The sequence below is a fragment of the Balearica regulorum genome, chromosome 1 (assembly GCF_011004875.1).
Source record: "Balearica regulorum gibbericeps isolate bBalReg1 chromosome 1, bBalReg1.pri, whole genome shotgun sequence".
In the NCBI taxonomy this organism is placed as follows: Eukaryota; Metazoa; Chordata; class Aves; order Gruiformes; family Gruidae; genus Balearica; species Balearica regulorum.
The window spans coordinates 55554221-55676758 of NC_046184.1; the positions used below are offsets into that span (position 1 = coordinate 55554221).

Consider the following 122538-nt stretch of genomic DNA (forward strand, 5'->3'; position numbering starts at 1 on the left):
CTTTCCTTCTTGTCCCGACCTCTCTCCGCACCCTCCGCTGCCTGCCTGCTCACTCGCCAACTCTTGAATCGCTGCTGCCCCCCAGCCCCTGGCCCCTCTGTCCCTGCCGACCACCTGGCCCAGCCCAGGGCTGCGCTGCGGGTTCCAGCCCTGAGGGCTGTCTGGTGCTGCCACCTTAAGGCTCTCTGAATTCATACTCCAACAAAACCCACGCACAAATTAAGGTGGGGGACAGAGGGTGAGGAACTGGGGCCAGACCAAAGGCCGTTTGTAGCAGTTTGAAGATGGCAGAAAGTGGTTACCCTGTTCTTGCTGAGCCCTGCAGCCACTCTGCTGGCTCTCATGGAAAAATACAGAGAGGTTTCAGCCAAGGTCCTTGCACGCACACCTTGATTTTGCAGGCTGATGTGAAACCACCCTTTGTAATCTGCAGGGCAGAGTTGGAGCAGGTGAGCCAGATAAAAGTTTCTCTCTGAGGAGATTTTTACAGCACCGGTTTCTGGCATGGTGGGCACAGAGGTGGGTGGCAGCACTGCTGCCTGTCTGCTGCCCCCAGCCTGGCCTGTGCCCTGAAGCGCAGGGCTTGACGCTTGTTTTCATCCGCTCTCAGCAACAAATAAGAGGTGCAAATGGGTTCGTGCATTGTATTTGCACTCCGAACGCGTTTTGGTGGCAAATTTTGCTGTTTGTTGGCTTCTTGTGTGACCTGCAGCCTTTCCATCCCCGGATGAAAACTCCTGCGCTGTGTGACTCTGCGATTGGGCACTGCTGGCCCGAGGGTCTGAAACCGCTTCCCTGGAGCAACCAGCCGGGAGAAGGCAGCATGGTCCACAGTAGCTCTCGCACCCAGAGACTGCAGAAGACAGCTTGGCCAGAGTTGGCAGGTTTTTCCCCTACCGCTGTTCCCTCTGGGCACCACGAGCAGCAAGGTGTGCTTGTACGGACCCACGCGGACTCTGGTTTCCACGGGTGCACTTGGGTGGTGGGATCCTCCTGCCACAAAGCTGTTGTCATGGGAGGTGCCCTTCACTATCAAATTTGTAGGACTTGCACAGGAAAACAGGTAACATTAGAAAGAGTTTTTGAATTTTTAATCCTGAGTACAAAGGCTATCCCAGATATTAGGCTTCAGTTCAAACACAGTCGAGACAAATCAAAAAAGCTTTGGACTTTGGAATAGGCAATAAAGAGCATAAAGTAATTAACGATTTGTCTTAGGCCTTTCCCTCTTTCTGGAGATGAATCGATGTGTCTTATCTCAAAGAAACACAAATCAGAAGGGTGCTGCAGAAAGGCATTAATTCACGTACATAGTGCCTGTATTCAGCACAGAGGATGACTAAGGTTTGTCATCTCCATAAGCAGCATAGCTTTCAAAATTTCCAAGTTTTCATTTTTTTAAGCATCCCACCATTTTTTAAAGTGTCATTACCACAAAACCATTATTTTTTCCTGGCTAGTTCTGCACATTGCTGGTGCTCAGCGACGCCTCGCTCCGAGCTGCGAGCACGCGGCCACGCAGCCGTCCCCGTGGGACCTGGGAAGCAGCAGGTTTGGGAAGCTGCCGCTTCTCTGCAGGTGGGGAGGTGTCGGTTGTGTCGAAGAGCTCTGTGTTTTGCTGTCAGGAGGGGGGGAGCAGGGTCAGTACACTGGAGGCCTCAAAGTCTTTAGGCATCTATGCCGTCTTCTGGCCAGCTTAAAAAACCACAGAGAAAGTACTTCCTCTCAAATTTTCCTTGCAGCCACCACTCTGGTCCTTCCTCCTTCCCGTGGAAAGATCACCACTTATGGATACCTCCTGGGTAAAAGAGCGTGGGTATTTTTGTTGATGCAATTTTTGTTAACACAAAACCACAATTACACAGCTGTGGAAAATACAAAAGCGAACACAGGAAAATAAGCTTGTTATGTACAGTTGCTATGAGACTGTAGCAACCGCTATTGGCAAAAGTAACCTACAGATCATTTGGGGTGGAGTACCAAAGGTAACCAACTAGCTAAACACTCTGTAGTAAGATCTTGCCTGCATTTTCATAATTTCTATTTCACTCCATATGCTCTCACTGTTATTAATCAAGCTGTGAGCATGGCTGAGCCAATGTTTCAAACCAAAACAGTTATTTGTAGTTTTCCTATTCATAAAAAAATAAAATATACATTCCGATTTCCAATGCACATTTGGATTTGTGAAGCATAAACTCTCATTAGGAGCATCACACAGAAATCAAACATAAATGACCTGTTTCACTGTCATAGTAATGCACAACAATCTGCTGTTTCCAACACACCGATAAAAACTTACAAACACTGTGACTTGTATTCAAGCCATTGTTTATACTGACAGAAAAAGTGCAGATAAAACCATGAAAAAATTGCTAACGAGAGCTTGACACTGCGTTATTCATGAAAATAGCAAAATAATAAACTCTGTACTCTAGCAATAAGCACACTATGCTCTTGGAAATAATTAACAGAGGTTTTAGATCATTGAAATTGTATGTTTGAGTATTTTCATTTTAAGTGGATTAATAATCATTTGGGCAAAAAGTGCTGGGACAAATGCACATTTTATTTTTGCCATTAAAGTTATTTATAGTTTCCTAATAGAATCGCTGTAAGTTCTTTAGCTCATCATCTGCTGCTGCCTTAATGGACTGCTGAACAAAGGGCAGAATTCAGGAGATGGTGAATTGCTTGACGGAACAATCATCAATTTATACCAGTCACATTTTCTTCTGCAGTTAAGCCTGGCCTGCCAGTACATGTGCCTTTGCCAGCGACAGTCTGCTCTCCAGAGCCTGCTGTCTTTTCTGTTACTTGCCTTCTCTCCTTGGATTTCTCTATCAGTCACTATTGTTTTTCTTATCGTTAATTCCTGCCCCTTGAGGCTCCTCGGGTGCCCGGGAGTAAGACAGGAGTGTTGAGATTGTTAGTGAGCAAAGCCAGAGGTGTCTTTTGGGTTTTGCAGATTTCCAGGAGAGGCCACGTGTTTCTAATCGGTCCGAGGAGGATCCTGCTGCAGGCTGCTGCCAGCCCACTGCAGCGATGGAAAGGTCTCCGGTCAGGACCCCCTGTGGGTGCCAGCTGGGCTCACGTTGCTTTTACTGTGGCAGCAGGAACCACGTCCCCAATGCTGTCACTGCCGTGTGACTCGTGTGGGCCCATGACGTGCCAAACCCACAGGTACGTCCTGCCGCCTGCGAGACGCTTGCCCAGCGCAACAGCAGCGAATGCCTGTACTTGGTGCTATGTAAGGTTAATAAATAGCTATAGCAAACATCCGAGTTCTTGCAGATGCACCAAGCCTGCGTTCGCTGTCCTTTAAACCTGGGAAAAATTCCAGCATCAGTTCTGCCTGCAGCACTTCTGTTAGTGCCGTACAGGGCGGTCTGCGCCCCTCACATTGGCAGGCTGAGCCCGGACTGGCAAAAGTGACCGGGCTCGGTTTGCTTTGAACACAAGGAAATGCCTATGTCCTGTGTTTTAGTTCCCCTGCAGTTTAGTCTTAGTTTAAGTCCTGGGGAGCAGATACCTGCTATCATCCCTCTGTAGAGACCAGCATAGCAGGGCCCCAAACTAGGTACGGCTTTACTGTTTCTGTAGGCTCCGCTGTACCTGCAAGACCTAGCCTAAGGCAAGCACACAAAAAGACCGTGTCTGAGAATCTAACATCTGCACGCCTTATCACACAGTGACAGATCAGCTAACACGAGCTTCTCTATACAAAACAGCTGTGCAAATGTGGTGGCATGAGCTGAGCAACAGCACGTGCTCACAATGTGAGGCAGGGGCTAACAGCATGCATGGAAATAACCGCTGTGGCATCGCTCTGCACACACACGTAAATAGGCAAAAAGTAGATAAATGCGCTGCTTTACCAGAACACGAATATTTTTACTCTCACCGTTGGAGCAATTGCAGCCACCAAGCCAGGAGGAAGGTGATGTCAACAGAGAGACATCTACCTTCATTGAATCTAAGGAAATTGTAACAGCAAGCACGTTTCAGAAGTAATGCCTCTCTTCGTCTCTTCTTTCTGAGATGTGCTGAGCACATGCAGCTCTGAATGCTTTCCTGGGAAGCCAGGGATGTTCAGGAGCCATCAGACACAGCCTGATGAGCTTGGAGTAAAAAGAGAGAGAGAATTATCGCTGAAATCTGAATTACCTACTAGGAGACAGCATCACCCAAGGTTATTCTATCTGCCCTGGAGTGCCATAAGCACAGGAGAAAAATGCAATTCTCTTCTTAGCTAGATTAACTTCCTCTTTTTTTAATTCATAAATAACTGAATTGAGGACCTAACTGTGAAAAATCAGCATCCCCAGCTATCCTTCCAATACATGGAAACAGTAGCAAAATGCTCCCTGTGAAATACTCCCTCTGCCAGAAGAAAAAGATCAGCATTAGATGTTTCCTGGAACAAGAGCGAGTCTTCAAATTAACTTTTTCTCTTTTTTAAGCTCTATTCTGAAATCTTTGGCAACCCACCTCTTTGCTATGTCATAATTACAGTATCAGTCCTCGTTAATGTATTTTGCACCTAGATTTGTAGATGCTTTATCACAACTGGGTAAACAGCCCAATTAAACACACTTTACAAACAAAGAAACTGAGCTAGCAGCCAGCTGAGTATTTGCCTCTAACTCACAGGGCAAATCAATGGCAGAAACTAAACCAAGATGCTTTTGTCTCTTTGGCTTCCAAACCTGGATTTAATCACCTCATTATTTTCGAAGGTGTATTGCTGATTGCACACTTCAGGAAAGCAGGAGGAGTTTCCCCATATGGATTTAAATGCATCACTTATAGAAATAAAAAGGAAAAAAAAAAAAAACCAACAAACAGGATTTTAGCCAATACCTCTGTTCAAATTTCCCCTGGATGCTCCCATTACAGCAAAGAAAACCTGATGGTATCAGTACTGAACCAAAAAGGAAAAGAAAAGCAATGTATTCACAGCTCTCAAGAAACTTAAAGAACAAGAAACCAAAACCAGCAGCTGAGACAAATCAACAGCCTATGGTGTCGGGGGCGTAAGCCGTATTTTTCTGACAGTTTCACAGGAGAGTGTGAGTCAAGGCAACTGCTGCCAGTCATTTTCCGAGCGAACAGGCGTCTTCCCAGAGCTCGGGAACATCACAGAGGTTTAACAGTATCTTCAGGAGGCATTTTAGACCAGTGCTGGTACCACGACCTGTGCAAAGCAGCACTTTGATTCATTATCTCTCTGTCCTAGGGTTAAAATTGTACGTGCTGAGCTCCGTTTGGCTAATTCAGGTTGAAGTAACAGTGGGAACATCTTAGCCTGAGGAACTAAGGCCTGTAGGAGAATCTGAACTTGAATTCAGCGATTAGCCTAGTTAAAACCGAGCCAGCTTGTTTTGATTTTTGCTTTAACCCCAATTAACATCATGAGGATACCAGGGCTAGGGCCCATAACTACCACGGTCTAGTCATTTGCTGAACTGGTGAAACCCTGACTGGGCAGCGTATGCGTGAGATGAGTTCAATATCATCCCAAGCTACATGAAGTATCAAGTTGAGATAAAGCCATTCTGCTCTTATTTCAGTTTGCCTTTAGCATCTGAGGCTTGTCTGGGGGTAACTTGGTTCAGAAAACAAACTTATCTCAGCAGCTGCTATATTGATCCGGATGCTGACGCCTGCAGCGACTACACAGCTCACACTGCCAAGCTGTTTGCAGCAGTCAACAGAGCCCGACTCCTCGACATCCTACGGCACCAGCGGAAAGGTGTCTCTCTGGGGTGAAAAATGCGGCCCAAGACCCGACTCGCTTTCGGTATCAAGTTCAGAGTCGTGGCTCTTTAAGAGCAAGGGAAATGTATGGGGATGGGATGGGATGGGATGGGATGGGATGGGATGGGATGGGATGGGATGGGGTGAAAGAAGCAAAGTCTGACTAAGACTCCCTTCTGGGATAGGTGAGCTGCTGTGATTGATTATAGCAAAAAAGAGTAGGAAGCCACAGGAAATTTAAAGAAGAAAAGCCTGAAGAACAGATTTCTTTGCAATGTGGGAAGGCTGGCAGTAAGTCATAGTAACAGTAACTATGAAAGACTTGGCTATTTCAGTTCTGCTGACTGCTTTATTATGAACAAGCTGTTAGCACAGTCCATCTTAAGGCTATAGAAGTACTTCCAATGTATAAAACCCCATCTGAAGGCCAAGAAAGTCACAATGAACTGGCTGAGATTAAAATTTCCCAAGTTGGGGTTGTGCCTCAGGCTGAATTTGTTTGGGAATGCTCAGCCAAAAATTTTTTAATCCCTTTCTAATGGCTGACATCATTCTTAGAAATCCATTGTTTATCTGACCTTCTCCTAACCCGTTAGAAAAATTTCTGGCGATATTTTCCTTTCTCAGTTTAATGCTTTGAAGCATTACATGCAAAATTTGGCAGGAGGCAGCTTTCTGTTAGGAAGACACATTGCACCAGCTCTCTAAAACTGTGCTCAAACTTGGCCACATTACAAACACTTGAAAACGCGCTTTGCGTGCGCTTGAAAGAGTTCTCAGTTTTTCAGCTAAAATTCCCCAGAGATGCCTGAACGGAGCAGGTGGTGGTTATTGCCGGCTGCCGGAGGCTGGCAGGGGTGAATGACAAGTGGGAAGCCGGTCTCCTCCACGCTCCCCTTGCCCCCTGCCAGTCGGGAGGAGAGGCTGCCTGAGTGAAGGCAGAACAGGCAAAAGGGGGGTGGGGTGGGGGGGTGGAGGGGTGTGTGTGTGTGTGTGTGTGAAAAAAAGGAGGTGGAGGAAGGACCAAAAAAGTCTGGGAGTGGGTGGGAGACTGGGTTTTGTGGGCTCGGAAGAGGAAAGGTTTCTGGGGTCCCCACCAGACCCAGCTCTGCTGTAGCCTGGGAGATGGACAGCCAGGGAATGAGAGCAGGAGGCTTCAATCTGACTGTTTGTGCTGTTGCAAGAGGCATTGCTCCTCCAGAATGAAACGTTGCTGAGGTTTGGATCCATCTAATGGTGTGAGGGAAAAAGCAGCCAGCCTGCTGGGATTTGGATGAAAAATTTCTGAAAGCTCAAGGAAATAGCCGTATGATATGACCAGCGCTTCCTGGCTGGCTGCAGTATTGAAGCAAAAAGGGAGAGAAGGAAGAGTGTTTCTTGGCCATTGAAAAATTGTCACTGCAACTCTGCAAAGGAATGGTAAATAAATAATGCTGGGTAATTACTGAAACAGCAGTTTTCATAAACAGGCACTAATCTGTGACCTTCCTGTCCAGGGTGCCAAGCTTGTGATCCTGCAGGAAGATCTGCAGAAGCCACTAGCAACAGGCATGGGTCCTGGACAGCTGTGTGTGGCAGCTTTTAGGCTTTTCCTATTAGGTGCCAACACTTAGAAGGTCATTTGGACTTCTCTTTCCATCTTCTCCATTGGTGGCACCTCAGAGGGACGCTGTGACTATGGAAGACTGCCTGCTCCGAACCCACGCAGTCACTGGTGACCAGTGTGGAAAAACCCAACTAAAACCCTCCTACGGACAGGGTGTGAACAGCAGGTGGCAAAATAGGCTTTGAAGCCAAATAGTATAATTAAAACAGGATTAGTAAATGATCATCATCTATCCTGTGCACTGAATAAAGAGAGGGTCCTTCAGAAAGGAAAACTAGCATGAGATCATAATTAAAGATGATCTTACGGAATACACGGACAAAAATGCTCAATTAAAATTGTGCAGGCAACTCTTGCATTACCTTACTTCTGGATGCTTCATTCTGCAATATTAATAAGCTTTTTCTTAAAGCTGCCCTTCTGTTGGTATTGCAGGTTCTCCAGTCAAAGAATGGTGATGTCTGCATGCAACTTCTCCTAGCTTGTCTCTTAATTGACTGTGCACAGTCAGTCAAAGACACGCACCCAGCACAGCAGGGCTGCAGCTAGCTAAAATTAATATGTATGGATTTGGAGGGTGGGTTTTTTTCCTGACTTGAAAATCGCTCAAAATATTACTTTATTGAAAAGAAATGCAAATGAAAGTCTTTCATTCTTCAGAAGGATAATTACCCTTTTCTCATTCTCTCTCCCAGAAAGAGATTTGTTGTCTATCGTTTCTTTGTTTGCTTTGAAAACTGTTCTTTTGAAATTACCTAAGCTGTAACACTTGTTCCGGTCCTTTGCAGCAATGGCAGTCCATGCTACCAGCCAAAAGTGGAGGAGCTGTCTAGTTTGCAGCCTGAAGGGGGAAGAGGAAAAGACCATTCACCCAGAAACCTTTTGGAAAAGTGTAGATGGGAGCGGGGCAGTATTTTTTTCTTAAGCTGCATTTCTCAGGTTATGTCAAGACTGAGCCCCAGGAAGAGGAGCAGCTGGAGAGTTACTCTTCTGATGGCCTTGTGATGTTCATTAAAAGTAAATCCACTTCCTAAATTCCAGTCAACCATCCTTCTGAGAGCCCAAAGGTGAGTGATGGGAGTCTGACAGCCTTTGGCTCTAGCCAAGATAGGAAAGAACCCAGGTGGATATTTTTCAGCTGAAGTTTGTAAAGTTGGAGCTCAAAACAACTTGAAACCAGCAGGGTAACATCCTTTTACCAGGGGGTGATCAGGAAATGTGTGCTGTTGTTCTTGGGACCACATTTCCCATCTTTTCACTTGTCATCTGAGTGCACAGGTTATGAAAATCAGCGTGAGAGGAACCCCTTGATCACCTTTAGCACCCAGCCATCTCCTGCTCAAGCCAGTCCACTGAGTACAGGACTGTCACAGCTCTGTCTCCTAAGACGTCGCGGTAGAGCTGTTCGAAATGTGGTGGGTACTTACAAGCCAACAAACTCCCAAACTACTCTGCAAACATACTTCAGCTCTCATTGGCTCTCCCTGGCTGTACTTACTAAGAGTGCTCTCTCTCCTATCAACCAGGTTGTTAATAAATATGCTAAACTTTATTAGATTGTATTGGGTCTGGCTGAGATGGAGTTAATTCTCCCCACAGCAGCCCTCATGGTGCTGTGCTGTGTAGTGGTAGCCAGCAAACTGTTGATAACACACCAGGGTTTTGGCTGCTACTGAGCAGTGCCAGCACACATCAAGGCTGTCTCTACAACATTTCTTTTTCCCCAGCAGCAGGCTGGGGGTGGGCAAGATCTTGGGAGGGGACACAGCCAGGACAGCTGACCCAAACTGACCAAAGGGATATTCCATACCATATGACGCCTGCTCAGCAATAAGAAACTGAGAATAGGGGGAGGAACAGGGCGGGGGGCATGCGTTGGTTTTTTTTACAATGTTTGTCTTCCGGAGTAAGGGGCACGGATACTGAAGCCCTACTTCCCAGGAAGTGGCCGGACATCGCCTGCTGATGGGAAGTAGAGAATAATCTTTGCTTTTTGCTTTAGCTACATTAAACTGCCTTTACCTCGACCCACGAGTTTGGGGTTGTTTTTTCCATCTTCCTTTCTCCCCTCCCTGCCTTACTGAAGAGGGGAGCGATGGAGTGGCTCTGGTGGGCACCTGGCCCCCAGCCAGGGTCAACCCACCACATAGCCCCATACGGATACCTAAGGACGTCACAAGTGACCAGCCACCGGCTGGACTCTGTACTGCTGACCCAAGTCTTTGAGCCCCACGGTCTGAACAATCTTCCACCCGCTTTATCATCTACCTTGCCAGTCTGTATCTCATCGATTTAGCCACAAGGATACTGTAGGAGATTGTGCAAAGGCTTTGCAAAAGTCAAGGTAATAAATGATGCACTGCTCTCATGCTTTGAGGAGGCTGCCCTTAAAGTACAACCAGGTCTCCTGGGCCCCTTTGCTCTCCAGGGCGGCCTTCAGGTGCCTTTTTGGGCACGGGGCATTTCGAGGCCCTGGCTGCATACCGGAGCTGACTGCACAGTCTTTGCAGGTGCACCGCTTTGCAGTCTGAGCTCTCCATCACTGTTGCAGCAATTGCTCCATTAGGAGCTTTTCTGTGATCACGCCGAGATCACAGATCAAACTGTGATGGGTTTACTGCTTCTTTTTAGCTAGAACTAACTGTCATAAGAGAGAGCTTTATTGGTCTCCAATGGCAGTGATGCCAGGAGCACATAGCTGTGCTGTTTTAGGAAATACTTTGACTATCTCCATAATCGTCTTTGCATTACCACTGCCCCAAAGGCTGGAAATTCGAGGCTCCTTGCAATACATGTGCTTTCTCCCTTGTAGCTGAGCTGAATTCTACAAAAATCAAGGTCATTGTGCTGACTGGCATTTGGAATTGGATAAAGATTGTTATTCCCAAAAACATAAATGATTTTTAAAGTCTCAGATCACCATTTTAGGCTAATTTCTGTGACAAGTGCCTTCTGTAAGGGAAAGCTTGGCCTACCCTGAGCTTTCTCAAGGGCCAATGGAGCAATTCCTCAGCCCTGCAAACAGAAACCTGGATGATCTGTGTTTAGGAGCTGTTTCTCCCTTGACTTGTCTGTACAAAGAAGGTGGTGACACAGATTTAAACTCTTTCAAAATCGCTCCACGAGAATGCAGCAAGACTGGACTGCTTGTTGTGAACTGCGATCCCACCTCGGCTGTGGGAGAGGGCGCCCAAACACCTGGGCCTCACCCAGCTCTGCCCCACGGAGGGCACTGTTGCAGGAGCTGCTGCTGCCGGGAGAAAGAGACCTCTGAGCTCTGGCTTTGGACGAGGAGGAGGAGGAGGAAGAGGAGGGATGACCCTCATCACCACTCCCCCAAGGCTGAGTAGAGGAGGAGCTTCGGGTTTCAGCCAAGTCCTACATTAAGAGGCCAGCAGCTGCAGGGAGAGGAGCAGGGAGACAGAGTGTGGGGAAGAGGAGAAAGCAAAGAGAAGAGGGCAGCTGGGAAGGGAAGAGAAGAGGCAAAAGCAGGCAGAAACAGTCTTGGGTCAAAAGAGGAAGACCAAGGAGTAGACAGGCTACAAAATGTCATTGCTCATGTGGCTGGGGTCCCAGCTGTCATCCTGCTGGAGCAACGTCTCTGTACTGATAGTTTTTCTTACAGTCTTTACTTTATTTCTTGATTTCATGAAGCGCAGGAAGAAGTGGAGCCGTTACCCTCCGGGCCCAGTGTCGCTGCCATTCATTGGGACCATGCTATACATCAACTTCCACAACCCCCACTTCTCCTTCAACCAGGTGAGTGCCAGCCCTCGTGACGAAGCGCCCCTCACACGACCGTGGGCCCAGGGAGGGGGGGGGGGATGCCCTGGCATGATTTACCTTTGCACAAAGCCAAAGAGAAATGCCCTCTCCAAAGTCCAGGATGAAGCAAGTCGCTGCCTAAGGACACTGACCTGGCCCATACAGATAATGGATAATCACTCACCAGCCTCCATCTCCTGATCTGTGCATGAGCTCAGTGGGACATGCTGTCATGCCCCCACTTAACATGTGGGCAGGTGTGGGGACAAGGGACCTGGGACATGTACAAACAAGGGAGGAAAAGCAAGTATCTGTAGGCTGTGGATGTGGCTGCAGGAATGGCAGACTTCCCTACGAGTTACTTAAGCACGCCTACGGGCATGTGACAGTTTTGGTTAAAGAGATCAGCTTGCGGGATTTGCCCCAGCAGCAGTGCCCAAAATCTCGGTAGTGTTCCTATTCAAAGTCAGGGCTTAGCTTTTCTCAAAGGAAAAGCACAGCACAGCTTGCAGCAGAAAAACCATGGGAGTTTTGTGCTTCAGTTTGCGAACTCTAAAGGCCTTTTCTCTAGGACAGCACTGTTCAGCTATCTGTCCAAAATCTGCCAAATGGAGAAACTAAATATAGCATTTGTATTATTTGTTTGCATATAGTCCAAAAGATTACCATTTTGAAATCATATCACATCAGGGTCATGGTAACCACAATCTTGACCAGTAATCACTTTTAATGCTGTATTTCTAGTGCCAGTTAAGTGCTAATTCCCTTTCCAACCCCACTGCAAATACAGTCATAAGTACTTCAATTCCTTGCATTGCTACAGTGAAGAAATCAAGACACTTAGCTTTTTAAAAAAAAAAAAAAAAAAAAAAAAAGAAAAGAAAAGAACCCACAAACCAGAGCACAGTCTGGGCCATTGCTACTATTGCACTGCCTTCCAACAACACGCCCCCCCGAGCGCTTTGTTCAGTGTTACTGACTAGCAGGGGAGCTTTGACCTGCCTTCCTGGGAGTCGATGTCCAGTCAAAGGGCTTATCTACCCAGAGGAGAGTTAGCTCCATGGCAAGCTCCCAAGCTCCCACGGAGAGTGTACAGCTGACAGGCTTACCTCGGCAGCCACCCCGCTGTCAGCATTATGTCTCTTGTAGGTCACAGTAGATGCAGGGTGTGTGCCAGTTACCAGTCTTACTAGATGTGTACGCACCTTTTAGGGAGAAAGTTGACCTGAAACTCCAACGTGGACTTGCCTCTTCCAAACATGTTTCTGGGAACCGGGCTCTGGGTAGATGTTTAGGAACAAATGCATATTAAAAAAAAATAAATTACATAACACCTTATGATTAATATTTCCTTCTAGCAGAAGTAGACTAACTCAAAACATGCCTAGTCTTTCAGACCAAAATAAATACAAGTATTAGGAAATAATTCATTGTTGAGTATGTAGCCCTTGAAAATTGCCAGAAAGGTCCCTGACCTTGTGTTCTCAGACAAAAATCTAAAATACTTGCACAAGGGTCATGGCAACAGTTTGGCCAGGATAGGTGTACTCTAAATTTTTCTACTCACAGAGCATTGTTTGGCACTGCTCTGAGCTGTTGCACTGCAAAGACAAAGGTCAAAGATCAGCTGAAGGTCTCCTAATGAAAGCACCTCAAAAATCACTAAATAGTAAAGGCCCTAAGGAAGGATACAGTGATATTTTGGACATTACATTCAGCTCATTTTCAGAGAGGTACTTTTTTATCTTGGCAGCTTCACAAGAAGTTTGGAAACATCTTCAGTCTACAGAACTGCTGGACCAACCTGGTAGTACTGAATGGGTATAAAACAGTGAAGGAAGCTCTGGTCCACAAATCGGAGGACTTTGCTGACCGGCCGTACTTTCCAGTATATGAACATCTGGGCTACGGAAATAAATGTGAAGGCAAGTCCCTTGGAAATGGACATTTCCCCACTGGCACTAGCACAAGGAGGACTGGGTAGATGGTGGGTAGATGGAAGATTTTCTCAGTACGGTGCCAGCTTCTCATGTCCCTCTTGTCAGTCTCCTTGCATGTCTGCCACCCTTCGGTGGTGATAAAATCAGATTTGATGAAAAGGGGTGCCCCTTAGTGGTTGTAGTACAGCTCCAGGTGCTAGCACACACCTCTTCAGCAGTGTTAGTACACTATTAGCAGTACAACTTTCCTGCCAGCGTTGGAGCTGGTAGCTCCCAACACCCGGTGATTAGTGCTTATGCTCACACACTATGTGCATGTCATTTTCATTACAAAAAAAAATGGTAACTTTCTTCCAAGACAGAGTAGTATCCAGCATCCAGCCCACACCTCTCATCCCCAGCTCCTGTGCGGAGGCACAAGCTACGGGTGCAATGCAGAATGGTTTGGGGGAGTGATTCCTTTATCCTTCGCAGCACTTGTTCCTCTCATTGAATCCTTCCCCTGCCTTTGCTAGCTATGCACATGCACGAGAAGGTGCAGTAATTCATTTTTAGAATTGCTGTATGAACAAGCTGTACAAGACCAGACTCTTTCATCTATCCGCACAGACCTGTACCTCCAAACTCACATTTGCTATCCTCTGGTGAACTTTGCTTGATGTACGGATCAGGGCTCCTGACATTTCTTGCTCATCCGTAATTCCAGGGATTGTTGTAGCAAGATATGGGCACATCTGGAAGGAGCTAAGGAGATTCACGCTCTCTACCTTGAGGAACTTTGGGATGGGAAAGAAATCCTTGGAGGAGCGAGTGACAGAGGAAGCTGGATTTCTGTGCTCTGCAGTCAATTCTGAAGAAGGTTTGTCACATCCAGAAGGATGGAGAAGTCATAGAAGGCGGCAATACAGTGATGGAGGGAGAGAAGTAATACTACAGCCACTCTTGTTTGCATGTGGTGCTGTCTTCCTAAGCAAATGCAGTGTTTATAGGCATTAGTGACCCTGTTCTACCTTGAAGCGACTTCTACTTTACACAGTGGGGCTACTGTAACACTAGTCCATCTGAAACAGGAAACAAATAGGAAATAAATAGAAATAAAGAGGTAAAATGTAATTATTTCCAGAGCTGGATAACTATTACCTTTATGAAGTTTAGTGGAACATATTATCACATGCAATAAAAGTGCAGCTTAGAGTTTTCACAGCACATCACCTGTCATCTAGACACAAAGCGGTGTTATCTGTCAAGTCACAGAACAGCCCCGCAACTCAGCTTTTCTTGGGAGTTTTCTGCTTTAAACAAGGATCAACCAAATAATAGTAGGAGATGAGAAGATCTTCACTTCCTAGTATGAAGTGGCTTTGAGTGGCTTGGGAGCTTTTTCTCTTGAAGGCATCAAGGAGGCATTTGTGTATTCTCATTGCTGACGGCTGAGGTCCAACAGCTTGGTGTTGCTTAGCTTCATTGCTTGGTCTCTATTTCCATTTTTAGGTCGTCCTTTCGATTTACGTTTTCTTGTAAATAACGCAGTCTGCAACGTGATCTGCACCACCATCTATGGAGAGCGTTTCAACTATGGTGATGAGACATTCAAGAAGCTGTTACATTTGTTTGAAAACTCCATGAATGAAGAAGCTGGATTCCTGCCTCAGGTAAACCAAGAGCATAATATGTTCTGTAAGAAGCTGCTCGCTGTTGCTTGAGAGCATTGTGTTTTCATTATTTTTTCTTTTTGCATCACATAGTATCTCCTCTCTCTCTCTCTGGTTCTGACATCCCAGCTTCTTAACGTGGTGCCTATTTTGTTGCACATCCCTGGAGTGCCACAGAAAGCCTTTCGAGGGCAAAAGGCATTAATGGACTTCATAGACGTGCTCATAGATAAGCACATGGAGACCTGGAACCCTGCTTACATCCGAGACTTCACTGATGCGTTTTTAAAGGAAATGGAGAAGGTAGGGTGACACCAGCAGAACCTCAGGGTCCACGGGCAATTTCTCTGCCTGTTTAAGCTTGTTGATAGAAGCTGACTTTCCTCATAAAGCTGTTTAATACTTCTTCCTAATTAATTTCCTACTTTTCATTCCATGTTGTATCTTGAGAAGAAAGGTGTTAACTTATTCACACTGTAACCTCCTTTATTGTTTTCAGAGACCATACTATCTGCTGATGTTCTTGTTCCCATTTTCTACCTTCACGTTCCCCTCAGAGTCTAGCAACTCCCTTGTTTCCAGTCTACATCATTTTGAAGGCATTTAAAAGGCAATGATTGAGAATTCACTAATATTTCTAAGTTTGGGCTATGGGACAAGTCAGCATGCAAGATTCTGTGTATGTCAGTGTCTTAATGACTGATGTCTCAAAACCAGTTACAAAACTGCAGCAACAGACTGGCTTTTTGGTATCATTACCAGTCCATAGCCTGTCTTTAAACCAAGTTATGACTTGCAAAGACGGCATCTCCTTTGGGATGTATGTCTTTGAATTGCTTGCTAAGAACTAGTTCCCTACAGATCAGATGAAGGCCTAAATCTGAACCTCACTGAAATTAAAAGGAGTGTTTCCTTTGATTCAGTCAGGCATGAAGTTAGTATAAAATCAAAGGTACTTGTGTCAGCCCATCCATCCACCATATGTTTCTGCACACGGATTCACTAAATTTCAAGTGCCGGATGAGCAATAGTAGCAAATTCTGCCTGTGAATTGCTCCCACCATCCAAGTCCTCAGGGTGGATTGCTGTTCTGCGTAATGAACTCTGCCATGCTGTGGGCGCCAGGCACCTCCAGTCCATGTGTTACCCCCCGCAACTCGCACGGGCAGAGCAATGTGACCTATGTTACTCTGCACTGAGCAGTACTATTTGGGGGCAGATGTGAGCCTGACCGTGTTGCCTCTTGTCACATCTCTCTTCTGTTCGCTAAAGTCCCCCAGTAAGGCAGTCTGATAAATCCCTCTGCTGGGTTAACTTTGGTCAGTCAGCCCCATAGCTCCCTTGCCAGAGATCTTTTATTGGAATAACAGTTGAGTCTTGAATGCCTTATTAATTGCTATCCATATTACAACAGCATCAAAATACACAGAATAACTTAACAGAAGCTACTCCCTGGGAAAGGAAAGTATAAAGAGGATTAGAAAAGACAAGCAGATGAACTCATGCAGAGAGCTTGTCATATCTCATATGCTAACAAATTTGAGCTCAATTAGCATTTGGATGAGAGACCAGTTTTGCTGAAATTGGTGTTGCAGACTTAATAGGCAGCAATGATACCCTGATCTTTTTTTTTTTTTTTTTGATTGTAAGAAAATAGCAGGGCAGAAGCGGTGAGAATCTGTAATGCATAGCTATAGATAACCCCCTCAAAATACTGTTAATTTTGCATTTGTCACATCGATGCAGCCCTCTCTCTACTGTGTGGGTGTTTTCTCATCTGATCAAACCTGAGTGTGTTCCACCTCCTCTGGAGGAGGATGTTACGGCAAGTAACAGACAGGGGCCTGCTGTCTGAGTTGAGAGCACAAGGCATTCACTTCTGTCCTCAAGGCAGGTGTAGCGTTCATCTCTCAGGATACAGGAGGTGACTTGATGACCTCCAAACACAGGGGATAACAGGGTTACTGAAGTACATCAGTCATACACGGACCATTGCCTGTGTTGTGCTGTACTCTCCCAATGAACTTCTTGGTCATCAAAAATGGATCTAGTGCTACTCAGCACTTCTCTGGAACAACGGTTTTCTCGCCCAGCAAGTACCCCAGCTCCAGTCACCCACTTGTTTGCTCTCCACAGGGTAAGGAGGCTGAAGAGAACGGTTTCAGCTATAACAACCTTCGTCTGGTGACCACAGACTTGTTTGCAGCTGGTTCTGAGACCACCTCCACCACTCTCCGGTGGGCATTGCTGTATATGCTTCTCCACCCAGAAATACAGAGTAAGTCAGAAGATGGGCAGAGGTGTAGTGTCTTCCCTTCAACCCTCATTTTTCTGCGAGGAGACTGAACATCTTCTCTTCATGGTTTGGGGATTTTGCAATGAGGCACAGCTTTGGTGATTGCTGGTCTAGCAGAAACCAGGAGAAACACTTCCCAAACATAGCTGTCCTGGCAGGGACCGGTGGCGGGGGGGGGAAGGCCTGATAACAAGACTGGAGATGGAAGGGCAAGTTCACTCTTGCCTTCATTTTGAAGGCTACTTCGGGACTTCCGGTGGCCAGAGTACCCTCTTTCCAGTATTTGGAATAGATGCTAATCTGTTTTAATTCTCTAATGCTGCGTGCCCAGGTACTCTTCCAGCTGCATAGAGGAGGGGTAAGGTGGCATGTCGAATGACAAAAACCTTTATTATAGACACTATGCACACCGAATAGTTATACAGATGGCTCTGAACAACTGAAAACAAATACATTCCTCTCTAGTTTCTGTTCCTTTCTCTAATTGCTTGTCCTGCTCTCTACAATGTCATGTTGCTAGCCTTCCTACAGCTTGTACCAACCCCTTCTGTTTATCTAAGAGTGCTCTAATTCCTTAGCTGTGCTGCTTTCAGGTAAGGTCCAAGCAGAGATCGATAAGGTGATTGGCAGAGAGAGATCACCCACCATGAAGGACCAAGTGAGCATGCCCTACACCAATGCTGTGATCCATGAAGTGCAACGCTACGGGGATATCGTTCCTATTGGATTACCTCACATGACATACCGGGATACTGAGTTGCAAGGTTTCTTCATTCCCAAGGTGACCGTGACCAGATAGGCAATAATCCTCTCCCCGTGGAGACATGAGGCATGGGGTGTGGGTGACCCCACGTAGCTCTGCAGCACTGCACTTCTAGCCTCAAATTCCAGTCACTGGCGAGCACTGAAGTAGGACATTTTGAAATGTTAAATCTGGGTAGATGGTCACATTTATGCTTTAGGTTTGCGCTGGTTATGTGGGAACCCAACTGCAGTGGCAGCTCAGTGCGAAGGTTTGCTTTCCTCTCAATGAGCTGTGACATTCGCTGCCTGGGTTGGAAGGAGAAAGTAATGGAGCCTAACAGGCTCTCTGGAGGCACACGACACCAGCTTACTGGCTTTCCTAAGATGGTCATAGTTAAAACTCTAATCTCTGAAGGTATTCAAATGCCACTGGCATTCAGTCCACTGCCATTGTGACAGGCAGCTGCCCTGGCAGCACTGGTAGCAATGCAAGCGGGGGATTTTTTTTTTTTTTTTTTTTTTAAGCCTTGTGATACATCTTCTAGCTTAGAATGTTACCATGTCAAACAGGAAAGCTTTGCAATTTCCCGTGGCCCCTGCAAAAGTTGGGCTTTGAAGTCAGTCACCTTTTTCTCTCTAGCTATAAAACGAGTCCAGGAGGATAGGAGGAGCAGAGGCTCTTTCCACTGTGTAACCACGAAATTGGTATTTGCATGCAATGACCTTTGTAAGGATACAAATTCTTCAGTGCATAAGGATACAGGAGAAGAATCCTTTGTAGGGATACAGATGCTTCAGAGCATAGGGCAGGCACCAAATGTCTTTGGAAAAGTGCCCTGCTTTACCTCTGTTTTAAATAAGATGATACAGAAGAGGAGATCGGTGCCTTATTCTGAAACACTGAACGATGGTTGCTATTAGATGGGAGACACAGAGTAAAGAGGGACCAGCACTGATCCATTGTGCCAAGATAATGCTGCTGTTCTGACCTAAGTTGTTTCCTCTTGTGGAGGAGCGCAGGGGACGACGATCATCACCAACTTGTCTTCCGTGCTGAAGGATGAGACAGTCTGGGAGAAGCCAAACGAGTTTTACCCCGAACACTTCCTGGATGCGAATGGACAGTTTGTGAAACCAGAGGCCTTCCTGCCTTTCTCAGCAGGTAAATCGGAGGGGAGGATCCAGCTGCAAGTCAGAGGCACAGCAGGAGGGGTGATCTGCTCCTCCCACGGCAATTCCAGCGTGGTTTAATGTCCTCTTTCACGGACACTGTCTACTCCTTCTCTTGTAGGCCGCCGTGCCTGCCTGGGGGAACAGCTGGCCAGGATGGAGCTCTTCATTTTCTTTACCACTCTCCTGCAGAAATTCACCTTTGTGCTCCCTGAGGACCAGCCCAGGCCACGGGAGGATGGTCACTTTGCCCTCACGAGCTCCCCACACCCATACCAAGTGCGAGCTGTCCCAAGATAAGTACACACCACTCTCCTTGCACTCGGAGACCACCGCCAATGCAAACTCTGACAGAAATGCTGCAGCTCTAGGCAGGATCATGCTGAGTTCCACTCAAGACCTCTCAAGTTTGTGCAGATGTTCCCAGCTGTGTAAAGTAAGGATCTGGCCCAATATACAGTTTAGCTTAATTCCAGTCCTGGATCTTGAATCAGACAGCCATAGCAAGTCATGAGTGATGATCAAGTTTGCAAGTACATATATGCCTAATCAGCCACCTCTGCTGTACTTCAGGCTCTCATTGGTTGCAGAAACAGTTCACTGAGCACGCAGCTACTGCAAGAATTATTAGTCCTGAATTAGTTTACTGAAACACAAGGGCATCCTGGGTAAAAGACAACCCTGGAGTCTTGCCAATTCTAGAAGCAAAAAAACTTGGAAAAATCTGTAAGGTACTCCTGGCCCGCTGCCTTCCTTAGCCCCACTGCATACCCAGCCACGCTCTGCCTCCTGGGCGGTGCGGTCCCACAGCAGCGTGTGCCTCTGCCTGCTGCTCAGGGGAGCTCAGCTCTGGCTCCGTTAGCCGCAAAAACAATCTGCGGCCCATCAGCTGATTTGGCACAGGCTGCTGGGGGGCAGGGAGGGAGCTTCAGCTCCGACAACAAGGTGACATTTAAATACAGTTTCAGAGCAGCGCTCCTGAAAAATCTTACATATCCCCACCATTCCTTCCTGCTGATTGCATGCTCCTGTCTATTGCACACACATGGCATTGCCTTCATTTATAGCCCAAAAGAAAGTAAGTTTTAATCCAGAGAAATGCCTGATGACCCTTATGTCAGACTATACCTCCTGTAAATACCAAGAAAGGAGTACATAAATAATCCATACGGTGTTTCAGCCAGGTCATTTGTGAAATACAGTAATTCCTATAAATATATTTTAATAGGAATCCCAGTGTCTAGATTTACCACTTCCTATCTAAATTTTTCCTGAAAACTACTTTTTTTCAGCATTACATAAAGTCAGCTCTCAGGAACTCGCAAAGGAATGGAGTGACGCTGTTTGAAACAGTACAGTTGTAGGTCTCAGAGCTACTTTTCTCTTTCTTCCTGCAATATTCCTGACAAACTGTTTTGCAAGGTGTTAAGATATGTTGATGTTTAGATCAGTAGTAACTACCTTTTAACCACATGGCTGAAAAGACCACAGCATAAAGGAGCTTCTACGCATAATCACAACTAAAAAAAAAAATTCTCTGAAACTGAGTGCACACATTCATATCTAATAGTAATTTTGGAAGCTATGCAAGCTCTTGAATTATGCAAATACTTATTAATACCATTGTTAAGATTTTTACTTCGTCAGGAAGTGCACATTTATGCTGTTCATCTACAAAATAATCTGAAAGAATAAAAGTGATACGAAAAGTCTTCTTTCTCGCCCCTCCTCTTCGTGCTTGTCTCACAGACCTGCCTCAGATACTCGCTTGACAATTCTCTTCTCAGCCAGCACCCCACCTGTTTCTTTCAAGATCTTTTCAGTGTTACTTTTCTGGTTGGTTTGATGACATTGAACTGAACATGCTTGCGTTTATAGTTACCAGCACTCACATAAGTGGTTTTAAGAAGAAGAAGTCAGTGAACTAAACTTTAAACAGAAATGATTCCTGCAATCACGTATTTGGATACAAAGCGTGGGTATACCTGGAGCAGGGACAGTCTTTCTAGCATGCAAGAACGCACTGAAGGAAAGTCAATCTGCACGTGCAAACGTCAGCTGGCGTAGCACTTCGGAGGTAAAAGGGAACCAATAGATCACTGCAAAATACACATCTAGCACTGACAATGGGGAAGGGGAAAGCATCTCCAAGCCAAAACTGGCCGTAAAAGCCAACCAGCAGGTGTTGGGAGCTGGGGTCAGGCGCTGTCACAGCACGGGTAGGAGGAGGGGGCCCTTGCTGAGAACCGCCCTGCTGCCTCCTATCACCCACCGCCTCGGGGCCCGCGCCTGAAGGTGACTCCCCGGCCGCGGGGGGGGGGGGCTCACCAGGGCCCTGCGGCAGCCCGGGCGCCCGGGCGCCTGCCCCGCTGGCGGTCCCCTCCTCCAGAGAAGCCGTCATCAGGCCGCGGCACCTTGAAGGCCACGCCTCGGTGAGCCTTGCGAGACTAAACCCGCCCCTCCTCGTACCGACCCCATACCCCCATCCCCTCGGCCTGCTTTCCCTTCGCCTCCCGCCCTCCACCGGGCCGCCCGGCTCCCCCCGTCGTGCCCGGGCCCTCCTGCCCGCGCAGGCCGTGAGGGGCGGTGCAGGCCTAACCGCCCCGGGAGGCGGGTCACATCACGGCCCCGCCCACCCGCTCTGCTCCTCCTCCCCGCAGCCAGCGGTGATTGGCGTTTCCCTCGACCAGTCAGGTGGGAGGCCGCCGGCCGCCGTTATTTGCCAAGCCCAAAAGGCTGGAGTGACAACGCAGCCACCCAATAGAGAGTCGCCGTGCCGGTCGGCGTTCCTACCGGCGTCGGGGAAGGGGCGGGACGCAGCGCGCAGAGGAGTCGCCGCGACGGCGGCTGTAACAAGATGGCGGTGGCGGGCAAAGGAGCGGTGTCTGCGGCGGTGAAGCCGATCTTCAGCCGTGACCTGGGCGAGGCGAAGCGGCGCGTGAGGGAGCTGTACCGGGCCTGGTACCGCGAGGTGCCCAACACCGGTGAGGGGTGCGGAGCCGGCCACGCGTGCGCGGGCGGGAGCGCGAGCTCAAGGTCGTAACGGCCACCCCGCAGCCGTTGGGTTCTTAAAGAGCCCGTCGGGGGTTCCCGGTGAGCCCCGGGTGTGAGGGGTGCTGCCTCAGCCCCTCGCTGCCCTTTCCCCACCCTGGCCCGCTGCGTGTCGGGCAGGTGAACGCGGTCCTTCGGGGCCTTACAGCGGCTGTGGGGTTGTGGGCTCTCGGCCGTTCCCCGGTGCAGCACAGGCCGCCGGGTTTGCCTTGTCCTCCCTGCCCCGGCTGCCTCCCCGAGAGGGGGAACCCCGGTCTCCTCCTTACTTGCCACTTGGTGTTCCTGACTAAGCAGAAGAGAAATCTAGCTTTAACTTTCCAGAATAGGGATCCGTGGCGTGATTACCTGCTTCCTTAAAATTGCACTGGGACCTGTACCACGGCTGCGTTGTTTGCACAGATTCACAGACTGGCAGGGGTTGGAAGGGACCTCTGGAGATCATCTAGTCCAGCCCCCCTGCTACAGCAGTATCTCCCAAAGCAGGTTGTACAGTATTGTGTCCTGGTGGGTTTTGAATATTTCCAGAGAAGGAGACTCCACAACCTCTCTGGGCAGCCTGTGCCAGTGCTCAGTCACCCTCAGAGTAAAGAAGTTTTTTCTCGTGTTAGATGGAGCTTCCTGTTTTCCAGTTTGTGCCCCTTGTCCTGTCAGTGGGCACCATTGAGAACAGTCTAGCCCCTTCCTCTAAACATCCACCCTTTAGATATTTATAAGATCCCCTGTCAGTCTTCTCTTCTCCAGACTAAACAGACCCAGCCTTCTCAGCCTTTCATCATATGAGAGATGCTCCAGTCCCCTAATCATCTTTGTCACCCTTTATTTGCTTTAAATTAATTAAATTATTGGTGAAGCTGGCAGAGATTACAAGAACAAATGACTGTGTAGTGTTTTGTAGGGTTGAGTTGCACGTTGTCAGTGGAAAAAACAAAAAGCAATATAGATGACCTCTCTGGGTATTGTGTTTTTCCTAGTACACCTGTACCAGCTGGACATCACAGTGAAACAGGGACGTAACAAGGTACGGGAGATGTTCCTGAAGAATGCCCACGTTACAGACCCACGGGTGATAGACATGCTGGTTATTAAGGTACAAACAAATTATTCCCGTTTTGTTGAAGCTGCAGAGAATGTGGGAGTGGATAATTGGTGGTGAGTGTGATGGAGGAGAGGGACAGTTTTATTTTGGCTTGCGCTATGCAGGAGTTGTCTCTTGCAGTCCAGATTGGTTTATCTCTGTCAATAAACCTGTTGATAAGGGATCAAGCTGCTTTAGCGTGCAGAGAAATAGGGTCTTAATTCACCTAAATCAAGAATTACTACACTATGGATTTCTGTCACTCAGTGTACTGGCTTTTCCAGTTTGCAGGTGTTTAAAAGAGGAAATGTACGATAAGCAAAATGGTAGTTTAAATACTATGTTTGTTGGTTTGTGGTTTGTTTTGGTTTTGTGGTGGTTTTTTTAAAGAAAACCATGGTAATCAAAGAAAGGGGGAAAAAGATGCTGCTAGCTAGTTTACCATTAAAAATGACCTTTCTACACCCTACGGTACTTCCTTAGATTGGGATGTGGTTTTCTTCATGGATTCTGAAACATAGATTAGAGTGGCAGTACTTGGTGGGAGGCTGGCTCTAGGTGACAAAACACCTTGAGTCTGTAACACATTTGGTTATGCCTGGTTCAAAGCAATAACCAACATACCAAGAGTAGGGCAAGGCTTCAGAATGGGTCAGAGCAACAGTAACTGACCTCTGCAGTTCTAATGCATTAGAAAGCTTCCGACCAAGGAGTGCCATGTTTGCCTGTTGTATTTCTTGCATTTGAAGACAGTTAGTCTGTCTTTACGTGATGAAGAAAATCTGGGAACAGAATTCTAGATAATATGGTAGGTGACAGTTCCAGGCAGTCTTGTTCTGCCCCGTGCTGCCATCCTCTGAAACCAGTACAATAATTCATAGACTGGAGTCATGAAGAAGTTATGTTTAATATCTCTGTGGTAGTGATTCTGGTGCAAAGCACTTAGCAGCAATTTTACTTACTTTTACAGCTAACTTGCCACTATTCAAAAATAGAGGTGCATGAAAGCTAGGAATGTTACGTAGACTTTTATGGGGGTGCTGGTCATGAGAGAAACAAGCCAGTTCTAAGAAGAGGGCGGGGTCCCTTGCCTATTCCACTGGGCTGGAAAGCTGTGCTGTAGAGACAAGTGACTTGTTAACGTAGGACATGAAGCATTAAAGTCATAAGGCAGGAACAGTTTATATATTTGTGTCACAGTATTGGTGATGCAAGCAGTCTTTAGGAGTACAGAATTGTTGACGCAGCTGTCTTAAGGGTGTTTCTAAGCGCATTCAAATAACTTTCATCGTGCTGTATAGTTAGAATTGGGCTCTGAGAACTTGTCTAAAATTCTTTTGTCTGTGCACAGGGAAAAATGGATCTTCAAGAAACCATTCAGGTATGGAAGCAGAGGACTCACATCATGAGGTATTTCCATGAGACGGAAACCCCACGACCTAAAGACTTTCTGTCCAAATTCTATGCGGGCCACGATCCCTGAGAGATTGACTCTGTGTCTTCCTGCCTTGTATTACAAATAAAGTCCTATATAATAGAAAAAAAAAAAAAATCCATACAGAGAGATTGTGTAGCGTATTAGGAGCCTAATGACTAAATCTGAACCCAGAGTATGTGTGCAAATCATTATGATCTGTATGAAGACCTGTGTTTCCTGCCTTTTGCCAATGCGTATTTTCAGTGGATGGAGTTTGTCCCATCACTTGCCCTGGAGTGTCTGCTGAAAAACCACAACACAACCTGGCTGTGCAGCTTTCTGCTTAGCCTGCAGCCCTGTGTGTAGGTGTCTGCTCTGTGGAAGAAAGAGTAGAAGAGTAGGCTTTCAGAGAAACCAGTGCAGTTGCAGAAATATTCTTGTGCTTGAGGCCTGCAGTGTTTTTCAATTTCATGCTGTGATTTTGTTGATTTTTTTTTTATTTGGACTAGTCTCTGTTTACTTCCTTGCAGAGAATGACGTAAAAGCCAATAGGCTGATAAAGCCCTTTGTGCAATAAAAAGATCAGCAGAGTCCATCTCCCTGCTGCAAAATGAAATTACCTGGAAAAACGGGGGTTTGTATTTCCATCTAGAATAGGGAGGCTTTGTAAGAGCTGCTGATGCCTAGCCTAGAAGATGGTGTCCTACCATCACCTCTTTAACTGAATTCAATTACTAGCTCCATTTCAAGAAGGATTAGGAGAATTTGTTCTTTCACCAGTCAGAACGGGTTTTCAGCGGGTAACTTGGTGCTGGAGCTCCCCCATGTGTGATCAGCATTGAATCTTTGTAGTATGCCAAAACTTCTTTTTATCCTTGCCTAAATACTGGGGCTTTCTCTCCTGTGTGAGGACTGTAAAGCAGCACTCCTCAGGGACAGATGGGGTGTCTGTGCGTGTGTCGTGTTTGGCTCCCAAGAGCACATGAACTGCAACAACTGCTGCTCAGGTGGCCTTGGGGAAGGAGGGGCCAATTTGGATACAGAGTGACTCAGGAACCTACCAGCTGCCTTCAGCTACAGCTGTTGAGGTTACTTGGATTGCAGGTTCCCTTTTCTCACAGTAGCCATGCTGGAGAGTTACAGAGCAAACACTAAAAGCAGTGACAAATAGTAAGGGAGCAAACGTGGCTGTCTGAACTATGCAGCATAATAATGTGTGTAACATTAAAAGAAACATTTTAACAGCTATGTAAATACTGAAAGGAAAAGTGGGCAGTCAAGAGAACAGGCCAGCTCTAGCGACCAGAAACCACGAGAAGAGACAATGCTGGCTTAAAAAAAAAAAAAAAAATCATTCTACTTTAATCCTTCAAGGTATTTGAGAAAACAGCTCATCTGATGTGACTGAAGATACTCTATGCATGCCCTAGCAGTACATAAGACCTTTTAAGTCTATTATGCAAGGATTTAATTGCAATAGCAAACACTTCTATGAAAAGAAGAGTTGAAGTTTATACACAGTTAAGAAAATAAATATATTAGGGCTCATACAGAAGGAAGTACTGAACTATCTAGGAATTACTAGGTACTTGGAGCCAGCATCTTCACTGTTCATAGGTTAAATGCTGTAAATACATCAGCTGAGTTAGTTTGCCACTTGTGATCTTAACCTACTCAAAACTTTAACTCTGCAATGAAAATACTGTATTTAATCCTCAGTGAGGTGAAATCAATGATACAGTCTCCATCAGACACACATGCATAGTGCTGGGTTGTAAATCAAACTTATTTGAAGTGCAGTGCCAGTGTCAATATAGAATCACAGAATCATGGAATGGTTTGGGTTGGAAGGGACCTTAAAGATCATCTAGTTCCAACCCCCCTGCCATATGCAGGGACACCCTCCACTAGACCACGTTGCCCAAAGCCCCATCCAACCTGGCCTTGAACACTTCCAGGGATGGGGCATCCACAGCCTCTCTGGGCAACCTGTTCCAGTGCCTCACCACTCTAAAGAATTTCTAACATCTAATCTAAATCGACCCTCCTTCAGCTTAAACCCATTTCCCCTTGTCCTGTCACTACACTCCCCAATAAACAGTCCCTCACCATCTTTCCTGTAGGCCCCTTCAGGTACTGGTAAGCCACAGTTAGATCTCCCCAGAGCCTTCTTTTCTCCAGGCTGAACAACCCTAACTCTCTCAGCCTGTCCTCCTAGGAGAGGTGCTCCAGCCCTCTGATCAGCTTCGTGGCCCTCCTCTGGACTCTCTCCAACAGCTCCATGTCTCTCCTGTACTGGGGCCCCCAGAGCTGGACTCAGTACTCCAGGTGGGGTCTCACAAGAGCAGAGTAGAGGGGCAAGATCACCTCCCTCAACCTGCTGGTCACACCTCTTTTGATGCAGCCCAGGACACAGTTGGCTTTCTGGGCTGCAAGCGCACACTGCTGGCTCATGTTGAGCTTCTCATCAATCAATACCCCCAAGTCCTATGTCATGAGGCTGCTGCTTCCTCTAGGATTCCTGTCATGTACTGCAGATTAGTACTGAATTACAGAAAGGAGTCATAAGAGGAAACATGAAGGGAGCCTCCTTACTGGCACAGACATACAGAGGTAGAAAAGTTAATACAGAAATGCTAGGTGATAGGCACATAACCTATAAAAACACAAAACCAGAGTTACACATCTCAATCTCTTGATCTTTAATTAAGTGTTTCCCATATTGCTAATAAAAGGAATCCCAAGCAGTCTTTGATGAGGTGAGCATGTGTGTGCAAGGATGCAGAGCCTATCAAGCACCTCCTTCAACCACAACCTATGGATTTCTGGCACACACGCAGGACACTCACTGGCAAAGGGGACACACGGCCCCCTGTCCCATTCAGAAAGGACAAAACACAGGTGACACATGTTGCAACCATTGCTTTGTCAATGGTTTTCTCCCTTCTGTTCTTCCATTACAGATCTGCAAATAAATAGAAAAAAAGCCATTACTCTTCAGATAGATATACTGTACTAAGCTCCAGTCTGTATCCTCCCCCCACCCCCCAAATACACAAGGTGGGAGTTAACATAAAGGAGTTTCTAACAGGCCACTGCAGTATTTACAACCTTTTAATTCTCTGGGTTTAGCTGCACAGCACAGACTGGAAAATCCCTTTATCAAATGGAATACATCCACCAAACTCATTATAAAACAAGGCTACTTACGACAACTTCCTTGTTCTATAAAGAAATACACCCATAACATAAAATGGAGGGCAGCATAGTGTACTGTAGATAAAGGAAGAGCAGACTCATTCTGTAAGTTAGCAGAAGACTTTTAAACAGGTAAATGTGTAATAATGCTGAAGTCCGTCTTTTCTGTCTGCAGTACAGACCCTCACTGACTACAGTTTATTTTTATTTCTGATTCAAATTACAAGATCTAAACCACCATCAGTTTATTACAATCTCTAACAAATGTATATTTTGGAGATTTCACATTCAGATGCCAGGCTGGCCTGCTCCAGTATAAAGGAACTGAAAAGTTCATCGCCAGAGGCAATACAGCTGCAGGTGTCCGTGTGTTTTACTGCAAATGCATCTCAAAGCCATGGTTGTCTTTATTTTATTTCTGAGATTCTCCTCCCTGCCCCAAGCCAAACAGGAAGCGCAAATAATTAGATTGCTGGTTGTGTTAATGACGTACCCTTTAATCATCATCGTCATCATCCTCCGGGACAAAGATATCATGTTCTTCAAGTAGGGCTGCGAAGTTCTTACTGATCTGAGTCCCGACATACAGGAAAGGGATCACAATGCTGAATACTCTGAGGAGGCCGAAGGGCGTCTGCAAGGAGCCGGTTGGGAAAGACTGACCTTTACCCGCAAGTCGCGCTGTGCCTGAGCCTACCGACTCGCGGCTCCACAGGCGCGCAGAGGACCCGGGGAGCAGCGGGAAGAACGGCCGGCCGTCCCTCCGGCCGGACCCGCGGGCACCGCATCGCACTTTCGCATAAAAACGGCAGCACCGGGAGAGCAGGAGCCCGCGGGGAGCTCCGGGCAGGGAACGCTAGTGGCTTAGGCAGGGAGAGCGGTCGCCGGTGAGAAATGGCTGTGTACAAGGCGGGTGTTTATCTCCTCCTTACGGTGCGGGGACCACCGCCGGGTCGGGTCAGCGCCGCGCCGCCCCCCCGCCCTCGGGGGGAAACGAGCCGCCGCCGCCGCCCGGCCCGACCCCTCAGGGCCGCTCCCGTCACCCTCCCGCTGGCGAGCGCTTCCGCATGCCCGCCCCGCCCACAGCGAACTGCTCATTAGCCCAGCGCCTGTCACTCAATCTCGTCGCCCCGCCCGCAGCACATGCGCCCGCAGTGATTGGCCACTGCTGCCATCCGTTACGCCGCGATTGGTTGCCACCCCCACACGCTCGCCCCTCACTCACCTTAACCGGCTTGGGCAGAATGGCGCCGCTCCGGGTGACAGTGGCGCTCCGGGAGGGCACCAGCGGCACGGCCGGGGTGCGGCGCGGCCCGCTCCAGCCCACCCGCCCCGAGTAAGCCGCGGCCGCCGCCAGGAGCCGCCCGCCTGCCGCTGCCATCCTCCCTCCCTCCCTCCTGCCCCTCTCCGGGCTCCCGTAACGGCTGAGCCGAGGCGTCACCCGGGGCGGCGGAGCCTCCGGCTCTCGCGAGGCGTGAGGGGGAGGCGCGAGATGGCCAGTGCGCATGCCCAGGGCGGGGCTGACAGCTCCCCCCCCCCCCCCACCCCGCCCTCGCCACGGAGCGGCCCGCGGGGACGGGGCTGAGCCCCCCCCCCCCCCCCCACACACACACACTGTGCGGCCTGGCTCGCTGCAACCGCGGGGAGAAGGGAACCGGGCAGCCTTCTACCGCGTCCCGCCGTCCCGTAAGGCTCGGCAGAGGAAAACCGGGCCGGGTGACCCTAAAACCGGGCAGGGCGGGGATCGCCAGGCCCTGCGGACGCTCCCACGGGTGTCAGGAGGGTTCGCGGCTCCATTGGCAGCGCACGGGCTACAAATCACCACGGTTTATTCGGCTTCACGGCATAAAATACAAACGTTAACACAATGTCTTGAAATGCGTAATACAAGTTCTGCATGTAAAACAACGGCGCATGCAAAACCGCCTCAAAAAAAAAAATAAAAAAAGTTGTCTAAAGTTGTCTAAAAAAATGTTGTCTACAGAAAATAGAAGCGTTTTGAAAGGCAGGAGTGTTTCTGCGGGTCGTTTGGAGTGTTGCCTGGTGATTGTGCAGATTAGAAAGCACGCTCGGTGCCGGTGAAAGATGCCACCGACACAGGGACTCCACGTGTTCCCCGTGCATTTCGGTGGGGGTTATTTAAGTTTCTCTGCAAAGGCAGTTGAGAGGGGTAAGACTGGGGGGTCACCCACCCCCACACAGTTAATGCGGTAGCTCTTGTAATGGAAAATGTTCAATCTTGGTCGTGAATGTCCACTAAATGGCTAGTGGCGGCCACGGGTAAAATCTTTAGCTTACTCTTATCGCTAGGACCTGGATTCAGGGGAAAACATCACCACGCATGCTTTATAAAAAGATAAATGTGCAGAAATAATACAATACGGTATGGGCCTGAATCTGAAATCCCAGCCTCAGAAAAACAGAAAGATTTTGTCAACTATTTCAACAGGATTGGGAGCCCTTCTTGGCACAGCTTACAAAGGTCATGTCAGAATCTCCCTCCCTCTTTCAGTCTTAGTTTCTTTTAACAGAAGCATTCAGATTCAAGCATTTTTCTCTCATCGCTTTTGCATTATTAGGCTAAAGAAAACTCTTAGAAAAGGCTTGACTTCAGTGCTTTAAGAAAAGTAGCCATTCAGCTTTAGAGTTCAGTCTCCCCTTTGCTAGGGAACCTGTTTTGTGCTGCCCAGACATTTTCTATTTTTAAAAAATAACAAGGGAAAGCGAAGGCAGAAGGTGAAACAGTCTAAACCTGAATGACTAGAGAAGAAACAGCGTGTGGCAATCAGTCTCATTTTGCTGTTGGGGACAATGAAAACTCTCTGCTGTTGCCGTAATGATCTCCGCCTGCAGAGAGAGAGGACGCTCCATTAGCCAGACACACATGCAATCTCAGGAAGCTGAAATCCTGACCTTCTGCCTGGGGGCTGCTTCAAAGGTGCTGCCAGCACAACTGATCCTCAGCCAAGCTGGTTTGATAGCCTCCATCTCAGAGGAGCTGGTGGATCAACCAGGTGCTTCCTGCCTAATGAAGCGAGTGGCCGTGGTCATTAAAAAAAACAACGTGTATGTCTGTACAAATTTAGGCATGGCTCCAATGATGGCTCTTTTTTACTCGCTAAAGGGCCATCCCTGTTACGTGAGCGGGATGGTGAGGAAGCCCTGACCAAGCGCATCCAAAGTCACGCAGCGCTTTGGAGACCTAGCTAAGGCCCAAGCATGGACAGCTGTGCCGAGTACAAATACAAAATGTTGAGGATTCAGCCATTTTCCTCTCAGCACTGCAGAATAAAATACAAAATTACTTCAAACGTGATCAGAGAGAAAGCAGAGCGCAGCTCCTCATTTGCAGGATTTAGGATTTAGCTGGGATACATACTAATGCAAAGGCAGGTAGCGTGGAAATCATGCCATTTGAATGGGACAGATTAAAGCATTAAATATAAGCTATTTAATAGTGTTACTAGCACAATCCTGGCTTATTAAAACAAACTAAGCTTCTTAAAAGTAAAAGTGCCCTTAAATGAATAATACTGTTTCAGTTCCAGTTCTGACAGAACTGGCTTTGTTAATTTATTTTCCCTTTCAAGTCACTCACGATTCTTGGGGTCTCATGTAAGAACTGCCATTGCGTCTTGATTTATTTTGGAAGTTAAATCTTTACCGTCATACTGCCTTATGTAAGTCTGAGGCATCAGGAATATTCTTCTCTCTGTATTACACTGAAAAAAAAACCCCAAACACCAGAGAAAAATGGTTGCCAAATCTGACCCTGACCCCAAAATACCCACTCAGAGCGAGGAGGCACCAGGTAGTGGCATCCCCTGATGCCGCTGTCCTGCCATGCAGAAGGGGACAGGTTCCCAGCTGGGAATGCTGCAGCACTAAACAATTTAAGCAGCAGGTAGGGAGGCAGCACTGGCCCCTAAGTCCTGCCAGCTGGGCTGCTGACGGAGCCTGGGCACTGGTTTGTGGCCACCTGCTCCTGGTTCTTCTGAACTGTTGTCACTTACAAAAGCAGAACAAAAAATAATCCTCCCAAACCTGCAGAATCCTCTCTACTGTGAAGAAATACAGACATAAACTGGAGAGGACTGGATTGCATCATTCATATGTAAAGGTTATACTCCCAAAGTCCTATTTGTAAGATCTGATTTAAGATCTGATTTCCTCTAATATGCCATTGAGCCATAATTAGGCAGGAGGCTGGAAGCTCGTCATCCCAAACTACCAGAGATTGATTTTCAAAGGCACCAAAAGTTAATGGAAGTCATTTGATTTCTGCATTGGCAATCTCTACTGGCTATTGCAAAGTATTAAGCAGAGTGCATTTAACTCCAGAAAGGCAAATAGGTTCCTACCAGTCATGACTTGGAACAGCCTCTTGCTTTCCTCCTTAATAAAACAGGGCAATAAAACCAGGTTTAATTCTGTTAGATACGGAACACAAGACTGCTTCACTTATTTTTTCTGCTTTGAAAAACAGCCCTTGCCAAGAAGATAAGGGAATAAGAAGATAAGCACCATCTCCAGGGTGCTCCAGCCCCTGGAATCAGCACCCACCAACTTGTACCGTCTGCCTTGCGGCCAAGGTTTCTGACCTACCGGTGAAGGACAAGTCTGTTTCTGCAGCGAAGTAACAGGCATGCCTCCCTGCAGCCCTCCTCACCCGCCGGGAGGATGGGATGTGCTACAGAGACCAGCCGACAGGAAATTCCAGGGAAGCGCCGGCAGGTCAGGCGCTGGCTTTGGTGGAAGGCAGCGATACAGCTTTGATGCTAGAGGGGCAAGCCCAGACACTGCTGACACACAGTCAGTGCTACCTGTAACTCACTCCCACACCTTCGCTTCTCCTCCTGGGACCAGCCCTCTCCTCCTCCCTGCTCTTCCACAGCCTCTCCTCTGACTGTGCAGCTCTGCCAGGAGGTGGGCAGAGCCATGGCAGAGAGAGAGGCTCTGCAAGAGCGCAGCTCTGGATGCCATCTTGGGCAAGCTGCCCAACGAGCCAGTGGAGCCTTGTACGGCACTTTGCAGGAGCTACAGTCTGCGCAGAGGCTGATAAATTCACCCCTGGCAAGGCAAAGAGGCTTTAGCGTCCCTGTTTGGGAACAGGGAAGGTTTGAGCTGGAGATATTAACAGTATTAACAGCCTTGGCTACTGCTCGGCAGAGTCCAGATCAGCCCTGGGGAGCTCCTGATCCTGGCTGTTGCTTCAGACCAGGCTCGGTGTCTCCATTTCAACCTCGCTGCTGAGCTTGGGCACCCAGAGATGGATGCAAGCCTGTGAAATCCACATTCTGTGGGATTTAGCAGGGAGGAAGGTTAGTGCAGATGAAAGTAAAAAAAAAAAAAAAAAGACACAAGAGCCTGGTCCTCGTTGCCCTGGCTGTTGGGCCAGCCACAGCCATAGTGGCTCACGTGTCCTGTGGTGAGAGGCACCGGGCCGGAGGGACCCCCCAGGGCCAGTGGCCTGTCAGAGGCATTTCTTAAAAGCCCAGCCTTATCTGCAGCGAAAGAGCAAAGGCAGAAGGACTTTGGCGCAATACCACAGACACTAATAAATGCTGACTTGTGCAAACTTCCACACTGAGAAACAAAACCAAAAAAAAGTAGTGAAGGAGAAGCGGGCAATGAAGCACCTAGGACATCCAGCACGCCAGGACGGCAAGGGGCCAAGCCCGCTGGGTGAGGTTCGTTGCATACATGCCCATTTGGGCCCCCTCCACACCTCGTATCACCAGCAGAGAAGAGTTCAAAGGTGGCTCCCCTGGTGCTACGCACTCTCCAGCGGTATAAAGCCTCATGGAAATAAAACGTGAGGTTTGGGGAAGATTCGGGTCCCTCCCGCGTGCCCCGTGAAGCGCGCACACACACACACTGCACACTCAGCCACCGACCAGGGCAGGGGTGGAAGCAGCATCCCTCGCTTCACTCTTCCAGTGTAGGAGACATGCTGCTGAGCACCGGCCGGCCAGTGGCTCACGCCCCTGGTCACAGGTGCCCCATCTTCTGCCTCTCCTGCCACTCCCGTCTCAGCGCCACGATCTCCTGCCCGTACCAGCTGTGCAGCTTGGAGAAGCAGGCCGTCTCCGGTGACACTGGGCTCTCTGGCATGGCCGGTGAGATGCCGGGCACTGGGGACCCCACGGTGCTGCTGGCGGCCGAGCGCCGACGCGGAGGCAGGGGTGGGGGCTTTGCGTGCCCCCCGTCACGGTCAGGGCAGGCAGCTCCCCCGGGGACGCCACTGCCGCTGCCCCATGTGGAGTAACCATTCTCCAGGACGGCAGGCTTCTCCTGGAGGGGCAGCAAGGCAGGGTTGGAGAGGTGCCTCTTCCTGCCGGAGGAGGACCTCCGTGGAGACTTGCAGCAAGCAGCCAAGCTCTTGCAGGCTTCCTCCAGCTGCTTCTCCAGCTCCCTCACCACCAGCCGCATGTAGTCAAAGCTGGCCCGTGAAAGGGCCTTCACCCAGGCCTCCATGGCTGCCTGCCCGTCGGCCACCAGCACGTAAGCCCGGGCGCCAGCGTCGTCGAAGCGGATGGCGAAGGCAAACTCCTCGGCAGCCTCGCACAGCTCCACGGTGCAGCCCTCCAGCACCACCAGCCCCACAGGCTCTCGACTCTCCCGCTCCTCAAAGTAGAAGAGGAGGTTGCCCTTGAGGACAAACCAGCGTCGCTGGTAGGAGGTGGCGTGGTGGTGGTGGGCATGGTGGTGGTGCCTCTCCACACGCTTGCGGAGGAAGCCGGCATGGTCGGCAGGCGAGTCGCAGGTGGCGTAGTGGGCCACACTCCGCTCGTTCAGCTTCATCGCCCCACCTAGGAGCAGAGGAAGAGAGGGGGAAGAAGTTGGTTGGGGCAAGGAACATCTCACCCACCCTGCCAGGAGAGGCCTGATCCTGCCCTGAGCCCATCATGGGGAAAAGCAGCCCGACTGCAGCAGCCAGCACTGCCGGACAGTGCCTAACCCAGCAAGTACCCCTGAAAATGGCGGGCTGGCTCCTTGCTGCTGCAGAGAGGTGGTCATCACCAGAGCCCCAGCACCGAGACACCTGCCTTCTCCAGGGACAACACAACCTCTGTTTCATTTCTTACTCCATGAGTGACCTACTTTGCTAGTTTTTTGTGGGGCATATCAAAGAAATTTGCCTCTGTGCCTTGCAAGGCATTCATTTTGCTCTCCCCTCCATTACAGGGCATGATAAGGAGGGGATTTTCAGACCCAAGGGCCCTGGGACCTCCGTTTGAACACGCTCTCCCCACTCCCTGTCTCCATGCAGGACCACCCATCCCCACCAGCTGTCCCAGCAGCAGCACCTCTAGCCTGGCAGGTTTACTGGCAACAGGGTGCAACGTACCGGCCGTGTGGGTCAGACCGCGACCCCTTGTCGTCTTCCTTGGGCAGGCTGCTCCCCTGCTGAGGGTCTCTGAAGGTTGACTGTGCTCAGCCCCATCCCTGATCAGAAGAAAGGCGGCAGAGAGGGAGTCACAAACAAGGACACTTTGGGACTGAAAGAGCAAAGAGGTTCATTGCTCCCATCCCAGAAAGCCTGGGCTCTTGCGCACAGGAGTGGCCAGGTACCGCAGGCTCTGGAAACCAGGGTAGTGAAACTGGGGGCACTTGCATTGGCTTCAAAGCCCAAAACCATCTCAGCTGAGGACAGCACCCTTGTGGTTTGGGTTTTTTTTGGCTTCTGTGGGTTTGTTTTGGTTTTAATTAAAAAAAAAAAAGAGCTTTTGTAGAAGTCTGTCGCTGCAACATCTGCGGAGGCCCCGCAGAAGGCGATTCGACAAGCCAGCAGGTCCCGCTGATGGACACAGCGAGCGCAGCCTTGGAGCTTCTACAACTGCAAACAGCCACTAAAACTCTGCGTACAGAAATATGCAGAAAACAAACCACAGCTGCCACTCCCCAGCCAGATCCGGGCTAGGGAAGCTTCCCACTGCTGAGCAACCTCCAGTATCCCTCCCGGAGCCCTTCTCCCCCATTGGGGCTTGTGGGGCTGGGCCGAGGACAAGGGGGCACGGACCCCAGTTGGAAAATGGACAAAAATCCCATCAGGTGTAAGGAAACGCTGTTCCCTGGCGGGTGCTTTGCCCTCAGCGCGGCACCCTGAGGAATCTCCAGCCTTGCGTGAGGACAGCCGGCGTGGCCCACGCCAGCCCTGACGTGAGGGGGCTGTGGGGGTCCCGTGGTCTGAGGGGTGGCACACGCGCGTGTGTGTGTGTGTGCGCAATGCTGGGCTCTGGGTCTTTGTGTGCGTCTGCAGGCGTGTGCAATTGGGCTGTGTGTCTTTGTGTGCGGGTGTGTGTTTGCCGTGTGCCTGCGGGCCCGGCCCGGCCCCGCCGCCCACTCCCGCCCCGCCGCCGCCGCCGCCGCCGCCCCGCCGTTCCCCGGCCCTTGCCCAGCGCCTCGCCCCGGCGGCGGGCCCGCGGGACCCGTCCCGTCCCGGCTCACCTCGGGCCCTTCCTGCTCGGCGGCGCTCCCGGCACGGCCGGGCGGTGCGGGGCAGGCGGGAGCCGGCCGCGGCCGGGCGGGGGAGGGCTCCTGCGGTCGCCGGGGCCGTCCCGCCGCGCCGGCAGCACCGCCCCGCCGGCGGCAGCGGCAGCGGGGGGCGGGAGGCGGCCGGCGGGGCACTGCTGCCTCCCTGGAGCGGCTTTATCCCGCACCTCTTCGCTCCGCCCGACGCCCCTTCGAGTACCCTTGGGGTCCCACCTCGAGGGGACCTAAAGCCCCCCCCTTCTCCCTGTGTAACTATTGGGGTGCAGCAGACATGGGTTGCGGCGGTCATAGGGTGCCAGTAATGGGGTGCAGCCGCAGTGGAGTGCAATGGGGTACAACAGCTGTGGGGTGCATTACCGACTGGGTGCAATGCTGATAGTGTGCAACAGCTATGGGGTGCAGCAGCAGAGGGGTGCAATACCGGCACGGTGCAATGCTGATAGGATGCAACAGTTATGGGGTGCAGCAGCAGTGGGGTGCAATACCCCCACGGTGCAATGCTGACATGGTGCAATACTGATGGGGTGGGACAGCTGTGGGGTGCAGCAGCAATGGGTGTAATTGCTGTGGAGTTCAATGGGTCTGTTACTGACGGGGTGCAGCAGCGCAGGGGGCCGATACCAATGGGGTGGAACGGCCGTGGGGTGCAGCAGCAAGGGGGTGCGATACCGGCGGGGGTCGCTGTCTGTGGGGCGCAGCGGGGCTGGGTGCAATGCCGTGCCGTGCCGTGCCGTGCCGTGCAGGAGGGAGGGAGGCGGGGGCGGGCGGTCAGGTGATGCGGGCGGCATCATGTGAGCGGGGCCGGGCCGGGCCGGGCCGAGCTGTTCCGTGTCCCGGCGGCGGCGGTGGCGGTGGGAACCATGGGGGCGGCGGTGCTGAGCGGGTTGGTCCTGGCCTTGACCCTGGCGCTGCCCGCCTTGGCCCTGGACAACGGGCTGGCGCTCACCCCCCCCATGGGCTGGCTGGCGTGGGAGAGGTTCCGCTGCAACGTGGACTGCCAGGCGGACCCCCGCAACTGCATCAGGTCAGCGGGACGGGGAGCGGCGGGGGGGGAGCTCCCAGCCCCGGGGCTCCCTGCCAAGGAGGGACTCAGCGCGGCATCTCCCCCCGCCTCGGGGCTCAGCACCCCCCCTCCCTGCAAGGAGGGCTTGTTCTGTGTGTCCTCTGCCCGAGGGAACCTGCTCCGAAACGCCGGGCTGCTGTCCTGGGTTTGCCCCGCTTGGGTGGATGGGGGATGCCAGGGCAGGAGAGGGGGGATGGTCGGGTCGGGCATCAGGCCCGGGACGGCCCCGGCACCGTCTGTGACCCTGGGATGAGCCGTGCAGCAGTGGGATCTCGGGGAGGATCTCAGAGGGGGGGATCTCAGAGGGATCTTATGGGTGTATGGGAGCTGGGGGGGGGGGGGGGGGGGGGGGCGGCTCAGGCACCCTGGTGCTGGGGCTGGAGAGCCCCCAGCGCTGAAGGATGTGGCTGGGGTTTGCGGGGTGTTGGGGAAATGCTGCCCCTTGCTGAGATCAATGAATGGGACATGGATGGGGTTTAATCAGAGCCTGGGGACCCTCCCATATGGCCCAGGCCAGCCCGGCGGTGATGGACCCTCCAGAGCCCTTGTTAGCCCTGAAGTGCTGCTGGTGGGGCACAGAGGTCCCTGGGGCTCAGCCTGCCGCACCCTTGCCCCCCGACCTGCAGTGAGACACTCTTCTTCGAGATGGCAGACCGCCTGGCGGAGGATGGCTGGAGGGAGCTGGGCTACAAGTACATCAACATTGATGACTGCTGGGCAGCCAAGCAGCGGGACGCGGTGGGACGGCTGGTTCCTGACCCTCAGAGGTTTCCCAGGGGGATTAAGGCTCTGGCTGACTATGTGAGTGCCTGCTGGGAATGGTGTGGAGGGGTCTCTGTGTCCCCACACCACCATGGCGGGAGGGCTGGAAGGGGATGGAGGAGCCTGGTCCCTGGGAGGCACCTTGAACCCCCCTTTTCCCCTCCTTGCAGCTCTTTTCTCTTTGCAGGTCCACGCCCGGGGCCTGAAGCTGGGCATTTATGGAGATCTCGGCACCTTCACCTGTGGGGGCTACCCTGGGACCACACTGGACCTTGTGGAGCAGGACGCTCAAACCTTTGCAGAGTGGGGTGTGGACATGCTGAAGCTGGATGGGTGCTACTCTTCAGGAGAGGAGCAGGCAGAGGGTAAAGGTTCCCTGGCTGGCTGGTATTTCTCCCCACACTGCTTTGGTCAGGGTGGCTGGCCATCCACAGAAACTCTTGGCCAGCTTTGATGCTTCCCTCACATCTTCTGTTGCAGCTCTTGGGCAAAGAGGAGGGCGTTTGGGTGCCTAGAGCTTATGTAAGACAGGAGGCCAGGCTGGCCTGGGGTTCCCCTGACCAGGCGGGCTGGAACACAGGCTGCTGCCAGCCATCTCCTTCACCATTTGTTCTCTTCTCTCCCTAAGGCTACCCAGAAATGGCAAGGGCCTTGAATGCCACAGGCCGCCCCATCATGTACTCCTGCAGCTGGCCAGCATATCAGGGCGGTCTCCCGCCCAAGGTGAGGGTTGTCCTGTCCAGTGGCTATTTTCCATGTTCCCTGTGCCCTGGGGGAGCTCTCGTGGTGAGCTGCGGGAGCCAGGTACTACATCCCACTTACTGTTCCACCCCTGGTAGGACGTGGCTGCAGATCCCAGGAGAGAACATTGCCTCCTTGCCAGGTGTCTGGGGATGCTTGGGGTTCCCCGCATGGCTTGGTGATGGGAGTTTGGGGAAGGAAGGCCCTAGAGTATGCCCTCTCCACCCCACTCAGCTGGTGTGGGGTTGATCCCAAAAGTCTGTTCTTCTGAGGCAGGTCCTGTCTTGTTTAAATGCTTGAAATGGGATGTTCCTCCTAGTAATGTTTCTTGAAAATTGAGTACATTTATTTATTTCTTCTTACACCTTCTGAGGCAATCCTGAGCTGCCTGCATTTCTGCAGCTGATCTTAGTTCCCCATGACCTCTGTGGTTGTTTTGCCAGACATCCTATCATACTGGGATGTGCCCAGTCATATTGGGATATGACTCTGTCCTCCTTCGTTATGTAATGTTGCCCTTCTCCAGATCCCTCTGCCTTGTAAATGCCTTCTGGAGGCTGCAGCTCTCAACAAGTCTGCCTGCCCCTTCTCCCCCAGCTTGCAGACCCCATCCTTTCTCCTTCCTGCCTGACCCTGTGCTCCTCTCCAGGTGAACTACACCGTCCTGGCAGAGGTCTGCAACCTGTGGCGTAACTACGACGACATCCAAGACTCCTGGGACAGTGTGCTTTCCATCCTGGACTGGTTCTCTGAAAACCAGGACGTCCTGCAGCCAGCGGCTGGCCCTGGCCACTGGAATGACCCAGACATGGTGCGGCTGGGTGGTGGGTGCACTGACCCTGGCCAGGGATGGGGGGGTCTCCAGGGATCCCCCTCTAGGTACAGGGTGAAAGAAGAGCGGCAGGAGCCCCATTGCTCCAAAGAGGCAAAGCTCGTGTTGCCGTTGGCTAAGCTGAGGGAAAAGCCCGTGGTTGCAGTGAACCCTTCACTGCTTGAGTATACCTGTCCTGTTGTCCAGGTGTCCTTGTCCTCCCCTGGATGGCCTGAGACGGAAAAGTGTTGAACCGAAGGGTATTAGTGAGTGCGTTTGCATGTGTGGTGATGGCTTAGCACCTAGCCGGGGTGGGATGATGTCCCAGCTGCTCGAGGAGAAGCAGAAGTGCATGTGGGTTTTCCCATGTGTGCTCCACCCAGCAGGCTGCAGCATCACCGAGTGTGGCAAGCAGACCAGTTTTTAACCCTCTTCTGCCTCTCCCATGTCTTCCCCCTCTCCCCTCCAGCTCATCATTGGAAACTTTGGCCTTAGCTATGAACAGTCACGCTCCCAAATGGCCTTGTGGACAGTGATGGCAGCTCCGCTCCTCATGTCTGTGGACCTCCGCACCATCTCCCCGAGCGCCAAGGAGATCCTGCAGAACCGCCTGATGATCAAGATCAACCAGGACCCCCTGGGGATCCAGGGGCGCAGGATTGTCAAGGTTAGGGGGAAGGTGGATGTGTTTGGGAGAGCAGACAGGAGCAGCATGGGGCATCACAATAAGGAAGGAGAGGGAAGTGATGCAGAGAAACGTGAGTGGGAGAGCTGTGGGAGCTGGGGATCTGCTGGTGTCCCACCAGGGTGGTCCCTGGTGACAGGGCAAGGTCAGAAGTTACTGGCCAGCACTGGTCCTGGCAGCTCTACCTCACCCACCCATCCCCACCCCTAGGAGAAATCCCTCATTGAGGTGTTCCTGCGCCCACTGTCCCAGGCCGCCAGTGCCCTTGTCTTCTTCAGCCGGAGGACAGATATGCCCTTCCACTACACCACCAGCCTGGCCAAGCTCCACTTCCCCAAGGACGCCGTGTACGAGGTGAGCCGCACTGGGACGCTGCATGGCAGGGCAGCCGCGTGGCACCTGGCCCCTTTTTCCAGCTCCCCACTTCGACAGCCTATGCATTTGGGGGAGGGGGAAGGACTCCCACTCCCTGCCTCCAGGATGAAGGGGCAGCCACCTGTTGGGTCACTCTCCTGTTGCCTGCTGCTGCACCCTGTCCCGCCACGCCAGTGACTGTGGCTGGACCTCAAGATGAAAGGTCTGTAGAAATCCTGGTAGCCACCGTCTCTCTCTTCCAGGTACAAGATGTGTACAGTGGGAAGATCATCAGTATCTTAAAGACAGAAGACAGTTTCTCAGTCATTATTAACCCCTCGGGGGTGGTGATGTGGTATGTCTCTCCCATGGTGCTCCCGGCGCAGCCCTGGCACGTTGTCAGACAACAAGCCCCTGGTGAGGGTTTCCACCCGGTCCTCCTGTGACAGTGCTTGGCAGATGGGGGTGTGGGTCAGTGCTGGGGCGAGCTGCGAGACCCTGGGGCACGTGGCTCTTTGCTGCACAAGTGCCTTTCACTGGCATACCCAGCAGCGCTGGGAGTGACTGTTCACCTGGTACAGCTTGATGATGTCTACTCGGTCTGCGTAAAGCAGAAATTCTTGTTACCCACTTCCTAAGGGTGTGCAGAGCGTAATTCCTCGGTGATTACGAAGCCCTTTGAGATCCTGTGGAAGATGCCATACAAGCAGAGTCCAGCCACTGTTGGAATTCTTCATCTCTGACGCTTGAGCACTTCACTGCTTCGAGCTGTGTACCAGTTACCACTGCGGGGGCTCTTTGACCTATACCTGTAGAAAGGCTTCGGATGCTTTAGTATCTTTTAGGATAGCGACCCTCACCATGTGTGATGGCATTAGCCTCAAGGATCAGACCTGATCACCTTCTTTCCTTTGCTATAATCAGCTTGGCTTAGAATAAGGGGCTGTCAGTAGGGCTGCACTCTTCCCAGGTACCTTCCCCGGGACCCAGAGCTGCTGGAGGCATGGTGGTCCTGTGGAGAGAGGCTTGGCTTGCATGCCTGATCCTGCTGCCAGGATCCTGGAGGCCAACACTACTCCAGCCTTGCACGCACGCTAGCATTGTGTCAAAGCCCCTCTGGTATCAGTTTACAGCAAGAGCAGAGCAAAAACCTCCTTTGGCTATGCACAACCCCAGCAGCCTTGCTGTGGTACGGCACCAAAAAACTGCAGAGCTGTATCTTGATTTGCATGAGTCATGTTGGGCAGATGCTGACGACCTCAGTTGAGGTTGTCTTTTGAGTTGGGAGATGGTCACAGGTGCCTCCAAGCTGCAAGTTACATCCTGTTCTTGCTCTAGCAGGAAATTCTTGCTATAAAGGAGCTCAGGCCCTCCTCCAGCAGGCTGAATGCTCAGGGTTTCTCAGGGAAAGACTCCTCCTTCTCCCAAGGGCAGCTACATCCACAGCTCCATCCTGAGGAGGAGCCTGCACTAATAAACTAGGAAGTGAGTGGCAAAACACTCACACTAAAGCCCTCAAGTGCTTCACCTCCATGCAGCGCACATCCTACGGAGGAGTTTTGGGTGAGATGTGGCCTACCCTGACTGCCCCAGAGAGAGGTGCAGCGTTCATGAAGAGTAATGCTTAAGATTGCAGCCCAGGGAGACTGACACAAGATTAAGCCTCAGACTGTGGAAATATCACATTTTAGATTAGGCAAAAAAAAAGTTTCCCCTTTTCTAGTCAGATGCTGGAGGGTTCCTGCTCATCCGCCCACTCTGGTTCCTGCAGGACCAAATGGCTGATTCTGGCTGCTCCCAGAAACTTTCTCTGAGTGCAGCAGGAAGATACTGAACATGATGCAGTGCTTGCAGTGCTAACAAGAAAGGATGAGTGCACTTCAGGTCTGTACAGGCGCTGGCTTTGTTCTTAGGGAGTGATTGAGACAAATTAATTGAAATAAAGGGGAAGCAGGTCACAGGCTCTCAGTTTCATGTTTATTCAGTGTTGCTAGCTATAGCTACTTGGTTAATGTAGGATTACAGGGTCATTACCTCAAAACAGAAACAACTCTACTAAAAAATAAAACTGGTTTCCTGTCAGAGACTGGACTGATGCAGACTAGGAAATGGCTTTCTAGTAGTTCATCGTGTTCAGCAGGGCAAGGGCTTTCCTTGGCACAAGGGGAAACAGATGTTACAGTCCGCAGTTCCATTTTCCTTTACCATCTATTTATTTTTCCCTCACTGGAAAAAAACTGGCTAGCAAGGAGCTCCTCTTAGAGGGGGGCCTTCCCTCTGGCAATAAACGTACATAGGAGAGGTGCTACGAATACATTGTGAGTAGCAGGGTGGTGACGCAGCCCCTGCTAAATGCAGTGGTGTGCCTGCCCTGAGGACACAAACACGTGCCAGTTCTGGCTATATGGGCAAGAGCAAAGGCACAAACCAGCCTTCACCCTCCCCAGGCAGCAAGAGGATGAGCCCCACCTTCTTCTCTCCCCCCAATTACTTGATTCCAGACCCAGCTTAGCCATGCACCAGCGAGAGAGGACTGGCCCACAGGCGACCCAAGAGAACACCACCAGTGGTTATCGTTTGTTCCAGCCTTCTGTGCGGTAGGCAAGAATGAAGGTCAGCACAACACACACCAGTGAACAGGCAGCTAAAGGTATCAACACTCCTGTATTAAAGTGCAATTCAAAAAGTTACAAACATTCATGGTTGATTTTTTTTTTTAATACAGAGTTATTAGAATATCTCTAACTCAGACTTAAAAGGTGTTTATAGATGAGGAAATTTACTTCCCTCCCATGCAGGGCCGCTTTAGGAATTCACACTTGCAAGTTGTGCAAGCCTGACTTGCAGGAGAGCCCTGGCACACAAGGAAGTAAGAGGGAAAACACTCCTTCCCCTTCACTGTGAAGGCAGGAAGGCTGTAGGAAGAACTATAATCACCCCACACGCAAAGGATCACAAGGGCTTCCACCAGACTAGAGAGACTGTCTTCAGAGCAGGTTTAAGGGCACTATGTCCTAAGGAAGAGGGAAAGGCAGTGGCTGAGCAGCCAGTCTCTGCAAGAGAGCTGAGCGTTAGTAACATCCATGCCAGACTGTGGTTCCCAGCTGGGAGAGGGCACTGCACCCCAACCCAACTCCAGTATCACAGCACCTGCCCTCCCACGCTGCTCAGATGCCCTGGCTGCAGCGGTCCAAGGAAGAGATGAAGGCTGGTCTTCCCCTGTGGAGCTAGCATGCAGCACAAGCTTGCTCGGCAGAAGGAGCCAGGGCTGCGGGACCTGTCTGCTGACAAGGCTACTGCCAGGTCCACTTCCTAATGGAACACATTTTGCTCCAAGGCAAGCAGCCTCCTGTGCAGTACTTGACTCCATTATGTTTGAAAAATGGCTGCTTGACACAGGATCATTGCACAGCTATGAGACCTGCTTCTAGGAGAGCGAAAGAAGACCGATCTGCACGCCTGCCAGTATCAGCTCACTGCCCTGCAGCACACCTTTGTTTGCTTTTCTATTTCATGTCTACAAAGGCAGGCTGATGGGGGCCCACCCCTTCCCTCTTGCAATGCTTCAATGTCTCTTAGGATGCACTTCCCCAAGTTCGTCACACCATGACTGTTAGTCCAGGACATGAAACGCATACTTCCAGCACGATACAGGATTTCCAGAGTCCCATCTCACGCTGAGCTGTGCCAGAATTTAAGGAAATTTAACACCTTTCTGGGGCACTCAAGTGTCTATAAAAGGAACCTTATGGGTCTCTAAACCTTTCCCATTGGATGGTGCTTCAGAAGTCAAAAGTTTGGTATTCCAAGTAGTTTTACTCCAAGATCCTGGAGCCTTCATATTTCAGTCCTAGATTAATGACGTGGTCTACTGGTGGTTTAAGAAGAAGTCCATCTCTCTCCTCAAGCCAACGGCAGAGCAAAAGTTGAGTGCTTCGACCCCAGGAGATAAAGCAAATAAGCAGGAAAGTGCTGTTGTTCCACCTTGTATTGCCACTGACTTAATGTTTAAGGAGGGCAGGTGCTCAGCTGCCCAGCACTACATATATTGTATATATAGAAAGAGACTAGAGATATGCTAACCCGAGGGGTAGTAACAGCCAAGTTGCCTTCAGGGAGAGAGAGTGTGGGAGGCTGGTTGCAACTTCCTTCTGTTAGTTGTTCTTCTTATCCTCAGGAGGTGCATAAGGAGGTGGCTGATCCTGGAAGGAGATACAACAGAGTCAACAAACCTGCTTGTTTTATCATGAGCTTTTCCCAGACGTTCCCATGCTTCGCTTACAAGAAATGACTGCTCTTCAGTGAGCTACAGACAGAACCAGGTGCTGTGTTTTAAGCTGCCATTTCATCACACCATCCTCTCTAGTATCAGTTATACTCCAGGATATATGCTGCCTCCCGTAATGTTTCTAGTGAAGGTCCCCTCAAAACCAGGTAAATCTATTGCAAATAGACCATTTAATCTATTTTAATCTCCACCCTCCCTTCACTTCCAGGGCATTGTCTCTGTTGATGTACATAGCTGTGACCCAGCAGACAGCGAGCCCCTGGGCTGAGGGCCAGCTTTGCCGCTCCATCGGTCTCCAGCCCACCACAGAGCCATGCGAGGCAGTGAAGGGCACAAGCAGTCTGACTGTCGCATACCAGATGTAGGCTACAGCCTACCTACCGGCTGCCACTGACCGAACAGTGAGAGACCACCCTGTCTTCATGCAGCCCAGAAAAAAAATGAAAGAGAAACCCACATGCTCTCATCCTTAAGTGACCTGCTTTTCCTTAACTCTCCCCACTTTCAGGCCCAACAGAAGCAGAGCACTCTGCGTGTTCTCTATGCCTGCACAAATTTGTTACACCTTTAAGAGTAAGACAAGTACTGAATGGCTGTTACTGGATGAATCTTTTCCTTTCCTGATTCAGGATTTAATAAGCCTTCTTCATGGGACCAACATCTGTGCCTCCCTCTGAGGTGAGGAAAATGTGTATTTTCTGTGCGTGTTCAATATGGAGGCACACTAGACTTTGCTAGGAAAGCAAACCACTGTCTCTACTAGTGACAGAGAGGGAGCAGGCACACACAGACCACAGGTGCAGTACTCACCATGGGCATGTACACATTGTGTGGGTTGGCAGGGTTGTAATATGCACTGGAAGCTGCTTCCATTGCCTTATTGCCCCCTAGAAAGGGAGGAAAAGAAGCCATCTTACATGTCTTAGGCAGTGGCCCAAGCCCCAAGGCTTCTCCCCAGACACAGCTATTTTGAGGAGGCAACAAAGGTCCAAAGAGCCAACAGCAACTGCAGCTGGGTTTCAATTCAGAGCAGTTCAGGAAAGCTGGAGGCTGGCTAGAGCTGACCACAGGCTGTGCAGTGCAGGGCTGAGCAGCTCCCCACACACTGTTATCTCAAATAATAGATCAAGATGACTTTGAGCTCCTGCAACAACAGCAGCTTCCCCACCCCAGACCATGCTCGCAACACCACCTAAAGCCCAAGCCCCCAAACACCCTTTTGCACCCACGCCCTGGCAGTCCCTCAGTCCCATTTACCTGGCATCCCCGGACCCATCCAGGCCGGGGGAGCTGAGGGTCCTGCAGGAGATGGCCCGGAGTAGGGGGGAGGTGGTGGCACATACACAGGGTTCATGTTTGGAAGAGGTGGGTAAATACCTGAAAAAGATGACACCGGATTGATGCTTTGGACTGTGGCAATGGGACAGAGGGGAAGAGCTCACAGGACCAGCAGCACATTAGCTCTGGACAAGAGCAGCAGTGAGGGAAGCTCTGCAGGCTTGGCAGGGATGCAGGCAGAAGGGATTTGACATTTTGCTAATGCCTGTCATGCCAACAGGCAACAATTCTCTGCCAAGCAGCAGCACGATTTACAAACCACATTTTCACCTCCCACCCAGCCGCAACTAGAGACACACAGGTACGATCAACAGCACACGACAGATTTTTGGCAAGGACAAGGATCCTTGATGGAGACAAAACTACAGTAACCCTCACCGTACCATTGTAATTTCTTTACAACTAACACCAAACACACCCTGCCAGTCATCATTACACAACTTCCAAACCTGGAGTCTGGGCGTATGGATATCCCATGGGCTGTGGAGCAGGTCCATAGGCATTCACTGGAGGTGGTATATAAGGATACGGTCCGTTTGGCGGTGGAGGAGCAGCGTAGCCCCCTGGCACAGGTGAATAACCCCCAGGAGCAGGTGGGGTGGGTGCATACCCTCCAGGAACAGGTGTATAGCCATAGCCAGGGTTCTGGAGAGGAATGCCACTGGAAGCTAAGGAGCACATGTTTAGTAAGCCAGACAGCCATACAGAATAAAAGGAAAATAGTCCTGTTCATGTGGCACCATTTCCCCTAAATTCACTACACAGTCCTGGCATAGTACTGTGCTTGAAAAGCACTGGTCTCCTTGCTGCAAGTTCACATGGTGCTGAAGGAAACCAGCTACAAAAACACTTGCTATCAGGTACCAGTTCCATCACAGAGCTCCCACTGCTGGAAGAAAAGACCATTCTAAAGCAAGGGTCAGTAGGGTGTTTTTTCCTTCTTTTTAAACTTTCTTATTAGAAAAAAAAAATGTTCATTTTTAAATTTACATGTCTTTAAAAAGAAAACTTTCTTATCAGAAAAAAAAATTGCCTTTTTTCCCCCACTTGAAAGTTTTAATTAGAAGTTATTTTTTAAAATTTATTTTTCCCCCCTTTCCAAATGCACATGTTAACTTCCCCCATCTTACTCCATTACTATAGAATTGAGCTGAGGATAGGTAAGTGAATCAATTTTTCACCATCACATATTTCAACTTTATTCCAGGAGCAGTAAGGTTCTATAGAGAAAGGTAGTCCACCTCAGAAGCACAAACCCCAGAATATTCTGACTGCACAAAGCACTAAGATGAAATAAGGAAAAAGGACTGGAAGGGAAAACAAAAGTTCCCCTGGAAAGAGAAGAAATACATTGCTGTGGAAGAGTGCATAGGGTACCCTTCTTCCCACGAAGTTCCAAAAAAGCACTAGTCTCTAACTAGCTCAGCCAACCACGGGGGAACTGCAGGCTCTGAAGATCCCTTACCGTTAGAGGCAGCTTTAAACATGAGCTGTCCAAACTCAATGGCTCCTCCACTGTTGAAAGTCAGTTTAAATGTCCCCTGCCCTTCCCAGCCACCTAGGAGAGAGAGAATTAGAATTGAAACAGACTATTCACCTCCTCAGTAGTAGTCAAGACAGCAAAACAGTTAATACTCCAATTATTTTTTTTCTTATTTCAAAACTATTTTGCGTTCTACTGCCAGTGGGAAAAAATCATGGCGTTGCTGTCAGATATTCTCAAGAAGACCAGGAATTTATTTCTTTATCCTTTAAAAGGCGGTCCGCACTATAGTTACATAGAAGCAGCGTACTCTAGATACCAGGTTGCTTTGTTCTTTCCTGTCATGGTTTAACCTGGCCGGCAGCTAAAACAACCACACAGCCAGTTGCTCATTCCACCCCCCTCCAGTGGGATGGGGGAGAGAATCGAAAAGCAAAAAAAAGGTAAAACTTGTGGGTTGAGATAAAGACAGTTTAATGGGACAGAAAAGGAAGATAATAACAATAATAAACGAATAAACAAAACAAGTGATGAACAGCACTATTTCTCACCACTCGAAGCCGATGCTCAGTGGCAACCTGAGCAGCCCTGCCTCCCAGCCCACCCACCAGTTATATATGGAGCATGACATCATATGGTATGGAATATCCCTTTGGCCAGTTTGGCTCAGCTGTCCTGGCTGTGTCCCCTCCCAGCTTCTTGGGTGCCCCCCACCTTCTCATTGGCAGGGCAGTATGAGAAGCTGAAAAGTCCTTGACTGCTTGGCAACAACTAAAAACATCAGTGTGTTATCAGTGTTCTTCTCATCCTAAATCCAAAACACAGCACTACAATAGCTGATAGGAAGAAAATTATCCCTGCCGAAACCAGGAAATGTCCTGAAAGGTTTAATAGAAACTAATAATGAACACGGTATAAAGAACGAACACTTAATTCACTGAGGATTTTAATTGTAAGCCTTCAAATAAAGTGTTATTGCTGACTTCAGTGGACTACAGATCAGGATCTGCAACTCAAGCTAGCATTTAAATCAAATGCAACATGTGTAATCTCTTTGACCCACAGAAGCTCAGACAGATTATCAATGCTTAGGTATAATAGCAATTTTTCAGAAAAAATTCAAGTAGGCGATGATATTGCAAGATAAGTACTTTGTTTTGTAGGGGCTTTTTTGGTGGGGTTTTTTTGGGTGGTGCTTTGGTTTTTTGGTGGTTTTAGAAAAAAAAGATGTTGTCTAAATAAAAAAATTTCATAAAATAACATCCTTCTTGCCTAACAATGAAGTTAGTACAAGCAGAGATAGTCTTTTGGAGACAAAGTAGAAATAAAGTATAGAAATGTAACAAAATCCACTATGGATAAAGTCATGCCCTTGGAGATTCATCCCTTTAAAACCACTGTCTTAGTATGATTTCAGCCCGAGAAGGTGTGCTGACCCACAATCCCCAGAGGACTCAGTCACTTTAAAACTCTGTTACAAACAGAAAGCAAAAGCAGCTCTCCAGATGCCATCAAAATGCACATAAACTCATTCCAGGGCTGAAGAGGGAAGAAATTGAAACCAGAAGCCTTGTTTTTAATCCCTGTTTATCTTCTGCAATTCCCCACATTTTGTCATGACCGTGACTGTTAATCTTACCATAGTTTCATCATCAAATTGGGAACAAAGCTAAATCAACGATATACAACAGCATCCTAGATGCACACAAATGTTCCCAAGTTGGTAAGTGGCTACTGACCTCCAGAAAACAAGCGCGGTTGCTAATTCTGTCAGTACCAACTACTGGTGACTTGGTCACTTACCCACCCTTCCAGGTCACAGGCAGGATAAAACAAGCACATGCAGAAAACGAGTAAACATAATGTACACAACCAGACAGAAGTTACAGGATTAAACAAAAGTCATCCTGTGAAAGTCAGTTATTAGCTTTGGGGGCAGAAAGTAACACTGAAGCAGCGCCTTAAAGTTCAGAAGACCCAAGTTCCCTCGGCGTGGACATGCTAGCTATACTGCCACAGCTACTCTGTCCCGTGCACGTAAGCCATCTATCTGATGTTCAGCAGAAAAGGAGTTGTGACGCTTGGGAAGAGTTCAGTCTACAAAGCATGGGCACATACCTCCTGCCTCAGCCTGAATCTGTCCTTTGATGTAATTGGCAGAGAAAACAGGCTGCTCAATTGAGCATCCTTTCACCAAATAAAACGGCATCATGAAAGACAGCATAGGATCCTTGCCCTTTGACACAAAGATCATCTGCAAGAAAGGAGGGAACACCTCTGTATTACGTGAATTAGATACAAAGGGTGGTCATGGAGTTCTAGCAGCATTCAAAAAGAGTTAACTCCTAGTATCAGTATGCATTGTCTTATTCCATAGCTTTAAAACTGCGGGATCCCAAACAGATTTGGTGGCACATGGCTCACTTGCCTGAAGCATGTATGTTGCAAAATAATATACCACTTAAAACACACATGCACATTTACAGAGTTTTATTGTTCTGCTTTTTAAGGATAAGCTATGACAGTTTTCAAAGAAAGTAATATTGACTGACACGTTGTAAGAAATACATTCTTTAGACAGTGATTTCCAGGACTGCACGTGCCTTTGTAGGGAATTGGGATTGTGACACAGGCATGAACTATCCTATTTCCACCTTCCCTTCTGCTATCTGATACTCTCAGTGCTTCCTCTCATAACCAAAAAATCACTACTTCTATCACCAACCAGGTTTCTGATCTACAGTCTACAAGATCCCTTGAGAAAGAAGCAACCCTGGTGGCATCAGACTTACCCTGTACGGGGTGAGATACAGCATCCCCTTCTTGGTGCCTTTGAAGGCTTCAGGCTTGCCCGTCACGTCACTGAAGGAGAGCTCCACATCTTTACACTGTTTGAGAACACTACAGGAGGAAGTCAGACAAATTGGAGAGACAAACTCAGCAACAGCTCTGACACACACCCCCATCGCACATGGAGAGGGAGAGCACACCAGAAACTCTGAACAGACTCAGTTCTGATGTGGGGCGTGTTGTTTTTCCTTTGAACAGAGAGATTTTTTTGCAGAACGGAAGAATTCATCCTCTCACCTGTGACAAGCCCTGCTCCCCCTCCAAAAAGGGGAGCTTTAAATGACAGTTTCTCTTTCTGTCTCCAAACCCACCAGGCTGAGGAATTCCTCTCTCTGCATGAGAAGAGCCTCGGCCCAAAGGTCAGGGCACAGAAAGGCTTGAGGTGTGTGAACCCCCCCCTAGAAGCCAAGGTAGCACCACAGAGCAAGCCTCTCTCTCCAAGTTCATGCTCAAATTCAGGACTGGCCACCATAGGGGAAAACAGCACTGCTGTAACACCGCACCCACTGTGCAAACTGAGGAAGTTGCTTCACTAATACCCTCACTGCTGACCCTACTTCAGACTCACTGCTGACCCTACGTCACATGATATAAGTAAATATTTGTAATAAACAGCACCGTGCTATGGAACAAAACAAGGAACCAGTAATGTCAGCAAGAAGGTTATTATTTTTCGATATCTATGGGAACATTAGCAAAGCTTGCTAATGACACAAAGCCAGATGAGAACTGTGAACGCTGCAGGGTCAGGGCTATGGAGGTGCCTGAAAAATTAAATATATTTTCAGGAAAAATGGAAGCATCAACTCGGGAAAGTATGTCACTGAATCTACAGGGTAAATCCTAAACATACCACCTAGTAAGAAAATTTGCAGAATAAAGAAAAGAGCCTTAGGGGTGACAAGCTTGCAGCATATTGCAGTGGCAGAAGAATCTAAGGAGTTTTATGGTTCCAGAGCATGGAAAAAGAAAACACAAAACCCTATCGCAACACAAGTCTGAAGAGGCCAGATCTAAAGTAATCCTTAAGTATTCTGATCAGCATACTGTAGAAGTCACATCAAGTCAGGAGTCAGGAAATTGCAAAATTATTGCGGGAAGAGAGGAATCAGCAGGGCCACCGTATGGGAAAACAACCAAAAGCCCTGTAGTTTCAGATGTGTTCTTTAGGGAAGAGGAAAAACGTAACAATATAGATGTATCTGAAAAATGCAGGTATTCAAGGAGGAAGACATTAAAAAGTCTAGCTTTAATAAGAAAAAAACCCCAACAACCTGACCAACAAATTCTACCGGGACATTATTTCACAGTTGAGCTAGATGCAGATTCTGAGACTGGCTGGAAGGGATAGACTGATGAGGCAACAGAGCTCTTTCATTTCCAAGATGCAAAGGGGAAATGTTTATTCTCAGCTAAATGAAACCAACTCCTTGACAGCTGGATCATACCAGAACACTTCCTCAACCACGTCCTCTAGCAGCGTTCACGTCAGTTTGCCTCATTGGGAAGAATTTCTACATAGTCACTGTAATGTTTACTCCTTTCCAGCCACTCACACACGCAAATAACATGCATCCACCACCACTGGGTGTAATTAGGCTGCTGAACTGGTTTGCATCTGCATGCCCATCCAGGGCTGTCACGGGAGGGCCGTGCATCCCACGGAGCCATGCCGCACCCACCTGTGACGAAGCAGCACCTCGAAGAATGGCTTGAGGTCAAGGATAGAGAGATCTCCTTTAAACCAGCAAAAGCTCTACATGTCAAAAGACTTCCCCGGAGCATATTTTTGGAGCGTATTTTTCCTATTGTTTACCAGCCCTGAACCAACTCAACGATCCTGTACTGGGCCTCTGGTTTCTAGGATTTCTCCAGCCAAGGCCAGGATGTTGGGAGCACCCAAACACAACCAAAGCGAAGCCCAAGCCTGTCAACCTGGTCTGTCAATGCCCACTCGGGGCGAGGGCAGGCATCAAGTAGCTGGTTGCGCCCCCACAGAGAGAGGCGCTCCCCCCGCGCCAGGGGGGGCGGAAAAACACGACAAGTTTTTCTTACTTTGAATTCAAGCGATTAAGACTCCTCCTTAAGTGGCCTCTGCCTCTCTGACATCACCAATTGCATGACATAAAAAGAAGCCAATTCCTTGTCTGTCCCGGGCCATGGGAGCTCACTCCTCGCCCAGGACACCCGCTGGAGCGGCACTAAGGACCGCCGAGCTCCAGCTGTGAGGACGGGGCAGCGCTGTCGGCTCCAGCCAGGCCTGCTCCCCACTGCCTGTCCCGGCCCGTTCCCGCGCTGCCAGGGAGGGCTCTGACAACACAGCCCCGGGGCCGGGGCGGGACGCGGGGCCGCCCCAGCGGGGCCGAGCTGCCTCCCACCACCGGGCCCCGCCGACTCCCGGCCCGGCCCGGCCCGGCCCAGCTGCGAGGACAGAGGCCGAGGAGGAACCCCCCAACCTGGCCCCCCGCCCCCCACAGCCCCGCAACGGCCTGCCGGTACCTCTCGGCATTGGGGATGACGACACAACCCTCCTGCGAGTGGTTCCTGTTCAACGCCATCTTCGCCCTGTTCCCCCCGCCCCTGACCCTGTGACGTCAGCCCCCGCCCCCCCGGTGGCAGCCACGCCCCCCCGTGACGCCTTCCGGCGGGCACGAAGCGGAAATGAGGCGGCAGCGGTTGTCAGGCGACTCTGTGTTTAATGGCCGCCGGCGGAAGGGACGCTACAGCTGGCGGCACCGCCCGGCCCGGCCCGGCCCGCCCCCGGGCACCGCGTATTTCCCGTGACGGGCCGCAGGGCAGCCCCGGCGTCCGGCCTGCCTAAGGCCCGTGGGCAGCCGCTGGAAAGGGCCGCGGCCCGGCCCCTCATGTCCCCGCCTGGCGGCGGCCCCGGCGGCCTGCGGCCGGCTCCCGTTTGGGCCTGAGGCGGCTGGGAAAGGCGCTTTCCCTAAACCCCCCGGTCCGGTGTGTGGCTGAAGCGTGATTTTTGCCGTCCTCTGCGTAACCCTCGCAGGGCTGCTTTCCGAGACCGCTGCTGGGGTGGGAAAGGTGCTGGCAGCCTTTTCCCCGAGACACCTGCTTACGAACCGTAATCAACATGTCCTCACAACGAACCGCAAATACTAGTGCCTACACATAGCGCTGCTTGCTCTTCTTGCTCTCTCTGCTCACAGCGTGGCCACTCCTGTCATGATGTTCGTTACCAAGGTAGCCTAAGTGGAATTTGTCCAGCATAAAAAAAGACCTTTGGGATTTACCATGCAGTGCAAAATTTTTCTGGTGAATGGCTTATGTGGTGAAGAGTTGACAAGTCTCTGAACGCACTGAGTGGGTACCTCTGGTGTAAAATTTACCCCCTATGATACCATTCAAGTGATAACCTTTGAGGGGAACATCTGACTTGCTGTAGTCATCCTGGGACTCAGCTGGTGGCATGTGAGAGCTAGGACCCCTTCAGGCTTTTCCCAGCTTATCCATCGGCAGAGACTTTTCCCAACAGAATGTCCCGCTGTTGCACAGCACAGGAAGTTTTTTATATTTGCCATTTGTAGACTTTCTGGTGGGTATGCAGATACCGGTAGGATATTTGCATGATCGGATGGCAGTGAGGAATACCTGAGCTTGCTTTTCTCAGTGAGCTTTTATGGATCCTTTAGAAGTAGTCTGTGATCTGTCAGGAAATTACAGAGCAGAGCTTAAAAAACACCTTATTACAAACAAACAAAAATTCTTAAACCTATAGGGCAAAACACACGGCCTTGTCCTTGCAATCCATGTTACAGGCAAAGGAAAATCTCTCCTGTTGCGTGGGGTCTGATTTGCTTTCATGAAGCCGGGCAGCGTTGGGCCCAAAAGTTGTAGAAATGACCATACCACAGCCCAGTGGCAAGAGAGTTCCTCTAGAGCAGTCGCGTGGCCACCGAAGAGCTGTGTTGAGAAAGCAAGCACAGGGAACACCTCCGCACACCCCTGCTAAAGACGACGGAGCCTGGCTTCATGCTTCAGTGCAGTGAAAAAGAGGAGCCCTGAAGGAGTCTTTCCTATTGCACTGGTTTTAAAACATTATGTAGAGGCTAGGCAGGAGCAGCCGCAGCAGAAGATGATGAAGATGGCTGAGAAGATGCTTCTGGCAGCCGGTGATGCTGGGGACACCTCTGTGCCTGGCTGGCTGGTGGAGACAAGCTGGGAGGAGACTTTGACCCCGCGTTGGGCTGTGGATGGCCGGTGTGGGTGGCAGGATGGGTCACAGCGTAGCAGGGTGGTTTCTGCAGGGTCCATGGTATGGCTGCTGGCACCAGTGACGAGGCTTTTGTTCTCTGCAGGGCTGAGGAGGCCTGGTACAGGCAGGAAGGCAGGTGCAAGGCTACCTGCACACGCTGCGTACAGGAACACCAGGAGCCACGAGCATGGATGGTGAAAGGACTGTGAAGGGCAGGAATGGCCCTCCTAGTGGTGCTGAGAACGGCTGATTTGTGGGAACAGGTGGGAGCGAGAGTGAAGAGACCTTTGCTTTGCAGTAATAGCACCAGAGAAAGCCACAAGATGGACATATGCTCTAAAGTGGTTTTGGTAAGGCTTGGAGCACCCTCTTACCAGCACTGGCCCCCGTACAGCTCTGTCAACCAGCCTCAGGCTTGGCTTGAGTCATCCTCTGCTGTCCCCTCACTGGGACCTCTTCCTCCCCCCCACGCCAGCCTTTCCAAACCCCATCCCAAACCCACCACACTTCCCCTTCCTTGCAGCGTTGCCACCCCGTGCCATGGCATTCTGGCCTTAAGTGCAACTGGCTATTCTCCTGGAGGTGACAAGCCCGGTCAGCTGTGTGACATGCTAGGACATCTGATATTCTTCCCTTCTCCCTTCTGCCCAGCCAGCCCTGGCACTTTCCACATGGCTCAGGGACATCCAGAAAGGAGCTGACCCAGGCTAGACACAAGCATATAGTCTTCAGTAAAGCTGTGCCTCATTCTGCTCCTGGGTCTTCACCTTCCCTCCCCATCCTCTCCAGGGGAGGGTGAAACAACAGCTTCTCAACAGGACACAAAAGCACATTGATGAGGAGGTGTGAAAGCTTGGGAGAGGGAGGAAACAGGCTGGAGAAGAGGAAGATTCAAGTACCTGGAGAAATGAAGGAGAGACAGAAAGGGTCCAGAAGAGAGAGAGAGAAAGAAAAAAAGAAAGAAAGAAAGAAAGAAAGAGGAAGAAAGAAAAAGACAAAAAGGAGGAAAAAAGAAAGAAGGAAAGAAAGAAAAAGCAAGAGAAAGAAAGAAAGCAAGAGAAAGAAAGAGAGGAGAGGAGAGGAGAGGAGAGGAGAGGAGAGGAGAGGAGAGGAGAGAAGAGAAGAGAAGAGAAGAGAAGAGAAGAGAAGAGAAGAGAAGAGAAGAGAAGAGAAGAGAAGAGAAGAGAAGAGAGAAGAGAAGAGAAAGGAAGGTAGGCAACGGAGGGCTAAAAGGGAATGAAGACAAAAGCACAGGAGAGGACAACATGGAAGCTGGGAGGGTAGCAGGTGGGCGGAGGAGCAGCACAAGGTGAGACTGCTGGAGCAGCACACACAGCCTTTTCAGTGAGGAGGAGGTATCTCTTGTGTTCCCACCATCAGTGGAGACCCAGAGAGACACGCTGGCCCAGTGCTTCTCAATCCACGGCTCTTTGCACTCCTCCAAGATCCTGAAGACCCTGTGCCAAGTGGGTCCCAGCAGGGACCACCCATGGCACTCACTGTCTTCCCTGCAGTCCTGTAGCAGAGGGGCCGTGTTGTGTGGGAAAGGTTCAGCACCTGCTCAGTGCTGGTGGAGAGAGACTGCTGCAACAGGGGATGAGGTGGGGTGACCTCAGGGCAGCTTGGTCTCATTTGCACAGGATCAAAAGCCTGTGACACAAGTAAGGCTTTTGATCTTAGCACTGGGCAGGGCAAATGCACCCTCTGCAGCAGGAACACGTTCTTTTCCTCTGGGTTTTGCTTCTTTTGGAAAATGTGGCTATTTTCCCCAAATACTTTGATACTTCTCAAATAGGTGCTATAGCCCAAGAACTAATTCTATCTCTACCCACTGGTCACTTCCTCTGAACCGCAAAACATGTCAGTCTGTCACTTCTTCCATCTATCCACTTCCAAGCTGCCATTTCCCCTTGGGAAGCCACAGCAAGATAATGGGGATAAAATGCTGGGCCACTGTGCCCTCAGACCAATTCCACCCACCGAGGACCCAAGAGAAATCTCTGCTGCCATCACCTGAAGACACTGCATGCACTGACTCCACCATCTCTCCTGGAGTCTCTCCTTGCCATGTCTCCAAGTGATAAAAACAGGACCACAGCATGCCCCACACCTCCCACCCCTGAAGCCTTCCTGCTCCCAGAAATCCTTCCCCCCCTCCCATTTCCCTCAGGCAAGACACACAGCTGAGACACAGAAACAAGAGAAAGGTAGGTGACGGACAGTCCGCTGTGCAAAAAAACAAACTGAGAATGAGGACACTCTGGGAAGGACAGGGGAGATGCCTTTGGTCACTCCCCGGCACATAGGTAGGTACACGCACACGCACACACACTCACGCTTGCATCCTCTCACGCACACGAAGGATGCGCCACATGCTTCAGAAACAGGCCCATGGTAGAGTCAAGGGTAGCAGGGGTGGGTTCTCGTATCCAGAGACACTGGGTGACAGCAAAGATGGGGGTCATTCACAGGTTACTTTCGTGGTTTTCTTCTGTCTCGGCAGTCATGGGGGGCAGCCCTCCATTGTCATTCAGCCGCTTGGCCCTGTAGGTCTCATAGTGGATGTTGTGGGTCACTTCTTTTAGGTCCTGAAGGTGGGTCCTGCAGGGGGCAAAGTGAAGATGGGGTTGGAAAGAGGATACGGTAACCAACGTCAGCGTGGTCAGTACTGATCTTCTGATGATCATTTTATTCCCTGAGATAAATGGAAGATTTTTCCAGTCAGTCTGGCTAATGAGCATACCCCTCTTTCTGTATGGGTGCCATGATACAACTGAGAGCTGGGGCATCAGCATTGAAGAACACGTACACAGGATGCAGGATATGGGCTGAAATCCATGGCTGTGCTTGCCAGTGTCCTGCCCCTCTCACACCCGTGCCAGTGGGGCAGCTACTGCCCGTCCTGGTGTATCACAGCAGACATGAGCTTATCTCCTCTGAAGCGGTGGTGAGACAAGGAAGCACGAGGAGGGTGTATCAGGTCCACTGCAGACCATAACCTGTAGAACACTGCTGTGAGCAACGTCCCTAACATCCACAGAAAGCTCGTGGGCTTGGGTTGCTGCGTGTTTTGTGATGATCACTTCGTTAGGATATATTTACTGGAAGACTTAGGGAAAGCACGTCTGCTGCAGAAGGTATCACAGAACAAAAAGAGGGTGGTAAGGTGATGTCAAAGCATTATACCTGGCCAAGTGTCTCAATATCACTGTACCTGCAGGTGGAATGAGCCACAGGGGTCTGGCTTTGAAGTGTGTTGCCCTTATTTTCTTATTTTTGGTGCTGTTTTAAAACCTTACGGTGTTTATAGAGAACAGAGGTGACCCTGGATCTGCAGCTCTTTTGCAGAATTCAGGGCAGATACCAGTTGTGCTGAGACAGCTTCGTGAAACAGAGTAGGGATAAGACAGGACAATGAAAGCTGAATGAAATATGGAGCTTTTCACTTCCAGGTCATATGTTACAGCCCATCCCTCAACTTGGTAGAACAAATGGTCTAGGATGGGGTAGTGACCTCTTTCTCACTGACTCCAGCCCAGAACTATGTCAGTAACAACTAGAAATTGTTGCAATACAATATCCTTAATGGGGTATAAGGGATCTGCTTTTCCTCAGGCATCCAGATCATACATGAAAACCAGCATCTACTTGGCATAGTGGTCGTGTCATTAAGAGAGGCACTAGAGTATCTACCTCTAACTCAATCCAAACGTACCCCACATAAGCTTTCACTGCCTGAAATGTACTTTATCTTCCTTTCCATAGGGGCTATTTCACTCTAAGAGGGTCTCAGGAAGAGTCCTTCCTCATCAAGAGCAGACCGTGCATGACCATGGCCTTACCTGATGACAAAGTCTCGAAGTAGGGCAAATTCACAGTGAGTGAGGTTTTCCACTGAAAAGAAAGCAAGCCATTGTTAACGTTCGATTTTTCCAACAACACCTTTATGGTTACAGAGCATGGGAAGGTCATTGCCATGGGGCAGGTTCCAGGTGGGCAGAACCTCCATCAGAAAGGACAGACAGTTGTGCGAGCACCAAACTGTCGGGCATTGAGCAGACACACTGCCAGGTGCATGTGAACTTTCGTCGGAAAACCAAGGCAATCTCAGGAGCTCAGCTTCACACACTGTGGTGTTCAGAGTGGCTCCAGCTTCTGCCAGTTGGTGGTAGTGGTAATGCATTGACCATGGCAGTTCCCTCCCAGCAGACCTATTTGAGAATTCTCCTCTTGCTTGGTTTAAAAAAGTTTATCGCAAGAGGGATGAGAAGATAGCCCTGGAACATGTTATCTGGACCGTTGTCTATTATCGGGGCCTGCAGAGATACTTTCAGCTCCCAGAAGCAAGGGGGTTTTTACCTTCAATGATTCCCCAAGGTGTTTTCCTGCCCAGGACTCTTTTGCCATTAACTTGGTACTCCTTGTCGCTGCCCACTACTGCAAAGGGCATGCTTTCCTGCTGGGGAGAGACATGTGGAGAGACTTGTTGAACCCATTCTGCAGAGAAGAACCATCACTGTTCCCCATCCACCTTTCCTGCTCTCAGCTCACCAAACACAAGGCCTTGTCCAAGGGAAGAGGTTCTCCAGAGCAACACCTCACTGGCTGTCCTCTTCACCCATCAGTGCTATTCCTAGTATTTTGGGCCCTTGCTTTACAGGTGTCCTTGCACCCCCTGAACTTAGTGGGTGTCCTTGCAGCAGTGCCAAATGCTGCAGAGTGGGGCAGAGCTTTTCTGCTCCCATCTCCAGCATTTCTGAAGAGGGGGATGACCAGAGAAGTAGTACCTTGGCGTAATCAGGAGAGGGTCTGTCAGCCCAGGGCTGCTCATAAGGGCAGTTTGCGGTGAGTATTTCTCACAAAGTCTGTAGTTCTTCACCCAACGGAGAGGACTCAAAGTAATCCTCCCCAACAAGACACATGAACATTCAACAAGTTTAATGGCTGAAATGGTTGTACTGAGGAAGGCCAGACATGGGACAGAGGTGTGGCTTTCCTGGGAAGTGGGACAGTAGGTGAGGCTGTTGGGAACCCAGATATCACTAAGCACAGGGAGAAACCGTTTGTTTCCAGAGCACAGGGTGCAGGAGACCCTGCTATCCATTAGGTTGTGCAGATGTTAATAGATTTACTGTGCTTGATAGATGTCCCTGGATCTGGGAAGGGACTGCAATTACCACAGGAATGGAGATTAAAAAGCAGTTTATTTCTTATGTGTGAGACTATCCAAACCTAGGGCAGTGATGCTGAAGTGCAGAATAAAATGTGGTGCCCTCCTCAAAACTAGTAACGGTTTGGAGAAGCAAAACCCATGTAGTCTTTGCCAGAATGTGTGATGTATTGCCAAATGGGAAATGATTAATTAAGGTGGGGAAGGTAGGAATTTCTACTGGGGCTGTGACAGTTGAGGGAGTTGAAAGGGCAAGTGTCAGGCAGCAATGCAAGACTCCTGGAGTTTCTTGAGGACTGCCATGGAGTCAATCTATTTTCATTAATGGCCTAGCCACAAAAATGATGAGAGAGATAATTAAATATACTAGCATCACAAGGCCAAGAGCTGTTGTCAGTACAGAGGCAGACTGGGCTATTATCTGGGGAGATGTAAGTTTGAGGGACAAAGAGCAGCATTTAGGGAATAATGTCAAGAATCTCTGCTAAAACTTCAGAGCTCATGAACAAGCAGCAACTGAAGACGTGGAAGGACACCAGGTGCTAGTCAGTCACAAGATGACCACGAGCCACCTGTGTGATGCAATTGTTTAAAAAACACATGTGGTTCAAGGGCTTAGTAGTGTAGATCTCAGAAGAGATGGGGGACTATAGGGTACCAGCACTAGAAAATTAAATTAAACTGGAGCAGGCACAGAAAAAAGTGACTAGGAGCATGAGCTGCTAAGGAATGGGAAGCTGATCTGAAGGATCTTGTCTCCTTAGCTGAACAGATCAGCAAAGGATAATACTGTTCTCTATAAATGCCTGAGTAGTGGAGGGGACCACTGAGCAGGAGAACTGCTCGAGTCAGTGGTGGCACAAGAACACAGGTATAATCCTGTGTACAACCTGGCCATGAACAAATATGGGCTGGAAATTAGGAGACAGTTTCTGATGCTCTGAAGAGGGAAGGGTGGGACAAGCCTTCTCACAGGGGCAGTGGGAGCAAAGAGATGGACTGCTTTTCAGGTAGAGTTTGGGCAGTAGATGAGAGGGCTCATGGGGTGGTTTTTTGGGACAGAGGCTGGACATCAGCTACACACCAGGCCCCTTTGGTCCTTAACAGAGGCCATATAGAGCATTCAACAAGAGGAGGTGAAGCATAATCCATTCACATTCAGCCTTCATAGCATCCTGTAGTAATGACTGGACAAATTAAACTGGGAGGCAGGAATGACCATCCCTTACGTCCATTGCATCTTTCACTCAGGGATCATGAAGCACTTAAAACCTTCTAGTGACACGTGTCTGTTTTACACTCATTAAATATGACCATCCCTCATCCCCCCTTCCCCTCCCACAATAAAATGTTTCCTACCCTGATTTTGTCATTCTCTGTTTTATCCTCCAAGTCCTCGTCAAATTCTTTCTGGGGGTAAAACTCGATCCCGTTTACTTCTAGCTCTTTGCGCACCTGGGCAGAGAGACATTTTGCAGCACAAAGCAACACAAGCCTGAAGGAAAGGCAGGTGGGATGACTGGGCAAACACATCTGGGACATCCTTCCAGCGGGCAGGGGCTGGAATAACTGTTCCCAGGGAAGTGTGCAGCAAAGTGAGAACACATGTCAGGAATGATGAGTCTTTCTTCCCCAACCTGTTACTTGTCTGGCTCTGCAGTTCCTGTCACAGAGTGTATCACAAGATATCACAGGGATGTCACCTTTCTTCCCTCTCTAACAGATGCCCTCAGAGCCATCAACAGCTGCATGTTCAGAACTTACCCACCAACCCAGCGCTGGACCCTGTGCATGCCCTGAGGACTGTGCTGCAATCCCAGGAAGGATACCGCTCATTTCTCCCACCTCCAAGCTGGGGCAGGGAAGGATCCCATACAGGAGAGGAGATACTCACTCTCTGTTTGAATTCGGTCTTCTCCTCCAAGGTCATGGTGTCAGCCTTGGCAATAACCGGGATGATGTTCACTACCTTGCTGAGATGTTTCATGAACTCCAGGTCCAAAGGCCGCAAGCTGCAGCCCAAGAGGGAACAACATGGAAGGGGTCACTTTACTCTCCTCACTTTTCATCCTAATGGTTGTTCCAACATTACCAAAGGGCATCAATGAAACCTCCCTTGTACGTACCCTGCTTGCCACCACCATGGTCTCTTCTTCTTCTTCCCATCCATCCTGCCCTCTCCCAAAAAACACAGTGGCGTTTGTCCTGCCTTTGTTATCCTAGACCCTTTCAACCCCCGCAGCACCCGAAGTTAAGCTAAACAGTGGCCCGCCCCACAGGCAGGACCCTGGGGTCCATGGCTGAGACAGAGCAGTGCGGGGTATATATCTGCCATGGAGGCACCAAGGGCTTGAGGAAGGACGAGGGACTGTGTACGTACGAGTGGCCTGTGGGGGAGATGAAGTAGAGGCAGCAGTGCACTCGCGTGTCTGGAATTCGTTTCTTCCTTGCAATATTCACCTCCTCTTTCAAAAATTTTTCGTATTGCTCGTTGATATATTTCTCAATAGGCTCCCAGCTGTTAAGGTGGGAGAGAGAGAGATGAATAGACAGGTACAAATCTCCTCATGTTTCTGCCTACAGTGTTCTCAGCTCTTACAGCAGCAAAGCAGGCTTTGGCATAAAAAATATCCACCACAAGCATCTCGCCATCAGCAGAGACATTTAAGAGTTTCTGTGACTGAGCACAGAAATAGGCACTCGTTGTGTAATGTGTGCATACCCCCGAGCATGCGCACAGACCCATGGTGTTCACCATTCCACATCCCCGTTACTGGACCCCTGAGTGCAATAGTTTCCCAGCCACTGTCCAGGCCAAGTAGATGAGAGTCACTCCATATACCTTCTTAACTCCAGCCCTTTCCTGGACACAAGGCTTTGACCATGCAAAACTCACCAGTTCTCATTGTTGATCTGGTCCCCGAATCCCGGCGTGTCGATCACTGTCAGCTTCATTTTGACACCACCTTCTTCAATGACTGGGGAAGAAATTGCAAACAATCATATGCCTTCCTGGGGACCTGCTCCATCATGAAACATGCTGCTGTGCCCTACAAGGGAAGAAGAGCACTCTGCCCTTATCCCTGCCTAGCAAGCATGACCAGGCCAGGCTGGGTCATGCCTCAACAGTTGTGATCCCCACTTGCATTTCTGACCTCAAATTCTAGTAATCTCTGCACCAAAGCCATTTCATACCACTCTGCCACAGGAAAATGGATTTGTGCTCAGTCTGTAGCCCAAAGGCAGTACCTACCTTACACAACTTGTCCTCCCCTCCAATGCATCATCCTGAATCTGAGGTGATGCTCATTACTCTGCACCACTGTAGAAGCTGTGCTGATGCTTTGCCATGAGGAGATGTGCTTTACCAGGCTTGGGATGGGACCCACCGGTGCAATTTGTATAGATCATTAAATGTCTGCAGGTGGGAATGACTTACAGCAAGCCTTAATCCACAAATGCAGACTAATGTCTTGTCTATAACTCTTTATGTACCCGTCACTTTTGGCTGTGGCATCAGTGAGTTTAAGAAAAGTCTTGGCTGAGTCTGAGGCCGTCTAGAACTGGCACTTGTCCTTTAGCTTCCCATGGAGAAAGGGCTGCCTAACAACAAAGAACTGTTTGCATAGATTACTGGGGTCTTCTGCAAGACTGTGCTGAAACATCAGTATTGCCTCCACCCCAGCAGCCTGGCTCTTACCATGCCCAATGGCTTTGATCTCCACTGTCTTGGGGATTTTCTCCTCCCGGTTCCAGCCTGAAGATTTGCGGCTCACCTGGGATTTGAAGAGGGTGTTCACCAATGTTGACTTTCCCAGTCCACTCTGACCTGAGGATTGCAAAAAGGAAGCTCGTGACATCTGCCACAGCCCGGCAATGACAGTAGGGCCCAGGAGACAGAGCCAGGCTGGCAGGGCAAGGGGCTGTAGGTGTCTCCTTGCCTTGTGCAGGCTCTCCTTTCCCCCAGAGCAAGCACTGTCTGCTCCCTCATGCCCTCCCCACAGGGCTCGTTCTCCCACCTGGCCTCATAGGACAGTCCCTGGCCATGGTTCCCAGTGCCTCAGCTGGTCCTTGCCTACCTACAACCATGATGTTGAAGTCGAAACCCGTCTTCATGGTTTTCTTGCGCATCTGCTCAATGATGGTGTCAATACCGATGTAGCCCAGTAAGTTGGCGTTAATGCCCATGGGTTTCATCGGTACGACTGGTTTTTGTCGTGGCTCTGGGACCAGCTCAGACATGGCTGCTTCGTTTTTGCTCTCCACTGGGCCTGCATGGGGAGAAAGATTGAAAAATCATCATTGAGATGTAACGAGGACCTCCCCGCTGGCCTGTCACAGAGCCTGAGGACAATATTGAGCATCCATTTCAAGGGTTACTGAGGATGACTGAATGGCAAGATTTTAGCAGTAAGGCTCTTCGTGGAGGAACATGTACTTGAGTTTCCAGCACCCTTTTCTATGTATCACTGCAGATGAGGAGGTGGAGAAGTGGGGTTCATTGAGCACACAACATATTGATGGCTACCTCCAAGCAGCAGGAGCAGACGCAGCGAAGGGTCTAATCAGGTGCCCAAAGCTTCGTGTGTGTCTCCTCATTTTTGTCTCCCAGTTCTCACCAGGATCATCAGTGTTTTGCCCCTCCAAGTTTAGCATGAAATTTGCAATGGAACAGACTTCAAAAAATTATCATGTGTCACGTGCCAGCATTGAAACAGAGTTTGGGATTTACCATGAGGACTTGCAAGCTTGTCCCATGCCGGGGGAGGCTGCGTTAATGTCTGTGCTGTGCAGGCTGAGTTCCTCAGGGGAAGACGGTGGTGGAAGTGCAAAGCATGGCCACAACCCCCATGCCCACCTCCTGCCCGTAGATCAATGGGTTTTGTCATGCTCAAGAAACAAATCATCGTGATCAATAGACTAATCATCTGCACCTTTCCCCTCTCACCTCCCCCTCCTCACTTCTTCCATGTAAAACAAATGGGCAAAAAGAAAGGCCCTGCGGACTTTCTAGCCTCCTTGACTCTTTTTCGGGTGATGGCACACGCTGCTTGGGGCGGGCCTCGTCCATTTATCTCTGTCTTTTGTCTCATTAGTGAGCAGCTCCCACCCGCTGGGAGGAAGCCAGAGGTTGGGAGAGGACAGGGCACAGAAGAAAAGCTGTAATTGGTGGGGAAGGGAGGCGTGAGGGATGAATCTAGAAAGGAAGATGAAGGGGATGGGAATCAAATACCTTTCATATACAAACCAGCTGCAAACTAGAGCCTCTCTCACTCTAATTACTTGACTCCCCCGTGCTTTGTCTCATTAGATGGTTATTTTTCCAGGACAGGGACAGCATGTGTTTTTGCTTGGTAAGCATTCTGCTTGTTTGGGATGCCACTTCAGTTCAAGTATCTCACACTAAATTATCCCTTTCTATGATTTTGGTGGAGTTTTTCACTACTCTCAGCAGAACGTGCCGGCTGCAGAGAAGCATGTGAGTAGCAGGGCAGGCAACTGCCATTTTGTGGGTGACACGTGCCTCTTGGAGAGGAAGATGACTCACAGGTCACAGAGCTGGGGACACTCAGTGCCGGTCTGGGGTCCCCATGACAGCTCAGCCAGGCCAGGCAGAGACCGGGGCTGGGGAGAGGTCAGAGAGATTTTGTTCAAGGACAGGGTTAGGCTGCAACGGGCTGCATGGCTGGCTGGTGACCCTGCCTAGCATTCCCACATCAAAGCTCCTGCACAGACACTAAGGGCTGCTCTACACAGTGAAGATTTTACATTTTATATAAGCTTTAATATCCCACTGCCGTGGGCTGAGGGCAGACCTTGCGGAAGGGCCACCCTTGGCAGGGAGAAGCTGCTTTTACACTGCTTGGGAAGCTTTTTATGTTAAACTGGGAGAAGGCATCTTCCCTCCGACTGAGAGGATGGTAGCACAGCCACCCGTGCACAGCACTGTGTGTAATGTCTGAAGGTTCTCATACCACCTCCGTTCCACCTTGCCCACAGGAGAGACATCTGCTGGAGGATGGCCCCCCCCGCCCTGCTCTTCCCCACTGAGCGAAGACACTCTGAGCTATCATCATCCTCTCCTCAAGCAGTGAGCAGCACCCTGGGGAGATGAGAGCACAAGACAGACCATTGGCTTGAGCCAGGCTGGCAATTTGGAGCACCTCATGCTGCCGGGCAGCTGCCGGAGAAGGCAGCCTGCCGAGCCGAGCGCTTCTCAACTGCAATCCGCTCTTACGCCCGTCAAAGCTAGTCTGTGCCTTTTCTGCTGACAAAGCATCCCCTGGGGCTCCTGTTGTCTTTTTCCAGCTTTCTCAAAGCTGCTGCCAGCCAGGAAAGCCCATCTCTCTGGCACAGCACAGAGGGCCAAGCCAGCCAGCTCTCCTGTACCCTGCCCTTTGCTCCTTCTCTCCTGGGCTGCCCGGCACCACCTGTACCACAGTCCCGTGACTGTGCCGTGCCTCTCATCCTGCTGCAGCATCCTCCAGTGCACACCCCACACAGCCTTGCTGGGGTCCCACCTACCCCAAAGGGAGGGAGAAGAGAGAGTGAGCCAAGGAATGATGAGGGGACGTGGGGCAGGGGGCTGTGGCCCCAGTGAGGCACTTGACTACTGCAGTAATGGGGGCAAAGAAACCGCAGAGGTGGACAGGGAACAGGCCAAGGTGGGAAGAAAGCCCAGCTGAGCAGCTGCATGGGATGGGTGCAGGACCTGGGCCATGTGGGCTGCGACCCCTCTGCTGCCCAAGCTGTAGCTTGTCCTCAGGGAGTCTGTTGCCCACTCCTTTATTCCTTCAACTCCTTGTTCTTACACAGGGAGGAGGAAGGAGGGAAGTTGCTGGCAGCCAGCCTCAAGGCTCACTAAGACGTTCATAACTCATCCCTCAGTCTCACCAAGAGACGCTGTGCCCAGAGCCAGCAGAAGTCAGTAACTCTGGTGTGGACATCTCAATACACGGTCATGCCTTTTCAGGCTTCACTGCTGGAGCCAGAACCTTGCAGTGGCTGGAGCAGGTATTTCAGAGTCAGGTTCCTGAGCACCTATAAAAAGTCTTGAGAGCAGAAGAAAAGATCTCCAGAAGTTTTCTGAAATATTTCCTGGATTTTATAACAGTGGTGTTGCCCTGGGCGTTTTGACAACCCCCTTTCTCCTCTTGGTCACTTGCCTTCCTCTCTGTATGGGGTGCCTTCCCATATAGCCTCAGGAAGGGAAGCCCCAGTTTTGCGAAGAGGTACCCAAGGGCTTAGCTTTTTGCACACCATTTTCCACCTCTTGACTTCCATGGAGGAATCCAAAGACCCAACCGAGGAACAGCCTGCTGAGGAGGTCAGGGTGTGTGAAACCTGGGCCAAAGCTATGAGAAGCACCTTGAGACATGAAACTCGTCCACCTGGTCTCCTGGGAATGGGTCTGTTTTACATGCAGTAATGCTAATGCTGCCATGAAGCCTCATTAGCGCTCTGACTGACTGGTCAAAGGGTGGCATTATGCACCCAAGGCACATCCCGTAGCCCCTCCAGCTGTCCCCCGTAATGAATACATGATAGGGCACTATGGCCAGTACAGCTGATAATGAATAGAGGGTTAGCCAAGGTTAACCACTTGCATGCACTGTTCGTATTGCCACCTTTTTCTCTGCTGCTTTGTTCCATGTGCTAAGGGAAGCTCAATTAAGAGGACGGTTGCTGGTGACAGACACCTCTGCTGCCCAATTCCCAGTGGGAGGTGGCTGGGCTGGGCTGCCCAGGGATAATCTCTGGCTCAGAGGAAATGCTCCACTCAGCTCCAGAGCAGGGAGAGGTGCAGCATCTGGCTCTAGGGCAGGCAAGGCCAGAGGGCCAATGGGTGCCCAGAGAGGTCCCAGCGGTCCCAGCTATCTCCTACCTCTGACACCCACAGATCCAGCCCAAGTCCTCTCACTGGAAGGCCAGCATACGGGGCCAGCAGCAGACACCTTTTCCACAGCACACCCTTCATGTCCGCCTGCCTCTGACGTTCACAGCAGCTTGCTGGGGACAGCGGTGGCCCCACAGGTCCCTTAGGGGCTCAGGTAGTGGGGACTTCCATCTACGCTGTCCCGATAACCCAGATACAATCATGTCCCCTCCCCCTGCCTTCCCATCCTTTGTCTGAAGTGGCAAGAGGGAGGGAGGGCTGCAAACAGTCGCGCACCACAACCCAGCTTCCAGCAAGGAAAGCCTATTTAACCCTCACATAACACATGGACGGTCTCACTGTGGCTGTCCTCCTGTGTGGCACCAAGGCTGTCCTGCTCTGGCTGGAGGCAGTGATCCACACGCACGTCTCACCCCAGCCCTTTCCACCCGTGTGGCCCCGGACCCACGGTCCCACTCCCTGCAGGCACAGGATGGGGACAAGGGATGGGTTCAGAGCCTGAGGGTGGCTGGCAGAAGCGGGCCCTCAGTGGGTGATGCCAGGTCCCTAGGAAGAAAAGCAAGCAGCTGCTTCGGTAGCACAGCCTCCCCAGGCCTTGCAGGCATTAGGATCTGGTCCTTGCTTCAGATCCACAGAAGTACTGGACTGAGCATCCCTCCACTGAAAAAAATCCCTTTCCCCTCCATTTCCGTGATGACCCCAGGGCATTTCTCCCAGCTGTGCAGAACAAAGGCTTGAGCCATTCCGGATGTACCGCCTGACCTCAGGGCGCAGAACAGAGCCATTCTTCTTACCCGATCTTTTTGCCTGGCCTGAGGATCACCGGGAATTTCGAGTGAAGCAGGGAAACATCCCAGCCCTTTGGGCTGCTGCAGCCTTCCCGGCAGCAACCTTCCTTCCCCTCAGCACTCTGCAGAGAGCTTGGGCAGCAGCCCGGCTCTGCCAGGGCTGCAGTGAAATCTAGGGCAGCGTGTGCCGAAGTCTCTCTGGAGATGCCGGAGCTGAAGGTGAAGGAGCTGGGCACATCCCTAGCCCAGCTGCTGCAGGTTTAGATGCTTGCCTCAGGTCCATCTGTACCCTCAGTCCCTGGCTGTGCAGTCCTTAAACCATACCCTGGCTCTGCACCTGGGCATCACAGCTGTATCACAAGGCAAGAGGATGCTGAGCACCCCTGGACCAGGGTACCCAGCTGCCTGTCCCCCTGCCTGCCCGCCGCTGCTGGGGCTCCCTGCCCGCCCGCAGGCTCCTGCGCAGATGCCAGGGAGCAGCACAGGACGTCCCTGCTGCCCCCGCAGCGACTGCCTGTCACTGGCAAGGGACAAGCCAGTCGCAGAGCAGCTTGTGGGCTTTCCCCAACCCTGGACCAGCTGGGATTATCTCTTTCAGAGCAGCCCTTGGCGCCAGCTACTCCCCATCAGCACCAAAACCAGCCCGTTCGTTCTCCTTCATGCCAGACTACTACCACCGAAAGGAAAAAAAAAAAGAAGACAGACAAAGACAGGACCAATTTTCCCTGCTGCCCTTCGGGGATATTCCTCCCTCACGACCAGAGCTGGGCAGCGCGGGGGCACGGCGGAGGGTGCCTCCACGAAAAGCCCGAGCGGCGTCCCTCCAGCATCGCCCAGCCCTGCCAAGCCCAGAGCATCCTACCTTTGAACATGAAGCTTCCTTTGTCTCCAAATCCTCTCCCAAGGGGGTGGGTCTCCCCCCAGTTTTTCTAGCCTGATGCTGATGCGGTGTGGTGGGTTATGAGGCTGTGTTTTTACCTCTCTCTTTCTTCCCTGTGTCCTCTTCTTCCCCCCTCTCCCTCCCCTCCTTCTCCAGTGGCTGTTTCAGCAGAGCGGGGATGCTGGTGCTGCTCCTGCTGCCATCGTCATGTGACCTGAATATTAAACATCGCCGCAAAATCTCCCCCCCGCGCACCCTCCCCCGGCTCCATCCCAGGCCCCCGCCAGCATCTGCGCCTGGGTGGGCACGGCCGTGGGGATGGGGGGGCCGCTGATGATGGGCACCCCCTGTCCCAGAGGGGACCCCCTCACACACCCGCACCCCTCCTCCCTCTGCACACCACACAGGCCTTTTCTCACCACTTTCCCTCCCAATTCCCCAGCGGTTTCAGCATCTCTGCTTTTTTTTTGGGGGGGGTGGTGTATTTAACCCTTCATGGCGTTGCCCCGGCAGGGCTGAGAAAGGGCGCTCTCTCCCTAGGTATTTATTGGTTTCAGGGGATTGCAAGGCCTCCTTCTGCTTTCTGGGAGAGAGGAAATTGGGAACGTTTTGGCTCATCAAAAGCGATTTGCCCTTCAGCTCCACTTGTGGAGGCGTGAGAAACCTTTTCTCCTCTGGCACTGCGATTCCTGGCTGTCAGCCCGCGGTGCAGAGGCAGAGTGAGCGCCATCTCCGCTCTGCGTGTGTACATACATGTGTGCACATGTGTGTGTGTACATGCGTGTGCACACATGTGGGGAGCAGGGAAGGATCCTGACTGCGGGCTACATCAGGGTGCACAGATCACATCCCTGCATGCCCCAGCAGGTGTCCGTGCCTGGCAGTGCCCACTTGTATGTGTCCAGTGGACGTGCCCGTGCCTGGAGAGCCGTGCGGATGCCCCTGGCTGCTGGCACCTTCAGAGAGGGATGCCCCATCCTCCCTATGCCTTTCCCTCTCCTACAGTTGCGAGCCCCAGCCCCATCACATATCAGGGTTTCCCCACGCCATGCTGGGGCACGAACATCTGGGACTGCTGTGACCCTCGAGGTCCTTTCGGGGCTGTCCCCATGTGTCCCTCCACTGCGCGGCAGCCCCTGGGGTGGAAGTTGGGCTGTGGGATGCCTGGCAGACTCGGCAAGGGTTTTGGGCACATCTTTTCGCAGCGCCCCAGGGCAAAAAAAGAACTGCACCTGCTGTGGGTTACAATCACCATCGGCACTGAAAAGTTACGTAGGCTAGGCTGAGCGGTCTGACAAGCCGGCTGTCTCAGGACAGACAGACAGACGGGCATCCCAGCACCCGCCACAGCTCCTGACATGGCACCCGCAGCCACCCGTTTCCCCACTGGGTGCTGGACTCATGTCCCAGTCCCAGTGTGGGCAAAGTGGGGAGGAAGCCCCCATGCTCCCCCCGTCCCCCCCACCGCTCCTGAAGGGGTCTGCCCCATGCTGACCACCATGGTGCCACTGAGGGACCCCTTGGTGGCACCCTCCCCCCTGCCCAGCCCATCCCGGCAGCGGAGACCCACCGGAGTGTGGAGGGGAGCAGGGGACCCCCATCTTCGCCGCTGGGGCAGCCTCTGCCCCACCAGGGCTACCACGTCGCTGGGGTCCCTCAGCTGCCATGGGCCGGGGGCGAGGCGGAACGGGGGTGACTGGGGCTGGGCCCCGCAGCCGCTCCCAGGGGGGGCCCCCCCCACCCCCACCAGCCCGGCGCAGGGTGACCGAGAGGCAGCTCCGCTTCGTGGGGGCAGCGGGGGTGCCAAGGGGGCCATCCCGCCGTGGCGGGGGGCCTGGGATGCGGCTGGGGCCGGTGAGGCTGCCCGGGGTGGGCAGGCGGCTGCGGTGAGGGGCAATGTCCTCCTCCATGGCGGGTGGCGGTGGGCTGGAAGCAGAGGCGTGAGGGCCGGGCAGCCCAGGCCTTCCCCGGTGCCGGGGCTGCAGCGTCCTGGGGCGCAGCGTTCCCTGAAGCCACTGTCATCCACAGGCCTGAGCCCCCACCAGCAGCCCTGCCGGGCCGGCCAGCCCACCTCCGGCCGGGACAATGGGGCGCTTGTGGCCTGCCCAGCACGCTCCCACGCATGGCGCCGTGGCTGCTCCTGCCCCCTGCCCGGTGCCTTCCTGGCCCCCACTGCTGGCAGCCCCACACCATGGGCAGCCCCACAACCACGGGCAGCCCCACACCATGGCCCCCTGCCCCACTCCCATGGTCGGAGGCAGAGGAGCGGTGCAGACACACCAGGTCAAGCCTGTGCTGCTTGCTCCTGAGGACAACAGGCGTGATTAAAAAAAACAATTAAAATCTCTGAATTTTTGAAATGTTTTCCCTTACTCTCTTCTTTTTTTTCCCTCAAATGGCAGATTCTAGTTCAACAATTTATGCCCCATTAAGGAAGTTCAGTGTTTGCTTGTTGGGTGTTCCTCCAGGTTTCTGATTCTGGTTTTCTTTTGCTTCTTCATTACTCTGATTGTTTCTTAATTTTGCCAGCTTTGGGGTATTTTCAGGGTCAAGAGGGCATCCATTACAGGGAGTCAGCTTGCCGCTCTATGCCTTCCTCACTACAAAAGAGATTTTGAAGGGCAACGCAATAACCAAGGAGGAAAGGAGAAAGGTGTTTTGGTGAGGCGGGATGAGAATACAGGAGCAAAGAGAAGGAGAGCCAGGCACCCATAGCACCCACAGCACGGCAGGGGCGATGCTCACCTGCCTTCGGGTGGCCAGGGCTGAGGGGTGGAGGGGGAACCCCCATCCCGTGACCTGAAGCGAGCCATGGGGAGCGCTGGGGGAAAGCAGGGCTTGAGGCAGTGTAATTTCTCTGCTTCTTTAAAGGTAAAGAAACAGAGAAGCTGGAAAAGACCAACCTGATGCTGTGCACTATTTCCAGCACTAAGTATCTTCTCTGATGCTTTATGCAGTTTAATTCAGCGTCTGTGACTATTTCCCTCTCCCCTGAGGTCTCTCTGACTGCCCAGGTCCCACAGGGGAAAAAAAGTCTCAGTTTTCAGGCAGCGTTTGCCTTTGGCTTAATTATTCCCAGATAACCCCGCAACGTAGCCGGCACAGAAACCAGGCGGATGAAGACCTACCCTGCTGTAAGGGAAACCTCGCTGCAGACTGGTCCTTGCTGCCTGCCCCAAGCTGGAGGGAGGCAGCTCCCAGGGGGAACAACTGGAAAATAAAACATCAGCCGTGCAGTTTGTCACACACTTTTATTCCACTGGGGAGGGCTTTGACACTGTTGGCAATAGAGTACTTCGTAACTGTGGAAAATACCTGGCTTAATACTGATCGTGCCAGGACTAAACAGCGTGAAACATAAGCCAGAGGAGATGAATAACTAGTTTCTGTCTAGTCCAGCCCTGACCTGTTTGTTGTCTTCTTTTTGCTTGGTTTCTGCAGCCAGTCGTGGGCAGCGCAGAGGTGAAAACAGGCAGGACGGCACGCAGAGGACACAGTGGAGGGGAGAGGGGACCTCCATGGGGAACCCCATTGCACCACGCATGCCAGCTGGCTGAGAGTGGTGGTGGCATACCCAGCCTTTCGTTTTTACCAGGCTAGTGGTTTTCCCTCTTCTCTTTTGACTCAGCAGGTGAAAGTGGGTTCGGAGGAGGTGTGATGGCAGAGCAGCCTGTGCTGGTGCAGGCTGTGGGGATGGGGCTCCCCGTCTCACAGGGACAGTTTAACCTGTCCCTGACTGCTCTGAGCCCCTCAGCTCCAGTACAGAGATTTTTATTGCTACTGTATGGCTCAGCTGGCGTCTGTCTGCAGTGCAATCCCAGCGATGAGGGAGTTGAGGCCAGGAAGCGGGTTTCCAACCTGGCACTTGGAGCTATGGCTGGGTTGTGCCGGAGGGCAGAGGCTGGGAGTCATGCAGCTGAGGGTGGCACATCAAACCATACAGCCCAACCCCGCGGCATTTCCCTTTCACAGTCCCAAATCACCAAGGCACAAAAACACATGGGATTTACCTGTTTCAGGCTGCACCTGCACTTTGAGCCTTTGCTCACCAGGGTGAGCGTAACTTTGGGCACAGGGGCAATCCCACTCACTACATTTCCCTGCTGAGCGAGACTTCCCAGTTAGGCTACTTGCATCATGATGTCTGTTTTTTGGCTGAATGGAAGGACTCACAACTTGTCCTGTGGCTGAAACAGAGCCAGAAAGCTGCTGCCAGTGTGCCTGGGTTTGGTGTGGAAGATAATGGTGGTATGATTGCAACCTGGATGGATGAAATGTCCCAGAAAGACCCAGGATATTTACAGGATGTCCTGACCCATTCCTTCCTCAGCCAAAACCCATAGAGCTAAAAATTAACTTTCATCCCTGGAGAATTACCAATTACCAATTACCATCACTCAGACCAGCCCAGTGCACTCTCCTCCTTTCTTTGGGAGTGGAGGAGAACACTTCAACTGACAGGTTCGCAGGAGAGGCTGAGGGACACGAGCCCATCCAGGATCTGTGGCAGATTTGGGCAGCCGGCCTGAGGGACTCCTGCTGCCCAAAGAAGTCGACAGGGACTATGGCACAGAGCTGGCACCCCAGGAGCACACTGGGGATGTGGGTCGCCTCGACACCGGCAGGCCCAGGTGGCAGCACGGGATGCGCAGACACGTGCACATTGGAGTGATGGCACCAGCTGACATCCCCTGGGACATGCAGGAGTGGGGCACGCAGGACCCTACTGTGTCCAGAGTGCTCACAGGTAGCACTGCTGCACCTACTGCGTCCAAAGGGTGGGCAGTGGGCTGGGAGGAGAGGTGAGGAGAAGATCTTGATGAAACCTCCTGCCATGGGTTCAGAGCTCCCCTAAACCTCTCTCTGCACACTGGACGTGGCACTGGACTGCCAGGGAGGGAGAAGATGTGAATGTCCCTCTTAGCACCAGCATCACGCCTTCATACAGCGTTTTGGTAGCTGATTGGCCCCGGGGCAGTGCAGAAAGTGCAGGTAGTCTACAAACATGGGATTTTGTGCCAGACCTACATTATACAGCTGGGGTCCAGAAAGCAGAGGTGGTACAATGGGCCCATTTTGCCGACTGGATCAGTGTCTCTTCTCAGAGATGTGCATGGAAAAGGGGTCGATGGGTGCTTTACAGCTTTTGTTCAGATGACAGTTAAGGGAGAGCCCATCTATGCCATAGGCCTCTGGAGTGCAGGGGACTGAACAAGTGCAAGCTACCTCCCAGAAAAGTACCCCGTCTTACTCCGTGGCAGAGGAGCAGAAGGTCAGGCAGATCAGAAGAGGCTTATGTGGTAAATCTGGCAGCACTCCTTCATGGAGAGCTGCAGAATATTCTCAGCTTGACACAGGACTTGGACAAACCTCTGTAGTAAAGATCTTTAATTTGAATGTAGTGCATCTGCAATAGGTGGATGGGTGGATGGATGTTCTCCATCTCCCAAACAAACAGAGGGAAGCAGTGTACCTTTAGCAGGGATAAAGGCATTCGGTCTCTAGGGCTCGCTGAGTCCTCGGCCCCTCTGCACAGAGCTTCAGCAAGCTTACCAGCCCAGCACTAAGGGTGGGTGCTGTGAAGGGCTCAGCTGAAGCAACGATCTGGGTTGAAATCCCATTTATTTCCCCCAAAATACCCCTTGGACTTAAACAGACTCGGTTCGATTTAACCCAGTGACTAGAAATAAAATGCTCTGTATCCCTTTGCAAGCCTGGTACCCCAGCAGAGACCTTTCTTACTGAAGGTCACCTCAGGATGCCAGGCAGCTCAAACTCAAGTCATTAACAAGGGACTTTTCATTTGAGTGATTCATCAGTCTCGGCCATGGGGAGGAGCAGAAGTCCTCACAAGCTGTGAGTGTGTGGGAACCCCGGAGTCTATAGTGCCACACGAACCTTGCCTAAGAAGCAAAGGGGCAGAAAGGTGAGCGATGAGTACGAGACCCAGATCAGCAAAGCGTGGAGTGATAATCAGCCCCGCTTGCACAGGGCAGGACTGTCATCCCAATCGAGCCTTGTGGACTGCTGCCCACTCAGGAAAGGCTCTTCTGGACTTGATGGGCAGCATGTCAGACCTCGGGCACCCCAAAGGCCAGGTTGTCCCGAATCATCAGCGTCTTCCGAAGGTCTCGTTCCATGATCGGCCTCTGCGTTCGCCACTTATGGGCTTCCTGGAGTCCTGGCTCAAAATAGTAAATGCAAGCTCCAAAGCCCACCAGGATGAGAATGGAGATCATCAGATACACCGGCACAAACCAATCCAAGAAGTGGGGCATGGCTGCCAGAGAAAAGGGTAGAAAGCTTGTGCAGTGGGAACACCCAAAAACCACCTCCACTGAGCATCACGAGATATGTGCATCATCAGCAGTGCCCAGCCTCCCTGCACCCCTCCTCGCAGCCCCGCCACACCCCAGTTCACACTCAGTTGCACACCAAGGCACCTCATTTTTTGGGAGAGGACAATCCCTTTGGCTTGTTGCTGGGACCCCCTCACTGAGCAGCAGTCCCACTCTCTCCCCACAGAGAGGAGAGCCCATATACCTCCAGCCCTGCTGCCAGTGGTTAAAGGTAGGCAGTGGGTAAATACAGCTGCTTCTTATCTCTCATTTGGGGGTAAATCTACTGCACCTTCCCCTGATGCTCCACAACCCCTTTGAATTCTTGGGGCTGAGCTCTCCCTTGCTGCACCCGAATTGCGGTGCTTGGTTCAGTGCTGGTCTCTGAGCAGAGCCCAGGCCCCCCAGCCTCTGGGCAGCAGGAGCCACTTACTGGGAGCAGTCGATGTGCCTTGCCAGGAGCCCCTCGCCACCCAGGCGTGAGGTGCCGAGTCCGGAGCAGCGCCGCCCTGGGGAACACAAAACAACGCACCGCACGATCGCTGTCGACCCAGTGCTAAAAATAAGTGAGCAGGAAGGAGCAAACATCTCCCTGCCCAGCTGTCAGGGCTGAAGCTCTTCAGAGGGGTGGACGGATGGGGTCCCAGCCGCACAACCTGCTGGTGCCCTGGCCCACTCCCTTCCCACCATGATGGCCCTGCTGATGCTGTGCTCAGGGCATACACTCTGACCTGGGGCCATTTAAAAGCTATGATGGTGCCACATTTGTGACCATCCCTTATCCCCGTCCCTTGAGAGGGAGGGAGCAACCCACATTGCAACCCACAGCGGTGCCCAACTTGTCTGACTCCCAGCTGCCCGCTCTTATCAAAACACCCACCAGGGTGTGGGTCATGCAGGGGCAGAAAAGGGGATCAAGAAACATCTCCCGCCAAAAAGCACAACTATGGCCTCCCCTGGCACTGGGGCTGCTGGGTTTTGTACAGTGAGCATGCCTCTTGTCACAGGCTTCCGTGGATTAGACCGGGGGCCCTCAGGCTTGGGAAAGCACAGTAGTACCTTTCCAAAATCCTCGCCCCTTGGCAGGGGTGATGAAATGCCTCTTGACTTCAGCCAGGACGGAATTAGGGCAGAGCTGTGCCCACGTTGATCTCCTGCTTTTCCAGACACCTGAAAGCTGCCACCTGCGACCATCCCCCGAGTCACATGTCCCTGGCCTCCCTTGCACGGGTTCGTTAAGGGGGGGCTGGGGAGAGCTCTGAGCATCTCCATCCTCTTCTCCACTCCTGACCCGTAAGGCTGCTGCTCTTTCCCATACTGGAGTCTGGGCTTTTTTGAGGTTTGGTTTTTTTTTTGATACCGCAGTCATCAGTTGATTCCAATGTGCCCAGCAGCATTTATCTGCTTGACGCCTCTTGCAGCAGGAGAGCCTGTCCCTGCCTGCTCACCCCGAAACTGGCAGCAGGAGGGAAGAGGTTCATGTCTACCCTCTGAATAACACTTTTTTTGTCACAGGGTTAGATCTGAAATGAGCTGCAATTCTTGTTAACATAAGCAAGAAACTGCCAGCATTGGAGAAAAGGCCTGATTTCCTCCCACTTATTGGCATGGATGTTGATATTTATCTGTTCTCCTTGCACTACAGGGGAGACCTCAGTGGACTTTGCCTCCTCCTACCATGCTCTTTGTCTTTCAGCAGTCCTTGGTTTTGCTACCCACGGCGCTGCCCCTGCCATTGCCAAGTCCTGGAGGACTTTTTCTGTCTCCCTCTCAATGATTTTCACCTCCTTTTTGCTGGGCCCCCGCTCCACCTGATCAAGAGCAATGGGACCGGGTGGCTCAGCATCAGCCACCATTTGGCCAGGAGCAAAGGGGCAGTCTGGGCACCGCTTCTGCCTCTTCATGGCTGCCTCTGCCTTCCTCAGGCAAGTAACTTCGGGAGCAACCCCCCTGCCCCAGCCTGCAATAATGTCACAGACATGTTGTGGGGTGCACGGATATCCCGCTGTGGGTTTTCCCTTGCTCAACTCATCCTGAGAGACTGTGGAAGGAATTAGGCACAAACCGCCCTCACTTGGGGCATGAACAGGAGTCTGGTCTGAGGTCTGGGTTTGGCCAGAGGTCCCTCAGTGCAGCTTTCCTACGTGCTCTGCAAAAGTAGCTCCTGCACACCCCCTGCACCCCCAGCTGCTGCCACAGCCAGGCTGGGGGACCAAAGCTGCTGCAGACCCCTTCTCCGGAGGTGCCCCAGCAGCCGATACCAGTCCCCAGCTGGTGACAGCAACGGGGCAGGGTTAGGGAGCCTGGGAAGTGACTCCAGCTTGGACACCCCCCCCCCCCGGGGTGATGTGAGGAAAGCCAGCAAGCTCATTTCCTTCCCTGATGATCTGCTTTCCAAACCTGGGAATGAAGCTGCCATCCAAAAAGCACCGCAATAAAAAGCAGCCCTACAGACTTCTCAATTTATCCTTCCTCCGTGACTAGCAGAGCCAGCATTTCCCAACTCCTCGCCAGCAACCTATTCTTTGGTCTACTTGCTATGGAGCCCTCACACCTTGTGCCACGTTCCCCCCACCGCTCACCCGTCCCTGCTCCCCCTGAAAAAGGGTCCTTGCCATGGCCAAGCCGAGGGTTGGGCATAGTGTCAGAGCCCCCCCCCCGTCCCAGCCTCTGCAGGGCCGGCCCAGCAAGGCACTTGCTCTTGTCAGGTGAGTATGCTGATTTTGGCTGCAAATGCTGAAAAGAGGGAGTTTCATTCAAAGATGTCAGCTTTCTGGAGCAGCTCTGCAGATACTAAATGTGCCTTAACCCTTGCTGGACCAGTTGATCTCAGCACCCCGTTTTACCGTGTGGCATCTGTGTCCCCCCAGAGACATGAAAGAGGCCATGGTCTTTCAGCTGAGACAGCATCTCATAGAGGTAAGCTCACTGACCCTTTATAAGCCCATGCTACACGTGTCACTCCAGCCGCTCTCCTTCAATGTCACCCCTGGATCCTCCCTGCCGCTTCCTGCTGCCCCTCGAGGTGCCATGGGTGCACTTGTGACGGGTGCCCCGGGGGGCACGCTGCAAGTCACGGGGCAGAAACTGCTTGGGTGGGGCCAGGAGAAGGGAGAGGGGGTTTGCAGGAGACACGGACATGCAGCGGTGACCGGGCAGGGGTGAGCGAGGCAGCAGTGGTGCCCATGAAGAGTGCCAGGACACAGGTGACTTTTTGGGCACAAAACCCTCCCATGTGCACCGCCAGGAGCACAAACCAGGTTGCAGTTTTACCAGCCACGGGCTCACCCCGACCACAGAAGATCCCCGCAGGACTGGGCACCCTGGGGCAGCTTGCAACTTGGGGCAAGGAGTTACCGATTGTCGGGGATCCAGACACAACCCCGCTCCCACGCATCCCATCCCTGACAAACACCCGCTACCTGCCCTGCAACGTGCCACCTACCTCCTTCCGCGGGCGCAGTGCGATGGGATGAGAGATGGGAGAGCTGCTCCCTCTGGCATCTGCCGGGGCCCGTCCGGGATGAGTCAGGCTCCTTTCCCAGCCGGGCAGTGCCAGGGAGAAGGGACCCCGCTCCGGGAGAGCAGGGCCACAGCGAGAGGCGACAGGCGCGGGGCGGGAGGGAGGGAGGGAGGGAGGGAGGGATGGCGGGAGCGGCCGCGGCTGGCGGGACTGTGCGGGGCTGACACGCAGCCAGCAGCGCGGCCTCATTCCCCACCGGGGCTCCTGGGGGCTTCCCCCATCGCCTCCCCGGCAGCGTCAGCCCCCCCCTCCAGCCTCCCCAGGGCACCCCACCGCCGGCCTCCCACCCACCCCCCCCCCCCCCCCGAAGGAGGGACTGTCTGCAACCAATTGCATCCCCGCGGGGACGGGGGACGGGGACACACACGCATTTTAGCAGCGGTCGTTATGGCAACGGGCCTCCCGAGCTCACCCGCACATGGTACCCGGGCGAGAGCCACGGGAGAGGCGGCCGAGGGATGCTCTCCCTCCTCCCGCATCATCCGCAGCCCGGGCTGCAGCGCCGGAGGACCTGCACTCCGCCGGGCTTAGAAGGAAAGATGGGGTTGGGGAGGAGGAGAAATGCTGGGGGAGACGGGTGTCAGCTTGGGCTGATGGAGATTTACGGGATTTTAAGGCTCCACACATTTACCGGTGTGCCCACCCCACGCTCTGGGGGCTGATGGCTTGTCGGCAGCGGGATGGAGGCAGGGAGAGGGAGGGGTGGAAGGGGAGGGATGTTAGTACTTTTTTTAGGGGTTTTATGAAGAAAAAAAAAATTAAAAAAAAAAAACCGCCAACACTTTGACCAAAAGTATCTTACAGCAGAAAACAGGAACAACATTTCTGTCTGAAGTAATATTTTTGCATTCAGTGAAATACCTTGTTTCCTGAATCCATTGGCTCTGTCATTGCTGCTGCTGACGGAAGCAGTTTTGTTAAAGTATTTTCAGCTTTTTAGCAGCACGGAAATAGGAACAACCAAACTGGTTTGGTTTTTTGGTTGTGGAGGTTTTTTTGCACGCAGGGAAATTTTCACTGTGACCCAGAAGTCGTTTAATGCAAAAATGTTTTAACAAAATCGATCAAACAACTGGCTCCGGCCCCAAGAGCTGCCTGCTCTCCTGCCTGCGCTCTCCAGCCCTGCCTGCACTTTCCAGCCTGCTGGCTTAGTCTCTGACACCTACAGCCCTGCAGGTGGTCTGCGGGGGGTGGTTGTAAAGGCTTGCGTGATGAGCCCCGAATTTGCGCCTGCTACACTCCTGTGCCCCAGGAGCGGAGAGCTGTGAGGTTTGGCTTCCCAGTAGATTGCGTTTCAGGCACAAATGGGTTTGTCGCTTCCCCAAGCCAACCTGTGGACGGTGACAGAGCCCACGTGCGCTTGCTGGCTCCAAAGGTAATGCACCCAAGGGGTCTGTCGCCTGTTCCGTGCCAGGGTTTCATCCATCAGTGCGGAGACAAGGCTGTGCTGGGATCCGTGGGAGCTGGCTGGTGTGCTCCGTGATTTCCTCCTCATCCTCCTTTTGTCCTCCCAAGCCCCCTTCTGCTTGATTTAACTTCATAATAGCTTAGAAGCATTGCAGTATAGGCTTGGTGATCCTCCTGTACCTCGCAGGATAACTGCACAGAGGATCAGGTCCATCAAGATTAGCTAGCTGCTGCTTGGTTTGCTCCAGCAAGGTGGGCACTCCAGATGATTGTCATGTGCCTACAGAGAGGAGCCTGCAATCGTACCTTAATTTTGACATCGTTGAAGTTCAGCCATGATACCCACCTTGACCATCAGCATGGTAATCTGCTTCACTAATCCCTCCATGAAAGAAAATGAGAGGGAGATCAGTGGTGGCTGGCACAAGGCAGGAGACCATTCATTTCTCCAGGAGACTGGTCACTGCCAGAGCCACAGGCCTGCAGGGCCAAGCATCCTTGAGGACATTGTGCCAAAACATGTAAGATCCCCTCCAATCCCCAGCCAACCATCCCAGCTCTCTGTCGTAGGTCACCCCAGGGGGACACCAGAGCCAGTATGTGTCCATCGGCCTGCAACACTTCCCTGGGTTTAAGCTCAGGCTTAATGCTAGCATGCTGCTCATGCAGCCAAAATCCCAGAACAGCCATAGTTTTATCTCACGGGGTCATTTTTTCCCCTGACTCACTTCCCTGCCATGCAGCACTGGGAGGGCACGAGCAGGGATCACCTCTTTCCGCAGCCACCACCACACCGGTGGGCTTGTGCAAGTCATAACATGGCAGCTTTGCTTGCTTCAAGGAGAAATTCCCCCAGCTGAGTTTGAAACACCCTTGGAGGCAGTGGGAAAGGAGCACTGGGCTTTGTGCTACTGCCGGAGCTGGGACATGCTTGCAGACCCGCTGACTCTGATGCCACAGCAGGTGCTTGCTGCCTGTGACAGGGCTCTCAGGTGCCGTCACATCCTTTGGTTTCTGACAAGAGCTGTGGCATTGAGACGGCTCCAGGCATCGACATGCCATGTACAGCTTGAAGCTCATGGAAACGCTTCAGCTGCAGTTCAGCTTTCACTACGAATAAGGATGCTGTGTGCCACTCGGCATCTTCCAGGCGTAAGCATGTGCGTATCATCCTGCCCAGTGCCTGCAGGGCTTCCAGCCCCTTCCACCCAGCTTGGAGGAAGCCCCTGAGGAGCTGTGCACACATGGCCCCCCCGAAACTTCACCCCAGGATACCTGCCCACCACTAAGCCTCCGACTCCCTCCATATCTCTGGGCAGCCACAAATTCACCTGCGTGAGGAAGGCAAGCATGGGGTCAGGATTGATGTGAGAAGGCCACCCAGCCAGAGCAGAAATCACGAGACCCTTCTCAGACGAAAGTCCTGGCTGTAAAAAGAGGAGATGGTTGGGCAACCTCAGGCATGCGCTTCCCATTTGCAATGTGCCCATAAATCACAGCACGAATAACATACTGAGCTTGGCTTAATCCCAAGCCTGATTGTTATTCCAGTTTTTCCTGACAAATTTCCTCAACTGTTCTTTAGTGTCCTTTAGGATTTTATCGGCATCTTCTGAGATAATCAGACACAAGTCTCTGCCTGTCTTTAAGGCAATGGCAATCCCCCAAATACTAGTCTCCCAAGGTAGGTAGAGGCATGGGAGAAGATGGACTTTATCAAACTAGCCTCCTCCAAGGTCCGCAGTGGAGGACAAAACTCCAGAAAGAATCACAGAAATACTTCCCTGCTCTGCTGCTGGAGGTGAGGGAGCTGCCGCAGGATGCAGAAGACACGCTGTGTGCATGGCAGGATATCAGTCAGATACTCTGGTGGGAAAGCAAAGTAACCCGCCTTCTGGGTGCTACTGCAGCTTCAAATAAGGAAACCTATCTGAGAGGCTTTGCTGAGCTGATCAAAAAGCTAAGGAAATGTGTACGGTGAGTTAAATTAAAGAGCAGAATGGGAAAAGCTGACTTACTTTGGGTCTAATGATAGCTGGGGACAGCCTTTGCCAAAGGAAGCTGAAGTTGCCAGCAACATATGTGGAAATGTCATTAGTTTCCCTAATAATGTGCACTTGCTGCAAATTATATAGTTTTTTTCTATTAGTCAGGGAACAAGTGCAATCAAATACACACGAGGTCAGCGCTGCTCCGGAGACTATCTCCAAAGCCTGTCTCCATCGCTCCTCTGGCTGCTTGGGGAGAACCAAGAGAGCAATCAGAGAGAAAATATCCTGAGGTTCAGTCGCCAACCCTCTGGATGAAGCACACAACAAATTGGCCAAGGATATCCGAGGGCAATGTGTGTTGTACAGTATTTTTTGTAGCGGCCAGTCCTGCTGCAGGAGTGACTGCTCCATTCCCAGGGAGCACCGGTGATGGCCAGGCCAAATCTCGGTGACGTTAATTGTCTTCGTTGGCAGCACCAGAGCATTTTCACAGGGGCTACATTACACTTCTACTCATTTTTGGAATGGTTTGTGCTACTAGAGCAATGTCCAATGGCCCACAGGGTGAAATCAGGAGCTCTCCCCTTCTGTATCATGCCCTGCTCTTGCCCCTTCTACCTGCGCTGGGAGCCAGTGTGCTGGCACCCCTGCTACAGCTCTCCTGCACCGCTTAGAAGCAGAGATGGACTCATTATTCCCATTTTGCAAACTGGAAACGGGGCGGAGAGAGGTGAAACAGCCTGACATAGTCACGCAGTGGTATGTAAAATACACCCCAGCCTCCAACACCAACCGTGTTTCATCCCTCTCCCTTCCTCTCCTTGCCAAGCTACAGATCCAGACAAGAGCTGCAGGCACATTGCCAGCCTGAGTCTCCACCTCCTTATGCCATCCTCTACCATGAAACCCAGTTTTTAAATGCTACGCTTTGACATTAGATCTGTTTTACACCTCTTGGCCCACGGGTAAATAGCCAACGAGGGTGCAGGACGATGACTCCTGTTCTCCCTCCTGGTTCCCCGCAGAGCTGAGCTTGCTCTGCAGGCTTTGCATCCCCCCGCGGAGCATCCCTGCCTGCCTTTCAAAGAGGAAGGAAAGCAAAGCGAATCTGCCTGGCGTGGCTCGTCGTGCCAGCTGTTGTGCAATGGTTTTGCATCCCAGGAGGAAACTGGCTGTGCCAAAGCCTGGATTTTTAGGCAGGGACCACCAGCACTACCGCTGCCCCCCTCCGAGCCACCCTCAGGTGGGTTGTGTGCCCAAGGGTCCTTCGTTAGTAAGGGGCTATGGGGGAGGCATTCTGCCAGCGAAAGGGCGCAGTGAAGGTGGGGCACGTGGAGGAGGGAACAGGGTGAATGTCCCCATGGGAAGGTGGGGGTCCATCCTGCGGAGGGAAATCTGCCAAGGCACGGCCAAGAAACCTGCTGGGGACAAGGAAAAATAACTGTGGGATCGGTGGTAGCTCATCTGGACCCACTGAACCTCAACAGACACCAGTGCTGTGAGAAGGAGGAAGCCTGCAGCGACAGGGGACAGTGCGCATGTCTCCGACCAGACACTGAAGCCACTCGGGTCCTTCTGCAGGGCCAGAGAGTAGGCAACAGGGAGTAGCAGGGGGCAGAAAGAGGACAAGCACCTTTTAGGTAGGTGCCAGAGCTTTTAGCATATTTCCACACCCTCAGCAGCCCAAAAGGAGCATTGTCCCAATTGGTCCCCTTGACCTGGGAGCTGCCTCTCAGTATTTATTGCATCTGCCTGCCTCCCATCTTTAGGACACGTCTGCCCTGGATTCATCCTCCCTTCCCCCTGTTGAACTCAACAACAACCAGAAATATCCTGTAATCTCTTCTGCTTCACCTGTAATTTGTCTCATGCTGGCAACGAGCAGAACCGTCTGCCTTTGTCAAGATCAAAAAAGGCACGGCAGCCATGTGATGTCAGCTTACATTAAACCCCCCCCTCTTTCCCCTCTGCCTCCCCTCTGTGGCTCACTGCAGAGGGGGGAGATGCGTCTTCATCCTCCTGCAGCCTTCTTCCCCCCCCCCCCCCCGCCATGTCTCCTGCCATTCGGAGGTGCCCTGGTCGAAGGGGCAGGGAGAGCCAGCCCCAGCAGGCAGTGGACCCTCCTCCACACTGAGCTGGATCCAAACCCAGGGACAAAGCAAAGAGCAAGAGATGCAGCAAGGTGGACCACAGGCCACCAAAGGACATTGGACCTCTGAGGGCTTTACATCACTGCACATCATCATCCTGCTCTGACCTTGAAGTGAGAAAAGCTCAGCCTACCTTAATAACTGCAGTGCTTCTGCACGGGCTCCTTCCTGCCTGTATCATAGGCAGGGGGGAGGAGGTAGGAGAGGGGTTGGGGCTGCTGGAGCTGCTGCAAAACCTCACACAGAACAAGGTAGCGTGTGAAGCTGGGCGCTGCTGCTGTACACTGTTAAGGACATTCCCTTCCTTATTATATCAAGTGGTCTTCATAGTATGAAAGTGTATTAACTTTGTTAACATAGGGCCATGAAGCTGATCAGAGGGCTGGAGCACCTCTCCTATGAGGACAGGCTGAGAGAGTTGGGGTTGTTCAGCCTGGAGAAGAGAAGGCTCCGGGGAGACCTTAGAGCAGCCTTCCAGCACCTGAAGGGGCCTACAGGAAAGCTGGAGAGGGACTGTTTATCAGGGAGTGTAGTGACAGGACAAGGGGTAATGGGTTTAAACTAAAAAAAGGGAGATTTAAATTAGATGTTGGAAAGAAATTCTTTACAGTGAGGGTGCTGAGGCACTGGAACAGGTTGCCCAGAGCAGTTGTGGATGCCCCATCCCTGGAAGTGTTCAAGGCCAGGTTGGATGGGGCTTTGGGCAACCTGGTCTAGTGGAGGATGTCCCTGCCTATGGCAGGGGAGTGGAACTAGATGGTCGTTGAGGTCCAACCCAAACCATTCTGTGATTCTGTGATTCTATTAATATATATTCGTTCACGTTATACACCGTGATATAAAGAACAGTGGAATTTTACTGGGGACTTTGGTATTGCTCGAGCAAACTAATGGACAGCGGCTCATCACAAGGAGCAGGGGACGGCCCAGCCCTGGAAACAAACACTTTGCCCCTGGGCTGCCCACGATACCCCTGGACGGCCAAGGTGAGGCCAGCAGCCTGCCTACCTACCTACCTCCCCTCTAACAAACACGGAGAAGTGCCTCCGACACGACCGACCCCCGGGACGCCCGGATGCTGCAGGAAGGCAGCACCAGAGCCCCGTGTGAACCCCACCCGAGGTGCCCCACGGCGGCCGGCACCCCCCACGCGTGACTCCCGGCTCCGCAGCGCCCCCTCCCGCCCGCCCGCGCGCCGACGGGCCCAACGCGCAAGCGCGCCGGCAGCCCCGCCCCTCCCCTCAGGCCCCGCCCCCGACGCGTAACGTCAGCGCGACGCGTGATTTGGCGGCGGTTTGAATCCCGGAGAGCGGGCGGGTGGACGGTGCTGTCTGCCGTGGGGATGGCGGTGTTGCGGCCCTTCGACAAGCTCCCGGCGCTCAACTCCGCCGTCCTCCTGGTAAGTCTAGCGGCGCGGACCTGTCCCCGCCACCCCGTCCCGGGGCCTGGCCTTGCGGTTGGCGCCCGCCTGTTCCGCGCCCTCCGCCGCCGCGGGCCGCGCCTCAGCAGCAACGGCCGCGCCTCAGCAGCAACGGCCGCGCCTCAGCAGCAACGGCCGCGCGGCCCCGCCTCCCGCGGGGATTGGCCGCCGGGCTGCGATATGTAAATGTGGCCACTGGGGATGGCCCCGCCCCCCCCGGCGCCGGTTTTAGGGGGGACCCCGGCGCGGTGGCGGGGAGCGAGTCCCGGGCCGCGGGGCTGCCCCCGGCTGGGCGCCGCCTCCGGGGCGGTCTCTGACCGTGGTTTTCCCTCCTGTCCGCGCAGCTGGTGAGTTCGGATGAAGGCCTCCAGCAGAAGCTGGCGGAGGCGATCCTCCGAGAGAAGAAGAACTTCAAGATCAATATGTGAGTGGTGGGGAAGGGGGATGCGTCACCTGCTGCTCCGGCCGCAGGCCCGTAACGGGATCGTTCGCGGGTCCTCTGTCACCTTCTCCGAGAGATGGAGCCAAAGCAGCGTTTGTGATGCGAAGTCACGAAAAGTTTCCGCTTAAGAAATACGCGCACGGGAATTGCTTATAAATGCAGGTTCTACCCAAGTGGCGGTGGTTGGGAACTGCGGGGTGTTCGTCGCAAAGAGAGAACTTGCTCTTAACGCTAGAGTGTGCTGCTGCGCGGATGTGGCAGGCGTCTGGAGCAGGCGAACAGCTCTGTCTGCAGGGCAGGCTGTTTGGGCACGGTTAGAGATGGGGGTGGAAATAATTCCCACGCTCAGCATGTTCGCTATGCGTGTACTATTGCCCTTTGGATGTTGCACAGATGCTTGATTACTAAATTGCAAGGGTATGAGAGGAGCACAGATACTTTTTTTTTTTTTCCTTCTGGGAGACAGGCATATACAGGAATTAAACATCCTGGGACAAAATAGGACAAGTACAATGCTTGCAACTACTTGAAACCAAACAAGTTTTCCTGAAAGAGGTCCATTACTTTTGGTGCTCTTCGTAGCCATTTTCTGTTTTGTATGCACGCACGTGCTTTTCCTCCTCGAGCTATTGATGCATTTGAAATATTAACTTTAACTGCGTGACAAGTCCTGTCTTGAAAGCTTGATTAACTAACTTTTTATGATATAATGTCCTTGACAGCTCTCTTACCAAGACCAAATGAGTTTAGTCAGCTCTTCAGAAGGTGTTTGTGTTATTTCACTGCTGTAATCCAAGGCTATGCAGTGAAGGCAAACCCGAGCTAATGCTCTACTAGCCAGTTAGAGCAACTGTACTTCTCTGATCATGGCATCTTGGGTGTTTGTGCTAGCTAATAGAAAATTAATCGCTCATTTTTCTATGCAAATCCTGCAGCCTCTCCTGAGCTGTGAACTGCCAGAATTAGATGGCTACTGGTATTACACCTGGAAAACTACCCAAAGGCATGGAAACTTATGCTCATGCTACAGAGCAAGATAAGGCCCTGTGCTACTATCACTAGGGAAGCAGAAGTCCATGACAGTTTTTTCTGACTGTGTTGCTTTGGGATTATAAACATTACAAAGAAATATGGTATCTTGTCTGGCAAGTCTACCTGCCAGGTACAGCTGTTGGGAGAATTGCAAGCCTGGGGTTTTTGTGTCTCTTACCACTAAGAGAAAAAAAAAAAAGCTTCTGCAGCGCATATCTGGAGGCTGTTGACGTCATCTAGTGATGTTGGTTTAAATATAGTAGAATTCCAAATCATGGAGGGTTTTTTGTTTGATTTTCCCAGACAATGAGATATGATACTTTCCTTTCACCACAGCTTCTCCCTAAATTTCACCTTTAATTTATAAGCTTGTTTGTGTTGCAATGTGTCTTTCAAGCATGCTTTGTTCATATCTTGTGTTAGTTTCGGAATGTTTTGTTAAATTGTGCCTTCTTTATTTATAGGAAACAAAACACCTTTATTTGGAGACTATAGACAAAACTACAAACTGCATATGATTAATGGAAGGGAATGTGTACTGTGGTCTGTGTCTGCTGAGGAAAACTATTAAGTCCTTAAGATTCAATTGCTAAAAGTAATATTCCCCAAGGAGATCAAAATCACTGTTTCTCTCTTGGATTGTGAGAGAGACTGAAATTCTGGGATTTTTGTTTGTCCAGTCTATTTTTCAGATGATCTTCCCAAAATATGGTGCTGATAATATTCTTCCCTGTGGAAGGCCCAGATATGCAGTACTGAAGTCTCTTTTTACTTGGTAGTGGGAAGAGAGACAAAAAATCCCCATCCTGTAATTCTTCTTCCAACAGCTGTATCAGCCGTGGTGGTATTGTGTAGGACACCTGACCTAACCTAGCAACTTCTGACACAGTGAAAGGGATAAAAAGAGGGGTAACGGTATAATAGAAGCTCTTTTGGAGTTATAACTTCCTCTATAAAGCTATACTAGTGATAAATTTCTGGTTTAAGATTTTGCAAATACAACACACCTTTCTCTAACATGAACACCTGAGAACATGTCACACCTTTTCTGTGTGAGGGTATGAGCAGTATCTCTGGAATGTAACAGGAAAGCACTGATGCATTTTAACTGAAACTTGGCAGCAAAATATACCAGTAAAGCATTTGGGTTCACTTTGTTAGAAAGGACTCTTCTTAACAATTAAATAAAATGACTGCCATACAAATCTGTGGGGAGAAAATGTTTCTGTGAGTCTTGTTATGCTCTAATAAGCTTCCCATTATAAACAACCTCGTCTAGCAAGTATCATTGTGGCTGTCAGCAACTATGAGTAGGCTTAAGAGAAGATCACTTAAAGATTCACAGTATCTCTTCAGTGCCCACATATTTAGTAATTAGTGGGCTTCCTGGTAACTTTCTACATGATGAACTGCAGTGGTTATGTGCTTGTGGTTAAGTGGATGCTGCCTTGCCAAGCTCTTTGGTTAAACTGACAAATTTTATTATCTTTCAGTCACCTTGCTACATCCCTCCCCTTACCTTCAGAGAGGGATCACCTTCGGCCCAGGATAGACATGATTGTGTTTATGATTGACATCAAGAGCAAATACAGGTAAAAGAAGGGCAAAAATATGAGAGGGGAAATGGATATTCTTTCTTAGATTGATGGCTAATTCTACATTTTTATTGTCGGAATTGCTGCATAGTGGATTTCAAACCCGAGCCTTGCTGTGGCAGAACAGCTCAGTAATATATACTCAGTAATATATATTGCCTCCAGCAATAGATTAGGACTGAACTGCTCTGTCCAATAACATGCCTGTTGTGCACTAAGCTGCCATAGCAGAGAAGGCAGAATTTATTCCTGGATCCAGATATGGGGTGATATGAACGGAGCTTTGGAAAGACACTGTCTGTAAAATTAGATGGAAATGACTATGTGCTGTTAAGCTCTGTAATATGCAGATGGCTGATGTGCGCTGGGCAGTGCTACCTAATAACCACCCAGTTGCTGCGTCTGTGTTCTCAATTCACTGATACTGCTGGTCAAGTGGGATCAGCACTATGGATATCTCTAGGCAAAAGAGAAAGGTCTGCAGGGATTGATCCCTTTTCTCTCATCTTGTGCTCATCTTTGTAGAAATGATATTTGTGTCCCCAGGCCATAAGTAAAGACTTGCTAAGGCACAAAAGTCAGCATTTTATTACTTACTTAACTTGTGACTGATGATCCTGGGCTCTCATTTACCAAAAATGACAGGCCCAGCTGCATACTTACAGCACAGATGGTGCTGCAGAAATGTGTGGGCTAGCTCTTCTGAAAGAGCCGAAGTAGCGCTGAAGTCTCATTGGATGTTAATGAATTCGGATGCTTGGTGTCTGGAAGTTATGGAGGACACCGTTCAAACTAAGTCCTAACTGTTGAGTCTTGAGTAGAAAGCATAAGTTATGGATTATTAAACAGCTGTGGGTATTAGAGGTCTCTGATGCCCTGCTTTTAGCATAGAGCATAACTCTACCAGCTCATAGATCAGCAGATGTTAACATCATTGGTTTTCCAATTGTGCTTCTGAAAGTTATTCCCTTTGTCCTTATGCTGCATTGGTTTTACCTCCCTGTCCAACTGGATTATCTGCGCTTTTCTGACAGCTTGAAGAATGTTGAAGCTTCCCTAGCTTATGTGGATGCCAGCTTCTTCTTGGGGAAAGTATGCTTTCTTGTCACTGGCGGTATGTATGGCATCTGCCCTCTTCCTCCTCTCCGAGCAGCACAACTCACTGTTGCTTTCCTTAAAACAAGGCAGTGACTTAACTTGAAACAAACCAAAGGAAACCAGCAGCTTTGTCGAAAGCTTTGATTAAATTGTATCTGAACTCATCTGCCTTTTTTATTCTTTTCTTAGAAGAGAAGAGAACCTTCTTCCATGCTTCTCTTCTCTCATGCTCACTTGCTCTCTCCCTTTTGTTTTTGCCAGTCACGTGTCTCTTCTGTCCCTAATCCCTGAATATGATTTGTGTTATTGATTTTTATTTTTTTCCTGTGGCAGTGCCCAAGTCTGTTCTATCTGCTCTTGCAGATCTGACTTAATAATAATCTTAATGAGCAGTGAGGAGCATATGATACTGTGGTAATAAAATGTATCTAAATGGATGAGCTACTAAACTATTAAGTATAGTTTTAATACAAGACTGGTATCCCTGCTGTGTACTGTCTGGCTCTGTTGTGCCTCTCATCTTTCTCTCTCTCTCTCTCCCTCTTTTTCTCTCTCCTGCAGAGAGGGTGTTTTCCTGCATACCCTCCCTACTTCAGCTCTGAGGAGCTGGAGGGGCCAGGCCATACTGCTCAGTGTTGGAACAGAGGTGCTGTGTCCCTGGAATTTGGGGGTCAGGAGGCCCAATTCTGGGGTGAAGAGTCTTAGCACTGTCTTGTGCTATGGCTCTCCTGATAGAGTGAATTCCTCGGAGACATGACCACACTGTGATACCACGAGCCAGGAGAGCTTCTGATTAACGAGTGGAAGATTCTGCCTGTGCTAAGTGTGCTGATCTCATATCCAAAATGTTAGTGTTACAGTACTCAGTAATGTGGCGGTACTATTCCTGCTGTCAGTATTATGAAAGACTTCTGTGCTAATTCTGTTGTGAATCTTGTACCATTCTGTTTGTACTGCTCACTGTTGCCTTACCTTCTACGGTGCTCTCAAAATTACCTCTGGATCATTTTGTGGATGTGGAATTTCCTGGTACTTTTCTTCACTGAATGTTGATTATAGGGCTTGTAATGTGGGAAAACTTTTTCTGTAGTTGGCAGGGTGAATTGCTGCAGCATAGAGATGAGTGCCATCTGGAAACTGGGAGAAATCTACTGCAGTCCTGTGCTATTCTGTGAGCTGGAGGTAAGGTGCTTGTTTGGTGTCTGAAGGGATTTGTGAATTCCACTGCTTTCTGATCATCAGAGAGGAACATCATTACATTAGCAATAACTATATGTACGTACGCTGCTGTCTGGCGTGAGTGTCAGAGGCCAGACTCTTTCTACAAGAATAGTAGAGGTACAGGGGTCTGACTGTTCTTGAAATAAGTCTTCTAGTTTACCTGCTCCTTCCTGCACTACTTCAAAGCCTCAGGAAGCCAAGTCTAAATTAACAAAGACTTCTCTGATATGCAAAGCCTTGGTACACTTGTTCCTTGAGGCATTTTCTCTTCCTGGGAGCCCCTGAGCTGTTATTTGCCATGTGACTCTCTTGCCCACGTAATGCTTCCTGTTAGCCAGGCTTTGTTGCTTCACAGACTGTTTTGCCATCTGATATGCCACTCTTTCCAATTACCTGCTTGGTCTGAAAAGCTGGAGGGAGAGTTTGGCATTCAGCGGTAGCACACTTTTCCGTGTACTCACCATTCCACCCTCAGAGACTGCTTCCTTACCAGCAGGTAGTATCTGTGCCTTTGGCAAGCCCTTCAGGGTTTTCAGCTGACAACGCTGTACCTCCCTTAACGTTAGGGGAGTAAATGGGCCTGGCTGGGGTTTTCTGTAGCTAGCTACTCTGAAGCATACTTAATGCTGGCTTCAGTTCTTTCTTTTATCACAGCTTAGCACTGCTTTTCTGTTGATAAAATAATTTCTCCATTTTGTTTCCAGATGGAAGGGATAAGAGTTGCCACTGCTCAGCGACTTCTCCGGATGTTACAGATCTGTGCCGGTCACATACCGGGAGTTTCTGCCTTGTCCTTTGGCTCGCTGATGAGGACCTCTGCTAATGATTAGCTTCTTGTGAGAATTTAGCCACATTCATCAGTTTTATCACTTCAGGCATTCAAGCTGCTGTAGTTGGAATCACATTGGGAAGCTCTTTTGCCTGACTGGTCATGACCACTCATCCAGAGCTGTTCTTAGTTGCTGATCTCTCAAGAAAAGCTTGATTCCTCTTCAGCGGTAACATATAGGTGCTGGGGAGGAAGGGCAGTTTGAATATACGTTATTGCGTCTGAATCCCATTTCATGACCACATTTGAGTTTCGCCCGCTTTGCCGGTGGCCGGGAGCCATGTGTTTTACTGAGAGATCAGAACAGGCCACTACCCCAAATGCTGCGTGTCATGGTTGAGTATCTTAGTTTCAGTGTCCCCAAAGTACTAGAGCAGAGGCAGCAGGCTCCTGCTTCCTTTCAGTTGAAATGTAGCACCTTGGACTAACGTGAAACCTTGTTGCCAGGTTTTGTCTCCCTGCCAAGAGAATAAATGGGGAAGGAAGGCAGGCTGTCCTGCAGCTTCTACATAGACTGCAATTGGCAGTTAATGATCCAGCTGTGTGAGCATCTGCCCAGTGAAGGGCTCAGTATTTCCATGCCTGATACCTAACTGGGGAGGAAGGGACTAAAGAAGACAATCCAGCACTCTAGCTTTCTTTTAGATATTAAAAAAAAAAAAAGGCTCTGTCTCTCAAGGCCACGATAACAAGCAACCCTGATCTATCAAGCGCAAGATAACCCTAGCAACGCAGCCTCCGGGGCCGACCAGAGATGAAACACAGGAGACTGGACTACAGCAACATAAAAAAATCCCCACATTGTCTCTTGCAAGTTGGTCATGCTGTGTGTAATCCCTTAACTAACAGGTTCTTACCAGCAATAATTCATGCCTTATTCTTACTGCAAGTCAGTAGTGTGTTTTGGGGTTATAAGTTAATAAAATGTATAATATTTAATAATTAGTTGTACGCTCTTTGCGCGGCACAGGCTCTAAAACCTATGAACGCTTGCCCCAGTTTGCCCTGGCAGTGAGGCTGGTCCTTGCTGGCTGTTTGAACATCCAGGTAGCTGGCGGGCTGCAGTCACGGTTTCAGCCACGTGGTGGTGGCAAAAGCTTTCCAAATACAATCCTTCCTGCACAATGAGTTGAGCCACCTTCCAGAATAGGGTGATTGTTGAAACGCTGGGATGTTTCTTACCCAGAATTGCATGCCAGGTAGAAATGAAGCCTAGAGAGAATGTGTTAAGCTACCCTCTGGTTTAATTTATTTAATCCCTAATAGTTTGCTCTAATGTTCCTAGGTGCAGAGCTCTAGCTGCGTGTGCTGTTTCGCTTAGCTTGTTTCTGACATCTGTCTGTGAGCAGGAAAAAGCAGAAAGCAGCACTGCAGGCTTAATCAGCTGTGAGTGTTGGCAGTCCTTGCAAAGACAGCTCAGCAAGGCACAAAGCCTGTATCCTTGCTCAGAGGACACACAAATCCTAGCTCCAGTTGTATTGTTGCTGGCAGGGGAGGGCTAGGTTGTTTGTCAGCTGGAACAAAAGGAGCTAAACCATTCAGCTGTGTTATGGTCCCCAAAAGGGCTGGACTCTGGCTAAAACCCAAAGGGGAAAGACACGTGCAAACTCTCGTGGCCGTGTAAGAAGGATTGGCAGCTTAATGGGCATGCCCTACTTTCAGCTAGCTTTGTGATCCTGAAGGTACTAGCCAGGACTTTGCCACCGGAGAGGGACAATCATACTGAGAAACAAGTTTCTCTGTTGGTTATGCTGTCTCAGCCTCGGTCTCACTTTGGGTCCCTCAAAATAAATGAGACCATGGTTTAGAATAGACTGGTTTCGATTTGCTCTTGATGTGCAGGTGCAGTTTGGGGGAGGGAAGTAAAGGCTGCAGCATGAAATGAGCCATTCTTTCGTGTCCTCCGCAACTGCTGTAAGGTAAGGAGACTCTTCCACCTCCTAGGTCACTCTCCGCTTGCCTCCAATAACTATTGGACTTGGGTAAAATCCCTTCGGCCTCAAGAGTAATTTCACTGTGCTTTCTTAACTGGTGAAAACGAAACTTTCTTTGGTTCACCCAGAATGCTTTGTAGCAACCCACACGTGCTACTGTCCATTCCTGCACCTTCAAACAGAGGGTTTTTTTCCACTGTTATGTTTCACATGTGGTATTTCTTTCCTTCTACTACTTTCAAAGAAGAAAGATGCTGTTTGTACTTCCTACAGGTGGCCGAATCCCAGCTGGTACAAAATAAAATCTAGTTCCTTAAGAGCAGCATCTCGTTTCACCTTGGGGCAAATATTTTTCTTACTCTTAGGAAAAAGTCTTTACTAGAACTGGCAGGGGAAGTGGAGCGTATCTAAGAATATGACACTGTGTCTCAGGTCCATCATGTTTTACAACCAAAAGTAGTTGGGACACATCTACATCTACAGCTACAGCTTCAACTATGTAAATACCTCTAGGAACTGTCAGCTATTAGTTTAGACAAGCCATAACACTGCCCCTACCAGAGAAGACGAGGCAGCTGAGGATCTCTTTCATCTGGATGGAGTAGCCAGGGCTAATGTTTGATAAAGGTCTTGTGTAAGTAGTAGTTGGATTGGGATCAGAAGCATGGAAGGCCTGAAGCTGAATTAAGGCTAGTGACTCAGGTTCTGTTGTGTTTAAACATCATGCAGGAGCTTGCCAAGCTGGCTGAAATCTAAACTAACAAATATTTTGGAGTCACTTGCTTTCTCTTCCTCTCTCTCTTGCCTCAGTTCCCTATCCCTGTGGAGATTTACAAAGAGAAATCCCCCTCTCTGTGGCAAAAGTACCCGTGAGCATTGCTGGTTTGACTGTTTCAGTTTGTGGATGTGTTTTTGTTTGTCAGCTGTGTCAGCAAAACTAGTGTAAAAGCAGTTTAGTTAGTATAGAAGACCTTGCACTAGTTGCACTGGTGTAGGCTTCGGTCATGCAGTGTCTTTTTTTTGGGGGGGGTGGGGGGGGACTGAATGGGGCTGTAATAGGGTCTCTTCTGTTATGGCAGGTTGAACCACAGGATTTTGCCTTCAGTCACTTGAAAAAGATTTTGTATCCCCAGCCTGCTAGCCCAGCTGCTCACAGAGGTGCTCTGAGAGATTTCAGCGCCTATCAGCTTGGTTAGCATTAGCTGTTGGGATTACAGCTCTCTGATAGCCCAGGTTTTCCAATGGAAGTGGCAGTGGGTTTTTTTTTTTTCCTTTTTTTATTTTTGCCTTCTGCTGGCTTTGGCATGCTGGCAGTTAAATCAGACCAACTTTTAGGTGTGATAAGACATGATATGCTTGGTCTATACTAACAGGACACAGAGCTGGCATACTGATACAAGACCTATAGTAAGAGATCTTTCTGTCCTAGAACAAAGATCAGAGATAAATCCAGCCCTGGGGATTTATCTGTCCCTCCAGACCTTGAAACTGGTGGTAGAGCTTTAGATTCAAGGCCACCTCTAATATTTGCTTTGGGGACTGATTAAAACTGGATGACTCTGGTTGCCAAGACCTGTAGTTTGAAGGGGCTGACTGGGTTAGGTCAGCGGTGGTCACGCTGTAAAAGCTGCTTGGTAGCTGTCATCGTGACCACTGTCCACAGCAGCAGTGGATGAAGGACTCCTCTGCTCTGCCACCTGGAGCTGACCTGGCAGAGGTACCTGCTCTGCTGGCAAAAGCAAGGGAGACTCATTCTTCTGTGGGGTTTTTAAACTTGATTTTGCAGGAGCACTGGGCTTTGGCCAGATTCCAGCTGCTCCATTCTGCTGGCCCAGATCCCCTGGCAGCCTCCTCTGCATGCTGAGTGTTCTCCACTTCCCACCCTAAGCTGGTGTGCAGTGTTGCTGTGGGCTGCTGAACAACTGCTGCTTTCCATTCAGTGACCAGCTGTCCTTCACTGGTGGGGAAAAGTGATTTATATGCAAGAGAAAGCAATAGCTGGCACAGCCCAGAGCTGAGAGCCAGAAACGCTGGGCTCGTTTCGCCTCTTTGGCTGATTTCTTGCATGACTCTGGGCACGTGTGTTAAAATTCACTGTGCCCCACTTGCTCTGCCTCTACAGCAAGAGCTGCCTCTGCTGGAAGGGTGTGATAAGGGCAAATTGACGTTGCGTTGGGGTCACAAATCTGGAATTGGATGGAAACATTCAGAAGAAACCATTTTATCCAGATTTTTACTGAAGTTCTGGGGGTGGAGGGTTTGGTGGGACCTGCCTGACCCTGAGATCGGCTGTATTTTGTGCCGCTTACCCACCTGCCTCTGCCACAGGGAGGCTGCCTGAAACTGGGCTGCGATCCTTTTCGTAGGGCGTTGCGGCATGGCTGGGTTTTGTTGCGAACTGGAACAAAACCACCCTCTGAAACGCCGAAATTCCCCATGCAGTTCAATTATCCTTGAATTGGCCAGTGGGAGAAATCAAAGTCTCTGGATCTCTTCCTCGCTGTTAAATATTAATATGGCGCGGCGATGCTCGGCAGGATGGCATCCCCTCGGGTCGGCACTGCGCAGGAGGGGCCATCTTGGCTGTGAAGAACCGGTGCACGCAAGAGGTTGGGCGCAGGGGACTCTGGAGTGATGTGACGTGCTCAGACTCCTCGGCAGCTGAGCAGCGTGGGCTCCCAGCCCGTGCTGGGCCACGTTTCCCTTGCCACGGGCTCCTTCTGTTGGAGCTGACGCATGCCACAATGCTGACATCCCTTGTCCCCCTCAAGCTCGCCGTGCGGTGGGGCATTCTGTGAGGAGCCAGGAAAGGAGACATGCCCGTCCCCCCGCCCCGCCACCTCCTTCGCGGAGGGAAGTCAGCAGCGTGTGACAGAGAGCCCGTGTTTTACATACGCACAGGCTGCCTCACCACCACCGGCCCAGGTGCAGCTGCGGGCTGGGTGCGAGAGCCCCGGGGATTCTGCATGTCACGGGAAGGAGCACCGAGGTGGGGTGAGGACAAAAACAAAGAGAGAAGCCACCTCCCCTTGGGAAACCTGTCCCCATTGCACAGGGGCTGCTCTCTCCTTCCAATCCTGCCACCCTCTCTGCACTACAGCCAGCTGCGCCAGGGCCAGCCGAAGCACCCGTGCTCTAGAGCGGTCTGCACGCAGGAGCGAGGCAGAGGCAGGCTGGCCTAAAAAGCCCAGCTAGTGCTAAACACACTAAGCAGGCTTCCCCCATTTTCTGGCAGTGTGGAGTATTTTCCTTTCCTGCCTTCTCATGGAAGCTCTCCGGTCCCACCGTGTGCCCACCCTGCAGTGACAGGATGCTGTGCTGTGCTGCAGCTGGGCCTGCCTTGCTCCTGCCCTGCTGGCTATGTCATCGTAGCGCTCGGGTTGGTGAAACACCTCAGGTGTTTGCTGAGGGTCGGCAATCCTTGAGGCACTATTGCTGTCTGTGCCGGTCGGCTCAAAGCTCTCCTGAACCTCTGTGCTGGCCGCTCTCCTAGGTTTGACAGCAGCGTTGGCGTTGCCCCAGTGCGAATATTCCTCCCCCCCCTGCCCCCCCAAACTGCTATGTTTCTTTTCCTTGCTCTTCCAGAGATGACAGATATGAAGCCAGGGCTGCGTTTGACTCAGCTCAGTATGTAACAACCTGTGGCTTGTGCTGCAGAGGAGCACCTCTCTTCAAAGTGATGTGCCAGCATCAACTAGTTAATCCCCACTCCCCCCCTCCGTGGGACCGAGGGGTGACTCAGTGCCTCGTGCTGTTATGCCGAGCAGGAGAGGATCAAAGGTATTGGAGCTGGGGAAGCCCCGGGATAGCGCAGTGTCGCTCTGTGCCCATACACTGGGCACCTGTAAAGGGTCAGTCTTGCACGCTTGTCTCCAGGGCTCCTTTTTAGCCACGCAGAGGGCTGAAAGCTCTGCTACCTTGGAGATGGGGCTGGAGCTGCCTGCACCTTGGTCTGAGGGAGTGTTTTTACTACCTGCCGTTCCCTTTTGATCTTTTCTGTCCTGTTGCTCCTTTGTTATAACCTGATTTGGCCATCCTGAGCAATTCTCCCTCCTGTTCTCACCTTCATGCCTCCCTGGCATCCCCATGTGTGTGTGCCCGGGTGAAAGGCAGGGGCAGGGAGGCTTAGGCACCATGGAAATAGAGCTGTGGTGGTGGTGGTGCAAGTCCCTGTTGGGCTTCGTGACCCTTGGCGAGCTACACGCCAGGCTGTGCTGGCGTGACGACTCTGAAGAAGTGCAAACAAACCCCAATACCTGGCCTTGGCCTGCCCTGGCATCCATCATGCTGCTGCGTGAGCTCATCCTGGGGAAGGGAAGGGGAGTTGCTTGCGCGTAGATATTGCGTAATACTGACCTAGTTTGAACACAAGTTTGTGGGCTGGGAAGTGTTTGCCCAGCCTGCGGGGAAGAGAAAACCCCTCCGGGGTGAGGGCTGCTGCACCACGTCCTCTGCTCTGTGATACGAAGGAGATGAAATGTGAAGTGTGTGCTTTCTCCAGAACCTGCCTCTTCCCTCTTGCCCAGGTTGCACGTGGAGCATCACCTGCGTGAGTCCCCTCTGTGTGTGCATGAGCCGTGGTTCGACTGAGCTCAGCCACTGCATGGGACTAATATGTAGTGATGGTGTCCTATAAATTATATAGTCGGTATGTTCGCCATCTGCTCTGCGCTGAAAGCTGAGTGTGATTGAGACCTTCCCCCCTTCCCAAAGCTTGACTCTCTTACCAAGCTTGAAATGTGTGCGGATCTCCTGTAAGTGGTTCTGATTGAATCAGGTAAAGAGGGAATTTTTTAAGCAGGCTGCAATGTTCCTTGCACCCGAAGTGAGAGCTGAAGCATAGGCCAGCATCCTATTACTATGAGACTATGAGTAAAAAGCAAGTCTGATTTCATGCTAATTAGGTTCTAAAGGGAGTGAATCTTGATTGCAGTGGTCATATCAAAGAATCAAAATAGTAATGCAAAAAGCAAAGGAAACCCCAAAGTGATTCATATGAGAAGGGGAAATAAAGACAGTCATGGAGGAAGGAGTTTGAGGGGGACTGAATTGCTCTGCTGCCCAAAAGCAGAGGGGATTTGAATCAGATTATCCTCATTAGATGTCCCTTTAAAGCATCATCAAGCCAAATGAATGGTCCGGGGGAGAGCTTGCAGGCACGGTGTCTGTAATTATCACCAGGGATTTACAGTCCTAGTTATCTCGCTTAGAGACAAGATTATTAGGGGGTATAAAGCTGTATCTGCCCTCAGACTCTAATGTGCATTTTTAGGCTGGGTGATGGGAGATGCTATGTTGCCGCACGGTCCCTTGGAAGCCTGCCTGCATCCTCTGGTGGTCCAGCCCTCCGCAGCGCTGTGGGTGCAGCGGGGAGGGGGAAGGCAAGGGTGAGCCAGGGAGCTGTGCTGGCCAGGAGATGCTCTTTGGGGCGGACGGGCAGCCTCCCTGGTGGACTGTGGCAGAGGGCAGGACCTCGCTGGTGGGTGCTCTCACTGCGACAGGAAATGGGGAAAGGGATCTTGGAAGGGAGATTACGTCCACCTGCCTCAGCAGTACTGCTCACCACCCCCAGCATCTCCCTTCCTTTGGCAGCCGGTGCAACTTGTCCTTCTTCCAGCCAGAGTCCCCAAGGGCCCAGAAGTCAGTGGGGCTGTTAGGGGGAATCCCCTGCGAGCTGTGGGGAGGACACTCTCCCTTTGAAAGGGAATTTATGGACTTTGCCCACAGATCCCTTGCAGACCTGGGGGTGAGCACAGCACAGGGCTGCTGCCAGTCCCTCTCCACCTCCCCCGCTCTGCCCTTCCCCTCCTTCCCCACCCAATGCATCACTCCCCTGTTGCTTCTCCAGGCTTTGGCAGGATGGCTGAGGCATCGTGCCCAGATGCCGGCCAGGAGAGGAGGGACGTGAGCCACATCCTCATGTCAGCTCTCTCCTACATCACATCCTTAACACGGCCATTGAAATTCATAATGTTATTCTGCATTTAAGCCGACCTTTTTACACCCAGACGGTACCCAAAGGTTTGTGAGAAGCCGGAGAATGGCACGGAGATACTGGCAAGCGTGGCAATGCCACCACAGACTAATGAAATGCTGTCAGCACAGAGGTGCTTCGGCTGGAGAGGGAGGAGAGCTGTCAGCTGGAGCCTCGCAGCCAACAGCGTGGCGGTGACGAGCTCACTGCCGGAGGCAGCCGGCTGGCCGCAGGGCCCGCTTCGGCTCAGCGGAAATGCGCTTCCTTGCTTCTCATCCCGGATTGGGGCTGCACTCATGTCCAAACACGTGCCGCTCGTTCCTCCTGCAGTACTGCAGTCCCTCTCAATGCTCCGGGGCTGAGACCAACTTGAGTTTGGCATCTGACCGGCCAAGCAGCCTGCAGTCAAAATCCCTGTACTCCCTCGGTTCAGCTGCTCGTGGGGCATCGTCCGGCGGTGGCAAACAAACAGAGCTCTCCGGGGTGGGGGTGAGGGAGGCTGGCCTTGCACCCACTGCCACTGCCCCGGGCCTAGGGTGGTGGGAGCCTGCAGGGCAGCCACAAAAGCCAGTTCAGTGACCCACAAAAGCCGGTTTGGGGACTCGTTTCTGGAGCAGTGGTTAGTACTGGAAACCACGCAGGTTCCTGTACCTTTACTCCTGCTCAGACTGCTGCAAACTGCAGGTACCACAGGAGTTTTGGGAGGTTTTTTTGGTGCTTTCTGTTCTCTGTTTGAGCTGTGCCTTAAGTTATCCGGGCACGCTGCTGGATTTTAGCACCTCCGTTGGGATGGCTCCCGCGGCCAGTGCTGAGGAGCGTGACTGCGGAGCGGCCCTGCTGGGGCTGGGCTGCAGTCCTGGGGGGCGATGGGGTGTTATTTGTGGTGGTTGGATGGCAGGCAGCAGAGTAAATTGCAACAAATGAGCGCAAACAGGACAAACATAATTTCTTCTGTGTTGAAACCGCTTGTAAGCACCTTCCTATTTTCTCACGTTGCCTTCTTGTTCAAATGTATTCACCAAACCATTCCCGTGCGTAAGCAGGAGCCGCAGCTCTCCTGCGAGCAGTTTGTTGTAACGAAGCGCTATGCAAAATGCAATCGGGACTGCTTAGTTTAGCTTTGACTTCCAGGCTGACCCAACCAGTTTCCTGTCCCTTGCTGCTGGAACAAGCTGCAAAGGGTGGGGGCTCAAAGGGAGACAGCCCCTTTCCTTCGGCGAGCTTTGATGTTTGGCTCTGGAGTTGTCTGCTGGAGACCCCTGTGCCTGACAGCGCAGCGGTGGGGCTCCCCGCTGCAAATGCCGGGGAGGTTTCTGCGCTCAGGCTGGCATGCCAAGGAGGTTTCTGCCCTGGCGTACACGTGCCTGAACCAGCCGAACCCACCTGCTTGGAGGTTTGTAGCGTGACGGTGCATCGCCCTCAGCCATTTGTTTCTGTTTCGGTGCTGGAGGTGCTGCCCGACCCTGCCGGGGCACATGAATGCTCCCTAACCAGCCGCAGGTGAAGCTGGGGGGGCACTTGGCCTCCCACCACCCACCCAAGGGGGTCAGCAGGAGCTCCTGCCCATCCTTAGGGTGGGGATGGAGGCAGCATTCCTGCCGCAGGCAGAGCGGGCAGGGGGATTTGCTTGTGGGGACGTCCAGGCAGAAGACCCAGGCTCAGCTAATGGTGGGGCTCATGACATGGGGGTTGTGAGAGCTCAGACAGCATCTGGGGACCCAAGCCTCACCAGAGTCCCACCACACTCTGCAGAGCAGCCAGAGCAGCCAGCACACTGGCTGGAAACACTCGTCGCTCCCCCTCCCGCCTGTTCCTGGCAGGGGAGGCCAAGGGCTCGGCTCCCCCAGGGCAGGATCGGGGAGGGGGAGGTTCCCCCATGTCCTCAGTGCGGCTGTGTCCCTCTTGGGCTCTCCAGAGCATGGAGGGAGAATGGGCAGAGGGAGCTTGAGCACTGGCAGTGCCAACCCACTGCCCTCCCTCCGCAACCCTGGAGGAGCCTTCAAAGGGCAGCCCACTGGGTGCTCAGCATCACCCCTGGAAGGTCCAAGTCCCCTTGCAGAGGGAGCCAGGGACACCTGCTCGTTTTTCCTTAACCTCACGGAGAAGCACAGCTCCAGGGGCTTTTAAACAAGAAGGGGAGGCGACAAACCATGTTCAGCAGAGCCGGTGCCACGGGGCACTGCCCCACGCCAACTCCCCATGCAGGTGGCTCAGCAGTGCCACAGAAATCCTTGGTAAGAAGAAGAGCGGCCTCGATGGAGAGGTCTGGGTTTAGGCTGTTGGTGAATCTCTTGAAGCCTACATCTTCCCCCCTTATTCCTAAAATCTTCCCAGATTTTGTCCCTGAGTCTGGCTGGCATTGAGAAGGCAGAGCAAAAGGGGAGCTGGGCAGTGCTGGGGCATCCCAGCAGATTCCAAGGAGGAGGTTTGTGCTGGAGCCCTGAGAAACCAGCTCCCGAGAGCCATAGTGGGACCTTTCAGGACGGGGTGCTTCCTACCAGCTGGCGCAGAGGAGCTGGGAAGGGATTCAGGGTGAGGTGCCAAACATGCTTTGGAGGTTGGCTCCAACCAAAGCTTTCCAGCAGCACCATCTGGATGCAGGGCAGATGTTGGGCTGTGCCAAGGCGTACCCGGGGCATTGGGTGCGTCCTGTCAGAGGTTTGTCCTAAGGTGACTGGGTCTGCTTGATAAACACCTCGCGGCTTCTCTGATTGACAAGCCTTTGGGCTTCCGGTGCACATGAGCACAAGGTGAACTTTCGGTGGATATTTTCTGCTACAGGCGGTTCTGCAAGCGTGTGCGTGAGTCACTTCACCCACCCCTGACACCAGAGGAACCGCTCGCACGAGTCCGGTCGCTCATGTGTGCACCAGCACTCGCAGGACGTTGACGTCCCTCCCCACTCCTGGGGTCACCAGCGCTGCCCCGTCCCTTGCTGAGCTCTCCGTGGAGATCTCACCAGCCAACGTCGGCTGAAGCTGGCCCTCCCAGTGCGTGGTTGGACCAAACAGCACTGGAAATCGAGCTCTCCGACTCCAGGATTAAGACATAATTTTTAAATAGCTCGTTTGATATCTTTGCTGGTTTATTTGTTTAATAAAAGCTATTAGTTAGCCGGAGTCCCAGGCTCCTGGGGCTTTCATTTCTCTGCAGAGGAGATAAGAAAAGCACATTTCCTTATCCAGTGAGTCATTTTTTCTGCTCTTTAATTATGCATTTGTGCTATTATCAAGCATATTCAGCTCTTAGATGCAAACAGTTCAAACTACTCACCAAGCTTTAAATTTTACTGCTCCAAAACCAATCAACAGCTGTTACGAAGGGCAGGGGAGGCAAAGATGGGGGAGATGAAGAGGGGGACAGCCGATCCCTGGAGCCATCCGGGCAGCCTGGGCCACGCTGGTGAGCAGGCACACGTGTGAGTGCCGCTGGGGAAGTCAGCGGTGATTTTCTCCATGAGTAAGTGTTATCATGGGTAAATTCAAACATCTTTTTCTTGGGCTAGGAGGAAGCAGATGGGCTGGGAAGAGAGCATGAAAAAGCTGTAGAGGGGGGTAAAGACGGCTTAGAAAATGGGAGACAATAGGGTAAGATCAATCGTGGCGATGAGGCTGCAACATCCTTCCACGTAACAGGACCTGGGAGCATTTTATTTCCAGGAGGAGATCACGGCTGCTGTCCCTGGGGTCCCCGCCACGCATTCGCAGCTTCAGGTTTTCACTCCAGGCACCGAAACAGGAGCCATCGGCTCCTGAGCTCTATTGTGAACCTCGCCCTCTGTGTCAAAAGCAACACGTAGGTACTTCATGTTGTTCGGGCTTTCCCTGGTGCGTATATTTGACTGGAGGGGTCACAGAGTTAATCTGTAAGCGTGGTACAGCAGATGCCAGGACCCATTTCCCCCTCCGGTGTTAAGCTAAGCAAGGAGGGGAGGGAGAGGGACAGGGTGACAGTGCTACAGCGGGACCCACGGGAATAGGGGCTGGGGGTCACCGAGAGGCGGCTGACAAAGGGGAAGAACAGCGGGTGGATTTCAGGGGGGAGGGGTCAGGGGGATGATGGAGGAGCATCCCTCTTGGGGAAAGGAGACCAGCGGGGTGGAAATACCCTGGGGCAAGAGGAACAGCAAAGCCTTTGGAGCAGGGAGCTGTTTGAGGGGCAGGTGTCCTGACAGAGCACTGGCTGTTTTGTGGGGGTCCTTTGCCTCCATGCACAGCTCCAGAACCACCAGCCCACAAGGCAAGACATTTTCTGCTCCCTAGTCCCTACGCTTACCCTTCTCCGAGCTGCCTGCCAGGGACAGCGAGCGGTCTGGGTGCCCTCTTCTCCCAGGGCTCTCCGCTGTGGAGCTCAGATGTGGCCTGCAGCGAGCCTGAGCTTTTCTTCTCACCCCTCAGCCCTCCTGGCTGCAGCTTTCTGACCCCCTGGAGATGCTCCCAGTGCACCCTGCTGCTGGATGCTCGCCCCTCCTGCTCCTGTGCGTGCACCACAGCCCTGCTCCTCGCCTAGGGCGTGCAAGAGGCAGGGAGCCAGGTGAGGTGGGATATGGAGAGATGTCCTCCCCCGGCAGGTACCTGCACAGGGGTGAGCGCAGCCTGTTCAGCGCAAGCGTCGAGGCAGAGGGTGCTGAGCTGGCCGTGCCACTCATGACTTCGGAGCTAGGGGCCGTGCCGAGAGAGAGGGAAGTGCTTGACGTGCCCCCGCTCGCTTGGGGAGTTTTACTTTGACTAAGACAGAGGGGGAATAACTGAGTCACAGGCACAGGAATGGCGTCTGGGCTCTTGCGGCTCATCAGAGGAGCCTGCAGCCCCCTGGGCTTGGCACAGCCGTCCCCGCTGGCACTGCACAGCCAGGCAGGGCACTCCCCGGCAGCCAGGCGCGTGTGCATGTGTGCAAGGGGCGAGGGAGCGAGCGGCTGGGCATGCTGGCTGGAAAGGGAAGTGAAATCGCAGCAGGCGTGGAACCAGTGGGCAGCGACTGGTTTTGGTTGGGACTTTCACTCGTCCGGAGCCCCGCGGCACCCAGCGGGGAGGGCTGAGACGGTGCTGGGGCTGCTTCGGCACTGCCCTGGTGCAAGCCACCCTCCAGGTATGCTGCTGGCAGTGAGGGTGATGTCGTCGGGGTGCCAGGAGGGCCCTGCCATAGGGCAGCTCCTGCCCTGTGGGGCATGGGGTGCTGGAGAGCCATGCTTGGGCTGCGACCCAGTGTGGGGAGCTGGTGACTGCACCCCACCTGGGGCTTCAGGGAGTGGGGTGCAGAGGCTGTGGGCTCAGCTTGCCCAAAAGCCGTTGGAGAGGGGCAGGTACGTGCAGGGCCCAAGTCCTCTGGCCTGTCTCAGAGGAGCTCAGTTGCCTGTTGAGGACACCTGGTAGTCTGTCACCTCGAGCCAGAGCATCCTTCAGCTTTTCTCCTCCTCCCTTCCCAGCCTCAGTCCAGCACAGCAAGTGGCAGAGGCCTCGCTAGAAAGAGCCTAGAGGCTGCAAGGATGGGACTCCAACAGTAAAACCCTGTTAGGGGTCTCCTGGCCAGGGCAGGTGTCCTGCATTGCTTCCTTCAGCTGAGAGCAAGCCAGCAACTGTGGCTGGTCCCTTTCTTTCCTACAGGGTGAAGGAAAAGGGGACATGACTTTTGTTTGGTAAGGACATGACTTTTGTTTGGAGCCACCTGCAGCACTGAAATCCATCACTTATCCATTTCAGATCTTAAGCATCAGGCTTTGACCAATGGGTACTGGTGGCAGAAGGTTTCTCCTGCTCATGATCAGGAACACGTAAAACCATTAAGGGTTTATTTGGTCCCTTCCAAGGGTATGGGGACCGGACTTGCTTGGTCTGACCTGCTTTGCCCATGCCCTGAGCAGTTATTGAGCAGACCCAGATCTGAACTGCAGAGAACAAGACATGGTGCTGGGAGGGTCCTTGCCACGGGTCTACGTCTGGGATAGAGAGGGTGGAGAGAGCAAGGTGATAGAGACCACCATCATTGTAGGGATGGAGAACACACACCAGTTGGCCTGCCTGCACAACAATCACTAACAGACCACGTCCTGGGAGTAGTGGGAGCATTTAAAAGAGGAAACCTCAGTGCCCTTGCACTCTAATCTCCTTTGGTCCTTTTCTGCATTTTCCATCCAAGCTGGATCCATGGCCCTGGGATGGGCTCTTGTAAAGATCTGGGCACAGGCAAACCTGCTGTAGGCACTGGAGGATGCTGAGGGGGCTTTCTGCTGGCCAGCAAGGGAGGGTGTGGGCTGGGGGATGTGCCTGGGCTGGGGCACAGATGGGCTGGGGAAGAATAACAGCTGAGGAGGTGACACCATCGGGCTGGGGCACCATGCTGCTGGGCATAGTGTTCTGCACGGCTGGGGCACGCCAGGGGCCACAGGGATTTCAGAGGCATAATTTGGAGGAGGGGTAGCTTGAGGGTGTGTTGTACAAGCAGGCAGGGGTAGGGCTTGGGCGCTTGCTCTCCTCCTCCCCGATGAAGATCCGCCCCGGGGCAAGCGCAGCGATCGCAAGTCCCAAGGGAGACAACGCAGCTTGACAGACTGTATCTCCCTCTGCCCCGGGCCCCAGGGCACTGCGATTTCACACTTGGCAGCCCCTTCGCTGCCGTGCCATGCGGGAGCACGGCTCTCACTCCCACTCTGCCATGTCCTCATCAGGAAAAGCTGCTGCCGCCACCTCCTCCTGCCTCTCCTCTCAGTGCTTTGACCTCCTGACCAAGTCCTGTGTCAAGTGCTCCGACTTGTTCAAGGACAACACAAGTAAGAGGATGAGGGCATCCGGGGACCCAGTACCCTGGGGCTGGGCGGTGGCAGGGCAAAGGGGAATGGGAGCATCCTGGGGGTGGGCAGGTGGAGAGGACCTTCTCCTGGGCATGGTGATGGAGGTAGGGATGGAGGGCTGCCTTCATCTGGAGAAGGAGGAAGAGGGCAGCCAGTTGAGTGAAGGGACCGCGCTGCAGGGAGAAGAGGGATGATACAGCTTGGCACGGGGGGGGTCACAGCCTTCCCCAGAGATGACCGTAGGCGGAGTGGGACACCCTTATCTCCCACCACTCGGGAACGGCAGCGGGTGGGACGAGGGTCCCGCCAGGTCGGGGGACGGTGCATTACAGTTGGTGGGTGGGAGTGGTGAAGAGCCGCTCTCCCTCCCTGCCACTGTAGCCCCGAGGCTGGACGGACAGGTGGGTAACGCTGCTGCCCTCCTTCCCTCGCCCCAGCTCTCCCGCTCCTGACACTGCCGGCGTCTCACCCCACAGCAGAGCCCACCCATGTGGCGCCCACCTCCACCCTGGCACCCACCCTCCCCTCGATGGACCTGCCCAGCACCCTCCTGATCTTCGGGGTCCCGGCAGTGGTGGGACTCATCCTGGCTCTGGCTGCCCTCTGGGGCTTCCTGGCCTGCAAGGTGGGGAAGCAGAGGAGGAAGAGGAAGGCAGCAGACGAGGAGGCCAAAGGTAGGAGATCTCTTGCTCTCCCTGTCACAGTGTCCCGAGGCTCCCAGGGCAGATGGGATCACTTGCTGCCGGCTCCCCCGAGGCATGTCCTTGTTGAGACCAGCTCCTCCTCAACACGGGCTCCACGGGCATCCCGAGCCATTTTGGGGCAGCTGAGCCACTCCCTGAGTGACAGTGTCCCCTGGGAACCCATGCCTGCACCTGGCTCCCAGCACAACCCTGCTGAACTGTCCCTCCCTTTGCTGGGTCTCCCTGTGCCTTTGCTTTAAACACCCGCGGGCACCATCCCCTCTCCAGGGGGGACATGTACCAGCGACTTGCCTCTCCCTCTCCCATGGTAGCCAGAGGGCCATGGATGGAGCAGGGCTGTGGGGCAGACATCTGGGGATGGCTCCAGCGGGAGCCTCTCCCCATGGCACTGCAAATGGGGGTCCCATGTTGACCACCCAGCCTGGCATTGCTGTTTGGGATGCCCGGTGCCCTCCAATACGTGCCCCAAAGACCCCGATGGTGTTGGGACCAGCCTCATTGGTAGGACACCGGACCACCACACAGGGTCATCCCCAAGGCATCAAAAATAGGGCTGGGAGGCGAGGGATGGGGCTGAACCTTTCCTGGTGGGGTATTTCCGGGGGGGTGAGGCCACAGAAGCCCATGATGGCTCATCTTGATGGGGCATCAGCCGGGGGCCGGGCGGCCGTTTCCTCCCCTGGGGACCCCCACCTCGGTGCTGACTCAACCCTGGCCGCTCTTCTCAGAAATGGTCTCGCCTGGCTTCATCCCTCCCCATCCCCGGGCAGGGGGCATGGCTCCGTGGGATGCCGATGAGGGGGCCGCCCCAGGGGATGCTGGCACCCGCCACCGCCCCACTGCCCAGACAAGTGCCCTCAGGGGGCAGTGGGGCCAGGGGCAGCTGATCCTCATGACCCAGCTTGCCCACAAACCACTGGCGGTGCTGGCCGGGTGACTCAGACTGGGGGGGACACTACCTGGGGCCTTTCCACTAAACCAAGTGTGGCTGTGACAGCCCATGACGCACATACCCAGGAAAAATACCAAGAATGAAAGAGGGGGGGAGAAATCCAGTGGCAAGAGAGGTCCGGCCATGATGGAGAGCATCAGAGGCACCCCTTGGATACTCCCCTGCAACATGTCCCAGTGCCTGTCCCCCCCCGTCCCCCCAGGCTGCACCCCAGCAAGCCCACCACTGCAGCACTGGATGAGTGGAAAGCTGCAGAGGGCTCAGGGCTGGCGGCACACGCCTGCGTTCGAAGTGGGTAAACAAGTCTATTTTTAAGTGGGAGGCAGTCGGGGAGGGTGAACTGCCAAGGGCCGGGCTGCTCTGCTGCCGGCAGGGTTTAGTGAGAGGGCTCAAAGTGCAAGTGCGAGTTTCTGCCTTTCCCTATTGTTTTTTAGGGGGGAAAAAAACCCATTAGTTGTAAGCAGGAGGAGCTCTTGCAGGTTCCTCCTGCTCCAGCCCCATCTTCCCCTTCCGTGTGTCCCCGGGGATGTGACCCTGCCCCTGGGACCTGCCTGGCCCCACTTTTTGAGCCTTATAACCTCCTTTTCTTGTCCTCTGCCAGCAAATGTGGATGCCGCCAGCCCCCTGCCCAGCCTGGGTTGCCAGGACCCTGCCGCCTTGGCCCCAGCCCCATGCCCACATCTCAACGGAGGCCTGAAGATAATGGGGCCACCCGAGAAAGCTGGAGCGAAGCGGAGGCCATGCTGCCGGGGTGATGCCGACGGTGACATCATCCTGCTCTCCACTGTATACCCCCGGCATGAGGAGTGCAACCACAGCTTCCCACTGCCTGCCACCGAGCTGGGGGCCACAGCTCTGGTCACCACCAAAACCACCCAGAACTGCCCCAGTGAGGAGAGAGCCTGAGGGTGAGGGGAATGGGGCTGGACCACTCCGGCTGCTCCCTGTGGATGCTTAGAGCCCATCCCCGGGGTGGGCAAAGCCTTGCACGGATGTGAGCTGTCTGATGACTGGATTTTGCCTCGAGCAACATCAACCTTCTAGGATCACTGCCCTTTTCCACTTTCCCATTTGTACCGAGTCCCAAGTTGTGCCTGTAATGGCTGGAGGAAGCTGACGTGGATCACACCAAGTTATGGTGAACCGCCGACAGCTGCTGTGGCTGTGCTGTTGGGAGGAGGCAGAGGAGACGTGGCCGGTGAGGACGGAGCATGGCAGGGGCTGTTGTGCCAGGACAGGTTTGCTGCTGGCTGGGTGATTCGTGGGGACACAGGGCTGGAATAGCAGAAAGAGGGGGCGGGGAAGGAAGATGGAGAGGGAAGCAGGGAGTTACATTAGGACCAAATCCTACACTGCTGCCATTAGCTCGATTTTTGCTACTGACCTCAATAAAAGGAGGCTTGGGGCCATATGGAACAAGGCACATCCAGCATCTGCTCCATTCACAGTCCTGCCCTTCCCCGTCTTGTGCACGCTGTAGTATCTGGGTCTCTCCTCCCCCTGGGCACTCTCACGCAGTGGCAGGTGTCCACCAGTGGTCATGGGAACCCCCTCTGCAGCCAGGGGTGGTCATGGGAACCCCCTTCCATCCTCAGGGATGGGAAACAAGTCTGTCTTCCCAAGCAGGGAGGGAGAGAGGGAAGAGGGGAAAAAAATCTTTGGTCTGACCTACAATCATTGAAGTCAGGGAGGACCAGGGGCAGGCAACGGAGACTGCTGGTGTAGAGGAGCTCCGTGAGCTTGTCATTATGGCCCCAGACAACCGTCACTTCAGCTCACTGTGGCTGCAGAAATACCACATGTCACTTGGGATGACAGGGCTCCTGGTGATGGATGTTTCCACGCCGTGCAAAACCAGGCAGGGAGTGATGCGAGTGTAGGCGGGATGACTTAATTTATGTGAGTGTCTTCAAGGCTTTTCCTCTGTGCAAGAGCTGGCCGGTGTTGCTGGTCCCAGGCACTTCTCTGTAGATGGTCTTGTTCACCTGCCCACAAGTGGCTTTACTGAGCAGGAAGGGCTCTGCTTTGGAAACGAACTCATTAGTGCAGGATTGCTGTTCCCAAGTAATTACAGCAGCCAATCTCACTGGCCAAACAGAGCCCGGCCAATGTCTTGGGTGAGAAACCTTGCTGGCCTCGGAGGGAATGATTAGGCAAGGTTATTTGCATGGAGCACCTCGGCAGAAGCCCAGGTCTGCTCTTCCTTGGGCAAGATGGCTTCCTCGCCCAGGAGGCTTCAGGATCTGAGCAGAGGTGGCCGAGCAAAGTGTGGGAGCACTGCTGTCAAACACCAATGGGCCACCAGGGGCCACAGCTCATGGTAGGGTTGCCCAGTGGCACTGTGTGGAGAGGATGTCCCTCTGATGATGGGAAGGTGACCCCCTGCCCAAGTTTGAGCTCTCTTCAGGGGCTGCAGGACCAGAAGCTGCTGTTGAAGGGTGACCCTCCCTCTTCTCCTCTGCCCGTGGCACTGGAACTGGACTCGCAGCATCCATCCCATAAGGGAACCACTGGCATTGCCACAGATGCCAAGGCCCAAATTCCTCACCACAACTCCTCTCTCAGACCTAAACATGCTGGCAGAGGTGAGCCTTCATCCCTCTGAGGCTCCGCATGGCCCAGGATGGGATGGGTCCCCGTCTCAGCCTTGGGGAGGAGGATGATGGAGGGGCTGGTCCACATGCCCAACAACTGTCCTTTGGGGATCCAGGATCCCACGGCTCGCTGGCAGGAGCTGTGGAGGCTCCACAGTTGGGCTCCCAGTTATCCGCAGCAGCCATGCTGCCCATTGCAAGAGGGGCATCCCCACAACACGAATTGGGCATCTCCTCATCCCCATGCTCCGCACCCAACCCTGTGAAGTGAGTTCAAGTAACCTTTGTGCATCTAGAGCGGGGAAATGAGCCAAAGCCAGGCTGGGGGACGTTTTGGCACTGGAAGAAGGACTGTTTGTGGGACGCAGAGCAACTTGCTTCACAGGAGATGGGGGCAAGAGGGAAAGGGAGCAGGAGTGTCGGGCTCCTCTCCCGATTCCCACTCGGTGACTGCTGTGGCTCAGCCCCTTGGATGTGCTGCCCACCCCGACTGCCGCGGTGATTTGAAAAAGAAACTCCCATGCAAATCCTGTTGAAAAAACCCCCCTCTTTCTGCTCAGGTAGGGGCTTCTGCTCTCATTTCTGCTAGAGCTTCAGCCGGGCAGCTCCTCTGTGGGACGCCACTGGCATCCGCAGTTCACAGCAGCAGCATTTTGATCCACATTGGATTCCTCAGCTGGCAAGTGCCCCTCCGATCCTCTCTCCATTATGGCATGCAGGGTGTCTTCCCCACGTCCTGCCTGCCCGATTGCCAGCTGTGGTGGGTCAGTGCTGCCCTCCTGCCCAGCCTGCTTGGGCCTGGGAGGGACTTGCCACCCCTTCTATGCGTGCTTCTCCATCCTTACGTGCAGGGCAGGGGTCCGTCCGTCTTGTCTGTATGGAGAGCAAAGGGAACGGAGGTGAAAAATATGGTTGTAAAAATGAAAGAATAAAGTGAACCCATTACCAATGCACTCTCAGAGATCTGCATGAGGAGGTGCCTTCTCGATCCCTGTTCCCCTGGCTTCAGGGATCTCCAGCACAGCGGTCTCGGGGGTACAGCAGGACCTTGAGCTGGAGAGGCACCCTCTGCACCGGCATGTCCCCTGCACATGGCCCAGCCACCTCCATCCCCCCCATGACCACCCTGGGAGCTGTCTGACAGGATGAGGATTGGGGCAAGTGTTTTTTTTTTTTGGGGGGGGTGTTGCCTGTCTTTGACTTTCCACAGCAGTTTCTCACTTCCCCCTGCGAGGCAGGAGCTGTGCTTCCTCCCCAGCCCGGCGCCCACCCCGCTGTCCGCACAACTGCCTAGAAAGGTTGTCGAGGCCAGGCTTCACCTGGCTGCAGGGGCACGGGATTTCAGAGAGACACAGGGGAAAGTCTGAGGAAACCCCGGGGCAGGAAAAAGGAGCTGGGGCTAAAACCCTCCTCATGTGTATCTCTAGCCATTTCAACCCCACCAATCCCCCCCCAATGACAGAGGTCGTGGGAGTATTTGAGCTCCTGCAAGTCCCACCAATGATGCTGGTGGTAAAGGATGTAAGCCTTGGTGTCCCTAGGGATGGGGATGGTTTCATGCCCAGTTCTAAAGGCAGGAGCCACCTGGCCAACAGGGAGGGGAGGCACTGGGGGTACCCTGGCCAAGGGTTTTCTCCCGCAGCCACCGGTCATGTCTGCCAAACCCTTCTCAATCCCACAGGCTCCCCAGCCTCCAAAGTGCTCGGCTTTCCTCCACTAGCCTCCTCACCTGGGCCCTTCTCTCTCGGTTTCTCCTCTCTCCCCCCTTTACTGATTCACCCACCAGTTTAGTCTCCTGATAGTTCACCCACAGGCCCAGCTACTCCAGCCCAAAGCACCCTACAGACCCCCACAGACCTGCCTTGCCCCTCTACAGGCTTTCTGTGGGTGCTGGACCTCAGCAGCAGGCAGGGCAGACAGGGTAAGGTGGCCACCATTTTATCCCATGCACGAAGCAATACTCTGATGGTCAACACCCAACAGGAACCACCCATCTCTGGGTACCGCCTCTGATGCCTCAACTTGCTTCGTGGCCACCCCATCACCCACTCATGGGGCGTGGACCTCATCCCACTCCACGGGACCCTTCCCCACCACCAGCTTCCCAGTGCCAGCCACTGCAGCAGGATGCGTGGGAGCTCCTGCAATCCCCGGGGGACACCCGTGGGAGGCCATAGGTGAAGAAGAGAGGCCAGCAGGCCCAGGGCACCTGCCACGAGGTGGCACTGGCACCGGCCTGCATGGCTGCAGCGTGCAGGGGAGCTGCATGAGAGGGTGAATCCCCAAATGCAAGGGGAGCTGGGGAGGGCTAGGCAGGCTGGTGGCCAGCCCCACTTTGGCCAGACAGAAGGGTGATAGCTGGGCCTGACTCTATCCAGCCACACAGCCCATCACTATGGCCTCTGGGCTGCCTGGAAGTAACAGCTGCCTGTGGGTCTGGCCATGAAGCCCATCACCATGAACTCGGGCTACCCTGGAAAAACAGCCGCTGGTGGCTGGACACCTGTGGGCAGGACAGGCACGGAGCAGCGGGACTACCAGCAGCAGGGCAGAGTGGGATGCAGCAAGCTGCTGCTCCTTCCCCCACCCCCATCAGCATTGAGCACCTCCACCATCGCCCCGCTCCCTGGGGCAGCCCATCCCCAGCGGTGCCAGGACTCCCCCAGGGACTTCCCAGGGCTCGGACCTGTCAGCCTGCACCTCCCTTCACTGTCAGCCTCTACCAAAATAGAAATCACCCTGCGACCCACCGTGATCCCCAGCTGGAAAAGGCCCTAGGCTGGGGAGAAGAGGCTGCCCAGTCCCCTGCGCAAGGCTGTCAGGGGACCACAGCTTTCCTGATGCCGCTCATCAGCATCCCTCTCTAATCGCTACCCACTGTCTAATGACAGTAATTAGGAAGAGCGAAGCTGCCTGGGGACTGGAAGCGCTGACAGAGTTGGGGGAGCCAGATGGTGTTCGCACTTAAGGAAGGAATTAAAAAAAAACAACAAACCCCTTGGCTTCTATCAGCCTCCCTTTCCTTCGCTTAGTGTCAGGATCACTTTGGTCCATGGGCACGCCGGGGAGATGCCGAGACATGGCTCTGGCTGCCTTCTTCACACACACCCCCATCTCCAGGTGTTTTAGGGTGCTGGGGGAGTGGTGCCCGCCCGGGTGCCGGGCACGGGGGGGTGGTTTCCTCGCTGCCTTCATGGGCTGATGCTCTCCCCCGGGGCCACCCCCGCTGCTCCCTGCTTTGCTGGCCGTGCTCAGTGAGCAGTTTCCCAGGGGGATAAGAGGGGGGGACACAGCCAAAAACCTCCCCGAGGGGCTGTGGTGAGCGGGTAGCAGCTCCCCTGGCAGAAAGGGCTGCCCCTGGTTTTGGGAGGTGAAGGGACAGCCCCACACTTTCCCCGGCACCGCGGAGCAAGGCTATCTCCCCGGGGTTTGCAGGGAAGCACCCGAAACCCGACTTGACCTTGGGGACCAAAGTGGTCAGGCAGGGACTGCGATGCCCTCAGCTTCTCCTCCTCGGAGAAAACCCACCTGCAGCCAAACCCCTCCAAACCCTTCACCCCACTCCTTCCCCGAGCCCTGGGGTGATACAGAGCCACTTGCCAGGCTGCGGGTGCACCTGGGGCTGGGGTAGGGGGGGGAAGAAAGGGGAGGGTGAGGGAAACTCCCATCCTGCCCTGGTGGCTGTCCCAAATGCTCTCAGGGTGCCTGGGGCCTCACACATCCCCCCTGTTACCCCCTGGGGGGATGCAGGGACAGGGAGGATGCTCAGCCCCGTGCCATGATGTCAGCCTGGCCCCGTTCTGGGGGTGCTCCAAGAGGAGGCCCCGAGGCTGGCACAGGGCAAACCTGCATGTCCCCTGGACTTTGGGGGGGGGGGGGGGGGGGGCGTGTGGGATGGTGACTTTCCCCCCTCCCACAGCAAGTCGGGTCGTTTTAAACCCGCTCTTCATCCCTGTCCTAGCTAGCGAGGGCGGGGAGATCCCCGCCAAGTGACACAAACCCCGTCTGACACCTGAAGTGATCGGCAGTGACAGGCAGATTGCGCGGGGAGAGCCTCTGTGCTCCTTTCGAGGCACCGCTGTGACAGGGACCGACCCCCCCACCGCTGGGGACACCTCCGAAGGATGCAGGGCTCTCCTCCTGCCAGGAGGTTGGTTGCCCCATCGCGCTCTTCCCAAAGGGCTGTGGAAGTGGACATGGGATGTGGAAGACCCCCCAGAAGTGAGGGTCTGCTTTTGGACGCACCCCAAAAGGGATTAGCTGGATGGCGAGCTGGCCGGTGTCGGAGCTGGAGCACATGGCACAGCCCACCCTGCTACAAGCAGGTGCATCCTCCCCTTCTTCCACCCATTTTATGTTATTTCCCCTTTTTTCCCCAATTTTTCCGAGCGTGGGGCTGTGCTGGGACCCCGGAGGGGTGCAGGGGGAGGGGGATCACCGGCGGCGGGGTGCCGCAGGGGCGAGGCCCCATGTCCTTCATCTGTCGACTCCAGTGTCGGCCAGCCACGGCTCACCGGCTGCTGGCGGGAGCTATTCTGAGCCCAGATCGATGGGCAAGAGCAGGGGTTTGGGTGACAGCCATGGGAGGCACGTTTGGGAGGAGGGCTGCGGGCAGGGAAGAGCAGGTGGGATTTTTCAGGAGATTCCCCCATCCTTTCCTGCCTGCCCCCCCCCCCCCCCGAAAGGTTTCAATGATGCAGATGTCTTTCTCATTTCCTTCCCTACGGGGGCTGCAGTCTCACGGGATCCTGCTACCCAGATGCTGCTTCCTGATTTGAGAAGCACCAGCATTTCGCGGAGCAGTGAAACTCCGGGATGAAGGCACCTGCAGCCAAAAGCTGTGGCTGAGACCAAGCTCAGGATGGCATTTTAAATAGGAGTTTACAGTGAGTGTGACATGCAAAAAAGCATCTTCTTCTTCCTCATAAAATCCCTGTGATTCTTGTTCTTTGAAGATAATAATATTATTGGTAAGAATTTACAAGACTGTTAATTCCTTCACGAAGTGAGGGTAATTTTAAAACAGGTGCTTTAAACGCAGCACTGGTAAATTTGGGTATCAGGTAAATTCAAGTATGTGAATAATTATTTTTTTTTAATGCTGTTTTCCCTAAGAGGTTGGCCTTCTCCATGAGCATCCCCAGGGGTGACACGCAGGGGGCACCCCCAGGGGTGTCCGCCAAGGACCACAGCCCTCGTGGAGCGGGCCCAGTCCAGGGGCAAAGGACAGGCTTAGGAGGCATGGCCATGGCTGGTCACCCTTGCTGGCCCCTCGTGGCCATCATCGCCCTCCCCTGAGGGTGGTCCTGGCTTATTTGCAGTGGGAGATGCTGGAAGCACTTCCCGTTCCAAAAGAGATGGAGCATCATTTTTACACCAGGCAATCCCATTGTGGGGGAGGCAGAAAGGGCTGGAGCAGTGGATTGCGATGAGGCGGGAGGAGAGACCCATCCAGCCCCAGACCCCCCAGGCCTGCCTCCCTCAATCCCCTCCTGCCAAATTCCCTCTTGTCCCTGCCCCCCTCCCTCCCCCGCTAATATAAAAATGAAATCTATAAATGCTGCTGGGGTGACACATTTCCCAGTGTATTCCCAGTAACGGTCTCTCTGGGTTTCTGGTTTGCTATTCAGCTCCTCAATTATTTATCTCTGCAAGGAAACGGGGAAACAAACTCAGTGAAGCAAACTTCATGCCCTCTAGTGACACCGTGAGTTATTAAAAAAAAAATAATAAAAATTCCCCAATGAGTCATTTAAGATGTATTTAATCAGCTCTAACCACAGAGACGATAGTCATGACTAGCTGCTTACTGCCGGCATTGGCCAGGGAGGGCCAGTGGCGGGGCTGAATCCGGATCCCCCCACGGCATTTCCCAACAGGGATATTTGGGGGGGAATCCTGCTGGTGGTGGGTAAACCCTGAATGTCCTCATTTACAGTTTAGGGTGGCTGGGGGGTAAGTGGAAGCTCCCTGTAACCCACATACATGTCTGGGGTAGGGGATGCAGGGCATGTGGGAGGTTACAGAGACCATAGTGGGATTTGGGGGATAGAAGGATGTAGGGGATTCAGGGGATGCAGGAGGATGCTGAGGGATGCAGGGGGATGCCAAGGGATGTAGAGGGATGTGGTAGGAGGTGGGGGATGCAGGGCACACAGGGCAATGCAGCGGATGCAGGGGTGTAGGAGATGGAGGGGACTGGGGGGATGCAGGGGGATGCCCATGTGTCTGGGCACATTGTGCCGGGGGCTGCTGAGGGCCCTTTGCAGAGACTTGGAGAGCAGCGGGGTGTCTGCCTGGCGTGTGCCAGGCCAGTTCCCTGGGAGCCCTGCTGACATGTCCCCAGCACTCCTCTGCCCACCTGAGCCCCATCCCAGCTCCGGTGCCAAATGGCCATGGGGGCAGCAGCAAAAAGGGCCCCCTAAACACCACCTGCCCGTGATGGTGGGTGTCTGTTGCAACCAACTGGGCACTGACCCCTTGCTCAGCAGAGACCCCCCCTGCACCTGGGGGTCACTTTCTGTGAGACCCTCCCACACCTGCCACCTCTCACACCACAGCCAGGCCTCTCTGCTCCCTCAGCCACAGGGACCTGCTGGGGCACGTCCCGTGTCCCCGCTCCCAGCCCGGAGCGTGGCAGTGGCAATGCAGGAGATGGCTACAGGCTGCGCAGGGAGTGTGTGCAGCCCAGTATGGGTGGGCTCCAGTAGAGAGAGACTGGGGGGAACTGCTGGCCCGGGAGGTGTTAAGCACAGCGTCTCTTTAGCTCATCCCTTGCTTGCAGTTCAAATTCAGAGCCATCTACAGCTAAAATGCTTGTGCCTCAATTGTGATGTACTTTGAACTTGGGTTTATACACGCTGCGGTAGGGGAAGTGTTGAAACCTGTCTTGCTTCAAGGGGTATTCTGATCCGGCCTCATCTCCCCACTGAGGGCACCCACGGAGCCCAAGCAACAAGGTGGGTCTGTGCAGACCCCCACTGTCCCCCTGCAGCTCCCCAGCTCTGCACTTCCCATCTCCCCCACCTCTCCGGTCCTCTGCCCTGGGAGCCACCGGCCAGCGAATGCTCACTTGGGCAGCACTTAACCCCTCACTCCGCTGCCCCCGGCGCCGGGCACAGCCGGCGAGCTGCTCTCCTCGCATGCCACCAGCACGCCGGGCTTCGCTTCAGCTTGAACGCCGGGAAAAGCAAAGGGCATAATTTTAGGAGAAGCGTGTGAAATCTGTTCTGGCAGATCAGCCGAAGAGCTCTCCAGCAAAAGGAAAGCATTAACATTTGCAAAAGGTCCTTGCAACAAAGCAAAACATTTCCAGCAGGCAAATCCAGTGGTGTCCAGCCACCCAGATGTGGGGATGTACAAGCTCCGAGATGCAGATAAGGATGGGAAAAGTCCACTGGCTTGGGAACGGTCCTGGAGTGTTCCAGGAAGGAAACGTCCCTAGGCAGGAGTGTCACTCTGGTGTGATGAAATGGTGGAAGCAATCGGAGTGGGAGGGACCGCCAGCTCCTGGCCAGGATCGACACCGCACAGAGGTGCAAGGGGATGGGTTTAGACTTCCTTGGGACAGGATCTCCCCCGAGTCTGAGCTCCTTTTCTCCACCAGCCCCTCTCCCCCACATGATGGCTTCACAGAGAAAGGAGGGGGGGGGAAAAACAACCCTTCAGCCTGCAGCCTGTGATTCATCCTTACTATATTTGCACTTATTATTAGAAAGATGAAAATATAGCCAGAGCTGGAATTAGATTTAGTAAGCAGGACTGCCTATTTCAGCATATACTGCTCTCCCAATAACTCCGACGCCCCAGGAGACTGACTTACACCGTCACTAGCATTAAGGCATTGCCCCACGCAGTCTGGTGATACATCTGGGTGGATATATTAAGTGAGCAAGTCCTTCAGGGACGGCAACGTTTGGGTTCCTGGTGGTGCCTGCTCAGCACGCCGTGCCACCGGCCAGCACTCGCAAACCTCTGCCTTGAAATTCAGCCTCCTGCTAACGCTCACCCAGATTCTGGAGGTATATTGGTCCTTGAAAGCTGTAGGCAGGAGAGACTTGTTTGCTCTCTGCTTTACAAACCTTCATTCCTGGCAGGGAGCCTGTGCCAAGGTGAAAGGCAGGGGGGGAACCTGAGCTTGCCAGGGTCTGCAACTTGCCCCTTTGCCCCCAGCCCCCAGCTTTTTATGGACAAATTAGTAACAAACCCTGCAAGGAATGAGTACCACCTTCTTGAACGCAGGGTTCTTGGCAACCATGCCCGGCCCTGCGCTAGCCCGCATCCCCATGCCCGGACGGTGGGCTTTGCACCCACCAGGGAGAGAAAGGGGCTGATGTCTCTCTGTGATACTTCTCTGTGCTACCTGCGAGGGGACCTGCTGCCATCCGTGAGCCTCCTGCATGGGTTTTTCCTCCCCCGCCTCAACCGCTAGTTGTGGTCAAGGTATCTGACCAGGGTATCTGCTGCAGTCTGCTTGCTTAGTTTGCTAAGAAACCAGATTCATTTAACATTGTGGGTGCCTGAGAAAGATGTTTTCCAAGGTTTAATAAAGCAGCAGGTGCCTGCACGACCTGAGGAAGAGCAAATAAACTACCAGGTACCAGGTGCAGTTGCTGGTCTCCAGCACCTTGCTTACAGAGCATTGGTGGGGGGAGTCCTCCCCAAATGCAAAATCCAACACGGAGCGGCCAGGAAGGCAGCACCAGGTCCTGGCCACCAACTCAGACCTTGCTCTGTCACCAGCCTGGGGCTGCCCCTCTTTGCCAGGCACGGTGAGACGGGGACGGGGAGGGAGGTAGCAGGCTCCCAACAGTGGGCACCGTGCCCTGTTCATAACCGTGCTGTTTGGAAGGGTCTTATTTGTCCAGGCAGGTCTCCTCAGCATCCCGACATCGGGAAGACCCTGTTGGTGCCCGGACCCAGCCCAGCGGTCAGTGGAGGGCTGCAGAGCAATCCAGCAGCCAGCCTGGCAAGGCGTATTGAGTGTGCGCCCGCAGCCGCCCCACTGCACGGCCAGCAACCACTTTTTCCACGGCAACTCTCGGCCGAGACATGGGATCTGTGCTCATCACTCTGTGGTAAATCCCACCACCATCACCTCCCGCGCTGACAGCCAGCTCGCCCACCCACTTGCTGCTGGCAGTGGGTGCTGGGGGAATGGAGGGGATGAGTCCCAGACCACCAGGTCCTGCCCTGCACCTGTGCACCTGGGCCAGCCCGGCTCATCTCCCCAAGTGGACCAGGTCACCACGCAGAGCCCAGGGTGTCTCACTGAAAGGTGCCGGCAGGCTAAGAGTAGCTCTGCCCAGAGGTGCAGGAAATTTCGGCGTGTTTTCCCATGAGATGGTGATGTGGCACCTGGAGCAGCTCAGGCCAGGGAGGCGAGCAGGACCCCGGGATCTGCCCCTCTGGCCACCACAGCCCATGCAGGGATGCAGTCCCAACGGGGTGAGCAGTGTGGTAACAGGCATTTTGCCAGCAGCCCGGTGACCCGCGTGGCCGAGGTCTACGGAGAACGCGTCCTTGCATGATGCTTTCCTCCTTTTGTCGGCAGTAAAGGAGAGCCACCACTTTTGGGGGGGGGGGATTTTCCAATTTCTCCATCCCCAAGGAAGGAAATGAAGGGCACAAGGGAGCTGGCTCTTGGGACCACGCGCGGCAGGAGGCTCTGAGCCCCCGATGTGGTCGTGTTTGATGTGAGAGGCGCTGGGGGACTCCATCTTTGGGATTGCAAAATACTGGATGACCCCAACTGCTCTCCGGGGAGGTGATGGCACCCCTATTTCTGTCCCTGGCCTCCTAGGAAACATGTGGGAGGTATTTTTATCCTCCTGTCAGCTCCCTTAGTCACCGGTGCTTGCTTTAAATGGGTCAGGAGGGAATAAAGATGCTACAGCCCTTGCTCCCTTGCTGCCTTGTCTTGGAGCACATTTACTGGCGGCACCAACACTCCCTCCTCTTGTCCTCCATCCCAGCCGAGCACTGCTGTGGACCCAGAGACCCAGGAGAGATCTTCCCCACTCAGACAGTGTCGCCTGCAATTAACTCCTCATTAAAAGCCCAGTGGCGAGGCAGCCCTGCGGCAGAGGTTCTGCGTGTCAGGACAGCACGGGCTCTCTCCCAGGATGGCAGGGAGAAAGGTGGCCACCCTGACCATGGCAGAGGCAGCGTGCTGGGGTGGATGGCTGCACGGCGGAAAGGGGCAGCAAGAAAGAGTCCAGAGAGTCCCAGACACAGGGTACAGGGTGGCAGGGCTGGTCCTGGAGCATCAGGGACAAGTGTGGCCCCACTGAGTCATTTCAGGAAGGGGATGAAGTGCACCAGGAGAGCCTACAAGATTTGCATCTGTTGCCAGCAAGGCTGTAACAGCATTTGACACCAATGACCCCAAAACAACGGTGATCTTCCTGGGACACGCTGCCGCTCACTGCTGCAAGTCCCAGCATGCTCTGCCGCATGCTCCTGCACGCCTCGTGATCGTTGTGCCGGTACGGCTCCGGGGAGCCTGCCTGGGCACCGCGTTTCATGGGCTTGCATCTGGCTACCCGCTTCCACCCGGGAACCACAGGAAACCTCGAGGGAGTTGGAGCCAGGGCCCTGCCTGAGCATCTCCCCCTGCCCTGGCTCCAGCCCCGCTGCATTGGCACAGCCCGGAGTGTAGAGCATCCATCTTCCAGCGGCAACACTAGCTGATCACTGGGCCAGGACATTTTAAAGGGTTTGCTCATCAAGGGTGACAATGGAGCTCCACGTCTGCCCGTGCCCAGCATTTCAAGGGTGTGATTTCCACTGCAGTTGCCTTTATGGCTGAAACCCGGTTTGGAGGGGACAGAGCTAGCCTCCAAGGTGACCTAAGAGATGAGCAGGGGGCGAGCTGCAGCACCCAGGGGAGATTTGGGTCTAATCCTTGTGACATCTTATACCCAGACAGAGAGAGAAAGACAGCAGGAGACAAGCCGGGTGCAGGGGGGATGATGGCTGACAGAACCAGGCAGTCGCCTCCATCACATTTAAGGGAGTTCATTTTCCTCCTGTCTCCTCAGATCTGTCCT

General features: G+C 52.4%; 10 protein-coding genes and 1 long non-coding RNA gene across 15 annotated transcripts; 5 read left to right on the plus strand and 6 right to left on the minus strand.

The window, feature by feature from the left end:
• Positions 1–1082: 1082 nt before the first annotated feature.
• LOC142601671 (uncharacterized) lies at positions 1083–12906 on the minus strand. The gene is made up of 4 exons (XR_012835213.1): positions 12824–12906; positions 12241–12410; positions 3905–4121; positions 1083–1798 (listed from the first exon to the last, which is right to left on the minus strand). It is a non-coding gene; the product is annotated as an uncharacterized LOC142601671 (long non-coding RNA).
• Positions 10711–20575, plus strand: CYP2D6 (cytochrome P450 family 2 subfamily D member 6). The gene is made up of 9 exons (XM_010300604.2): positions 10711–11125; positions 12885–13056; positions 13778–13930; positions 14563–14723; positions 14853–15026; positions 16860–17001; positions 17613–17800; positions 18784–18925; positions 19055–20575. Exons 1-9 carry the CDS (start codon positions 10913–10915, stop codon positions 19231–19233), a joined length of 1524 nt encoding a protein of 507 aa, XP_010298906.2. The 5' UTR covers positions 10711–10912; the 3' UTR covers positions 19234–20575.
• A 1149-nt stretch (positions 20576–21724) lies between these two features.
• On the plus strand, positions 21725–25069 carry NDUFA6 (NADH:ubiquinone oxidoreductase subunit A6). The gene is made up of 3 exons (XM_075751183.1): positions 21725–21917; positions 22956–23071; positions 24411–25069. Exons 1-3 carry the CDS (start codon positions 21791–21793, stop codon positions 24540–24542), a joined length of 375 nt encoding a protein of 124 aa, XP_075607298.1. The 5' UTR covers positions 21725–21790; the 3' UTR covers positions 24543–25069.
• Positions 25070–27154: 2085 nt separating this feature from the next.
• Positions 27155–29150, minus strand: SMDT1 (single-pass membrane protein with aspartate rich tail 1). Its single transcript, XM_075750949.1, has 3 exons — positions 28900–29150; positions 28168–28308; positions 27155–27441 (listed from the first exon to the last, which is right to left on the minus strand). Exons 1-2 carry the CDS (start codon positions 29053–29055, stop codon positions 28171–28173), a joined length of 294 nt encoding a protein of 97 aa, XP_075607064.1. The 5' UTR covers positions 29056–29150; the 3' UTR covers positions 27155–27441; positions 28168–28170.
• A 336-nt stretch (positions 29151–29486) lies between these two features.
• PHETA2 (PH domain containing endocytic trafficking adaptor 2) lies at positions 29487–36253 on the minus strand. Its single transcript, XM_075751164.1, has 3 exons — positions 36126–36253; positions 35026–35123; positions 29487–34486 (listed from the first exon to the last, which is right to left on the minus strand). The coding sequence occupies exon 3, from the start codon at positions 34476–34478 to the stop codon at positions 33666–33668; it is 813 nt and encodes a 270-aa protein (XP_075607279.1). The 5' UTR covers positions 34479–34486; positions 35026–35123; positions 36126–36253; the 3' UTR covers positions 29487–33665.
• Positions 36254–36955: 702 nt separating this feature from the next.
• NAGA (alpha-N-acetylgalactosaminidase) lies at positions 36956–42668 on the plus strand. Its single transcript, XM_075751060.1, has 8 exons — positions 36956–37194; positions 37860–38034; positions 38183–38360; positions 38624–38718; positions 39386–39547; positions 40017–40214; positions 40443–40586; positions 40850–42668. Exons 1-8 carry the CDS (start codon positions 37031–37033, stop codon positions 41030–41032), a joined length of 1299 nt encoding a protein of 432 aa, XP_075607175.1. The 5' UTR covers positions 36956–37030; the 3' UTR covers positions 41033–42668.
• Positions 42669–43231: 563 nt separating this feature from the next.
• Positions 43232–53162, minus strand: WBP2NL (WBP2 N-terminal like). Its single transcript, XM_075751142.1, has 8 exons — positions 53045–53162; positions 50488–50596; positions 49814–49949; positions 47678–47770; positions 46662–46880; positions 46132–46251; positions 45685–45761; positions 43232–44788 (listed from the first exon to the last, which is right to left on the minus strand). Exons 1-8 carry the CDS (start codon positions 53101–53103, stop codon positions 44741–44743), a joined length of 861 nt encoding a protein of 286 aa, XP_075607257.1. The 5' UTR covers positions 53104–53162; the 3' UTR covers positions 43232–44740.
• A 59-nt stretch (positions 53163–53221) lies between these two features.
• Positions 53222–69716, minus strand: SEPTIN3 (septin 3). 4 transcript variants are annotated; one of them, XM_010300337.2, is made up of 10 exons: positions 69479–69716; positions 64011–64202; positions 63632–63760; positions 62828–62909; positions 62312–62449; positions 61826–61943; positions 61291–61386; positions 59121–59220; positions 58604–58655; positions 53222–57362 (listed from the first exon to the last, which is right to left on the minus strand). In XM_010300337.2, the coding sequence occupies exons 1-10, from the start codon at positions 69486–69488 to the stop codon at positions 57227–57229; spliced, it is 1053 nt and encodes a 350-aa protein (XP_010298639.1). In that variant the 5' UTR covers positions 69489–69716; the 3' UTR covers positions 53222–57226. The 4 variants fall into 4 exon arrangements, with proteins under 4 accessions (XP_010298639.1, XP_075607392.1, XP_010298640.1 ...); XM_075751277.1 differs by having other exon boundaries at positions 59121–59217; positions 69595–69701; XM_010300338.2 differs by having other exon boundaries at positions 56991–57362; positions 59121–59217.
• Positions 69717–72733: 3017 nt separating this feature from the next.
• On the minus strand, positions 72734–79598 carry SMIM45 (small integral membrane protein 45). The gene is made up of 3 exons (XM_075751385.1): positions 79280–79598; positions 76268–76343; positions 72734–75776 (listed from the first exon to the last, which is right to left on the minus strand). The coding sequence occupies exons 1-3, from the start codon at positions 79544–79546 to the stop codon at positions 75568–75570; spliced, it is 552 nt and encodes a 183-aa protein (XP_075607500.1). The 5' UTR covers positions 79547–79598; the 3' UTR covers positions 72734–75567.
• Positions 79599–86163: 6565 nt separating this feature from the next.
• Positions 86164–93484, plus strand: CENPM (centromere protein M). The gene is made up of 6 exons (XM_075751396.1): positions 86164–86304; positions 86670–86749; positions 89293–89391; positions 90429–90508; positions 91583–91674; positions 92418–93484. Exons 1-6 carry the CDS (start codon positions 86248–86250, stop codon positions 92541–92543), a joined length of 534 nt encoding a protein of 177 aa, XP_075607511.1. The 5' UTR covers positions 86164–86247; the 3' UTR covers positions 92544–93484.
• A 13238-nt stretch (positions 93485–106722) lies between these two features.
• On the plus strand, positions 106723–112425 carry TNFRSF13C (TNF receptor superfamily member 13C). Of its 2 annotated transcripts, none has more exons than XM_075751362.1 (3): positions 106723–107216; positions 107675–107911; positions 109495–112425. In XM_075751362.1, the coding sequence occupies exons 1-3, from the start codon at positions 107069–107071 to the stop codon at positions 109797–109799; spliced, it is 690 nt and encodes a 229-aa protein (XP_075607477.1). In that variant the 5' UTR covers positions 106723–107068; the 3' UTR covers positions 109800–112425. The 2 variants fall into 2 exon arrangements, with proteins under 2 accessions (XP_075607477.1, XP_010305296.2); XM_010306994.2 differs by having other exon boundaries at positions 107714–107911.
• The last annotated feature ends 10113 nt before the right edge of the window (positions 112426–122538 follow it).

Excerpts from the sequence above, each read along its gene's own strand:
- PHETA2 (XM_075751164.1), bottom strand. The coding sequence starts at position 34,478 with ATGAAGCTGAACGAGCGGAGTGTGGCCCACTACGCCACCTGCGACTCG.
- WBP2NL (XM_075751142.1), bottom strand. The coding sequence starts at position 53,103 with ATGGCGTTGAACAGGAACCACTCGCAGGAGGGTTGTGTCGTCATCCCC. Across the intron at positions 47,771-49,813 it reads GATTCAGGCTGAGGCAGGAG|GTGGCTGGGAAGGGCAGGGG; the intron begins GTATGTGCCCAT and ends TCTCTCTCCTAG. Across the intron at positions 45,762-46,131 it reads GATGGGTCCGGGGATGCCAG|GGGGCAATAAGGCAATGGAA; the intron begins GTAAATGGGACT and ends CTCCCTTTCTAG.
- SMIM45 (XM_075751385.1), bottom strand. The coding sequence starts at position 79,546 with ATGAGGCCGCGCTGCTGGCTGCGTGTCAGCCCCGCACAGTCCCGCCAG. Across the intron at positions 76,344-79,279 it reads CACTGCGCCCGCGGAAGGAG|GGCGGCGCTGCTCCGGACTC; the intron begins GTAGGTGGCACG and ends TGTGTTCCCCAG. Across the intron at positions 75,777-76,267 it reads AGGCACATCGACTGCTCCCA|CCATGCCCCACTTCTTGGAT; the intron begins GTAAGTGGCTCC and ends TTTCTCTGGCAG.
- NDUFA6 (XM_075751183.1), top strand. The coding sequence starts at position 21,791 with ATGGCGGTGGCGGGCAAAGGAGCGGTGTCTGCGGCGGTGAAGCCGATC. Across the intron at positions 21,918-22,955 it reads CCGCGAGGTGCCCAACACCG|TACACCTGTACCAGCTGGAC; the intron begins GTGAGGGGTGCG and ends TGTTTTTCCTAG. Across the intron at positions 23,072-24,410 it reads TAGACATGCTGGTTATTAAG|GGAAAAATGGATCTTCAAGA; the intron begins GTACAAACAAAT and ends GTCTGTGCACAG.
- SEPTIN3 (XM_010300337.2), bottom strand. Across the intron at positions 62,450-62,827 it reads CAGATCAACAATGAGAACTG|CTGGGAGCCTATTGAGAAAT; the intron begins GTGAGTTTTGCA and ends CCACCTTAACAG. Across the intron at positions 61,944-62,311 it reads ATCTCCCCCACAGGCCACTC|CTTGCGGCCTTTGGACCTGG; the intron begins GTACGTACACAG and ends CTTGGGCTGCAG.
- CYP2D6 (XM_010300604.2), top strand. The coding sequence starts at position 10,913 with ATGTCATTGCTCATGTGGCTGGGGTCCCAGCTGTCATCCTGCTGGAGC. Across the intron at positions 17,801-18,783 it reads AAGGTTTCTTCATTCCCAAG|GGGACGACGATCATCACCAA; the intron begins GTGACCGTGACC and ends GGAGGAGCGCAG. Across the intron at positions 18,926-19,054 it reads CTTCCTGCCTTTCTCAGCAG|GCCGCCGTGCCTGCCTGGGG; the intron begins GTAAATCGGAGG and ends CTTCTCTTGTAG.
- TNFRSF13C (XM_075751362.1), top strand. The coding sequence starts at position 107,069 with ATGCGGGAGCACGGCTCTCACTCCCACTCTGCCATGTCCTCATCAGGA. Across the intron at positions 107,217-107,674 it reads CTTGTTCAAGGACAACACAA|CTCTCCCGCTCCTGACACTG; the intron begins GTAAGAGGATGA and ends CCCTCGCCCCAG. Across the intron at positions 107,912-109,494 it reads AGCAGACGAGGAGGCCAAAG|CAAATGTGGATGCCGCCAGC; the intron begins GTAGGAGATCTC and ends GTCCTCTGCCAG.
- NAGA (XM_075751060.1), top strand. The coding sequence starts at position 37,031 with ATGGGGGCGGCGGTGCTGAGCGGGTTGGTCCTGGCCTTGACCCTGGCG. Across the intron at positions 38,035-38,182 it reads TTAAGGCTCTGGCTGACTAT|GTCCACGCCCGGGGCCTGAA; the intron begins GTGAGTGCCTGC and ends TTCTCTTTGCAG. Across the intron at positions 40,587-40,849 it reads CCAAGGACGCCGTGTACGAG|GTACAAGATGTGTACAGTGG; the intron begins GTGAGCCGCACT and ends TCTCTCTTCCAG.
- SMDT1 (XM_075750949.1), bottom strand. The coding sequence starts at position 29,055 with ATGGCAGCGGCAGGCGGGCGGCTCCTGGCGGCGGCCGCGGCTTACTCG. Across the intron at positions 28,309-28,899 it reads TTCTGCCCAAGCCGGTTAAG|ACGCCCTTCGGCCTCCTCAG; the intron begins GTGAGTGAGGGG and ends GGCTCCTTGCAG.
- CENPM (XM_075751396.1), top strand. The coding sequence starts at position 86,248 with ATGGCGGTGTTGCGGCCCTTCGACAAGCTCCCGGCGCTCAACTCCGCC. Across the intron at positions 89,392-90,428 it reads GACATCAAGAGCAAATACAG|CTTGAAGAATGTTGAAGCTT; the intron begins GTAAAAGAAGGG and ends CTTTTCTGACAG. Across the intron at positions 90,509-91,582 it reads ATGCTTTCTTGTCACTGGCG|TTGGCAGGGTGAATTGCTGC; the intron begins GTATGTATGGCA and ends CTTTTTCTGTAG.